We start from the raw sequence: 123,416 nt of genomic DNA on the forward strand, positions 1-123,416 counted from the left end.
ACCAGGACTCTCTCCCCACTGAGGGGACATGGGTCACAAAGCTTTTCTCTCTGGCCCACCTAGGGCCCAGGAGCCAAAGGGCCATCCCAATGAGGGATGGGCCCGCAAATGATCGGGACTCAAGGATGCAAGCATCGCTAGGGCCTCAATCCACAGTCGGGTCCTAGCTAGGCCAGCCCTGAATAAAATCCCTACAAATGGAATACCATGATTCCCTTAAAATGTTCAGTTGACGAAAAACTAAGTCTTACAGCCTTACCCACGGAGGGTCCGATACTACCCCCTGGGTGACTCTACTCGAATCACCTGGGGGCTCAGGGGCTACACCCACCGGGTGCGCTCGCGCGCACCCTCTAGCGAATTAACTCCGACAAAATCGAAAACACCCCCCGAGCGATTTTCTCTGAATCACTCGGGGGCTTAGGGGCTACTGTTAGGGACCTAATACCGGGGTACCCAAGGAATAACCATCGAACGTTAAAAACTCCCAGACGGACAAGGGCACTACTGTGCTTCTTGCCCGAATGACAGGAGTTTGGTTCCGCCTCACCCGATGCCTATGGGCCAGCTCCACCTCACCCGAGGGCTAAGGGCTAGACTTCGCCTCACCCAATCCCAAGGGCTAGGCTCCACCTCGCTCGACCCCCGAGGGCTGGGCTCGACCTCACCCGATGGATAAAAGCTAGGCTCCACCTCGCCCGAGGTCCGAGGATGGACCTCACCTCGCCCGATGTCCAAAGGCTGGCTTCGCCTCGCCTAACAACCACTCCCCACTCCCTCATGATGATAGGCATAGGGTAAGACAAGATGTTCGGGTCAACCGCGGCATCAAGGACCATGCCCTGTGCCCCTGCAGGAAAGTACCATCAGGGCGTGACGGAACTTGCGCTTAGACCCTTCCAGGCATGGCAGAGCCTAAATAGTGTTGCAGGCGCGTGCTCTTCACCCTACAGGGTTGTAGGCGCCGCCTTTAGCCTTCGGGTGAAGAACCCGACGTGGACATACGACAAACACTATGTTCTTTGGCAGAACCTCCTAAATTATAGGTCCCATATGCACCTGTCACTGTCCAACAACCTCTGATGACTATGCATATGTTCCTAGTAATTTAAGAAGACTGTCGAGTGTCCTCGGGGAACCTCGAATCATCCACGATTTCCGAGCAGGATCCCATTACAGAGTCATTGCAGTATTACAACATTTATTCAAATATCTACATCAGAGTAAATAGCGGAAGTCTTACAATAACTTAGTTTACAAACCAGTTGTTTCAAACCTTACAAACTAAGTTCGATAATTATTACAAACCAAAGTAGTAGTGGAGTGGCATTAGTAATATTATACAAACACACAATATAAGTATCCTGCCCAAGGATCACACATTCACTTATCGTCATTGACCTGAACAACAGTCATGCAGCACGGTCCAAAACAGACCTGCTCATGAGGCTCACCTACAACAAGGGTCAACGAACCCTGAGTACAAAAGTACTCAACAAGACTTAACCGGAATAAAAACTAAGAAGATTCAGGAATGCAGGCTTAGGGATTCAAGGTATGGCTTTAGCAATAGTCAAAGTTCTTTTGCGTAAAAGCTTTTTAACAAAATTCTTTATATCAACATTTTTATCTTCGAAGAGATCATATACAAAGCTGGCATGATCCATAATGAGATCATGAAACTTCATATCCAACACTTTCTCAAACCTTACTCAAGTTCTAGTTATTAACTACGATGATGAACAGAGAGTTGAGTCTCCATAACCGAGGAGCAATGATGATTCAAACTGATTAAAACTCAGCTGGAAATTCTAGACCACACGACATATGCAGGTCCCCGACCTACATATACCAACCTACCCTCAGGTCCCCTAAAACAAGAATGGGTCTGCGCCACCCGAGAATATAGTACTCCACCAATCTAGCCCATTGCCACGTGGGTACATGCTATTCCCACCATCTCTCCACTCCTAGTGCACGAGTAGCCATTCTTGTAATAGAACCACCAAGTTAAGGCTTACTGGAGTATGTGGTTAGTACTACAAAGTCTCATCTCACATAGTTCAACAACAGACGGTTCTTAATCGACACAGGTGGAAGGAACCCGCTCACAAGACCTCCAGTCTTGTGGCTCTCACACACCGAGTCTGCCCGATCTAGATTTATTATTCCACAAGCTCATATCACATGATAACATAAGTAACCAAACGTAACCAAAGATTCATCTAAAACTCGCAGGTGATAGGTAATCACCCGACTTTTATCTGTCTAAGCATGACTAACCATAACTAGGCAATTACGAATTAAAACTGGTAACAAGGTAGATGGGGAAAACAAGGTTGGTAATGCACCAATTAGGTTTCCACCGGACTCCTAATCACTTAATGCAGTATATAAAAGCAAAAGCAATAAAAACTTGTAAAACACAAGGTAGGTTTTAAATGCATCCGGGGCTTGCCTTGGTTCACAGAAAAGTTAGGTTCCTGCAACGTTCCACAATTATCAGATCCGACCTCAATAGACGGATTAACTTCCTCTGCAACTTGATTAACTACCACGTGTTCACCTTCGTTCACTACACGTAGTAACAATGCCATGTTTAACATGATGCGAGATATAAAACATGATGCTTGATGATGGATGCAAAATTAACAACCTGAATACAACTTTCCTTCGTGGTACAGTTACAAGTCAAACTAACTAAACATTTTTCGTAACACTTACTTCCATTGCCAAGGATCATTACCAACTAATGACCCAAGGTCATCACTAAATCCAAAAATTCAAACAAAACCTAAATCATTAAAGGTTACTATTTGCTTTTATGAATTAATTATTTAATTCAAAATTATGAAATAAATCAACTTATTCCAATTGAGCTCAAAATTTTTGTAAATGTTCATCACATGATAACTAAGTGTCAAAACAATTTTCATAATTTTTGGATAATTAAATAAGCCTAGAAAAATCATGGAAACCCATTTATTAATTAATTAAGCAATTTTTATCACATTCAAAAAGTACTAAAAACAACATTTCATATTTTTCTTAAATATTAAACATCACAGAGAGGTCATACAAAAATTTTCATAATTTTTGGAGCTCTAAATAAATCTACACAAAAATAACAAATCACATCACTAGTCATTCAAATCTGAAAAAAGAAAAAATCCATTTTGAAACACTAAGTCACTGACAACCCGACCCCACATGTCATCTCCTACCTCCCGCATTGACCGCGGCGGCGACGGCTCTGATCAACGAAATCTCACCGACGATGAGATCATCGGCGACAGCAAAGACACCAACATGCTCCCCACTACCATGCGTACCTATTGATGTCACTAATTGCATCGATCGCTGCACAAAACGAGCACGGCATCGGCCATGGCGGCCACGACTGCATGGCGGCACTATGCCGGCGATAGGAGACTAGTAGCGGTTAAACAAACAACACAAGAAGGTTCAACATCTCACCACGAACACGCTCGAGCAGGAATTAAGGCCAGAGAAGCAACGGTGAAGCAGGGCGGTGTTCACAGCGGTCACGGCGGTGCGAGCAATGGCAACGGCAGTGTTCTAGTGGCTGTGGTGGACAAAATGATCAAACAACTAGTCATAGAGCATCACAGGATCAAGGCGAAGCTGGAGCTACCACGATCAAGGAAAGAGGCGCATCATGGAGCGCTGGCCACGACAACGCAAGCATGACAGTGAGGTTGCGGGCAGCGGGGAAGAAAGGCGCGCACAGCGGGTTCCTAGCGAATTCAAGCGACCAAGGTTGGTTGGCTGGGTTTGCAAGGAGGAGACAGAGCTAGGACAGGCTTGGCTACGACGATGAAGCACTACGGCAACGGCGCGGGCTCGACGGAGATGATCGGCGACGAGGGGAAAAAACATAGGACGAGAAAGGAGACGAACGGCGATGGCACAAGCTACGTAAGACAGCCAGGAAGAAAGAGGAAGCTACGAAGTAGCCTTTCCCGTGTCAGCACGAAGCTGAGGACGGCCACGCGCGCGCCTGGAACCGAGAAGAAGGCCGCCGGCGACAAGGTGGCTTCGGTGGCTACTGTTCACCAAAATTACCAAATTGCCATTCGTTTTAAAATCTAAATTACTCCCAAATTTATGTAACAACTCAAAAATCTCCAAAAATAAAAGTTGTTCAAAATTCAAAGGTCTACAACTTTGCTTTTATAACCATCCCATAATTCGGTCTACATTTTGAAATGCAAATTTGAATTCAAATAGGGGACATTTAAAGAATTTTGCCTTTTCAAATTACTTCAAATTTTTCATAACAACTTTGAAAACTCCAAAAAGAAAATTTGTATAACCTGACAAGCTCTACACTTTTGCTTTTAGACTCAACCCCAAAATGTGCTTAGATTTTGAAATGGGTTTTCAGGGTAGGATTTAAATACTGAAAATCAGGGTTTTCTTGAAAATTCAAATCCAAACAAAACTTTGAACTTGATTCAAACAATACAATTCAACACATACAACATAAAGGTAAGCTTGTTTTAGTGTATGCATATCAAAATTTTTACTAACACATAAATGATGTGCTATGCTTATGATGACATGGCATATTTTAGTATTTAAACACCCGAGGTGTTACACGTTCCAAGCGGGGACTCCCATCCTCTACAGTGACAAATGAGCAGTCACCATGCCATCCGCTCCCCATGGGGTCAGAGATCGACAACCCTATCTGACACGCCACCCGCAGGGGCAGGATGGGATGCACCCACTTGCTAAATGAGGCCAGGGCATGGCCTATGAAGATCAACAAACACGCCACTCCTGACATGGTCTGCCATGTTATGCAGAACAGGCATGGGGAAAAAAGGAGACCAGAATCCTTTGAAGGACCTTGTATACTCTTGGTTTTTCCCTCTTTCTCCCATCTATAACCCCTGCTCCCCCCTTGGCCTATAAAAGGGAGAGCAGGGCTCCCCACTAGAGGGACCGACTTTTGACGGACAACACAACACACATCACACATAGGCAAGCTACTACTAGGCTCTTGGCATCCTTTCGACCCTTCCATCAGAGACCTAGGACCAGTCCCTCTCTCAACCATTTTACCCCCTACTACGAACCATTTTTGGTGCTAATAACACGAGCAGCAATAGACTGGACGTAGGGACATTCAGCCCGAACTAGTATAAATCTTGTGTCCTTTAGCGCACCATCCGGATCAAACGCGCATAAATATAAATTTACTTGTTGGTGCTTGTTCAAAGCATCGACAGTGTACTAGTGAGTGAATGTGTGAGAGGTTGAGAAAATTTTACCGATGTGATCACAACCTCATGAGCTACCTCAAGCATGATGCTTGATTCTACTACTTCCTCATGAGAGCACTTTAGATGAACATAGTTTGCTTGTAGCACATTATACTTTCTTGATAGTTCATCTAGCCTTGCCTTGATCTCAAAGTTTTCCTTCTCTAGTTGTGCGACACTAGAAGAGGAGTTACTAACTAAAGCATGCTCAATTGATAATTTTTCATATCTTTCACTTAGAGCCTTTAGTTCTTCCATCTTGGAGATGAGAAATAATTCTTGCTTTTGAAGTGATTGCTCTTGCTTCTCAATTTCTTCTTCAAGCTCACCATTCTTTTCAACTATCTTCATGATGATGAACTTGTCTTTGCAGTTGAGATGATCAAAGTTGTAGTTGTCTTCAACTTCAACATCACTCTCATCTTGATCATCTACTTGTGCTTTCTCCTTTTCTTGATCTTTCTTGTTACTCTTCTTTTTGCTTTTCTTGGCCATGAGACACAAGTGATGAGTATCATGAGATACTAAGGTTGACTCATCACTTGGTCACCACTAGGCTTGATCCTCATCATCATAGACAACCTATTGTCCTACTACCACGGCCATACCGGACACGTCCGATAGGCATGTGCAGGCAGACAGCAGGTCATGCGTTGCTTGCACTTCTTACTTTGGCTCGGCACTCTTGAAGTCTTGTGAGGCTTCTTCGCTGCATGAAGACGTAATGGACAAATTTTCCAGTGACTCGATCTCAAGTGCATCATCACATTTTGATTTTCCATATAACTCAACAAGTCTAGTCCAAATGAGATGAGCACTCTCTGGAGGTGGTTGTCCATTGAAGATTGCCTCATCTTGAACCTCTACACTTAATGTATACAAAATGACATTAATAGCTTGAGCATTAAGTTGCACGCATATCTCTTCCTCTTTTGACAAATTTTTGTAGTTGCTCCAATCAACTATAGGAAGAGGTATGCTTGCATCCACAATATGCTAAAACAAGAGGACTAATATCTCTAAAAGCATTGAGTACATGAATTGACCAAGGTAGAAAGTTTGAACCATCATTTTGGAGAAGCACCAGCTCCAACTCGATAGGCGTCGACATCCTTTTCTCATGGCGGTGAAGCTTTAGGTGAGAACCTCGCTCTGATACCAATTGAAAGGACCTAGGATGCCACCTAGAGGGAGGGTGAATAGGCGTTTCTGAAAATTAACACCTTTAAATGTGCAAATGATTAGTAAAGGGAGTTTCCAAAATGGAAACTCCAAATAAAGAGTAATACCACCCCTCACAAATTAGACACAGAGTATACAAGGCATAAAGAATATATATTGAAGCTACAACCCTACAACATAAAGTTAGAACAGAGAATAAATATATTCTGCATAGACAGGAAATACCAGACATGTTTGGTATGCACGGTTTCTGCAGAGCAGCGCCAAACTTGCTCCTTTCGATTTCTATCTTCAAACCAAACTACAGGTATCTGTTGGAGATGACAATATACACAAAAAACCTGCACAAGAGCTAGAGCAACACAAATATCGAATGAAATATGAATTGAGACATGATATTTGTTTTACCAAAGTTCGGACTTGTTCGAGTCCTACTCTCCGTTGAGGGGGCTGTGGGTGACCCAACGAAGGTCAGCCATAGAGGGTACCATGAAGGTCACTCTAGCCAGAGTCTTTTTCAACTCCTTTTCCTCCTTCCACTAGTTGATTCTGAGGCAGCGAAATCGACCGTTACAAACTTTCAAAGGCACACCACAATCTCTTGGGTGCTCTCCGGTGACGCCTAGCCATCTAGGACCGAAGAGTCCAAGAGTAACAAATGCAAATCACGAAATAGACAATATGCACAAGTGCTCAAGTGGTGGCTTTCTCTCTTTTTCAAATTCTCTCTTAACCCACAAATGGATTTTGCGATTTAGATCACACACTCACTTAGGGGGGGTTGGGAGAGTTGACAAAGCTCAAAAATGTGCTAGAGGATCAGCAGAATTAGCAGCCTCCAAAGGTGGAGGCTTGGGGTATTTATAGCCCCCTTAGAAAAACAAGTCGTTTTATAGCCGTTGCCACGGGACATGTCCGGTATGACTTACACTACGCCAACGGTAACTGAGTTACAGTGACGTTGTGAGGCATTGGAACTCCCGATGAATGCTAGAACTCCCGACCATCGAAACTCCCAACTCACGTCATGTCAACATAGAATTTTCGTCTCTGTGCCGAGGACACACGCAGCAAGCCAAAAGGGTCCGCTCGATGGAGCAGATCCACCTAGCTTCAACGTAAGGGTGGTTGATCCTACGCAATCCTCCTGAGACATGCTAGTCAATTTGACTCTGCAATTGACAAGGAGAGAAAGCTCATCAGTAATTAAGGGCGGAACGTGCCAGTGTTGCCAGACAGTCCCAAATATGCAGCTCTAAGAGCTGATATGAGAGAAGATCGACTAAATAGTCGATTCCAGCATATTCATAAGAATAAATCGATTAATGCTCATGGGGTTGTATAAGAAGAATCGGTTATCATTTAGGATAAATATTATTTAAACAAATATTAATCAATGGCAATAAGATATCAATGATGACCGGTTTATACTGAGCCAATGATTACAAATAACCAAACTCCTTTTTATATAAAGAAACAATTCAACACTACTTGACCATTTAATAAAGATAAATCTAATGAACATGTTAGATCTCATCTATCGTCATGACCAGTGGGGCATGAGGCAGAATCATGCAGGCCGTAGAAACAACAATAGACTCGATGACCCTAACTCATTACTAATATCAGTGGGGCATGAGGCAAAATCATGCAGGCCATAATACAATAATAAGATCATGGGGCTAATATATCTTTCAACTTATCTACTTCAATAATCTCATAATATGAACTGTTCGTGAAAGCGCTCGATATCGGCTAAACAGCCGATTTAGGCATAGCGCACAGTTAAGGTTATGCCTTCTCAGGAACGGGTCTACCAACTAATGATCCCCACTCCATGGTGCTAACAGTGGGGTGAGAGGCAGAATCCCATAGGCCATGATAACGGGCCATGAAACGGTTCTCGCTAACCAATAGATCTACTCAAGATCGAACATGCCTTAACCGCACACTATGCACGATTAAGATTGATATAAAATAGCCGATAAAGCATAACTCATCGTTTAAGGTGTAGATTAGATCAACTTTAGATTAGCAAACGATGGGTTAAATAAGATATAAGGCCAATCCAGATCAATCTCAATCGGGCAGAGTGATATTGTTGTAATTAGATGAATGATGAAAGCAATAAGCAATATCGGTAACTTAATGAATCTACCAAAGACTGCCATACTAAGGTAGAGCTGATAACTTGACCTTGATCTAATTCAAGCAGTGGGGTGTGAGGCAGAATCACACAGGCCATACTTGAATTAGATAAGAGTTGATAACTAGCCTATACCAGAGTCGCAGTGGGGGTCGACCGGATCGATGCAGCCATACGAACAGAGGTATAAACCATGACGGTACTTACATACGAGCAGTAGAGGTTGACCGGATCAATGCAGTCGTACTCGCTAAAGAACTCACCGAGATCTACTCTACTCCTACTCCTAAGGGGTGGCTGGAGCCAAAAAAAGTAATTGACTTGTATTTGATTGATTGGTGTCTTTTACAATAGTCGGGGTTTGGTATTTATACCCGGGACCTACGCACAACTCCTATCTAAGCACGACTCATCACAAATTTTGACTCTAAAGAAAACATTCCTAATTTAAGATAACCTGGACTCTAATCTTTCCCTTTTTGTAGAGTCCTACATATTTTTGTCCTGGCGCCGAATCGTAGCCTTCGTCATTATCCACTGGCGATATCCGGAGAAAGCCGATTCTAGTTTTTGGCATCTGAATCAGCTGGTTCTGATCTGCACGCAATTGATTCCTTGACGACATGATTTTGGGATCTTTTGAGCCCCTGCAACTCTTCTTCCAAATTTTGGTGTAAATACGTCGGAACTCCTGACCCTTAGCACATTTGAAAACCATGGTAACTGAGTTAAAGTATGTGAGGTGTCAGAACTCCCGACCCTCAAGGCATTTGAAAACTAGTCATTGGCCTCTGGCCGTCAATACTGGACATGTCCGATATGACCAGGACAGTGAACTCTCTAAGTTAGTTAAGCGCGAGACGTCGGAACTCCCGACCAATGCCGGAACTCTCGACACACGTCGAAACTCCCAATGAACCAACCCGAGAACAACAACTTTACCATTGCTGGGCAAATACCGGACAAGTCTGGTATCAATACCGAACACGTCCCGTATTGCCAGACCAGCAAAAACAGGTTAGCTCTTTTGTCTCTCAAACACTCAAAACTCACTTGGGTTGGCTTGAGCACTTATGAAACATTATCTATCAACATGATGCATCCCTCTTAATAGTACGACATTCCTATTAACTTAAATTTAAAGAGTATAACGAATTTAAACCTTTTGAGTTGATCTCTTTCAACCGAAGCCGTGTATTCCAATCTTCATCAAGTGAGGGTGCCAACATGTCAACTTTGATCTTTATCACTTGAGCATAGCCATCATGAGCACGTGACTTGATTCCATTCATTAAATATGAATAACTACAAATGCATCAAGTCACTTCCAACACTTTGTCCACTATAGATTTGATCCTCCACATCAATATGACCATCATAGCTTGATTAGTACCTCAACTAAATGCAAGTACTTTCTTCTTCACCCTAGCTAGGTTCTTCGGCCACCAAGCCGTCGCTTGCCCTACACCCTTGCTTAGTACCTCGAAGCCTTTCCTTGCTATCTTCACCATCTTAAGCCATCAAGTCACATCTTGTGTTGAATCATCCATTCATTTGTATTGTTATCTTTTTCATTTCAATTTAGCAAGCTTCCAATATGAGACCATTCCATATGCAATCCCTCATGTCTCATCAACTAATGTTTTTACTGGGCTTGCTTTCACATAGTACATGAAAATCCCACAATAAATAAGCCTTTGCATGAATTTCATTTGCATTGTTGTCTTGTGCTTGAACTAGATTGTTTATACAACAACACATCATTTTGGCTTTCATTAAGTACCTGTGAGATAACCTATTACCTGTCCACACTTATCAAACGGGTTAGACCTTTAATCACGTTGTCATTCAATCATCCAAAACCCACTAAAGGGCTAGATACACTTTCAACTATCTCATCTAGAATTGTATCATTCATCATCCATCCGTCCAGGTCCAGGATGATCCATCCCATTCGCCTCTATGCATCCAACCAAACACTACCTTAGTGTCCAATAGATTCCGATGCTATTAGTATTCATGTCTTTCAAACACCCATTTCTAGAAAAAAATCTTATGATTTCCAATCCTTTGTTTTACACCTCTATTTCTTTCCTATTCTTTAGTTTTTTCTCCTTCCTATGATTTATTCCTATGTTCCAACTAGACCCTAAACTCTTTGTTGAAGGGATTAGATTGACAAAATTATACTGTACAAGTAGGGTGCATTTGGTTCGAGGACAACGTTGGATGGAATATGTGTATCCATGGATTTCTGGATAGAGTTATTCATGTAGCATGTGTTGATTTGATGGATAGGGCGAGCCATTTTCTGTTTAGTTGGATGGATATCTGTTGGACGGGACGAGACATGGCGAGTCATTTTTCTATTTAGTTGGATGGACGAGGATAGCCATGCTGATTATGTCATAAGTGACCCGCTTGTCATTTATTTATTTATTGTCAAAACTATGTGAGATCTTATTTTGCAGATTTAACTAAAACAGATACAATGATGTAATCGTATCACAAATTAGATAAATGGTTTAGGAGATTCAATTGTTTTATGGTTGTATGCAACTAGAGCAACCACAATGTATATGGACCAAGTAGTCCATATACGTGGGTCCTGTGTCAGTGGGCTATAGCAATAAAAATTGCCACAATGTTGGGCCTTTAGTTGGGGAATAAAATATCTTATCTTCCCAACCTCCTTACTTTCTTTCACGTCGGGCCTCCCACCGAACCTCCAATACCTCGCTCGTCGTCGTTGTCGCCCGTCCCTCCTCAGCCACCATCGTCGTCGCCCATCCCTCCTTGTCAGCCACCGCCACCGCCCGCCCTTGCTTAGTCCAGATCGGACTATCTCCGACTCCAATCACCATCCCCCAAATCAGATTGACTCTCTTGTTCCTGGATCGCATCATGGAAGGCCAAGGCACCGACTATCTCCCAAAGTGTGCGATGACCGAGGCGACGAGCTCCCAAGGTGTGAGGACAGTTGGGCCTGCGGCGCGTGTTCCACTTGCACCGCCGCCACCGTGGGGCGGATGACTGCAGCAACCTCGCGGAAGGTGAGTCACACGGATGGCTGCGGCGAAGACGACCTCGCGGGCGGCGTGGATGGTCGGGTTGGTGGTCTCGTAGGTGGCGTGGATGGCCGAACACGCGACCTCGCTAGCGGCGCGGATGGCCAGGAGGGGGGACAGCCTCGAGGGCCGAGACGAAGAGAAATGGAGAGAGACATAACTTTTTATTGCTTATGGACGGTCCATAGCATTATGGACGACTTTAGCCATGGACTGCTCTATTGCTTCTTCCACAATGTTTCAACCAGTCTATAAGGAAAAATTTAGTCCCTATGGACTACTTTTGAAGCACATTGTGTTGTGCCCAAGTGAGCAAGACCCATGCCATGTAACAGTGGATGAGCTTGTCTATCACTCTTTTTTTTGTGGCCACGGTATCTGGATCTTATGAGAATATTCCATGTTCTGAAATCCATGTCTAGTTTCTCCATTCAACCAAACAAGCATCATCCATAGATATTCATGGAACCCCTTATCCATGGATATCCATGTCCCGTCCACTAAATCGATGTGCTATTTAACAATGATGATATGGAAATTAATAGGGAGAAGATGTTATGGAACTGCCCACCCAAACAGTATGTTCATGCTGCCACAAACGATAAATAAAAACAATGCAAAATCTATAATAAACAATTCAATGCATACAAGTTAACTGATAACACACTCAACACGATCATTATCATTATTTTACTTATTATATACAAGATAAGACAAAAAGGCAGGCTTTTAACTAGCTTAGCCGCTTACATAAGCAATTAGGCTATCGGCAATACTTAAAGGATGTGCTAATCTGCGCCTCTGCCTGTCATCGTTACAAGGGGGGTCAATGCTTCCATCTCTGACATGATAAGCACCAATCTGCTCGTCGCGGACACGTCTCTCGTCACAGTGCAGGCCCAAGTAGATTGTATCTGCGCTGAGGAGTGGAAATAGCTGAGGGGACACCGAGATCCCACAGTAAATATCCATGAAGACAGAACGACCTCCGAGGTTGCGACGGCCACGGGTCGTCGTCTTCCCTGTGCTGAAGTCAACCCTGTACACCTTATACATCCTCTTATAATGAAATTGATCGCCGGAACCTCGGATCGGGTGTAGCATACGATGCACGAGCCGGAGATCCCCATCACCATTATCCACCAGGTGCACGGTGTCCGTCATCGTCCTAAACGTAAACGGCTTGGGCCGCTCGGCTGCCACCACCAGGCGGGGACCTCTGCCTCCGGCCATGTCCACCGTCACGATGCCACTGGCAGTGACGCCATAGAAGCGGCCAGCAAAAAACACCGTGGACATGATCAGATCTGGCCCGGTGTTGAGCAGCACCCAGCGGTCGTCGCCGGGCTGGGCAATGGCCATTGTCCCATCATCACTGCCGTAGAAGTAGAGGTACACCGTGCTGTGATCCAGGAGACCCGCACAACACGGCATGCACTCGCCGATGCATCCGAGAGAAAACTTCACGAGGCCCGAGGTCCGCGGGAGCTCGACCATCTGGCGCGTAAGCGGGTTCAGCAGGCGGACAGCCTCGGTCTGCTTACAATGCATGACGAGGAGACCCTCGGCGGTGGCCCGGAAGATGCCGTGGTCGCGCAGCTCCGGAATGTCCGCCTGGATGCACTGGCCGGTGCTGGTGTTGAGGAATCGCCGACGGATTCCGTGTGGGGCGGCGGCGGTCGCGAGCTCCTCGTAGTCGTCGCGGAGCATGATCCAGTGCCGCGGGTAGAGGCGCGGGTCCTCCAGCACGCCGCGCGCGCGCGGGTCCGCGCAGCATCGACGCCACGGGAGGCACACGGCTCGGAAGCGGACGTAGTCCGCCACGTCGTTGGCGAGGACGCGCTCGGCGATCAGAGCGGCCGGCCCCTCGTCGAGACCTGCCCAGTCCCTCCACCTGGAGCCGAGGGCGCTACCGGTGCGCAATCGCTTGGTGCCCCAGGATAAGGAGAGGGTACGAAGAGGACGAACCTGCGCAGTGGCGGTAGCGCAGGAGCGAAGCCCCTGCGCAGTGTTTGGCCTCTTCCCCTGCCTCGGTCGTCGCTCGGCTTGGGGTGTGGCGGCAGCGCTGCAGGAGCTAAGGCCTGGCGCCGCATCGGCGGGCGTCTTCGGCTGCCAGATCCGGGTTCGGTTGGTGGTGCTGAAGGAGCCAACGCCTGATCCCGCTGCCGCATCGTCGGGCGTCTTCTTCCTTCTACTCCGCGGTCGCTGCGAGATCTGGGGCGGCCGGCAGGCTGCAGCAGCTCGCTTCCCCATAAGCCTAGCGTTTGGCCCTTTAGTTGATTTAATTGATTATGGCGCCCGTGCTGGGAGGGGCTGGACTATATAAAAACTTGGGATTCTTTCTCCAAATCCGACTCGTACTACGCGAGTGTTAGGCTCCGTTCAGTTCTACTCTAAAATGCCAAATTTTATAAGATTCTCTGTTACATCGAATTTTTGACGCATGCACGAAGCATTAAATATAAATAAAAAATAAAACTAATTACACAGTTTAGATAAAATTCACGAGACGAATCTTTTAAGCCTAATTAGACTATGATTGGACACTCATTACCAAATAACAACGAAAATGCTACCGTGGCATTTCGCCAAAAAATTTGCCAACTAAACAGTACCTTAGCCGGAGATGTTATTATTGCTAGGAAATTAGCTTGTTCCTCGGCCTTGGAGGAAAATTAACCCCCGTTTGGCTTTTGGGATTCTAGTCCTATACCGAGTCACTCGGTTAATTGAGGTTCTCCCCCGGATTCTTGCCGATTATCCAAGCAAAGTAGCAAATCCCCCGTATTTAACTATCACTTCTCCTATATTCCACATGTCTAAAATTAAAGATGATTTCCGGCAACACTCTTACGTAACCAACTACTCCATCCGTTCTTTTAACTTTTTTTTTGATACGTCTATTTTATTATGTATTTAGATATATCTAGATACATAGCAAAATATACCTACCAAAAAAAGTCAAAGCGACTTATAATTTAGAACGGATGGAGTACTTGTTTTTTTATTTGTTATTTGTCTTTGTATCCTAATAAATCAATTTTTTGTCCTTGTTTAACTATAGAAACAATTATAAATTGTTAATTGTCTTTGTGTCAACACATATCAGATTTTGTCGAATTTTTTTATTCACAGAATCAAAATTTGCAGTTTATAGCTAATACTATAAATTGCAACTAACTAAAGTGCTAAATTTAGTACAAAATATATGCAATAACCGATGTCTGAAAGAAAACTAAAATTCATGCACTTGAATTTTAGCATGTTCCTTTAACTATATTCACCGATATCGTGGCCACCTCTTCGTTTGCCAGTTTTATCGTGACAACTACATTTGCCATGTAAAACAGTAAGAGCATCTCCAAGAGTTCCCAATAAAACCTACCAATCTAGAATTTTTGGCAAGATTAGAAAAAACCCATCGCCAAGAGTTATCAATCATATCTCCTAATCTTTTGGCACTTGGAACAAATCACCGAAATCACGGATATATGCACGCGTGGAAGACGTGTATCGGTCTGTCAATATAAGTTGGAAGGACGTGTGAAAGAATAAAGAGTAGAAATGGGTTCTGATGATGGAAATATACAAGAGAAAGAATATATAAAAGTAGTTAGGATAATTTAGAAATATTATAGGATTCCTGACATAAAATTGTTGTCTATATTTTAGGAGTGAATTATTGGGAATCGTTGGAGATGGTCTTATTTATTCCTCCGATACTTTTTGGCGAGTTGGGAAACTCCATGGTTTTGAAAAGAATTTCCTGGAGATGCTCTAACTAGCCTACAATTTTGCTATTTTCTCTGATGTGGTATGCCATTTCGTCATGCGAGCGTGAAACTTGACACGTCCGTCTGCCCACGTCTGCACACACCTAGTGACGCCTTCTCCTATTTGCCCAACCCCAACCGTCCGAATTGTGTTGTAAAAACCCATCTAAATCGCGTCTAGGTCCCTCACTAGGAGTTTTGCCGAGGGCCCTCTCGCCTATAGCCTCCCCTAGATCCACGACGGAGATGGCGTTCAAGCTTACCTACCACGGGGGTAGGGCGTCCACGGCCGCTAGCGTCGGCGCAGGGGGATACTCCCCGAAGCCATCCAAGCCGCTCGCACGGCTACTACGCATTGCCTGCTACGCCATTGTCGAGCACCGCCCACTCTTTGCGCTCACCGGGATGCTCATCGCCGCCGCCATCATCTCCATCACCTCCTTGTCTGGTTCCTCCTCCATTTGCGCTGCCGCCACGCCCTACTCGTAACAACAACCCACTCGCCCGCTTCTCCATCAAGCCCGCCCACCACCGCAACATGGCCACGTGACACTTTGTTAGCGGCAAGGTACCACTGGGCCTCAAGAAGAAGGCGCTTCGCGTCCTCACCATCAGTGACGCTGGCTTCGTCGGCAGGCACATGGTGGACCGCCTCCTCGAGTGCAAGGAGGTTGGCGGCGCTGGCCTCAAGCGTGAGAAGCGCCTACACACCAGCCCATGTGCCTCGGCCTCCACCCTTCGCGCGGTAAACTGTATATAAAAAATTCCTAAACTTTTGATGTGAGGTGGGATATGATGAAGGTAAACTTTATATCAAAATTATAGAGTACAAAGAGTTCTAAAACTTGGTAGTTGACAATTTTTTTAATTTGAGATGGTTTATATGTCCAAATATTTAATATAAGCTCTCGGATTAGATTTGAGATGGTTAATAATGCCGAATAAAGACAAAGTCAACATCAAAGTTATAGTGCTCCATGATCTAAAAATTTGCAGTTAATAACAACATTTTTATTTGAGATCATTTAGAGTGTCAAATTGTGGCAGAACCACCTAATCTAATGCCTCCCAGGAGTACTTGTCTTCTATTAGACACTAAGTACTCAAGGGAGGACACCAAATTACGCAGTTCCGTCAGGCACACCCGAGGGAGAACCCAAAAATCCACATTTTTCCATCAGGATCACAAATAAGAGAATAAAGCTTACATCATTATTAGCCATTCCTTATATTTGATTTTTATTAGCAGTGCATTAGTTCATTAACTAACCATTCTATGTAAGCACATGTGCTACTTTCAAGCAGGTGGTAAGTAATCAGGATCATTTTACCATCTTTCATCTTTCAGTTCTTACTACGTTGCTAGACTATAGACAAGTCGTACCAAAACACAGGCGATTCGTGAATCAATGCCCCCAGCTGGGTATCCAAAAACACACGCCCCGCTTGTACCATAGGCACAAGCAGCACCAACCCACTACCCTCCTATTAAGGGGTCTAGGTCCCCATCCAAACTAGGACTCCAAGCCCCCGCCCCTGAGTCCCGGACTCAGTGCGGTGCAAGGACCTCCACCCAAAAACCACCCTGACAGTCGGTCTAGAAAGAGCCAAAACCCATGACAAGAGAGTAACAAGTCTTCCCTGCGCCCATACCTAAGTATGTGCTCAGAATAATAAGTCTGTGACCTGCCTAGAACCCAATGCAACGGTCGGTCCTTAACCGACACAGACAGGAAAAACAGTGTAACCAAGCTATGCCCTATTGGCCGCAGGACACAACCTCTTGCACTCACCAATACCCAAACCATATCACTGCCTGGTCACCATTTATCATTTCCACCATTTATATTTTCCAAGTGATAATAATCCAGTAATATATTTCCTATCTCTCGCGAGTGACAGGCAATCACTCGACTTCTACCGGAGTCCTATAGCATAGCAATATACACGATCCTGTTATACTAGTAAGACTCATAGGATAAAGATATATATGCAAGTGGGTTTTATTCAACTCCTTAAAACTTAATGCACAAATATAATTTAAAGTGTAGAAAAGTAGGGGTTATGCACCGAGACTTGTCTGGGTAAGATTTAATCAGAAGTTAGCTTTCTATCATGGTGACACGATCTCTAAAAGTACCATTTCTCCAACAACTCCTGATGACTCCACGATCTATTAACGTCCCTATTATGATATGCAATGCGATGCAATGCAAAGACGTAATTAATTGAATGCAACCGTGACTCATAAAATACGATTTACGCCTCTCAAGCTAATGCGCTAGTTCTAACGACGACCGTACTTAGGCTACTTATCCATGTTGTCGAATAAGGTGTTATTTCCCAACAATGTTTTAGTTATACAATTTCAAGGTGTTTCTTTATTCCATTCTATCGATTTAATCTTTATTCGAAATAGGGCATTATTATCTATCTAGCAAACTAATTATTCAGGAGCTACAAAAATTATAGTGAGCATCTAATAATATTAATAATTTACTACAAAATTTTTAGAGTCGACACTATCATCATTTTACCACAAAAATTCCTACAAATTTACATTTTCATAATATTAAGCATTCTAAATCAATTAGAGCAACCCTGGTGAAGGGGACCGTGATGCATAAGAGGGGGATGAATTAGGCAACTTAAGATTCTAACTCTAAACTATGGCCTCTTTTTCTAACCTTAGTAAAACCTATGTAAAAGATAAACTATCTAAATGTGCAACTACGATTTTGCTAGTGTGTTGCTATCTCTACCATAAAAGAAGTAATACAATCAATGTAAATGCGGAAGCTAAAGAGCAAGGTAGAGATATGCAAACTCCCATCGATGACTACGGTATTTTTACCAAGGTATCGAGAAGCGCGCAAGCTTCTCTCTAGTCCTTGTTGGAGCCCCTCGCAAGGGCCAAGCTCCAGGTCTGGTAACTCTGTGGATAGCCTCGGGCCTTCCCCACACACAAGTGGGTCTCCGACGTGCCTTTCGGCAAGCCTCTCTCAGATGCTCCCCGCCGTCTTCACTATCAAGCTTTCGGCCGAAATGCCGCGGGCCTTGTTCCCTCCGGTACATGGTGGCAGCCACACCACAATCGCGGTTGGTGTGATCTCGCAAGACTACAAGCCCCTCTGATGTACAACAATGGTGCGTGCAAGCACCGAGTGGTAAGAGGTATGCAAACCTCACTAAACACTAGGCCTATACCTAGAGCAAGCACATAAGCGGTGGTCTAATCAACCTAAACACTTCGCAAAGCATCTATGCTAATCACCTAATGAATCACTAAGCACTATACAAGTGGAGATTACTAACATGGTGTATCAACACCCTTGATATGTTTCCTTGGCTTCACACCCTTGAAATGGCCGGTTGGGGGTCTATTTATAAACCCCACTAAGAAAGTAGTCGTTGGGGACGAAATCCCACTTTTTTGCTACTGATCGGACGCTGATCATGTCCTGACCGAACACGTCTAGTCATCCCGATTGTTAGAGCCACGATTAACTGATCGGACGCTGGCAGCGTCCGGTCACATGCCACCGGATGTGTCCGGTAGCAATTTCACCGCTCTAGAACCTCTCTGTACTCGATCGGACACAACTGTTCTGCGTCCGGTCGATTTGCTGCCAGTGTCCGGTCAATGCTGAATGTGTTACCGGGATGATGAACAGTGCCATCAGTGCGTCTGATCATTTTACTTGTTCAGCGTCCGGTCGCTGCTGTTGACGCCTGTTGTAGTCGAGTCACTGATCGAAGCGTCCGGTCGATCACCTTCCAGCGTCCGGTCCAGCGTCCGGTCACCTCTATGAGCTCGTATCTTTACGATCTTGCGTCCGGCTTGGTTTCTATCTTTATGCTTAGACTTTGCTTAATATCTTGAGTCTTCTCTTGTGCTTCTAGGGTCTTGCTTAAGGTGTTGGTCATTGGATCATCACGTCGCCTTCATCCAAGTCATGTCTTGCACCCTATTGAACTATAAAACAATCACTTGCAAAATCATTAGTCCAATTTGGTTATGTTGGTCATCAAACACCAAAATCCAAAGTAAATGGGCCTAGGGTCTATTTTCCTTACAATCTCCCCCTTTTAGGTGATTGATGACAACACGACCAAAGTAAGCAAATAATAGAATTTTGAAATTTGAAAACTACCTACTTGCTAGGATGCAATGCAAGGGTCAAGGTTATATGATGCTAAAAGATGCTACTTGTAAAACTAAAGGATACCACATAAAAACTTATCTTGTCCTTGCAAATGTCCCCATGTGGCATTATGGATTTGAGCCTTGCTTCCTACAAATTCTCCCCATTACATAGACTAATCCATAATCCACTATCCTCCCTTTCTTGGACTATTACCCCTTATAAATTATTATGATCTAGCTTTTGGTCCTATAAATTAATGCTTGCTTTTGGTCCTCTAAATTCTCTCCCTGTGGAATCAAACACCCAAAAAAAGACATTAGTAGCACAAGGGAGGGTCAAACTTTGTGATCCTTTGTGTGTAGAGTGGAATAGGTCACAAAATTTGACTTTCACATTATATAGATTAAGCTCCCCCTAAATATATGCATACATATGGTAGAAGGCAAAGCATATGCATAATTGTCAAATTATTGCTCAAGGGAATTTAATCTATATAATGCATGGAGAAAGAATATAAATATCAAAAATGAAATCAACATGATGATATCGGTTTAGAAATACCACATGTGGAAACCAATTTGATTTCTACCACTTGCAATAGGTGGTGGATATTTGAAGTATGATGCTTAACTCCGGGGACTCCATTTTCCTTGCAACGAGACTACTACACACATGATAAGCTTGAAAAGGTGTTAGTCTCAAAGCATCCAAATTGTAGAGAAACCTTTCCCTAAATTTGTGCACACAAGTATGGAATACTTATAGGAAACATGCACATTAATTTTAGAAATAAAAAAATACCACTTGAAAGATGACATCACATGAATGTGAGAGTCATTTTCGAAGGCGATATTCAGGAGAAATTATCTACAATTTGGACTTTGGCATATATTAGATGAACAATCAAAAGACAAGCTATGTGCCGTGCTCCTAAATACTTTTAAAACATGTAGGTTTGCTCCAAGGGTTAAGAACGAAACTGAGCAAGTCTACCATAAGATATACCTAGTGTGTGCATAGCAAAAATATAAGCATGCAAATGCAAACCTAGGCATGAAAAGTAACTAGATGCTTAAAGATGCCATTAGTAGGAAATTAAATCTAGTAACACTTAAAGAAAATTGAATCTAGTTACCCAACATGGGAAGAGAAATTTGGGTCCATAATATTCACTAACCCACTTGGCAATGATTTTGTCCATCATGATGCTCCCCATGAAATGCATCCATACTTTGCCAAGTCTCCAAATTCCCCGAAGTCCATTGGACCTCTCACTTCCCTTTCGGGATCCAAACCTTCTTGGTGCTCTTCATGTTGGAAATGATTTCCTTTGGCACCCAAAATCATTTGACCCCATTGTTGACTTGCTTGTTCACCTTGATGGCCACCACCTTGTCATTTTTCTTCTTTTTTTAACAAGTATGGTGTGGATGCCTTCTTGTCCACCTTGTTGGTGTAGGTGTTGGAGAGCTAGCTTCTTTGCTTTTTCTCTTTCTTCTTCGCTCCTCCCCCATTCTTCACCTTGCACTCATAGGACTTGTGACCTTTCTTGTGGCACACGTAGCAAACCACGGTTTGTCCTTCATCAAGCTTCTTCACTCCCTTGATGGTGTTATCTTGATGAAGTTGGGCTTGCTTTGCCTTGCCTTTCTCTTGAGTCAAGTACTTGGTGAGGCGAGCTACTTCTTGTTTGAGTTGCTCATTCTTCTTTGCAACCTCTTGTATGCGTGTATCTACAATAACTTTCTCAACACAAACTTGGTTGCACATGGGTGAGTCTAAACATAAATCATTACAAGAAGTAGAAGCATACTTTTTAGGCATGTTAAAGATAGAACTTTTCTTTTTAGATGCCTTGGTGGGGGTTGTACCAACGGCTTTAAGATTAGCAACTTTATTAGTTAGATCATCACAATGTTTGCACATAGTTTCCATTTTAGCAAGCAAACTTTTATAAGCATCTTGTGATCTAACTAACTTTTCTTTTAATTTTTCATTTTTCTTTACAAGTTGCTCATCATTGATTGTGCATGCATTTGTTGTTGCACTAGCCTCAAGTTGCTCAATTTTAGTAGATAGTTCAACATTGAGATTAGCAAAGTTCTCATATTGTTCAAGTAAGGTTTTGTATGTTTCTTGTGAACTATCTACCTTTTTTTATTTTTCGAGCTTCTTTTGTTGACTAGTGCAAACTTTAGCATAATTAAGATTTTGTTGCACAATTTCATCATAAGAAGGTATTTCATCATCACTATCACTCTCACTAGAGGATGAGCTTCTGTTACCTCATGCCATAAGGCACATATGAGAGGAGCTTGATGATGAGTGCTTATGGCCTCGCCTCTTGTGATGGTGTTCTTCTTCACTTGAAGAATCATCCCATGATCTTATTGATGTGAGGGATTGGTTCTTACATGCCTTCTTCTTTATCTTGGGTGTGGGCTTGTTTGGACAAACTTCCACAAAGTGCCCTAACTCGCCGCATCCATAGCATCCTCTCTTTCTTTGCTCATTTCTTTGATTGGTGAAAATGAGATCTTGAATTTGAATGGGCACACCCTTGACATTGAGCCTTTGGATTATCTTCTCCACCTTGTTGATAAGTTTGATTGATTCTTCATCAAGGTCAAAGGTGGAGGAGGAAGATTGATCATCATCACTTGAATCTTCATCGTCATCATCCTCCTCATCTTCTTCTTCATCTTCACTTGAGGAGCTTGAGCTTGAGCTTGTCTCAACTTGCTTGCCCTTCATCTTTTTTTTCTCGCTACATGTGAGAGCTTTGCCTTTGCTTGATGAAGAGGCTTCTTCTTGACCCATCTTGCGTGACATTTCAAATGCCACTATCTTGCCAATGACTATGGCCGGGGTCATGATACTCAAGTCCTCTATGTTGTGAAGGATGGTGATGATGCTTGCATATTTCTTTTGTGGAAGCACGAAGATGATCTTCCTCACAATGTCCGCATCATCTAGCTTTGTTAATCCTATTGAATGGAGCTCATTGATTGTTAGATTCAAATGAGAATACATATCATGAACAAGCTCATCATCATTCATTGTAAAGAAATCATAATTTTGTTTAGCTAGATAATGTTTTTGCTCATGAACATTAGATGTGCTGTCATGGAGCTCTTAAAGTTTCAACCAAATTTTATGTGCCATATTTAAAGTGAACACTTGGTTAAACACATCCATGCTAAATGATTCAAACAAGCAATTCTTAGCTCTAGCATTGAAATGCATTTCCTTTTCTTCACTCTTTGTGGGTTTATCGGGATTCTTAATGTGTTTCATCCCGTCACGAGTGACTCTCCAAACACCCAAATCAACCGCCTCAAGGTGACAAGACATTCTGGCTTTATAGTAAGGGAAGTTAGTGCCGTCAAAGTGCGGAGGCCTAGAGGTATCCATCCCAACCACTCTAAATAGCGTCGGCTCAACGGCGGTTAAGCCAAAGATCCAAATTGAGCCAACCGACTCTGATACCACTTGAAGGGGACCGTGACACCTAAGAGGGGGGTGAACTAGGCAACTTAAGATTCTAACTCTAAACTATGGCATCTTTTTCTAACCTTAGCAAAACCTATGCAAAAGATAAACTATCTAAATGTGCAACTATGGATTTGCTAGTGTGTTGCTATCTCTATCACAAAAGAAGTAATACAATCAATGTAAATGTAGAAGCTAAAGAGCAAGGTAGAGATATGCAAACTCCCATCGATGACTCTAGTATTTTTATCGAGGTATCGAGAAGCACGCAAGCTTCTCCCTAGTCCTCGTTGGAGCCCCTCGCAAGGGCCAAGCTCTCGGTCAAGTAACTCCATGGACAGCCTCGGGCCTTCCCCACATGCAAGTGGGTCTCCGACGTGCCTTCTGGCAAGCCTCTCCTAGATGCTCCCTGCTGTCTTCACTACCAAGCTTTCGGTCAAAACGTCACGGGCCTTGTTCCCTCCGATACACGGTGGCGGCCACACCACAATCGCGGTTGGTGTGATCTCGTAAGACTACAAGCCCTCCGATGTACAACAATGGTGTGTGCAAGCACCGAGTGGTAAGAGGTATGCAAACCTCACTAAACACTAGGCCTAAACCTAGAGCAAGCGCATAAGCGGTGGTCTAATCAACCTAAGCACTTCGCAAAGCACCTATGCTAATCACCTAATAAATCACTAAGCACTATGCAAGTGGAGATCACTAACATGGTGTATCAACACCCTTGATATGTTTCCTCGATTCCACACCCTTCAAATGGCCGGTTGAGGGATCTATTTATAAGCCCCACTAAGAAAGTAGCCGTTGGGGATGAAATTCTGCTTTTCTGCTACTGACCGGACGCTGATTACGTCCTGACCGGACGTGTCCGATCATCCTGACCATTAGAGCCGCGATCAACTGATCTAACGCTGCCAACATCCGGTCACATGCCATCGGACGCGTCCGGTCACAATTTCGCCGCTCTGGAACCTCTCTGTACTTGATCGGACGCTGCTGTTCTGCGTCCGATCGATTTGCCGCCAGCGTCCGGTCAATGCTGAATGTGTTACCGGGATGATGAACAATGCCATCGGTGCATCCGGTCATTTTACTTGTTCAGCATCCGGTCGCTGCTGTTGATGCCTGCTGTAGTCCGGTTCTTATCTTCATGCTTGGACTTTGCTTGATATCTTGAGTCTTCTCTTGTGCTTCTAGGGTCTTGCTTAAGGTGTTGATCATCAGATCATCACGTCGTCTTCGTCCAAGTCACGTCTTGCACCCTATTGAACTATAAAACAATCACTTGCAAAATTATTAGTCCAATTTGGTTGTGTTGGTCATCAAACACAAAAATCCAAAGTAAATGGGCCTAGGATCCATTTTCCTTACACCTAGAAACATCTTAAAACTAGGTGAACAAATTATACTAACAAATAGATCATGATTTTAGGAACCTAGAAAAATTAGTTTCATAATTTTTGGATTCGTCTACTATTTTATATTGATTTTACAAGTTAACTAGAAACCTATATTAGAAAAGCATTTTGATAATGAAAAGGGCAGTCGGCAACCCCTTTCGGCCTAGCAGCTCCCACGACCCGTGCGGAACAGCCACGCGCAGCAGGCCAGACCATGAGCGGCCCACGACGCGGAGCCCGCGTGAGCGCCGACGATTTTTGCAGAAGAGTCCCTGTACTACGCGATTATCACACGATGACTCCGCGCACTATTACAACAGAGATAGACTTCGCACCAAACACCTCGAAAAATGTCACCTTCGTAAATACAAAACCCCCATCATGCCTGGGCCTAGCAGCGCAGCTCCAGCCGACACATCACACCTACGCCGGCCAGCAGAGCGGGGCACCGGCCACCCAAGCAAGTCGGCGAGCGTCGTGGGGCCAAGACGAGCTCCTAGACGGCGGTTGGGAGATCAACCATGGTCCCAGCGCTCTATCCACGCCGCTGAGCCACCCGCCACGGTGGCGCGAGCACGCCGACGTCCTAGGATGCTAACGGAGAGGTAGAGGCAGGGGAAAAGCAGCAGTGGCTCACTACGGTCCGCGTTGTGGAGACGGTTGGAGTGAAGGACGGTCGAGACGGCCCGGCCACGTGCGAGCGACCAGGGTAGCAGTGCTCCAAGGCGGACATGGCCACGTTAGTGCATCGCCGGCGAGAAACCTCGCCGAAGGAGAATGAGCACATGATAGAGGGGATCAAAACGCGGCTACTGGTGCCATCAATCGAACCAATACCGATGGTTAGTGCCTTACCCCAAACGCGCTCTGCTCTAGCGGTGATCTGACCGGCGGCGATGGAACTCAAAAATTGACCATTGCTAAAGCACGACTATGGCTAAATGCGGGTGGGGCGGTTGGCCAGCTCCGTGACCTAGCTACTGACGTGAAGAATCGACCCGAGATGGCCCATGCGTCGTGAATTTGAACGGCGCCCGCCGACAGTAGCACGAGGGTGCGGCAGAGCATAGCGGCAGTAGTGCACGACACAGGGCAATTCGACTTGCTGTGGCGTGAGGGCGACAAGCCTGCTGCGCTACCGGACAGCGGAGATGGGCGGCTACTCGACGGGACCACCTGGCCTTGTCCGAGAGTGGACGGCTGAAGTGAAACGGCGAGCGCCCGGGAAGGGCATCGACAACCCGACAAGGCGGTAGCTCGACGAGACGGCAATAGCGCAGGCGCAGCGACATAGCGTGCAGCAGCCGCACATAACGCGTGGTGTCGTGACGTGCATAAGTGCGCAGGTTTGCGTGGCGCTAGCCGAGCACGGCGCTACGGGACGTGACACAACGCGGGCATAGCGGCTCAGCGCGACTGCTCATGCGCGCTCAGCAACGTAGCAGCGAGGCAACAACGGCGCGCGGCAAAGGCAGGCAGTGGCGGTCAGCCGGGTCGTAGCCGACCGAGACCGGCTGATGCCATAGCGCGCGCGGCCGCAGCCGGCCAGCACTCCGCGGCGTGGTGACCACGAACACAAACCGGAAGATAGACGATGACGTGCACGCTATTTAAAGCAGACCAAAAACCACTTAAAAGCGCGACTAAGGCTAAACCAATTTTACAAACCTACAGTCCACACCACCGGCTAGCTAGGGAAGCACTCGGCGTGACCAAAGAGTGACTAGGGAAAAAGATAAGAGAAGGCCAAGATGAGTTCGTCGCGCAGCGCACCGGTTCGCGAATAAAACACCGAACGTGGTTCTTCGCGTGTTCTAAGGAGTTTCGAGCAATTCTTGGGGTAACCCCGCTATGTCAGACCATCCTACGAACTACACCAAGCCGAGGTACTCGCCGTGAATCATCAAACTATACAAAAACATGAATATATTGTTTAATCATTTTTGTTAAATTTTAAATACCAAAGTAGCATCGTCTATATCGTCCCTGACTTAGCAATTGACGAGGGACTCGTTAGAACTTAACACCTGTTAACACTTTTGTCTTAATTTTTACAAGGTTTAAACCTCGTCGACTTCAACTAACAACATAGCATGACATAGTCCATACTTCATACTAATTCGTGGAACAAAATATTAAAGCGCTATTTAAGTAGGTTCCACTGTATAATTCACCCAAGATAGCACTGTTAAACACAAATCATTAGTTTGTCAACTTAACGAAATTCAATCTTTGAGCTATCAGAAATACCATGGAACAACACCTATTCACCAAATCCACAGTTGCACTTCGAATTTATTTAAGTACTAAATACAAGTTATATTTTATTTTTGTTTGTAAAAAAAATTTGTTCTTCGTGCTTAATCAAATAAACAAGTCATTCGCTATTTACTCGCTATCGGGCATTAACCTAGGTACTAAGCAAGCTCGTAACACCAGGGATGTTACACAAATATACAACATAAGATTTGAAATTATGTAGTTAACAAAATAACATCAATTTTATATAGTCACAAGTGTCGCCTAGCTCAACTGATATGTGCGCTTGAGAGAATGTGAAAATATTGAGGTCTCAGGTTCGAATGTAGAAACATATACTTTCAATCTTTTCATCGGTTATCGTTGTCATGATTATGTTTTCTAACGGAATGATTTATATACTATATTCCATAATATTAAAGAGTAGATCTTCACAACCATTTTTTATTTCCCACAGTGTCCTAACACCCATTGTCTTGTGTGACGTTAGGTTCATCGTTCCCGGATCATTCACGCCGCATGCTTGTATGAGTAAGGAACAACACGTGTCCAATGTCCAATCTGATTCTAAGATACATTAAGGCCTGTTTGTTTCCGTTTCTCCCAGACACGCTTGGATTATAATCTAAGCGAAGATTTTCTCGCTTCTCGCTTTTCGCTTCTCGTAGTTCAAATCTCTGAAGCGGCTTACCACATAAGCGAGAATCGGTGGAAATAAGCAAAGCGTTTGGCGAGATTCTCGTTTATTTCCACCGATAAGCCGCTTATAAGCTGAAACAAACATGGCCTAAAATAGATACCGATTATTGAATAAATCTCTGAGCCACAAATCATCTAGCAAACTAGCCTTTGCCAGGTTTTTTAACTAGCTTAGTCGCTTACGTAAGCAATTAGGCTATCAGCAATACTGAAAGGATGCGCTAATCGGCGCCTCTGCCTGTCATCGTTACACGGGGGTTCGATGCTTCCATCTCTGACATGATAAGCAGCAATCTGCTCTTTGCCGGCGCTTCTCTCGCCGCAATGCAGGCCCAGGTAGATTGTATCCGCGCGGAGGAACGGAAACACCCGAGGGGACACCGAGAGCCCACCGTGATAGTCAATGAAGATGGCACGACCTCCGAGGTTGCGACGGCCACGGTTCGTCGTCTTCCCCGTGCTGAAGTTAACCCTGTACACCCTATACATCCACTGATAACAAGCAAGTCCGTATTGATCGGCGGAACCTCGGATCGGGCGTAGGGTACGATGCACGAGCCGGAGATCCCCATCACCATTATCCACCAGGTGCACGGTGTCCGTCATCGTCCTAAACGTAAACGGCTTGGGCCCCTCGTCTGCCACCACCAGGCGGGGACCTCCGCCTCCGGCCATGTCCACCGTTACGAGGATGCCACTGGCCGTGACGCCGTAGAGGCGGCCAGCGAAATACACCGTGGACCTGATCAGCCCTGGCCCGGCGCCGGCGTCGAGCAGCACCCAGCGGTCGTCGCCGGGCCGGGCAATGGGCATTGTTCCGTAGGAGTAGAGGTAGACGGTGCGGTGATCCAGGAGGCCCGCACAGCACGGCGTGCACTACACGAGGCCCGTGGTCGGCTGGAGCTCGGCCGTCTGCCGCGTCAGCGGGTTCAGCAGGCGGACAGCCTTGCTGGTCTTGCAATGCAGGACGAGGAGACCGTCGGCGGTGGCGCGGAGCACGCCGTGGTCGCGGAGCTCCGGAACGTCCACCTGGACGCACTGTCCGGTGCGGATGTTGAGGAACCGGCGGCGGCGGCTTCGGTGCGGCACGGCGGCGGTACCCAGCTTCTCGTAGTCGTAGTTGTCGCGGAGCATGATCCACTGCCGCGGGTCCGCGCAGCATCGCCGCCACGGGAGGCACGCGGCTCGGAAGCGGACGTAGTCCGCCACGTCGTTGGCGAGGACGCGGTCGGCGATCAGGCCCGCCGGACCCTCGTCGAGACCCGCCCAGTCCCTCCACCTGGAGCCCAGGGCGGGGCCGGACCTAACGGTACGCGACCGCTTGGCGCCCCAGGATACGGAGAGGGCACGACGAAGACGAGCCTGCGCGGTGGCGGTGGCGGTGGCGGTGGCGCAGGAGCGGTGAAGCCCCCCGCGTAGTGTTTGGCTTCTTCTTCCCCTGCCTCGGCCGTCGCTCGGCTTGGGATGCGGCACTGCAGCAGCTGCAGGAGCTGAGGCCTGGTGCCGCTGCCGCATCGTCGGGAGTCTTCTTCCTTCTCCTCCGCGGCCGCTGCGAGATCTGGGGGTGCTGGCAGGCTGCAGTAGCTCGCTTCCCCATGCGTCTAGCGGCGGCGGGCGGCGGCAGGTGTTCCTCTCGTCCCTCTGTACTCTGTACCTGTAGGCACACGGGGGGAAGGGAATTGGATGGATGGGCCACGGAAGATGGTGCTAGTGCTAGAAAATAGAAATGGCCCGATGGGTCATGAATGGGCCTGGTAGGCCGCTTTGGAGTGGGCAGTGACTCGTTTTTTTTTTCATTTTATTAATATAACACCGTGCGAATTCGGTCGTTCTCGCAAGAAAAAACCCAACGAACACCAACAACACGCTTTTGGTCCCTTTCGTTTCCCTCCTCCTGTACTTAAGACCCACTGTGTGTTTGACACGTACGTAGAGTATTAAATATAGATTAATTATAAAATTAAATACATAAATTAAGATTAATTTGCGAGATGAATTTTTAATCCTAATTAGTCTATGATTTGATAATATGGTGCTATAGTAAATATGTGCTAATAATGGATTAATTAGGTTTAATAAATTCGTCTCACGGATCAATGAAGACTTATATAATTTGTTTTATTATTATTATCCGAGTATTCGATGTGACACTCCATATAATATCTGATGTGACACTTTTAAATTTTAACCTCTGAATTTAAACATGTCTATACCCGTGTTGACGGGGGCTGTACATAAACTTGGGATTCTTTCTCCAATTCCGACTCGTACGAGGGAAAATAACCGCTTTGGGATTCGAGTAGCCCTGTACGGAGTCACTCGGATAATTGGTGTTCCGGATTTTTGCCAACTCTCCAAGCAAACCCCTGGAGCGGTCAAGCAGCCAAAGCCCAAAACTGATTGACACCGTGGACTCCACCTCGACTCAGCCCGCCTCGCCCGCAGCCCCCGACCTCCTTTCTCTCTCTCTCACCTGTCACCGCGAGTTCGATTCCAACCGGCGGCGGCGAGATGAAGGTCACGGTGATGACCGGCGACGAGCAGATCCTCACCCTCGACGTCGACCCCGATGAATCCGTAAGCCCGCCGCCCCTCCATCCATCTCCATCCCAATCTCAATCTCAATCCATATATACTGGTTAAGGCTGCTCTGTTTCGCTGATTTTGGTGATGAATCCGCGATGAGAGCTGGGAATCTGGAATTGGGAGGGAGCAAGGCGCGCTTTAATTAACCAATCTGATTCTCAATTCGGTCACTATAGCGTGATTTCTCGTGCTTGGTGGGATCCTTTTGTTGCTAATTCTGGTGCTGGTGGCCTGGGTACCGAGTTACCCGTCCGTCCGATCCCCTTCCTCGCGTTGAATTCTGCGTCGTAGAGCTACAATGAGCCGCGATGCAAAAAGCTGCAATCTTTTGGCTAAATCGTGTGTCCTGCGTGCTTGCAGGTGGAAAATCTGAAGGCGCTTCTCGAGGTGGAGGTGAGCGGGGCTTGAGATCTCAACTGAGCTCTCTCTCTGAAGCTTTGCTGCTACTGCTTTGATCTCACATTGCTGGTTTTGGGTGTGTGTGTATGTGTGTGGCCAGACTCGAGTACCGTTGCAGCAGCAGCTGCTTCACTTCAATGGGAAGGAAATACAGAACGCAGAGAAGCTCAGCGCCATTGGGGTCCAGGATGGTGACCTTGTCATGATGCTTCCCACCAGTGAAAGGTGCTCTTGCTGCCCTTCATAGCGTATATAAAGGAGATAATTTGGCACGTGCTACATATAGCTGTGCCTCTTATATGAGATGTTCTTGAGAAATTGAAAACAATTTCTGTCATGTTGCTCATGAACATTGTAATGCTTGCTGGCTGTACCAGGTGTTACATTACGTAAAGTAGTCTATTAGTTTCTTGCACAATAAAAGGGTTTAGATTATTACAACTAAATTATTTCTTTTCCGTTTCGGTGTCCAGATGGTTTGTCTTTCTTTAGCTGTTAGTTTGCCTTTAGTACATCTTTATCAAAACTTAGAATCTGTCTTTTATCAAAAAGATGCATTTGCTTTTATTCCTCTTAACTAATCCTTAAGAATCAGATGCCGCCAAAGTACCAATGCTTTGTTTTGATTTATTGGCATCATATTAAAAGAGATGCAATAGCTTATCTTGTTCAAAACTTTGAATTAGCACCATATCGAAAGACATACAGGACCTTTTCTTAGTTTAACTACTAATCTTGAGAATCAAGGTACCACCAAAGCACCAATTTCCTCCTAATTAATTGTTTTGGCTGAAACTCTCAGGTCATCTCAGGATAATTTAAGGATAAATCCTGCTGATGGAACTGCTGTGAACCCTCAAGCTTTTCAACAACATATTCGAGGTGATTCACATCTTATGGCACAGCTCCTTCAGGTAAACTTTTCTTGTGGCCTCATTTATTCACCAAGGTGTGTTAGTTGCCAACAACATGCTCTTCTACATGGAAATCATCATACTAATGAGCTGGAGCATTTGGGTCTCAAGGAATGACCATATCTTCCAAGGAATTCCGCCATCTATATCAAATTGCAGGGCCTTTTTCAAAAAAGAGTTCTCTCTGGTTATCCATAAGCGAAGAATTTTTTTCCCCTCTTATAGAAGAATGGCTAGAGCACCAATTGTGATCTTTAAATTCTTTCTGTCCTTTTTCGTTTCTTGAATTCTGTTGCTTGGACACATCTTTTTCTTCTATTAATTAATATATATTAACCATTAGGGGGCTACCCCTCCTGTTTCCTCAAAAAAAAAAGCTCTTCTAGAACAATGTTTCCTTGATTTGCAGAATGATCCTCAACTAGCACAAGCTATTCTTGGAGATGATACCAATGAGCTACAAAATATCCTGCGGTCCCGCCACCAACAGAAAACGGAACTGAAACGTAAACAAGAAGAAGAGCTTGTGAGAATCTCTCTGTTGAATTTTATTTGCTCAGCAAGAGATCATGTCAATGAAATATGTGATTGCTGATTTTTCATGCATTGATGACTTCATACAGAGTAGTATAGATCACTTGTGATTTTAATCTTCAGTGGTGCACATGAAAATTCGTTGAATCACTACATGCATTTTCTTTTTTAAAAGTATCACCTTGCTGCTTCCTATATTACTTCATTGAAAACATATTTGCAAGTTCTATCAGAAACGTATCAATGTTTTGTGGCTTGTTTTTTTCATGTCCACTCTGTTGCATTGCCAACTTGTTAAATGATAGTGTGGTCACATAGCTAATACATTTGCCTCTTTTTGCAGGCTTTATTGTGTGCCGATCCTTTTGATGTCGAAGCTCAGAAGAAAATTGAAGCTGCAATCCGGCAGGTAGGCATTACTTTTCTCAGGATAGCAAATGTTGCTTATGGCAACATTTCTTTTCTTTCATATATCACTGGTAAAATGACATATGCTGGACATCACTACATGAACATCTACTGTGTTAAGGAGGCTTGAACACACACTAAAAAATAAAAAACAAACAAAAAGTCCGCATGCTAATGGGATGTAGCGCAGGAAGGTTCTTACAGGAAAAGCAGCTTTTGTCATGCATCTTCTGCTAGATTCATGAATTGGTATCACAAGATTTTGTTTTATATATACTGTTTTTGCATGCAAAAAGCTTTATTCTGTCTCAAATCTTGCCTGTAATTTATTTTATCTTCCTCATCCACCTGTTCAAATTTTTTCGATCAAATATTTGATATTGTTGTTAATCTTTCAATATTTCAGAAAGGCATAGATGAAAATTGGGAGGCTGCATTAGAGCACAATCCTGAATCATTTGCCCGAGTGGTGTGTTTTACTCTCAGGATCTTCCTCTTATTTTGTCAATTCTCCTGAAAGAGTATTCTCCTACTCAAATGTTTTATTATTTGTAGTATTTGTTAATCATTGACATTTTTTTGTTGTTGTGCCAGGTAATGCTATATGTGGATATGGAGGTCAATGGTGTACCTTTGAAGGTATTAAACTGTTTCATACATATATTTGCATGTAATCAGTTGAGTCCCACTGTTCTTAGAACATTGTTTTTGTATGAGATTCTAAATATAAGAAAACTAGCATATACTTTGCTGGTTACTTCTATTGAATTTGGTGTTCATCTAACTGATAGGATTATGTATCAACTGTAAAATGTTTATCATGATATTAACTTTTGCTTGTTAGGTCTTCTCTTTACAAACCTGTATTATTAGGATATATCAATAATTGTGGTTTACACAATATTTGATTGCTTCCTGCTGATTGTTTTGGTTAGGTTTTCTTAACTCTTCTTTCATCTGCAGGCTTTTGTTGACAGCGGGGCGCAATCGACTATCATATCAAAAAGTTGCGCTGAACGTTGCGGGTATGATTATAATTTAGTTGATTTGAGCTGTTTAGGTTTTATATTTGCAGCACTATGATTTTTGTGATTTTCAGCATGGAGAACAGTGATATTAGGTAGCAATCTTTGTTTATCAAGTACTCCCTCCGTCCCAAAATAAATCAATTCCTAGAATCGTCCTTAGCCAAACTATCTTATGTTTGACCAACCTCATAGGAAAGGGTATGTGACACCAAATAAGTACATTGTGAAAATATATTTCATGATGTATCTAGTGATACCAATTTGGTGTCATAAATATTGGTGCACTTTTCTATAAATTTGGTCAAACTCAAAATAGTTCGACTTAGGACAACTCTACAAGTTGATTTATTTGGGGCGGGAGGAGTATGGGCAAACTTTACAGTTTGAATAATAAAAAATAATCATTCTATATTTACAGTAAACTGAAATATGCAGCTTGGAGTATGTAAGATACATCACATACTGTAATGCATTGTGCAGGTTGCTGAGGCTTCTTGATCAGCGGTTCCGAGGGGTTGCTGTTGGAGTTGGTCAATCAGAGATACTGGGAAGAATACATGTAGCCCCAATAAAGGTATCACTGGTTTTACAAAATTTCATTTGAGAATGGCTGCAGTATATATGCAATTTGAAGAGTGTTGTTACCAAATCCATCTCACGAGAAGAAAAAATAAATTAAATTTTTTCTTACTTGAGATGGTTGAAGAAAGACAAACTCCCATATTTTGTAGAAGCCATGTGAAAACTCCTTGGAATAAACATACTTTAGCTTCGATGTTTATGAAACTCTTGATACGTTATACAATTTAGTTCAACTAACAGCTCAGATTTGGCAGATTGGGCATCAATTCTATCATTGTTCTTTCACCGTATTGGATGCCCCGAATATGGAATTCCTATTCGGGCTTGATATGCTGCGAAAACATCAGGTAATTGAATGGGTAATTTTTGGACCAGGTCATGCATCTGACATGATTGTGCCTCACGCTTTTCATGGTCCTATGCAGTGCATGATTGACCTAAAGGACAATGTTCTTAGAGTGGGAGGTGGTGAGGTTTCAGTGCCCTTCTTACAAGGTCAGCGGATTTATTATTGGCCACTTGTTTACAGTTTCTTCTAGCTGTAGTTCTTGAGAAGGCTAGAATGTTAGATATATATATTCTTTGTGTTGTACATTGATCTGTCTATTCACATATTGAGTTTGTAATTGAATTCACCAATCAATCTACCATTGTATCTTCAGAGAAAGACATCCCTGCACACATACATGATGAAGAGAAATTGTCTAAATTAGCATCTCTCGGCCAAGCAACTGGAGTAAGCAAACTCGACCATTGCATGATGCAACTTTATTTTTTCTTCAACTATAGTATTTACCATTTGCATATCCTTATTTGCTTTGAATAATTAAGGAATCATCAAGAGCGCGTGAGGGTACTCCCAATGCGCCACAACAAACCCCTCCTTCAGGTTACTGCTTTTTTCACTATTATTATTGCTTCTATATGTTCCATGCACTTGTGATCTTCTGATAACTGCGAACTAATTTAAAACCAGTAACCGTGAGCTAACTTCAAAACCACTATCATTCATTTTACTCGTAGGAGCTCCAGTTGCAAACCCTCCACAGGTGAAGTTAAAAACACCTTTCTATATCGTTTTTCCGATGGTCACATTTGTGTTTTAATGAATTATACTTTTTATTATCCTAATTGTCTCTGAAACTCTTGTTAGCAGGGAGGAGATTTTGAAGCGAAAGTCACGAAGCTTGTGGAGCTTGGTTTTGACAGGGCATCTGTAATACAAGCGCTCAAGCTGTTCAACGGGAATGAGGAGCAAGCTGCTGCATTCTTGTTTGGTGGTTAGACTCGTGAGAGCAACCGTTTCTGGCTTTCTGTTTGCTGAACCCTTTCCAGGGTTGAATATTTGATATGAAAGTGATTAAAGAACTAGGACACTGTTTGGCCAGTTAAAGGGCTTACTTTTAGATACGCTTCATATTTTCTCTTGTTTCTGAGAACAAACACTTGTTTTCTGTACATGATACATAGACTGATAGACACTTGAATGCAGACAAAACTGTGAAGATTTCTCCTCTTATTAAACTGGCGGTTTGGGGGCTTTAAGTGAGAAAGAACTAGCCAAAAAAAAAAAAAAAGACAAACCACATCTACTGTACCGATCAATTTTAAACCACACCTACTGTGCCCATCAATTTTGAATGATGACCGGAGATAGTGTACAGTACTGAGAAGTTTCACTAGTTAAAGTTGGGTTACAAAGTGGAAAGCTTAAAATTCCAAGTCAAAAGTTTGATTTGTCGAACTTAATGTTTGAAATTCTGAGATATAAAAAAATTAAATTAAGTTGAATGTGTACCGTTTCTGAGTCCAAAAATTGGGTTACAAAGTGGAAAGCTTAAAATTAAAAGTCAAACGTTTGATTTTTCTGTTTGAATTTCTGAGAAACTTATAAAAGATTAAAATTAAGTTGAATGTGTACCCTTTCTGAGTCCAGAAGGGTTTTTTACTAGTCTGTTAAACAGCGAGAGTTCATTATTAGCAAATTTCTACAGTTCTACACAAATTTAGTTTTTTTTTTTTTTTGTTACAGAGTAGAAACAACTTGCTTATATAATTATATAATTTATTGAATCAGAGGCCAAGTTCTCAGCCTCAGTTTTAACAAAATCAAACTAATGCATCCTCTCTACACCTGCTTCCTATAAAACCCTACACCATGAGCTCATCTAAGCCGCCTTGACCACAAGAGGGCTCCTCACGAACTGCCTCCCGTTCGTCCAAACGAGCGCTCCGAACGAGTAGCCCTTGGCGAGCGCGGCGTCCTTCACCTTGAATTGCACCTCGAAACCCTTCTCCTCCCCCTTGGCGCTGAACTTGAGCACCGAGGGGTTCACCAGCACGGAAACGCCGGCGGGCTCGACCACGAAGGATCTGTACGTGCCGGGCTTGCCGACGTTCTTGACCCTGCGCCGCGCCGTGGCGCCTGCCGAGGTGACGTTGACGACGGTGATGGACGGGTAGTTGAGGTCCGTGATGCGGTGGGGCACCACGCCGCTGGGGCACGTGTAGGGCGCGCCGTTGAACTTGGCCATCACCGTTGCGTTGTACTTGAGCGCGCAGAGGAAGTCGAGGTAGTCCTTGTCGCCGAGGTCGTAGACGAGGCCCGGGTTCAGGGCATGGGTGGGGTAGATGTGTCCGGCGCCGTAGCCGAAGGGGCTCGACGACCGGGACGAGGAGTTCAGGATGAGCTCTCCCTTGTTGTCCACCTCAATCGCTGCGTGTTCATGCGAAACGACCGTCAGCGTCCAACCAACGTAACGTACGTACGTCCATGGCGAAGTGGCGGCTTACCTGTGGTCATGATGGCCGACTTGATGGCGGCGGGGCTCCATTATTCCGGGTGGAGCGTGCTGCGGAGACCGACGACGCCGGAGACGCGTGCGGGCACGACATGGACGTGCCGGACTCCGAGTTGAAGGCCACGCGCCGCGGGTCGAAGGCGAGGTCCGTCGGCGAGTTGGCGCGCGTCCACGCGGCGATCACGCTCACTCCGGGCGCCGTGATGTCGGGCTGCAACACAGGAGAAACATCAGTCAAGCCGTTCGCCGCCACAGGAGAGCTTCGTTCAAGGATGGATCGGTCAGTCAAGAACCTTGCATTGAGGATCTCTGGAGTGATGGTGTTGGGCCCCTGCGACGAGAAGGCGGCCATGAACGGCGCCGGCTTCGTGCCAAGGACAGTAGCCGGCTTAGTGATGAAGCCGGTCGGATTCCTGTCAGGTGACATGACAGCAGCAACAGTGTCAATGCCTCCTCCCTCACAAGGAAGAAACTTTGAGCGAGGCTGGCGGCAGGAATGAAACGACTGCTTACTTGGTGGAGTTGAGGTAGGAGTAGAGGTGCAGGCCGTCGCTATACTTAATGTGCGTGGCCGGGAGCAGGCGCGCGTCGGCGATGATCTCGTTGCCGGTGGTGACGTCGTTGGCGAGCACCATCCCGACGCCGCCGGCCTGCTTCACCGCCTCGCCCTTGGCCACCCGGGGGTTGATCCCGCGCAGGCACACCACGATCTTGCCCTTCGCCTTCGCTGGGTCCAGAGCCCCGATCATGCACAGCTGCCTGCACACCATTAATCATCACAATTTATATAAGTAATAAACATCAGCAAAAGTATCATCACTGGTGAATGGTGATCATTTGGCGACTGTACGGTGATGATAGGACTTGATGCTCTATCGGCGTTACTGCGTAGGTTATAGGGGTGGAAGAGGGGAGGACGTGGTCTGTACTCTCGACGCCGGCGAGAGTGCGGCACTGTTCACGCGCGACAACAGCAGGAGGCGGCTAGGGTTAGGAAATCTTGGCTCCCTTCAGGAAGCCGGAAACAATTCTGTTTCTGCTTAATCCAATCTCAAAGTCTTTACAAGTATTTATACTTCTCTCTAATAATAATAAGAATAAATAAAATAACTATGGGCTTTTAGGCCCCTAGGCCCCCCTGGCCAGCGTCCCCTAGCCAGTCATGGGCCTACGCCTTGTATAATGGGTGTCAGTCATAACATTTCTCCCCGCCTACGCAAACAGCTTGTCCTCGAGCTGGAAGTCGGGGTAGAGGGTGCAAAACTCATCGACGGACTCCCATGTTGCCTCCTCCTCGGAGAAGCTGCGCCACTGGATGAGTACGTGCCAGGCACCCCGGCGTTGCTGAGCCCGGAGCGCCTTGGCAGGAGCTGGCAGCAGCCGACTGTCTAGGGTCGGCTCAAGGATGCCCAGCGCTGCTGGCGAGTCCCCTTTGTGGTGCTTGAGCAAGCCCACGTGGAAGACATCATGTAAACGAGCACCCTCTGGCAGCTGCAGACGGTACGCCACCCGGCCGATGCATTCCAGGACGCGGAAGGGCCCTGCGTAGCGGGGACCGAGCTTGCCTTTGGCGCCCGGCTCGAGGGACTGCGCCATGCGGTGCAGCAACCGCAGCCAGACCCAATCACCCACTTGGAACTCCACATCGCGATGCCCTGCATCATAATACCTCTTGGACAGCTGCTGGGCCTGCAAAAGACGTTGGCGAACCTCTGCCAGGACCTCATCCCGGGATCATAGAAGAGCATCAGCAGCCTCCGTACGCGCCGTCCCTGGCGTGTAGGGCAACATTGGCGGAGGAGGCCGACCGTAGATGGCCTCGAAGGGAGTGGCGCGCAGGGCGGTGTGGAAGGAGGTATTATAGCAATACTCCGCCCACGAGAGCCAGTCCACCCATGCACGTGGGCGATCGCCCATCACACAATGCAAGTACATGGCGATGACCTTGTTGACCACCTCAGATTGGCCATCTGTCTGCGGGTGGAACGCCGTACTCATGCGGAGTTTAACGCCGGCCATCCGGAAGAGATCCCGCCACATGTGCCCGGTAAACACAGGGTCCCGGTCACTGACAATGGACAGCGGGAAACCATGAAGGCAGACAATGTCATCAAAGAAGGCCCGGGCGACGGTCGTGGTGGTGTAGGGGTGGCCGAGCGCGATGAAGTGGGCGTACTTGGAGAAACGATCCACCACAGTGAGAATGACGGACTTGCCACCGACCTTGGGCAGCCCCTCGATGAAGTCCATCGAGATGTCAGCCCACACTTGGGATGGCACCTCGAGGGGCTGCAGCAGCCCTGCCGGTTGCAACGTCTCCGTTTTGTTCTTCTAGCAGGTGGTGCAAGAACGCACCCAATCTTGAACCAACACGCGATCCTGTGGAATGTAGAAATCGGCGTGGAGGCGATGGAGGGTCTTCTGGACTCCCTCATGGCCAGCCGAGTGCGCCAGGAGGAGCACCTAGTGGCACAGGTCCCCATGGTCCGGTACAAAGATGCGGGACCCATGGAGAAGGAGCCCGTCATCGAGGTGCCATGGCTCCGAGAGCTCGCCAGCCCGGAGCTGCTGGCCATCGGGCGCGGTCGTTGTTGCCCGCCTGATGTCATCCAGGAGGGCGAAGGTCGGCCCGGAGAGGGCATGAACAGCCATAGTCTCCCCCGCCATGGTGGCCATGGCCCCCTCCTTTGCATCCCGGCGAGACAGAGCATCCGCCACAGTGTTCAGAAGCCCTAGGCAGTACTCCACAGAGAAGTCGAAGCCAAAGAGCTTGCTGATCCATTGGTGTTGTGGAACGGTGGATAGGCACTGATCAAGCAAACATTTGAGACTATAGTGGTCCCACAAGTATGGACGCTAATGGCACACTTCCTGCACCAGGCCGATCAGCTCCCGCTCATACGCTGCAACCTTCAAGTGCCGGGCAACAAAGGGCTTGCTGAAGTAGGCGAGGGGTCTCGCGCCCTGATGTAGGACAGCACCGAACCCCACACCCAATGCGTCACAGTCGACGACAAAGGTCGTGGCGAAGTCCAGCATCTGGAGAATGGGCCCTGTGGTCAAGGCGCTCTTGAGCGCCTCGAATGTTGCTGCTGCGTTGTCGTCCCATGCAAACACGTCTCATCGTAAGAGACGTGTGAGCGGTGCTGCGATGAGGCCGAAGTCCCGGATGAACTTCCGGTAGTAGCCCGCGAGGCCTAAGAAGCCACGGAGGCCCCAGGAGGAGCATGGCATCGGCCATGCCGCAACGGCGGCGACCTTGTCGGCGTCCATGGCGACGCCGCCCTCGGAGATCACATGGCCTAGATAGGCCACCGATGTCGCTCCAAATGAGCATTTGGAGCGCTTCAGGTGAAGATGATGTGCCCGCAGCGCATTGAGGATGATGTTGACGTGCTGCAGGTGCTCAGACCACGAAGAGTTGTAGATCAAAATATCGTTGAAAAATACCAGCATGAACCTCAGTAGGTAGGGTTGGAGCACATCGTTCATCAAAGCATGGAAAGTTACTGGGGTGTTGGAGAGCCCAAATGGCATCACTAGGAACTCGTAGTGGCCATGATGCATGCGGAAGGCAGTCTTGTCGATGTTGTCGGAATGCATCCGCACCTGATGATACCTAGAGCGCAGATCGAGCTTGGTGAAGAAGCGAGCGCCATGGAGCTCGTCAAGCAGCTCATCCACCACCGGAATCGGGAACTTGTCCTTAGAAGTCTTGGCATTGAGGGCGCGGTAGTCGATGCAGAAGCGCCAATACTTGTCCGCCTTCCATACCAGCAAGACGGGTGCGGAGAACGGAGAGGTGCTCGGCCGGATGATGCCCTGGGCGAGCATGACCGCACATAGTCGTTCCAGCTCATCCTTCTACAGCTAGGGGTAGCAGTACGGGCGCACCACGACTGGGGCGGTGCTAGGCAACAGGTGGATGCGGTGGTTGTACGGGCGCACCGGTGGGAGCCCTGTGGGCTCATCGAAGACAGCGCTCTGCTGCTGCAGCAGCACGTCCATCAGCGGCTGCTGGGCGTCGGCAGAGAGTGCAGCGAGGTGCTGCTGTGGGATCGCCGCGTCGTGGCTACGCACGCCCTACCAAAGGACACGTCTGCCCTTGCGCCAGAAGGACAATGTCATGGCCTCGAAATCCCATAAGATGGGACCTAAGGTCCATAGGTAGTCGACGCCGTGGATGAAGTCGAAGCAGCCCAAGTCCAATCCGACACACGTGATGGAAAAAGACTCCGAGCCGATGTGGATGGGCACATGGCGAGCAATGCCCTCGCAAGGTAGTCAGTCGCCGTTGGCCATGGTGACATGGAGCTGCTCACCGCCCATCGGGGTGAGCCCTAGGCGGCGCATCGTCACGCCATGGAGGAAGTTATGCATGGAACCAGTGTCGAGTAGCACCAACAACCGCTCCCCTTTAACCATCACTAGAAGTAGCATCGTATTGTCCGTGCGGATCCTTGCAAGTGCGTGTAGAGAGACCACGAGAGCATTAGCGGCCGCAGGTTCCTCGACGTCCGGAGCCTCATGGTTGGCGACGTTATCCATCGCCACGGCATCCCCCAGCCCATCGTCAATGTAGTCGTCCGACTCAAAATGGATTGCTTCAATTGTGGTGAACTTGGTCATCTAGCACATCAATGCACCAAGCCCAAGAAAGACAAGTTCAAGAACAAGTTCAAGGGTAAGAAAGATGACTCAAGCAATGAAGAAGAAGATGAAAAGAAGAAGAACAAGCCATACAAGAAGAGAGATGGCAAGAAGAGAGACTTCCACAAGAAAAAGAAGAGTGGAAAAGCCTATATTGTCGGTGATTGGCTCATGAACATTGATTCATCTAGTGGATCATCCGATGATGATAGTGACAATGAGAAGGTGGCCGCCATAGCTATTGATCTCTCATCTTCACCGCCACCATCGACATCATCCTCTACACACCTATGCCTTATGGCCAAGGGTGAATGCAAGGTATCAAATGATGATGATAGTAGTGATGATGAACATGCTAGTGATGATGATAGTGATGATGAATCACCTTCTTATGATGATCTTGTTAAAATACTAAGACAATACACTAAGATCATTAGAAAGGGAAGAGCTAAAAATGAAAAGCTAGATGCTAAGAATGATTCACTTTTAGCAAAATGTGATGCAATGGAAAAGGCTAATGTTGAGCTTAAAGAAGCAAATGATGCTATATCATCCAAACTCAAGGAGCTCAAATCTTGTAAGAAAGAGCTTAAAGATAAACATGATAAACTTGAGAGGACACACAATGAGCTCATCACTAGCCATAACAAGCTAAAAGATGAATATACCACTCTTAAGATTAATCATGATACTCTTGTTATTGCTCAAAAATTTCTATCCAATGAGCCACATGATGCTACTAACCATGTTGTTAAGATTGATATAGCTACATCATGTGATGACTTGATCATTGAGAGCATTGAGCAAGGTTCTAGTAGCAAGGGCAAGCAAGTGGTTGAGGCCAATGACTATGATGAGTTTGTCAAGCTAAAGAATGACAATGCAAAGCTCAAGAAAGATCTTGAAGAAATCAAAAGCCACAACACCATTGTGCTTGAAACCCTTGATCATGATGGTGACTTGATCCTTGAGAATGAGAAGCTCAAAGAGGAAAATAAGAAGCTCAAGGAAGAGAAGAACAATGATGCTCTTAAGGAAGAGAACAAGAAGCTCAAGTTGGAGAAAGAGTATCTCAAGGTTGGTTTGAGCAAGTTCACAAGAGGCAAATATCTTCAAAGTAAGCTACTTATGAACACCGTCATGAAGATGGATAGAAGTGGCATTGGATATGTGGCAAATGTAGAGAAGAAGAAGGCTCAAGTCCAACAACAACAATCAAAGCCAAAGCCAAAGCCAAAGAGATGTTTTGAGTGTGGACAAGAAGGCCACTTTGCTCATGAGTGCCAAACTCCACCACCACAACCCTTTCCCAAGCATGCTAGATCCTTTGCCTTCAATGCTCACTACATGCTTAGAAAGGATTCTAGTGGAAAGATGAAAGTCATGTTCTTAGGACCCCCTAATAAGAATAGGCCTAAGAAGATTTGGGTGGCTAAGTCACTTGTTGAGAAGGTGAAGGGCCCTCAACAAGTTTGGGTTCCTAAAGCTTGAATCTCTTGTGTGTAGGTGAACTACAAGACCGGTGGAAGTCATTGGGTTATTGATAGTGGTTGCACACAACATATGACCGGTGATCCTTGTATGTTCACCTCACTTGATGAAGAAGTAGATGGACAAGAGAGAATTACATTTGGAGATAACTCAAAGGGCAAGGTTAAAGGATTAGGCAAAGTGGTAATATCAAATGATCATTCCATCTCCAATGTGCTATATGTTGCTTCATTGAGCTTCAACTTGCTATCCGTTGGACAATTGTGTGATCTTGGCTTCCAATGCTTGTTTATCAAGAAGGAGGTTGTTGTATCCAAGGTAGATGATAATCAAGTGATATTCAATGAATTTAGATACAACAACTTATATCTAGTGGACTTCACCTCCGAAGATGCAAATTTGAAGACTTGCCTATTCACCAAAACAATACTTGGGTGGCTATGGCATAGAAGACTTGCTCATGTTAGGATGAGCTCACTCAAGAAGCTTATGAAGAATGATTTGGTGAGAGGGTTGAAGGATGTGAAGTTTGAAAAGGACAAGCTTTGTAGTGCATGTCAAGCCGGCAAGCAAGTTGCAAATACCCATCCAACAAAAGCTTTCATGTCAACCACAAGAGTGCTAGAACTCCTTCACTTGGACCAACAACATACAAGAGTTTGGGAGGAAATCTTTATTGTCTTGTGATTGTTGATGACTATTCAAGGTATACATGGGTATTCTTTCTTTATGACAAATCCGAAGTTGCATCTTGCTTCAAGAAGTTTGCCAAGAGAGCACAAAATGAATTTGAAGTGAAGCTCAAGAAGATAAGAAGTGACAATGGGAAAGAATTTGACAACACAAACATTGAAGCCTATTGTGATGAGGTTGGAATCAAACATGAAGTCTCCGCAACTTATACTCCTCAACAAAATGGTGTAGTTGAGAGGAAGAACCGGACATTGATCACTCTTGCAAGGACAATGCTAGATGAATACAACACCCCCAAAGCTCTATGGGCGGAAGCAATCAACACCGCATGCTATGCATCCAACTGCCTATTCCTTCAAAAGTTTCTTGGCAAGACACCTTATGAGTTGCTCAATGGGAAGAAGCCGGACGTCTCCTTCTTTAGGGTGTTTGGTTGTAAATGCTACATCTATAAAAAGAGGCAACACCTAGGGAAGTTCCAAAGATGTTGTGATATTGGTTTTCTTGTTGGTTACTCATCAAAGTCCAAAGCATATAGAGTATTTAATCATGCCACCGGCTTGGTTGAAGAAACATATGATGTGGAATTTGATGAATCTAATGGCTCCTAAGGAGCACATGAGAATCTTGATGATGTAGGTGATGAACCATTGAGGGAGGCTATGAAGAATATTCTGGTGGGAGACATCAAGCCAAAAGATGATGAAGATGATATACAAGTCATTGATCAACCTTCTTCATCAAGTGTGCCACAAGATGGTGAAAAAGATAGGAGAGTAGAAAATGAAGATACTCATATCTCCTATGAGCAAATGGTGGTACAAGCACAAGATGTTGATGCTCCACAACCTCCTCCTCAAGTGGTGAATAGAATAAATACACCTCTCCTATAAGATCATCCACAAGATCTCATCATAGGGAGTCCATCAAAGAGTGTAATGACTCGATCTCAAAAACTTGCTTCATTTATTGCTCATCACTCTTTTATCTCTTGCTATGAGCCTACCAAGATAGAAGAAGCTCTTAAAGATCTAGATTGGATCAATGCCATATATGAAGAGTTAAACAACTTCACTCGCAATGAAGTTTGGACTCTTGAAGAGCGACCAAAAGGTGCAAGAGTCATTGGAACAAAGTGGGTGTTTCGAAACAAGCAAGATGATCAAGGTGTTGTTGTGAGGAACAAGGCAAGACTAGTTGCAAAGGGGTTCTCTCAAGTTGAAGGTTTGGATTTTGGAGAGACCTTTGCACCGGTTGTAAGGCTAGAAGCCATTCGTATCCTTCTTGCATATGCATCGCATCATGAAATAAAACTATATCAAATGGATGTGAAAAGTGCATTTTTAAATGGCTTTATTAATGAACTAGTCTATGTTGATCAACCTCCCAAGTTTGCAGACCCTAGATATCCTAATCATGTTTATAGGTTGTCCAAGGCACTATATGGGCTTAAGCAAGCCCTAAGAGCTTGGTATGAGCACCTTCAAGACTTCCTCATTGAGAAGGGCTTCACCATTGGGAAGGTCGACACCACACTATTCACCAAGAATCTTGATGGGCATATCTTCATTTGTCAAGTATATGTTGATGATATCATCTTTGGATCATCAAATGAAGACTCATGCAAAGAATTTGATGAATTGGTGTCGAAGAAGTTCGAGATGTCCATGATTGGTGAGCTTACATTCTTTCTTGATTTTCAAGTCAAGCAAATGAAAGAAGGCATCTTCATCTCTCAAGAGAAATACACAAAAGATCTTCTCAAGAGATTCAAGATAGATGAATGTAAGCCAATCAAGACACCAATGCCTACCAATGGACATCTCGACCTAGATGAGGGAGGTAACACGGTTGATCAAATTCTCTACCATTCTATGATTGGTAGCTTGTTATATTTGACTGCATCTAGGCCCAACATCATATTTAGTGTGTGTATGTGTGCTAGATTTCAAGCTAATCCTAAGGAAACACATTTAATTGCCGTAAAAAGAATCCTTAGGTATCTTAAGCATACACCAAGCATTGGCCTTTGGTATCCCAAAGGAGCTATATTTGAATTAATTAGTTGTTCAGATTCGGATTATGCCGGATGTAAAGTTAATAGAAAAAGCACATCCGGAGGGTGCCATTTGCTTGGTAGATCACTTGTGTCTTGGTCCTCCAAGAAATAAAATAGTGTGGCTTTGTCCACCACCAAAGCGGAATACATTGCCGCGGGTGCTTGTTGTGCACAAATACTTTACATGAAACAAACTTTGCTAGACTATGGTGTAGTTCTAGAGAAAGTACCTCTTTTGTGCGACAATGAAAGTGCGGTAAAACTTGCAAATAATCCGATTCAACACTCTCGCACCAAGAACATAGATATCCACCATCACTTTCTTAGAGATCATGTTGCAAAGAATGATATTTCACTAGAAGGTATAAGGACCGAGGATCAATTGGCGGATATCTTCACTAAACCGCTAGATGAGGCAACTTTTTATAGATTGCGGAATGAGCTCAATGTTCTTGATTTTAGTAACTTCACTAAAAGATGAGCTTGTATTGTCCCTTGCATTGCATTATAATATATTACATGTTTACTTTATGGCAATGCATTTAGGGCTTGTCTAACATGGTTAAGATAACCATCGTAAAGCGTGTGAAGAAGCTTAACCTTGGATCAAACTTGACAAGCAACTAGATTTACTTTTAAGTATTGCATATGCATGAATGTTGTTTGTCGTTTGTCTTCAATTTGCCCTCTTATTTGCCTATTTTCTTGAAAAGAATTATAGCCTAAGGCAAAATATTTTGAAATACTTGAGGGTTTGAGAGAGGTCACTCACATCAGTCCCAATTGGTGTTTATTTGGATCTTATTCAAGTTGGTACTTGATTGGGAATAGGCAGCGCGAAGGATCATTGAAGATTTGCTAGAAAAGAGTCACCGAATGCTGCACCGGACTCTGCCGTCCAGCGTCCGGTCAGTTCATAGGAGGTGAACTTGCTGCGAAGGAGTGATCGGACTCTGTCTTTCAGTGTCCCGTCAGAAGACGTCTCAGTGTTCGGTCGTGTGAAGAAGACGAAGGCTAGGTTGACCGGACACTGGCTACATCCGGTAGGTGTCCACCGGACGCTGGGTGGTAGCATCCGGTCGCTACCACCGGAGCGTCCGATCAGTAGAAATCATGTGTTTTCCGGACTTCTCATCCGTTTCCTTTTCTACTCACGTGGGGGACCCTTTATAACCAAATCCAGCCGTACCCTTACCACATCCGGTTCCTGCCCTAGCCACAAGCTACTGAGTCGCCGCAGCTGCCGCCTCCTGTGCCCGGGCCACCGCCTCCAGCCGCCAGCGCACCACTGCCAGCCCACGCTTGCCGCCTGCTCCCGTGCCACCAGCACCTCCCTGTGCCGCGCTAGCCCTTGCATCACACCGTTTCCGTGTGCCACCAAGCCGCTGCGCCAAGTTCCTCCGCCGTCCTCTCCTGCGCGCCTACCATGCTCTCTCTCGCCACTGAGTTATTGCAAAATTCTCACCGCATCGGTAAGGCCATGCCCTAGCATCCATTTTGCTTTGATCTAGATCAGTTTCAAAGATTTGACTTCAAATTGCAACCAGGGCCATCGATTCATCACGAACCCTAACCCTAGCGGTCCCGATGATCCACCATGTGATGCTTCTCTCCTTTTCTTCAGATCATCGGTTTGTCAGGTAGCAAGCCAGTCGATTCTATTTCATACCTACATTGCTTTCTCTCATAGGTTTTCGCATCTATTAGATATATAGTATTTACTTGTATATCCGTCTATTCCATCATGTAGCGAGTCGGTGCCGTTGAGGTGTTAGGTGCAGTTGTCAGTCAACTCAGGGCCAAGCTCGCGAGTATGGATCGAGGCCAAGCCTCAAAAGTGTCAGTGGTCAGTTGATCTTGTCAGTGGCAGTTTCTCTTGTCAGATCAGATGGCTCACACCAAGAATGTTGGGGGTGGTCCCAGAGATGATGATCGGAGGCCCCCGCCTCGCCTGCCTGTAGATCCAAAAGGCAAGGCGACAAAGAAGACTACATCCAAGAAGAGGAAGTACCCTAATGCAGAGATAGCCAGAGCAGCTGCAGTTGCTGAGGCCGCAGAGCGTGCCGAGAGAGGAGGTGCCCGCAGTGGAGTTGTCATTGCAGATCATCTATCACCAGAGGCGCAGGGCAAACTTGAGCATATTGAGTGTCTTCATGGTAGTTCATCTAGGACTATCCTGATGGCAGGATAATGTCTTCCCATTGTGGATCCTCAGCCTCAGGGGGAGTCATAGCAGGAGTCATAGTAGCAGCCCCCACCAGCAGAGCCTCAGCCAGCTCAGGAGACACAGGAGGGACAGTCGTCACATTAGACTCAGGAGGGCCAGCAGGCCGAGGAGACCGAGTAGGCACCTTAGCCACAGCTATGCCGCTCTGGTCGTACCCATGTTCTAGTCTCACCGAGGCCACTGACATAGCGAAGGGGATCATGTCTACTGCCTAGACCATAGGGTCCGCCTCTAGTGACCCACCTTGACTTGAGGGCCGCCATGGCCAAGTAGGTTCAGTAGCTTCGCTTCGTGGAGTTTGATGTGTGGTTTCCACCTAGGAGGGATGAGAGCAGTAGAGGGTTTCTACACACCACTGCAGGAGGATTTCTATAATGTCTATCTGAACAGTGGAGCAGTCTTCATATCTCAGATAGTCTGTAGCATAGAGGCTATAGTCATAGTAGCTGGAGAGCACATTCACCCCTACCTTGCATATCTGCTGGGGCTAACAGATCTAATTGGCTGGATAGGATTGTATGTACCATCTTGGGATCGGTAGTTCTATGCTTCGCTCTACGTTGACCCGCATCATAACTTTATACACTTTGCATTCAGAGGCAGAGACTACAGGATGATGAGTCATAGGGCCAGGGATATACTAAGGCTACAGGAGTAGCCTGTCAAGTTACATGAGGTATGCTATGGACAGCAAGAGCCTTGCAGGCGTCCTCATGGAGGTTTGGTGCCCCCTACAGATCTTGTGCGCCATTGCTTTAAGGAGCCCTTTGGTGAGGGGTCGAGGAGGAACCCCAGTGACCTTACTCCTACAGCTAAAGTGCTAGAGGCTATCATAAGGAGGACACTACTTCCTAGGTTGGGATATAGAGAGGGTTTGACTCGCCTCTAGCTTTGGCTCCTCAATGCCCTGATGCAGCAGACAGTGTTTGATATTTGGGACCTCCTTCTATCAGAGATGGAGGATATTATAGCTGAGGGCTTCAAGGGTCGCATGCAACTTCCATATGCACATTGGATCACATTCCTCATTCTCAAGGCTATGCAGGTTAGGACACCAGAGATGGTTGTAGAGTATAGAGATGCCACCATAGAGTTTCCAGCCTATAACATGGCACAGAGGATCAGGCATAGCACGCCACAGGCACCCACTCAGCCTCGCCGTCGTCCAGATGTACCAGAGTCCGTAGCTCAGCAGGACGAGATTATCAGAGGCATAGCCGCTACTGAGGAGGAGCAGTTTGAGGCTCAGCAGGAGAGGAGTGAATCTAGTGACAGTTTGGATGATGACTACCTACCTATTCCTCAGATGCCTCCACACAGACATGATGTAGAGGCCAACAGTTCTAGCTCTGCTCCACCTGCACCGTAGATGGACCCCGCTTTGATTGCTATTCTTGAGCGGATGCAGCAGGATCAGGCTAGATAGGCTTAGGAGACTGCTGCCAACTTTGCATAGTTTCAGGGTCATCAGGACGAGTTCCAGTGACAGCAGCAGGTCCTCCAGCAGCAGCAGTAGCAGATGCATCAGTAGCAGTTACTCATGTAGCAGTAGCTTTTGGGATTCATGCAGCATCTAGTGACCGCCATTGTAGCTCCACAGCCATAGCCTTTGCCCTAGATTGATCAGCCTGCTACCACTATGACAACTCTAGCAGTACAGCCTAGTGGGCTTCAGAGTCAGGGACAGCCTCCAGCTCAGTTTACTTCTCCCATAGTATAGGTGTCCCAGTGGTTATCCTCACCAGTGGTAGCTCCACAGTTCACATCATTTCAGATGGGCTTCATACCAGATCAGTCATCCTCGCTATTTGTGCCTGACATGTCAGTCTCTAGGAGTCTTGGAGCATCTTTTAGCGAGTTGATAGGGATGCCTACACAGCCACATATGCATGCCTAAGGTCCTTCTATAGTAGCTCTCATCGCCATGACTACTCAGAGGCTCCCTTCTTCTGTCGCATCCTCAGATTCTACGACAGACATACCAGCAGCATCACAAGCAGCACCTGCCCTAGCTTAGACCCAGACCGCTTCAGCAACGATCCCAGCCACAGAGGGTCAATCAGCACAGAGCTCAGGGTCAGATGATGATGGCACCTAGTTCTAGCTTGCTCCTCGTACTTCAGCGCCTGACTCGTCCGCTGCAGCCCTGCCGACCAACCCTTAGGTTTTGGTATTTGACGCCAAAGGGGGAGAGGGTTCGAGTATGTAGACTCAGGGGGAGCGACTTTTAGGGGGAGCCTAGTTAGCTATTTGTCTATTATATATATTTGGAGTTTTATTTGTGTGATACACTATTACTATTATGCATTCGTGTGTTTACCTTTATGCATTAAACTATATCTATGTGATAGTGATATCTACGTGATTATGATATATGACATGTGTGCTCTCTACTTTGAATTCCTTTATATGTCATATCACTTGTGTTATGCTCTTTTGCTTTTGCTTCCATGTTTTTACTCCAATGCAAATGAGCTTCATTACTTGTACTCATGCTTATTTCATATCTTTTGAGTACATCGAATTGGCTTGGGTCATATAAGCTTGCCTAACTCTTTCTTCTTATTTACAAAAGCTTATAGGAAACAAGCATGTCAAAAACCTCACTCTTTCACATACTCAAGGTGGTATTGTCATCAATCACCAAAAAGGGGGAGATTGAAAGCATCTAGGCCCCTAGTTGGGTTTCGGTGATGAATGACAATATAAGATTACTATGACTAACGTGTGTTTTGTAGAGGCAATTAAGTAAGGTCATGGTAATGGAGATCAATTGGGCAATCATGGATGTCATGCCCCTGCGATGAAAATTGTTTTGGTTTTCAAAGGATGGACGACAAGGTTAAGGATGACTAGTTCTAAGTGCCAATTGGAGTTGGAGAGACACTTAGAGTAGTTTAGGACTTCGTTTTTCCTTTAGCCGTACTATTAAGGGGGGTATGGATGGGTAGCTTGACCTAGGTGAGTCTAGTGAGTTAGGTGTGGTGCACACTTGCTAAGTCTAGCACTAGGTAGCTCCAAAATAGCCCTTAGATCCAATGGAGCAAACTTCATTCACATATGATCGAGAGTTAAAAGTGAATGGAGGGTCCAATATAGACCGGACGCTGGCTCTGATGTGACCGGACGCTGGCTGTAGGGTCCGGTCAGTTCATTTGACCAAGGAGATTGCGTCTGGTGTGACCGGACGCTAAGAGGTTAAGTGACCGGACAATGAATGTCTGTGTCCGGTCGACTCCAGTAAGGTTCCAGAAGAGTGAATCTGCGACTAGACACGTCCGATCAATATTGACCGGACCCTGAGGATCCAGCGTCCGGTCGAGTATAGTAAGCATCTAGTGAGGGAAAAATGGGACCGAACATGTTCGGTCAGTGGTGACCAGACCCTGCCAGCGTCCGGTCAACACTTAAACACTGGTGTGCAGGTTGAACTGACCGGAGCATCTGGTCAACATGACCGGAGCGTCCGGTCACCCCGTAGAGGCACTTATCGGTTTATTTTTCAGGCTGTCTTATAAATAGAAGCTTCACTCATGTGTGGAGTTACTTTTGCTCATTCCAACAGCTAAAAACATGTTTATGAGTGCAAAGAAGAGCAAGGTCATAGTGAGGTGATTGAGATTTGAGAATCCAAGAGAGTAGCCTCATTAGTGAATCAAGAGTAGCAAAGTGTGCATCCACCATTCTCATTAGGCTTCGCGTGGTCAAGTGAGAGTTCGTGCTTGTTACTCTTGGTGATCGCCATCACCTAGATGGCTTGGTGGTGATTGGGAGCTTAGAGATCACCCGGCGGAGCTTGTGGGTGACCCAACTCAAGTTATGAGCGGTTGTGGGTGATTCACCACGACAGAGTGTCGAAGAATCAACCCGTAGAGAGCACTTGATCCTTGCGCAGATCAAGGGGGAGCTACACCCTTGCATGGGTGCTCCAACAAGGACTAGTGGGGAGTGGCGACTCTCCGATACCTCGGCAAAACATCGCCGTGTTTCCTCTCCTCTCTTTATCTTGAGCATTTACTTTGAGCACTACTTTGAGCAATTCAATTCTTGTCCTTTACATTCCTAGAATTGCCATGCTAGAGTAGGATTGGAACTTAGGTTGCAAGTCTATTTGTGCGATAGAACATTAGAAACACTTTCTAGGCACAAGGGGTTAATTGGGCTATCAATAGGATTTAATTATTGCAAGAAAATTTAGAATTAGCCCAATTCACCCCCCTCTTGGGCATCTTGATCCTTTCAATTTTCATGGGGCTTGAGCTTTTATAATGCCATGATGAGTATTTTTATTTTATTTTTCTAATGCAGGTGTTGAAAAGTAAATATGCCAAAGTAAAATATAATGCAAAAAATAATTATAGATAACTATCGAGTTACCTTCCAGCAAGGGTTCGGTATTTTGAGTCCATCGAACCGGACTTCTCCGTTCGGGTTTATTCTTCAGGTGCGTCATTAGGTCCTAGAGATGGAGACCTTGATACTCGCTTCTCATGCCACTCCAGATTAGAGCATTGTTCCGGTCTTGGCTTGAAAGCGAACCGCTCTTCCTTTCCATTAATATGGAATTTAATTTCTCTGGCTCTGATATTAATGTGAGCATTTGTAGTACTCAAGAAGGGTCTCCCAAGTATGAGGGGTGTCTTTATGTCCTCCTGCACATCAAGTACTACAAAATCTACATGAACAAAGAAATTTCGTATTTTTACCGGAATATTCTCAGCATTCCTCTAGGGTAGCGGACCGATTGGTCGGCCAGTTGCAAACACATCGATGTTGGTGTGAGTGTTGAATAGCTGAGCTTGTCAAGGACCTTTTTGGGCATAACACTGATACTTTCTCCAAGATTGCATAACGCATTCTCAAAGTTCTAGATCCCGATAGAACAATCGATAGTGGGACATCCTGGATCCTTCTTCTTGGTAGGTGAAGTGTTTAGGATGGCCGCACTACACTCCTCTGTTAACTTGATTATCTCAGTGGAAGGCAGTGGTCTTTTGTTGTTGAGGATGTCTCTAAGATACTTCGCGTAGGTAGGTACCTATATGGCATCTAGCAATGGAATATTGGTATATAACTTTTGAATTACCTCTACGAACTTACCAAACTGCTCATCCATTTTGGCTTTCCAATTTCTACGTGGAAACGGTAGGAGGGTCATGTCATAAAAATCTTGTTGTAACTCTCACTCTTGTGGCCCAACTTCTTCAACTTCATCGGTTCTCTTCTCCTCTTCCTACACTACCACTGGTGTCTTACCTATCCTTGTTGGATATGGTGGATCAAGAGTAGACTTGCCACCTCTTGTGGTTATGGCATTTACCTTCTCAAGGTTAGTGGCAAAAGGCAGAGCAGCAGCCAACTAGGCTAATTGTGACTCTATCTTTTTATTATAGCTAAGTTCGTCTTTTATGGTGGAAGAAAAACTATCCATTTTGGTATTTATTTTTTAGGATCTTATCATTAAAAGCAAGCTTCTTAGAAATATTCTCATTAATCCTAGCTTGTTCTAAGATCAAATCTCTCAAGGATGGCTATTTAGAATTAGAAGAATTATAGGAATTACCTGGGTACTTACCTTAGTAATTTAACCGTTGTTGTTGATTCCATCCTTGTCTATGTTATTGTGGAGCAGAATTGTTGATGACAATATTTGCATCCTCCTGATATTCAGGGAATTCAACCCCAAATATTCTCCATAGGTGTTTTGAGCATTGAATGCATCTTGAATGGCTTGACGATCTTTCTTATAATTGGCTCGTTGTTCAAGCCAATTCAACGAGACGTCCATCATGGTTGACAGTGCACACACCTCTTCTGATACTTCTTCGCTCTTATTGCATGCTTGCATATTGCATTGAGACCATCCTTGATTAGAGGCTATCTTTTTCCATAAGAGTTTCAGCTTTTCCAAGGGTGAGTGACATAAATGATCCTCTAACAGTTGCATCCAGTTGTTCTTGAGTTGTCTGAGTTAATCCATGGTAAAAGTTTTGCATGAACAACCAATCTTCCATTCCATGGTGAGGACAATCTGAAACGTATTCTTGGAAACATTCCCATGCTTCTAGAATGGTTTCTCTGTTCTGCTGTTGGAAATTAGAAATCTTTTCTCTTAAGGCATTGGTCTTGCCTACAGGGAAAAACTTTTCTAGGAAGGCCTTCGAACACTTTGCCCACGTGTTGATGTGATCTTTGTTGATGTAGAACCACTGCTTCGCTCATCCCACAAGTGAGAATGGAAACAAGCGAAGTAGTATGATGTCTTGAGCAACGTCCTTGATGATGACCGTGCTACTTATCTCTAGAAAATTCTAAAGATGAGCACTAACATCTTCATGTGCCTTTCCACTAAATGGGGTAGCTTGCACCATGTTGATGAGGCTTGGCTTGAGCACAAACTCAAGGTTGGTAGTTCTGAGTGTTGGTCCAGTGCGAATGTTCTCGGTGCTTGGGGCAGAGAACTCACGTAGGGTCTTGTCAGCCATAGCATTAGAAACTGGTGTTGAGCTTTCTCTTGATTTAGTTGATTCTGATTGATGGAAATTATTGGTAAATCACAACTAATCCTCCAATACCCTATATAAGATATGAACAAAGACAAACAAGGGTAAGCCTTCTAAAGCAGAGGTGTTATGATTTTATCAATAAGTATTTATTTGATCAATTCTCTTAGCCATGTGCCCCTCTCCGGCAACGGCGCTAGAAATACATGTTGACATTTCATAGTATCACTCTTTACTAAGTTGTCATCCCTAGCATGATGCCAGAAATGCGTTGTTGGTAATTATAAATGACACTTGAAAACTTAGAGGAAAATTATATATATATATATATATATATATATATATATATATATATATATATATATATATATATATATATATTAAAGTATTTGTAAGCGCACAGATAATATACCGTTGTAGCATTTCACCTGAGAGTATGCCAGGTATCATTATTTATATTTTATTCATAGGGAGGAGCTATGGAGTTATGCTGGCATAGAGATATTGACAAATATATATACTTACGATAAAACCACTCTCATGCTATGGCAGGGGTAAGTCAAATGATAAATGAATAATAAGTGTAAGGTAATAATGGTATTCCAGAGATAGAAATAGAGACTCATAAAATGTAGTACGGCTAAGCAGGAGATTCGTTAAGAGCAAAAGATTCCTAAGTCATTCCTTATTTACTAAGTCTTTTGTACACCCAAGTATATACACTCTTATCTATAGTATAACTAACTTTGAATCTATGCATAAGGAACATTATTAAGAAAGATCAAGAACAGAGCTTGTCTCCATTTGCAATCGCGTTCTACTTGCTCTACAAATAGAGAGTGGACTACAAAAGACTCAACGGGAGTGTCGCATCCGTGATCTACCACATGACCCACAGTGCAGAATGCATCCGCAAGCAAACAATATCTAAGCACCATGCTTACATAATGTTGACCACTTAACTCACTCGAGTACTGAGCTAAGAGCCTTGCGAACATATGTATAAATTCATCATCAATCATAACTATATCAAGCATATAACTAGAGCAAACTAGGAACATAATAAATAGCAACATAATATTTAAGTAGCACAAAGTCATAAATTTAGAGATACAATGGCTATACTAGTCTTCAGACGACAGATCCAGAATCATGAACAATAGCCCACACTCTACTTGAACCTTGCTAGCTAACCTATACTAGAACTTTGAAGAATTAGAGCTATATTCTCTTCTCTCTAGAAACCCTAATTTTTGGTCTGATCTTGACTTATGGCAGTGTGCTCTAGAGGGGCAGGGGCTGGTTATATAGACCGGAGCGTCAATCCTGAGCCCTTGGATCAAACCGACTTGAAAGAATGGCGTAGATGCAATCCTTAAGACGGTGGAGAACCGATGTACGAAGGAGAGACTGCCAGGTGGGGACAGGTGGCCAACAGGCCCCATATGTCAGCGCCTCGGCCTCCGCTTCGGTGTGGTGTCTTTCCGAGTCTTTTGGAACCTTCTAGAGTAGTTTTCGCTGCGGATAAGCGTGTTTTTAATTAACGATTTGATCCATCTTGACAGTTTTTTGGATAAACCCTGCTGAAAATACATATTCACCAAAACTTATGGACATTATTAGTTTAAACCCCTAAATCTATGTTGGTGATTCTGTTTATACATTTATTTAAGTTAAGCTGACGGTTTATGATGGATGATAACTACCGTTAACATGTAGCTAAGTAATTTGTGCTCTCTAATTTGGCATTAGTTGCCTTGTTATTGAGCATTGCTAGTGAGCTTAGGCTTTGTGCTTTTGCATACTAGTTGTGCAGGAGCTCCCCTGTAGCTTAAAGTAATAGTGGCATAGGTCTATATGACCTTGCTTTTAGAATTGGTTAGGTGAGCTCTAACTAGCTCGGCACCTTAGTTGCTAGTTTATGATCTTTTTAAGGTGCTTGGGAATATAGATAGAGGGATGTAGTCTTGGCTAGACCGATAGTTTTAATTCCGTATTTGTTTCGATTAGCCGACGTGATTAATTTTAGAAAGGACTATTCATACCCCTCTGGTCTGCCATCTCGACCCTACACCGGCCGCGCCCAGATCCGACGAAGAGGAGGCTGGCCGCGTCCAGATCCGGCGAGGAGGAGGTGCGTCTAGATCCGGCGGATGACGACAGCGGGCTCGATTGGGCTTGCTGGTTTTTTTTTCTTTGAATTGGTTAACGGAGGCGGGCACCTTAATGCGACCGCCTTCATTAATCGATTAACCGAGACGGGCAAGGCAACCGCCTCCAAAAGACTGGATTAACCGTGACCTTTGATTGGAGGCGATTGCAATACTCGCCTCCATTAATCAAAAATGTCCAGCTCCATTAAGTTTTTTTTTAGTAGTGTGAATACGTCCATCCATATCTAGACTTGCGGCCGTGCATATCTACAGATGTAAGAGCATCCACGTATGAATACTCACTTTGTAAAACTACGTATGGATGGACTCGCTTTGACTTATTTTTCATACATTTATTTTGTTTTATATCTAGATATAATAATATATCTATATACATAGCAAAATAGATGAAAAAAATTAAAACAACTTATAATTTAGAACGGGGGAGTACTTCGTTGACGCCGGATTTTAAATTAAATAAAGTGTAGTAAAACTGGAGCCTGCGCGGACGAATGGATGTGACCAAGGAAAACATTTTCGGAATTTCGTATGTTTCGGTGGGTCCCGAAAAAAATCCCATGCCGGTCAAAAATTTCAGCTGAATTCGGCCTCCCCGCCTAAATCGCGCGCCAAAAGGCCCAGAACGCGGATTCCCGCCGTCCAACCCACCATATAGTCCCCCGAAACCCTAAATCCACTCATTTTACTCCCCAAATCGACCTCTGCTCCTGAGTCCCGACCGACACAGACACCCGCGGCACCAGCGCGTTGCCGGCGCCCGCCCTCACGCCTGCGCCGCGCGCCCGCCTCACGCCTGCGCCGCGCGCCCGCCCTCACGCCTGTGCCGCGCGGGTGGCCTCTCCCTAGCTCCCCGCCCGTGCCGGCGCGCCGCCAGCCCTCCCCGCCCGTGCCGACGGTGGTGACGGGGCTGCCGACGGTGGTGACGGGGGCACGGGGTTGCCGACAGTGGAGGACCTAAATCACAAGCGGGGAAGGCGGAGAGCTGCCGACGGCGCGTCACTCCGGTCGCTGCCACAAGCAAGCAGGTGCTACATTGACCTGAGGCCTCTCATCTTATTTTTCCCCATTAACAACGGCCGTTAAGATTATTTGTGAAGATTCCATCTTACCATAGTTACACTGCATGCATCGTCAACCATATCTGCAACTGGAAGCACTGACCACTGAGCAGCAAGCATCTGAAGTCACTGATAATTTCTTTTCCCATCAATAATGTTCAGATCTAAAATGCATGTGGTATACAGATTTTTAGAGAGGAAAATTGGTCCAATCTTTAGGCTTTATATTCTCATATACCATCTATATTCATGTATAAGTTCATGTTTATCCCCATGACCCTACTAAGCTCGAGTTAGGACATCTCTGAGTCACATTTGTTCCATCGATATACTACATTGGATGATAGTCCTTGTGTTGGATTTCTGTTCTATTAGCAGCATGATTTACTTCCTATTTTGAATTTCCTTTTGTGTCCTCTACTCCTCTTATGCAATTTCTACACAAGTAATTTATAATTTGTAGCATTCAATGTTCATCACTCTTGCTTTAGTGTAATAGTGCAAAGGAGAGGCTTCTGTACTATTAGAGTGAAAGGATTGCTGTGGCTATTGCCTAGATAAGCATGCTGGCTGATCTGTCTAGACTTCCATTCAGCACTGAGGTTCATTTGAAGGTGGAAAGCAGGGATGCTATCTTTAGAAACAATTCCAGGTTCCACCATTTTGTGAAAAGGAGGTGTTCCTGTGGAGATTACTGGTGATTAAGTTTTATCCATCACTTGTTTTCCCATTGGCATTAGAAAGGATGTAGATTTCATTCTTAAGTTGTGCATGCTAATTGTTCGCAGTGCTTGAATCATGTTTAGCTGTGAGCTTGTGACTTATGTGTCTGATATTAGTTCACAGGTGGATAGAGTTTTTCCTTGGACTTTTGTACAGAAATAGTGATAGTACACCCTTATTTTCTAAATTTCAAGTGATTGGGTTCTTACCCTTATTTTGTACAGTAAATTGGTTGGTTTATAAGTGCCATATGAATCTGTTGAAAACAATATAAATGCGGTTATAAGTGCCATATAAATTGGTTACAGTTCTAATTTTGATTATCTCTTCCTTTTTCTCTCTTGTTGAAATGTTGCGTAAATTCATCAAAACCACATTACAGTTGCCTGTGTGATGAGCACCAAGTGCTAGCAACTAGTTAGTAGTACAGAAATCATGTCCGTATGTATACCAACATCAGTGTGCTAGGAAATCCAGGTTTATTTTCTTCCTCTTTCTCTGATGCAATGACACACAGCTCAATTTTGTTCCGTTTATGCAGCTTAGTTCCTGACGAAGCACGACACCTGGGTCGGCAAGTCGCTCTCGCCACGCCAAGCACGGACTGCCCAGGTACGGGCTCAGTATGCATATGCAATTATGGTTTATGCATGGGGTGGCCTGCAATAAGTGTTTAGTTTTTGTATTTGCTCAATAAGCTGTGCACTTAATAGATGAAATTTGTTGTTTCATTTATCTGGACTAAACTGTCCACCTAAAAGTCACGGAATATTTGTTATAATCTGGTATAAATAAGTGTTTATTGTCACCGAGTTTCAGTACAATCGTGGAAGAAGATAAGTCATGATGGAGTTAACTCTATGTTTCAGTTTGAGGTGCATGGAAAATAGATAAAAGCTTCAAATCATTTAATCTATATATTTACTGTGTTCTATGGTTCAGGTGCTGTCTAGTAGAAGTATCAATGGTAATTAGAAAACTTTCTTTTGATGTCAGTCTTTAGGTCCAAAACATCATCACAACGCCATGCTGAGGATAGAAGAACCAGATGCCAATGCCATTGGTGGGCAAGACAGAACGGCTGCGACGGAGCGGCAACGTTGCAGCAAGGTACTTGGTGGCGGCATGTTTTTCCATAGTTCTGTGGATGCAACTGGTCATTCCCAAAAAGCTGCATTTATTTATGGGCATATTAGAAAGGTAGTTGAAGATGATGTTGGGGCAAATAATGTTGTTCAGATTGTGACTGATAATGGTTCCAACTATAAGGCAGCTTGCAAGCAACTTGTAGCTGAACATCCACATATCACTTGGCAGCCATGTGCAGCACATACTATCAACTTGATGTTAAAAGAAATATCATCTTTTGCTGAGGTTAATGAAGTAGTGCGAAGTGCACAACGGATATGCAAATTCTTCCACAGCCATAATAGGTAACTCTCCTATCTTTGACTTGTTTATGTTTAGATTAGAAGAAACAATAAATCATAGATTATTCTAGTTTAGCTTCTATTTATTGCACATGTAAAGTAAGGGCTGATTATAGCTCCTAGCTGCTGAACATAGCTTCAACCTATTGCACATGCAAAGTAAGAGCTGATTATAGCTCGTAGCTGTTGAACATAGCTTCTACCTATTGCATATGCAAAGTAAGGGCTGATTATAGCTCCCAGCTGCTGAACATGCATTTTCTCCATGTAGAAGTGCAGCTCACATGTCCTTATTTTTCTAGGATTCATGCTACGATGAGAGAAAAGATAGGCGGAGAATTGACTCGATGGAATGCCATCAGATTTGGCACAATTTTCTTATTCTTGCAGAGTTTTTGGGACAGAAAAAATAAATTTCAAGCATGGATGGTGTCCAATGATTGGGCAAATAGTGAATGGAAAGATGATCCAGACTATGAATTCACATATGATTGCTTGACAAGTAGGGTGTGGTGGGAAGATGTGGAGTTGGTGTTGAAAGCTGTCACACCACTGTATTGTGTGCTTCGATTTGCTGATCAACAGAAGAATGGGACAATATCTGGATTCATTCCAAGGATGTTAAAAGCTCAGAGAGAAATATTTGCTAAATTGAAGCATGATAAAAAAGCTACAAAGGATCTCCTAGATAGGATCAATGAAGTAATAAATCGGAGAACTCGATATCTTCTCAATGAAACTCTCATGCTTGCAGGTACAGAATTAAGAGCTGCACTGAAAATTCTATAACTTATGCCTTTTTCATGTATTTTTTTTATTGAACTTGCTCATAGAACTAGTAGACTTGTTGTAGACTGATCTATAGCGTTTTTCATGCATTTGTTGTGTTATTCGTATCAATATTGGCAGCCATAAACATTACTTCAGCTGTATATGTCAACCATGCTTACTGCTGATTATTTTACATGAAAATATGTCAACATCTTACAATATTATTAGCTGCTGCATTCTATTTCAGTTGTTGGAGTTTTCTAACTAATACTTCTTTACCTATTCCCATTCCTAGCTGCTGCACTTGACCCTGAATCGCTGTATCACTCAAAAATTGCACAAAATCATTCTACTGTACTAGCTATAGTTGTTGCACTCAAAAAGTTAGCAAGCTCACCAGAGGAGGCATCCAAAGCTATTGACCAGTTTACGAACATATTCAGTCAAAAGAAAATGTTATTTGGATCATTAGAGGCTCGGAGCTCAGCACTTCGTGGTCAAATCAGTCCAGGTATTATATTTTCTTGGCTAAATCAGTTTGTATATTTGTTTTTGTAAACTAAATGCTAAATTCAATCAATTCACTGCAGCTGATTGGTGGAATTCATATGGAGGTCAGTGCAAAGATTTACAGAAACTTGCGATACGCATTGTTTCACAATGCAATTCATCAAGTGGATGTGAGCGAAACTGGAGTACTTTTGCTCTGGTTCATACTAAATTGAGAAATAAGTTGAGTTATGACAAGCTTATGAAGTTGGTCTATGTTCATTATAATCTGAAGCTGTACATCCAACAATTTGAAGCTGATTTCCAAAGCCTTAAAGAGAAGGAGACAGATCCATATAGCTTGATGATGGATGCTGCTTTTTTTTATGAAGCCAACCCCATCATGGACTGGCTATGCCACTCTAGGTCTGAGTCTACACCGATACTGGATGAATATCACCTTGAGGCTGATGATTGGACCATGCCTGGAGGCTTTCTTATTGATGAGCTACAGATGGACATATCGGAAGTGGCTGCATTCAAGAGGAAACTTTGTTTCGGTCAAAAGGGCGGTAAGAAGAAAAGGAAGGTGCAATTGGAGGAAGATGAACCTGAAGATTTATTTGAAGATGACTCTGATTCAGATTCTCCACATGGTAGCCCAATATATGCTGAGTTACAGGACAACAGCTCTGCTAGTTCTGACAATGAAGGTGATTGTGAGCTTTTTGTTCAAGTAAACTATAGCAGTTGTGATTTCTAATTTACTGTGAATAACATGTGATTTTGTTGAAAATCTGTTTTGCTTCCTAGGTGATGATGATGTGGAGGGAGACAAAGCTGATGGTGGTACGTCCGGTGTAACCAAAGGAGATGGTGAGTTTCAGTTTGCTTTAGCTGTTTTGGTTATTTTCAACATTCAAGTTCCTTTATGAAAATTATGATTGTGTAGGTGAAGGTGCTAGTGGTAGTAGAGTTCGTGGTAGTTCAAGTATTAGGATTGAGAAACCGGTTCATTTCCGTCCAAGGTCAACTAGGAAGAAGAAACCAACTCTCAAGAGTATCAAAGATCTCTAAAAGGTTAGATGAAGAATCTCCCCATTGACTTGGTTATGTATTTATTAGCTTTCAACTTAGTTCCCATAGTAACTTAGCTACATAGACCTTACATGTGAAATGTTGACTTACACTTTTGTAGCATATGGATGCTTTAATGGTCAATGGTGATGCAAACCGAAGCCCCAAAGGAGAAGATATGGAGCTGCAGTATGGTGCAAGTTCCAGCATTTTGCATATATTTGGGATGTATTTAAACATGTAATATTGGGCACTTCATTAATTTGCAATGCCATGGACATGTAATATTGAGACTTTCCAAGTCTCCATTTAGGTGTAATATTTGGGACTGTTAAGACTACTATTTGGGACTGTTAGACTACTAATATTTAGGACTTTGCATTATCATGATGCACCGTGCTATGATATATCAATTGTGTGTTATAACTTGTGATATATTGCTATTTATTATATGCAAATGTGATGTGCAAGGATTAGAGATAGTTTTAGTTGAAGTTCTGTCATTTTTTTTGAAAATTTTTAAATTTGTTTAAATTTGGTCTGAAATTTCCGAAATATCGCATTTATCGGCAAGTGACGAATTTTTTTTTCTACCGGTAAAAAAAACCTTGGATGTGACTAGTGTTATGGTGGCATGGTGCGGCTCCAATTCCCGTTTTCCGGCCACTCCCGGTCCTGTCCCGGCGTGGGTACCAGGCCACCAGCACATAGATCATGAGCGCCGGCGGTGTGAGTCACATCTGGCGCTACCAATCTGCGCCGCCGCCGCACTTTGACTTGACGACAAGGTACATAGAGCCGCGGCGGTACGGTGACTCTGAGTCTCTGACCAAGCAAGCGAGCATTGATGCCGCGCCGCCGCCGCCGCCATCAGCGCAGGAACTGACAGCGCGAGAGGAAGAGACGTTCGGCGCGAGGGAGAATTATCAGAGCCGTTCCTTTCGCGGCACCGGTGGTACGGTGAGAACGCTAGATACTAGCATAGCTGTCGCCTGTCGGTCTCCGTTCATCTTCTTCTGCATGCTTCCCGAAAATGTCAGCGTTATGATTCAAGAGCAGTTGAGAAAAGATGAACTCCGTAGTCCGTAACCGGACCAATTTGGCGGTAATCTTCGTCCCTTTCGAAAAAAACTAGTATCTCGGCCACGACGACTGCGTACGTGCGGCCGGTGGTCAGCGCCGGCGTTGGGCTGGTCGCCCTCTCACTCCACTCTGGCGCACGCTCGAGAAGCTTTGGCTTTAGCTGGATACTGAATAATTGGCGCGTGTGTGTGCCCACAGAGTTGAAAGTGCAGACGACAAAAAAACTTGTCCATCAGCTGACCATTGCAATCATCTGAACGTGATCGGAGCTGCGGGTGGGGGTGGAATGAAACCACGGCACTACCCGGCCTGCATGCGGCCGCACGCCGCCGGCATCCGTCGAGAATGTTGGAACGAGCAGGAGAATGGAATGTCGGTGCGCGCGCGGCTATTCGCCTCGCGATCTCACGTTGCACGCGCTGTAGACGAACGACGACCCCGGCCGGGCAAGCACTGCACAGCCAAGCCCCGCAGAGAAGGCAGACGGTAGGGATGGATTTATCGGGATGGATTTATCAATCACTTTGTTTCTTAATACGGATATGAAATTAGATAGACAAAATCACTACTACATATCTTATTTTGCCGTACGATTTTCACCGCTAGTTTGGCCAGAACTGGAGATATAATATTTCACTGCCGGTTTAAAAGCCGGCAGGCCATATTGGACATCAAACCTGCAGTTAAAATTATTTTCACCATCGGCTCATCGTATGATTCTTAAGGGACATTTTTCATTAAATTGAATGCCATATATATTAGTACGGTCTGTCATACCCGGAATGTTATTCACATATGGATGTACTTAGATCCTATATCTGCCAAGTTCATGGAAGACACTGATTCTTTGTGACGGCAGCCATGGGGTGCATGGCAAACAATGTATGGGTTGATGGATACTCCCAATGTGTTGATTATAAAAAACAAAAGCAGTTTCGAAACATTGAGCAGATTTGTTGTCCTATATTGTGTAGGGATTTTATGAAAAACTATAAGGTTTGAACTAAGCATAGGTTACACAGTGAGAATTTACCTGAGGAAGTCTCACATGATACAATCCGCACACCCATGCGGGATACCATACGTGAAACTAGCCAGAAAACCGAGAATGAAACCGTCTAAGAAACCATCAACGGCACCGTCCATGAAACTTTAGTTGATGATAATGTGGTAGATGGTCTAGACCTAGATGATACCTGGTGGGGGCTAGAATTTCTTGATGCAAGAAATCCGAAGAAGTTGGATCAAATGAGAAAGGATATAAAAACACCGATGTACTCGGGTTCGAGCATGACCAAATTGGAAGCTGACCTTAGTGTATGTATGTTAGCTAGCAATAACTAATGTTGCTATGGTTGCCCATATGCATATGTCCTCGCTCCACAATCTCAAAACCCTAAACTTCCATTTCAATCCTCATCGGGTCACCTTTCAGGCCTCTCCTCTCTCCCAACATTGACCCGCAGTCCGAACCCTAATCCATCGCATGACCTCCTCCTAAAACTGACCACCGCCACCTCTTCCTCACCCATTTCACTATCCAACTCTTAGGTTTGCCAATGGCACGACCCCTTTCCACCTCCATCCACGCAGAGCCATTGGATCACAACGAGAAGGCCGCAAATATGCCATTGCACGACCTAAGGCACTATTGGTTTCATGTTCCAACCTAGCATGGTTAGAACCAGTCAATCAGGCGAACATCAACCATGCTTGATGGATACAAAAGCACTTGATTGGTTGTCTACTTGCATGCAACTAGGCCCATGAGAGAAATTGATTGGTTGCCTCTCAGCCCACATCCCCGCTCTCTCATTATGCACACCTCAAGTACTTGCTTCGCAACATGCTAGTCTTACCGTGGAGAAATGGATTTGAATCTCATTTCTCTAGAGTCAGGACAACGGACGCCTCCTGCATCTCCCAAGCTAGACCCAAACCCTTCCTCGACCAACCAAACATATCAAATTGCATCGCACAAGCCAGATTAAGATGAATTCACCCAACCAATCATGCCCTAGCGAATGTGGAGCGGGAGCACCAAAATTGTGCCGCCATTCATGCTTATTTGTGATTGGAGGGGTGAAGGGACCATGACGCCTAAGGGGAGTGAATTAGGAAACTGAAAACTATTTCTAAGACTATGACCTCTAATTTTCACCTAGTCAAAACTTATGCAATAAATAAACTATCTAAATATGCAACTAAGGGTTTGCTAGGTGTATTGCTCTCTCCACAAAAAAGTTATGCAATCTAGGTTCCAATCCTATCACTAGCTTATCGAACTAAGCTAGGAATATAAAGCACAGAACCTAAGTGCATAATATAAATGCGGAAGCTAAAAAGTGATAGAGATGCAAACTTCCATCAATAACTCTGGTATTTTTACCGAGGTATCGAGAAGCTCCTCGCTTCCCCCTAGTCCTCATTGGAGCCCCTCGCAAGGATCAAGCTCCTTGTTGGGTAACTCCGTGGATAGCCCCTGGGCTTTTTTCACGCACAAGTGGGTCTCCAAGCTAGCCTCTCTCGAATGGCTCCCCTCCGTCTTCATTACTGAGGTTCCGACCAAATCGCCGTGGGCCTCATTCCCTCCGGTATACGATGGCGGCCACATCACAAATGTAATTGGTGTGGTCTCGCAAGACTACAAGCCCCTCCAATACACAACAATGGTGCGTGCAAGCACCGAGCAAGCAAGAGGTATGCAAACCTCACTAACACTAGGCCTGAATTTATAGCAAGTGCTTTTAGCGGTGGTCAACTAACCTAATCTTCTCTTAAGCACTTGTAGAGGCTAGAGCACTTAGAGAAGTGTCTCAACACTCATACACCTTAGCATATTCCGCCCCAGCTCAAATTGTCGGCCATGAGGGGTATATATAGCCCCAAATGCAAAACTAGCCATTCACAACCGATCTGCGCAGGCAGTGGACATGTCCAGTGGGGCTCACCGGACATGTCCAGTGCCCTTCCTAGCCTGCAGCTAGCTGTTGAACTAGTTGTTGGAGCACTGTAGTCGTCCGGTGCCATATCTGGTGCCTTATGTCTGCCTCCAATCTTCGTCGCAACCTCTCTAGTAGAATGTTGGGAAAATTGGTTTCATAGCATCAAAAGAACGTGAGATTCGGAAAATATCATCGAAAGTTCATCGTATCGTAAAATACCATTGAATGTGAGTATCCGTTCCGTGATCTAGCACTCCGTTACTTTTGCTGTCAACGCCGTCTGCTGGCATCCGTCCGAGGACTCCACTTGGCTAAAAACGTCATGGGAGGACGTGGAGAATAACATGTACGTCGCATCAACCTGGGCAGGCCGTCTGCAGTGGTAGAGCCTCATCCTAGGGAGCTCGGAGCTCAAGCCCGGTGCCTGTCCTTGACTCTGACGATGCCGCCGAGCACTCTAGCGCCAACGCGCTACGCCACCGGAGCCACGCTCACCCTGGTTCGCCGAATGCCGCCGCCGCCGGAGCTGTGCTGCACTTGAGTGGTACAACTAAAGCCAGGCCCACTAGTCGCCATGTGCATGTGCTGCACGGGCACTTTGCTATTCGTTCTGCAAGCAAACCATCGGCACAGCACAGGGAACCAGACCTGCTGGGCTCTGCTCCTACCGTGAATTTCCAACGACGATGAAGCAGGGGATCCATGGAAGCGACAACACCTCACCACTACACTCCAAGGTGTCTGCCGGCAAATCTGTAACCCTCCCCGGTGGCGACCCAACCCACCTCCCAATCACTGGCGTGGCTGGCACCGGCACCGGCAGCGGCAGCGGCCATGCGAGGGGTCGGAACAAGCTGACCCTTTTCCCCCTCATCTTCCTCATCTTCTTCGAGGTCGCCGGCGGGCCATACGGCGCCGAGCCGGCGGTGCAGGCCGGCGGGCCCCTCCTCGCACTCATCGGATTCTTCGTGTTCCCATTCGTGTGGGCCGTCCCGGAGTCCCTCATCACCGCCGAGCTGTCGACGGCGATGCCTGGCGACGGCGGGTACGTGGTGTGGGTGGACCGCGCGTTCGGCCCGTTCGTGGGGTTCCTGATGAGCACGTGGAAGTATGTCTGCAGTGCCATCGGCGCCGCGGCCTTCCCGGCGCTGTGCTCCGACTAACTCACGCGCGTGGCGCCCGCCGTGTCCCCCGGTGGCGCCAGGGTCACAACGATCGTCACGTTCAACGTCGCCCTGACGCTGCTCAACTACACGGGGCTGAGCGTCGTCGGCTAGACGGCCGTGGCGCTGGGCCTCGCGGCGCTGTCGCCGTTCCTGCTGATGATCGGCACCGCGCTGCTGCCCAAGGTCCGGCCGCGGCGGTGGGGGGCCACCGCCGGAGATAAGGACTGGAAGCTGTTGCTGAACACGCTGTTCTAGAACCTGAACGGCTGGGACAGCGTGAGCACGATGGCCGGCGAGGTCCACGTCTAGCAACCGTGCTGACGCCGTTACCTCAATACATGACGGAATGCTATTTTTATGTAACAGTTCTATCTTTCAATGGTATTTTACATAACGGAGTTTTTTCGATGGTATTTTCCGATTTTCGCGATCTTTTACTGCTATAGAACCAATTTTCCCTCGAATGTTTCGGAGCTCATGTCCGATGACATCGCCGAACACATCCGGTGGGTCTTCCACCTCTGCTTTGGCTGTCACCATGCGCTCCGGTGCTCCACAGAGCACATCACCAGACTTGTTGCAGCAGCCCGCGGGAAAGAGCACGTGTGCGTCAGGTGCCTTTTCTTGGCAACCATCAAACATGTCCGGTGCTGCTATGCAGCATCCATTTCACTATGTTTCTTCGCATGTCTTATTCGGCTTCTTCTATCTTGTGTCTTGGACTTCTTGCATATCTCATAGGTCTTCAACATGTCTTCTAATATCTTGCTTGAGGTGTTATCATCCGAATCACCCCTTTGCCTAAGCCCAAGTCCACTTTACTCCTATTGAAATGTATCAAAAATACTAGCAAACAATATTAATACAAATGATCATGTTATTCATCAAACACCAAAATTCAAACTTAATGGCTAATAGGATTCATTTTCCTTACAAGGGGTTATATGCTAACGTGGCTAGCATAACGTGTACGTTTCTTTGCTAGAGCCTCAAATTAAACTCGACATCTCTACAAACTAGAGCTGGCTATAAATAGTAGCAGCCGACTAACAAGGCAGCACGTAATTGGAGCTAGTCCAGTGGGCAAGATCGTCCCACCTGTAAATAAAACGTAGAAATATATCAAGAAAAGAAAAAAAAAATTACAGCTAATTTGAGGTGCCCGTCTTGTTCTGTCTTCCGGCTGGGTCATTTCTTCATTTCCGTCAACCTTCTTTCTCGCGCAGATTTTTCTCTTTCTAAAAAGGAAATTCTCCACCACAATCGATTGCAAAAGGACATGAATGTATGTTCATCACGTCGAATTGTCCAGCCATTTTTCTTTTCTTGAATTCTAGATTCATTCATGTTCTTTGTTTCATTTATTGTTTTCTAATTGCCCATTCATTGATGCCGTTCGTGCCCACGCATGCAGCCCATGACGAGCGAGCATGGAAGAGCCTAGTTCTTGATCCTATCTTCCAACATGCTTGACGAACGCGACGACGAACGTGGGTCGAACGCCGCATGCCAATGTGGTTGATCTCATTCCTATTATTAATCCGTAGCGATTCGGGTGGAGTTTTTTTTATCATGCACAAGCGATCCAAATCGTGCGAACCGTACAGCAAGATGGAGGAGCGCGTCGGGTGCACCAGCAATGCCGCTACGTCCTGCGACGACTCCGCCACCGGCAGGGCGCCGTCCTCGGCGGCCGCCGCGGCGCAGTGCTCCACGGTGTCGGTGTTCCTCGCCAAGATCAACGGCGCCGCACGCCTCGTCACCGCCGTCTGGAGTAAGAGCCTCATCAACCAGTCCTTCACCATCTCCATCGACCGGCCCGGCGCCGGCGAGGGCGACGGGCCGGTCACCCACAAGGTGGAGCTCAAGCCGTGGCCGTTCTGGAGCAAGAAGGGCGGCAAGGCGCTGGACGTGGGCGGCGGCGACCGCGTCGACATGTTCTGGGACCTGCGCTCGGCCAAGTTCGCGGCGGCGGGCAGCAGCCCGGAGCCCGCCGGCGGCTACTACGTCGCGCTGGTCAGCAACGACGAGGTCGTCCTCCTGCTCGGCGACTGCAAGAAGGACGCGTACAAGCGAACCAAGGCCCGGCCGTCGCTGGAGGACGCCGTGCTGGTGTGCCGCCGGGAGAGCGTGTTCGGCCGCCGCAGCTTCGCGGCGCGTGCGCGGCTCGACGCCAGGAGGAGCAAGGAGCACGAGATCGTCATCGAGTACGCGCTCGCCGCCGCGGGCTCCAGCAGGGATCCCGAGATGTGGATCACGGTGGACGGCTTCGTGCTGCTGCACGTCAAGAGCCTGCAGTGGAAGTTCCGGGGCAACGAGACGCTGCTCGTCGACCAGGCGCCGGTGCAGGTCATCTGGGACGTGCACGATTGGCTCTTCGCCGGACCGGGCACGCAGGCAGTCTTCGTCTTCAAGCCCGGCGCGCCACCGGAGATCCAAGAGGACAGCGGAGGGAACGGCATCCAGGGTCAAGGGACTGACTTCTGTTTCTTCCTCCAGGCATGGAGGACGGAATGAGGCTCAGCCCGGTGCGCCACTGATCTGTTGATATGGATAGCATTGAAAGCTTATTCAGCTTTACAAATTTCAGGGCGTTCGGCTATACTACTTCCCGCTTGTTTCAGCTTATTTTCTCTCACAGAATGCTATTCAACCATCCAAAATAATCCAAAATTCACTATTCACTATTGTAACGAGGAACACTTCAAGTGAATCAAAGTTTCTGTCACTGGAAATTCCATCCAAGCACACCAGATCTAATACAACAATATAACTTTTATATTGCAATGAAACTGACATTGAGAAGATATCAGGGTACCTAAGCAACTGTGTAGTGTTTTAAGTCATAGCATAGCAGATACAACATGAGCACCAGATTCATGGCCTTGGCCCTGGTGTGTCCATGACATTTAACCAGAAAATTTTTGTGTAGAGCCCAAAGAACAGCTTATTCTAGAACAAGACATGGCTATCATCACAGCAACTAAACCTCTAGTTTCCATCTCGCCTTGGTTACCAATAGTAGCTTAACTATTTCCTCCATCAGCATAAAGGCACTGCAATGTGCAATCTCAAATGCCTGATCATGGCAACAAAAATAGGAAATAAAAAAAAGGTGTGTTGTGTCTAGATGATCATCCTTCGTTCACTCCATCACAGCAACACCGCCAGCTGCCTTTATCTTCCCTATGATTGCTTCCGCTTCCTCCTTTGTGAGCGATTGCTTCAGAATGACTGGGGCCTTCTCCACTAGCTCCTTTGCCTCCTTCAGCCCCAAATCCGTAAATGTCCTGATCTCCTTGATGATCTTGATCTTTGCAGCAGCATCGAACTTCTCCAACTTGACATCGAAGACTGTCTTCTCAGCTTTCTTCTCCTCAGCCTTCCCAGCACCAGCCCCAGAACCACCCTGAGCACCAAAACTGAAACCCTGGCCAGATATCGCCTGTGGCAGCTCTTGGTTCAGTCTGAAGAGAAGGGCTGGAGCAATCTGTTTGATCTCCTCAGGAGGGAGAGCAGCGATGCGGTCAGCTAGATCCACAACTTTCTCTGATGGTGGCGGCATAGGCCCGTATGGGTCGTATACATCAGGGTACTTGAAGTTCTTAGCACCTGTGTCCTTTGCAGCCTCAGTGCTGTATAGATGAGCACAAATTGCTGAAAGACAACTGCCAAAGGATGGTTTTGAAAGGCATAGTCGTCGTGCTATTGTACAGAGACTCATCCTAATATCAGTTATGTGAGTGCAATATTCTCCACCTGCACCACATCAAACAAGAATCAAAATACTAAATGAGACTTGAAGAAAAACTCAGCGTCCACTCTGAATCCATAAACAAACATCTAGAAGCACACAGATATAAGCATGTATAAACATGATATTAAATGGGATCAACTACAGATAGTTTACAAAGCCAGTACTGCTGGGTGGCATTCAGGATTGGAATCGCCATCTTACAAGTTTCCAAGGTATTTCATTTACACCAATACAAAGCATAATAATTTGTGGCAGAAATGTGTCTCTTTCATATGAAAAAATCCCCATTCTTTTCCCAAACTCCCAGTTTCTGTATTCTGAACGGGATTACACCGATATGCAGGGAGAGGCAACAACAGCCAAACTGCTAAAGGTCATCGATTCAAGGGCAGGGGCGGATCCAGTACATAACATCGGTGGAAATATGTGCACCCGATAAATATGTTTGCAGAAAACGAAGTTTCTGTGTGTATAAAACATATGCAAATGCATGTAACTGGGTCAGATCCGGATACACAGCTTACGGTTTAGGGTTTGGGGGTACTCGGTTTCGCACAGCGGGAAGGGACGGGAAGCGAAGGGCGTACCAGATGGATGCTCGTCGTCGGTGAAGGGCCCAACGAGGGCGCCGCCGCTCGCCCAGCCGCCGCCAGGAAGCCACGAGAGAGCGAGGTAGACGGGTAGTGGGAGGTGAACGGGAGAGCCGGAGAGGTAGGTCTGTTAGACCGACTCCTAGCAGGAGATCGGCCAGCCCATGTAGGCCCAGCGGGGAACCAACGGGCCTAAGGATATGAGCAGCCCAGCACGTGGGAAACAACCAGCCCGCTTCCATTATTTTCTATAAAAAAAATATTTACTCTCTTTTTCTTGTAAATCTTTGTAGCTAGTTTGAGTCTATACCTAATACCAGAGTGCCAAAATTTCAGGTCATTTTTTTCGTCCATCGTCCCTTAACTAACTCTATGAATGTTAAACCATATTTGTTCGTGTCTATCTATTGCCCTCTTGTTTTATAATGACATATGCAGGACTTTTTAGGTAACCTGAATAGCTAGGAATTCTAATTCTAATCAAATAGAGCTCTCAAATCTTGTTTTAAAACATGTAAGACTTATGAATAACCTGAATAAAAATTATATTCTAATCCAAATAAAAAAGGAAGATTTTTTGTTTAACTCCAGTAACGCTTTTTGTTTTCGGGCCGTCCTAAACTCCGAATCGATCGGTGCAGCACATCGTGTTGGAGTTGGATTCAGCGACCCAGCAAGGAAGGTCAAAATTTATTGGCTTGCAAATCCGGAAAGTAATATAAAGAGAGATTTATATTTGCACCTTTAACTTTAGTCCTAATTAAGTAGAACCGGCCACCATGAATATATATGTATATATGTGTGTGTATATATATATAATGATTTTCTACTCCTAGGGAGTAGTTACTCCCATGTGTATATCTCTAGATTTAGGACGTATATAGCCCGACGAATTGTATGTAGATGAAATATATCATCATACTAGACCATCTAGGGTACTATGTATAACAAGTATGTATGTATACTTAGAGTATATGATTATACTTATTTTATATGCTACTATCATAGTATTATATAATATATTAAAAAAATATGTGCTCTTTTGAATTTTTTCACATAGTAAAGATCTGGAATATCTTAATATTAATATGTCAATATACTCAAACTGATAAATAAGTATGTATACATACGCAACATGATTTATTAATTATGAAAGTAACTACTCCCGAGAGTATATAAAATGCACCATATATCTTCTTCTTCTTCTTCTTCTTCTTCTTCTTCTTCTTCTTCTTCTTCTTCTTCTTCTTCTTCTATCCATGGAGACGATGCCTGGGTTCCGCGGAGTTGGCTACCTGGCTTTGACGCAAGTGTCGGGAATATAGATTGATCCATCTATCTACCCCTTTCTAGCTTCAAGTTCACTGGGGGAGCTTAGTGAGAGCCATAGTGGCCATAGCCTTTCTAAGCTAGATCAATTTATAATGAAGGTCTTAGATTTATTACTTTAGTTGCTAATGCAATATTAATATGTCTTCCTCTTCTTGCATTTTACATCTTATTGCCCCCTCTCCATTCATGGTCAAGCTTCCTTACCGGTCAAATTCACAATAAGATGACATCCACTTTGACTTTTTTGCACGGCTAAAGGATAAGGGCCTTTTTGGCATAGCTCACAATAGCTTTATGAGCTGTTGTGAGCTGTTTTATTTGTCAAACACTTATTTCTAAAACAGTTTCACTCATGAAGCTGTTTTTCTTCCCCTCTCACAAAGATATGAGTTGGGATGAAGCTGAAAAAGTAGCTTATTTCAGCTCTCTCCCTTATTTCTCTCTCCCATTTATGCATGAAGCTATTGGTGAAGCTGTTTTGCTAAATATTTTTTCCAAAATAGCTTAGCTTCACCTATAAAATTGCTCATGAAGATGTTTTCCAAAAAAACAGTTGAGCTGTGCCAAACAGGCCTTAAAGGTTGAAGGTACATGAGCGGGTGCCCGGTGAGTAACGACTAAGGATCGACGTGGCCTTTTTGCTCAGCGCGATGTTGAAGGAAATGGATGGTTTGCAGTATTGCACTGCATGTATATGCTCCGTTCGCTTCACTGAAAAAAAACAAGCTGAAACACTGTTCCGGCTGATTTATTGTGAGAGAAAAATACTGTTTCAGCTAAAAAAATAAGCCAAAAAGTATGGATTATAAGACAAGCGAACATGACCTGCATGGAAAGAGAGAAATAAAAACACTCAAAGCATGCACGTCCACAATAAACCCACACAAACCAATGCTAGCTAGCTCCCTTTGCTTCCTTTTCCTCTCCTTGCTCCTTAACTAGCTGTATGTGCAAACAAGCAATCGACCAACTTCTTTTTTCAAAAACATGACTTGACACGTATTTTATTAAGAAGAGCAATCGACCAACAACAATCAGCCTGTTCGTTTCGTCGTAAATGATCATAGATTATTTACTGCTGGCTGGTTTGATGTAAGAAAAAATACTATTCCAAATTATAATCCACGATCGTATACGAGCAAACGAATAAACTGAATACTCCTAAGTTCATCCAACATCAATATGTCATCGTATCGTCAGCTAGCTGACCGGTAGACCAAGACTCGAGTCTCGACACCGTACTCATACTTCCATATTAACACACGAATGTGCATGACATTTCTCATGAGTTGCGAGTACAGCGACTTGCATGTGCATCCTACATAGACGGTGCAGAGTTCAGTTCCAAAATAAATTAAAACACAACACACGAATATTGGATAAATCTTTAATCTTTAAATCTCCAATATCCATATATGAGACAAGTTGGAATGCATGATACAGTTGTCCAATAAATCTTCAAGGCACAAGTTGTTTAGTTAACTACGTAACATGTTGTATGTCCTATTATAACGCACGGGCATATTTACTAGTTATTATAAAATTAATAATATATCATCTTGGTAAGCTATTATCTTACAAAACAACTAAAAGTATGAGTATTATGCTCCAGACAAACAAAATAGGAATGAAACAAGCCATTTTTATGTTTGAAACTCATATTTATTTGACTGTATGTAGTATATTTGTTTATCTTAATATATTTTTGGAATGGATATTTCAATTCCTTTAACTACCGTATGAGGCCCTATGTCCCTGAACTTTCAAAATGACTTCAGTTCTCAAAGTTTTTTTTGGCTTGGTTTCATCATAGAACTATCAAAGTGGCTATTTCGGTCTTCAAACTTTATATTTTGGACTCAATTTCATTCATAAACTATCAAAATGTATTTCAGTCTTTAAACTTTTATTTTCAGTTCATCTCCGTCTCTTGTCTTACATGGAACACCACAGCCATCGTGTCTAGTCAACTCCAACACCGCGCATGATTGGAGATTTAAAAAATACTATTCAAATAAAAATAACATTAATGGATCATCCCGTGCTAAAGGAGAGTGTAATCAAGTAGCAAGTGAACTAGCTTTAGCTAGGAAGAAGTTCATTCAATGGTTGAGGGCTTGAGGCAAGCCTAGTATGGGACCTCTTCAATTCCTATTATACCATGGTCATTCTTAGACCATGTTTGGTCAAGCTCCACGACTCCATTGACCAAACGCTCCCTGTCAAATCGCTCTGTGGATGATACTCCATAAAACACACTGAGAGGAGCGTAGAGATAGAGCCAGAGCTAAAAAGAATCTTTGCTCGGCTCCCTCTCACTCCCGTGGTCCTAGCACGGGGCCATGGTCCGATTTGCCATGGTGGCATGCGCGGCACGACGCAGGGAGCAGTTGAGGTTGGGCGACAATGATGTGAGGTGGAGAGATGGTGCGGGTGGTAGGCATGGCCGTGCGAGGGACAGGTTGAGGCCAGGCAACAACTGCGCGCGGGCAAGGCCACTGCGGGACATAGCGAGACTGGCGCGAAGTTGCCTAGGCGTCCGTGCAGACATGCGGAGAAGGTGAAGAGAGGAGGACTAAAGAGAAACGAGGGAGGAATAATGGAAGGGTATTCTAGATATTTCATCATTTTCAACAACCATGAGAAACTGTTTTATTAAACATTTTTCTAACGAGAGAAGCCGAAGCTAGAAAGAGTTACTTCATTAAAAAAAGATCATAGCTAGAGCTATTTTGGCTGAAGCCAGGAGCTCTACTAAACAGCCCTTAATGGCAAGTTTCATTCGGTCTCCAAGACCTTTCTAGCTGAAAATGAATTGAGGGCCAAAACACTTGGAAATTGCAGCCTTTTGTTTTATCCGAAATCAAAGCTTATCCAACGAACAAAAGCCAAAAACCGAAAAAGGTTCCTGAAAATATAGTGCAATGGTAATGGTCTTACCAAGGTGTCCGTGGACACTTCTAGAGTTCTAGTGGCTAAGCCGGCGATCTTTGAATAAAGAGTTGAAAACAAGGTATGCTGTCGGGTTGATTGGTATCATTAGTCAAAATCAGACGCTCAGAGTTGAGATAACCCAGTAGCATATTTAGAAAATTCTTTCTGGCCATTACCAGCACCAGTTTGATGATCTCGAACAATGTTCTGTTCCATACCATCTTGAGCAATTCTTAAAAAAAAAATCGACAGGTGGTAGGCGGACACAGTCGGGTGGCGTCTTGCGCCTAGACGGTGAGCTAGGCATCTCATCATCTGCCTTGTGACTTGTGAGTCTAGGCGGCAGTTGGGCGCTAGCCGGCATAGGCGGTGAGGTCTCGGCGTGTCATTTTTTAAACAGTGCGTCCTACCAGAGCAAGACGAAGCTTCTGACCGCGGCTGGTTCGCAATGTGCAGATAATAGCCGGAGGAAATTGAGCATGGCCGAGGCCGTCGTATCGGCGGTCGTCGCCGACCTTGTGGGCAGGGCGATATCCCTCGTCGCCGGGAAGCTCCAAGACCGGCGGGCTGTCGAGGGCAAGCTCCGGCGGCTACGGCACCTCGTGGTCAAGCTCGAGAGCGTGGTGGACGCCACCGATGCGAACGTATCACGAACCGAGCGCTTCTGGAGTGGCTCTCGGAGCTCGTTGGCGCCGCGCACCGAGGGCGCTACTTCCTCGACGCGTCCGGGGGTAGGGCGGTCGAGGTAACGGACGAGGACGATGACGATGACGACGGCCATGGCGGAGGCGAGCCGCGCCGGTCTTTGTTTTCGCCAAGCTCGTTCAACGCCGCCAAGCGCGTGCGCGTCGCGGCAAGGAGGACGCTGTTCCGCGGTGGCGGTGGCGGCGGTGGCGAGCTCGACGGCGTCCTCGCGGACATGGAGAGCGTGTCCAACGATCTTGCCGAGTTCATCATGCTGCTGCAGTGCTGCCCGCCGGCGCTGCACCGGCCGCTGGCCACGAACATCTACGCTGACTGCCAGGTGTTCGGCAGGCACCTCGAGAGGCGCCGTGTCATTGACTTCTTGCTGCACGACGAAGGCGCTGCCGGCGTCGGCGAGCTAGGCGTTCTTCCCATAATCGGGCGCGCCGGCCTCGGGAAGACGACCCTTGTGCAGCACGTCTGCGACGAGCCCGCGGTGCGCCGCCACTTCTCGCTGATCATGCTGGTGGACTTCCACTGCATGAGCCTCACGGTACCCAGCGAGGCTGTGCAGCTTCTGCGCTCTCTGTTCAGTGTCGCCAGCACGGCAGGCACCAGCCTCGGCGCCGCCGGCGAGCAGCTGAGGCTCCTCGAACGGAAGCTGCGCGGCGAGAGGTTCTTGGCCGTGTTCGACAACGTCGACCCGCGCAAGAAGTGTGTGATAGACGCCATCATGCCGGCCCTGCGGCGCGGCCGGACAGGGAGCAGGATCATCGTGACCGGCAGCGACAAGCACGTCGTGGAACTCGGCACGACGGAGCCGATTATCTTGCGGCCGCTGCCGCCGGAGGAGTACTGGTTCTTCTTCAAGGCGCACGCGTTCGGCGGAGCGGACGACGCCGAGGCGGACCCGCGGCTGGAGGCGGCGGGCCAGGCCATCGCCAAGAGGCTGCGAGGGTCCTTCTTCGGCGCCAAGGTCGTGGGCGCACTGCTGAGGTCCCGCCCGGACCACAGGCTGTGGCGCCGGGTGCTGGCGGCCAGCCACGCCGAGTCTTCGTGGTTTGGCCATGGCGGCTATGTAGAAGCCACGGCCGGCAGCCTCCTCCCTCCGCACGTGACGGTGCGCGGCGTCGCTGTCTCTGGCTCGCCAGTGAGAGGGCTCGTCGGCCTCCAAGACGCCACTTTGACAGCTCCCGCTGACGCTGATGGCGGCGGCGGCCGGCTGGAATTGCCAGTGCTGCTTTGCAAGTCGGTCTTCCCCTCCTACTGCCTGTACTACACCGCTTATTGCACGATCGATACGGATAGCAAACAGTAAAACTCTCACATTCAAACAGCAATGCAATTCAAAATCACTTTTTTCCCCTTCAAACTTTTGGGTTTACGCTCTTTTGAGTCGCACAAGGAAAAAAAACTGCAAGCATGAACTGTGACGTGCAGTTCGTGAATGGCATATTTGCAAATGGTCATGAAGAAATTCTGAAAAATCTGATTAGCGTATCCGTTTCAGTGCAGAACCATTCAGAAACTTTGACCAGCTTCTCCATTTCAGAGAAGAACCGTTCTGAGTCTGAAGTTAACGATATTTTGACAAAAGCAGGATGGCTGCTGCTTAACTATTTCACTGATTGAATTTACTGATTTCGATTTCAAAGGGAGAACAGTTATGTTTACAATGAACTCGGTGATTCCCTTGGAGCACCGTTTGCATTGACCAAGGAAGATGACGATGATGATGATGGCAAAATGCAGAATCACAGGACCTTCAGCAACTGAACCTCAAACACCAGTGGCTCCTTGGCATGAGACAGCAGACTTCGCCGCGGTCCAAACTGCATTTTGAACCAAAAACAAGCAGAAGAGTAGTCGTAAGTCAGCTGTATAAACCATCAGAATTGTGCAAAATCTACATTTAGAGGTAATGTACTAATGTTCCTTCAAATCAAATCTAGAAAAAAGAGTACAGCATCGAGATCGTGCACCTCTTCTGGTATGGGCTTCAATGTCTCCCTGATGTAGCCTACTTCAGGAGGAATCAGAGCCGTCCTCTTGCCTGCATAGTGCATACCAAGTCATGAAAAAGGTTAGAATAAAATAGCTGTCCTAAAACCATAGTGTCAGACCATCAAGATTCACATCGTTATAAGAAAAAAAAATGAACAATTGATGGAACTGGAACTAAGCTGATATCCAAATTACCTCCGGCCTTCATCCCAATTATGACGTCTTTCAGGCCTCGAATCATCTGGACAGAACATAAGCTAGACATCACATCAAACAAATTCACAGAACTAGAAACTGCAGCAGAGTGCACCTAATATCTATACTTCTGAAGAATGTGGGGAAAACATTTTCAGGAGTGAAGCTTGTAACCTCTTCTCCGCCAAGTGGAAGGGTCACCGGCTTGCTCTCACCGCTGAACTGGTCCACCGTGCTGAGTTGCAGCAAACATGGAAAACATGGTGAGACCACCAGATTACTGGACTCAATCTAATTGAAACTGCAACACGTTTTCAGTGTATGTACTGAACAACACTGGCATTAGAATTCCACACACCTGTGCACGAAATAACCATTTGCGCGGGTGAGTGAGGAGTTGCATGGGAAGGTGATGCATTACATCAGGTGTTGTGAGAAGAGAAACCTAGACATGTGCACAGCATGGGATTGCTTCCAGTTTCTAAACAAGTTTATGGTCGAACAACACACTATTTTAAGGACATTAATATAGTTTCAATAGATGGCTCATCATCTGATATACAGACTCACATGTTGGAGGAAATAAGGCAACTCAAAGCGCATTCTAGAATGCATGACAAAGTTGTTGCAGAACTAAAAAACAATCAAAGGCACCATGAGAACCAAGAAGCAACAATGGTAATAATGTACATTTTAATTTGTAACTCCATATTGAAATGTGTTACTCAAACTTCATATTTTTTCTAGGGAAATTGTGCTAGAGTGATCATAACAATTCTTAGAATCAAGCGGTGCATTCTAAAAGAAAGTTATTTGCTCTATTTTTCATGTTTTCACCTAATCTAGTCTTTTGGCTTTAATATTGTTTCAAATTTTTAGATAGTTCAATGTGTTGCACCCAACTAGAATGATGGATTCCTTAAACATAAGGATGAATTGGTAAAGTCACTTGTTTGTGAATTTAATACTTATTTTATCCACAAAGGATTTTTTGTACCAACTCATGCTACTGTCTTTTTTCTGTTTACTAGAATAAAGAAACATGTGAGTCTGAATTTAGTGATGATGAGAGTCTACTTTTATCCACCACAAGTAGAATAACAAAGAAACAAAAGGTATCTATGAATTACACTTTGCTATAATTAATGTAGGTTGGGTCCATGGTGCTTCTAGTGACTTTAAAATATCCTAATAAGACTAATGTGGCATATGCAACTCTCTGATCCAAAAGCCATTGTTGGTGGAGTTAAGATAGGAAGTCAATTCTACAAAGTGCGTATCAATCATCCTATAGCAAAAGATAAGCCATTAGTGGGGCCCATGCCTGGGTGCAATAATATTGGTGATGTTCAAGCCAAAGGAGTCCCAATTGCTTGGCCTTTGATGTTTGTATGTTCAAACTAGCTTTCTTAATTTTACATCAATGTACATATGTGGCCTAATTTGGAATGTTACAACTTATATTTTCTTTGTAGGTTGAAATAATTAATGGTTGAATTCCTATATCCATGTGTACAAAGAATGGAAGAAGAATCTATAGACTTTATGAATCCTAGCTAGTTCTTGAATTTTTCTTTCTAGAGCCATATCATTATGTACATATACTATGATTTGATCTAAACCAGCACTATGTTTGAAATCATCATACGACATGTGGATCTTTCTATGATTATTGGAATTTGTGGTTTATGTGATTTTGCAATGTGTCATATTTGTGTGATTCTATAAAAATCTGTGTGCCACATGTATAGGCGAAATAAATATTTATTTCATAATCTGAATATGTTACAATTGATATAAACAAGTGTTACAAACCATGTGTTACTAGAACCTAAAAAAGTGTTACAACAGATAATCACTGTAACACTAGGCAAAATTTTTTGATAAATAAATAAATGTGTTACAAACTATGCATTCTACCATAACGTGAAGTGTTACTAGAGAAAAAAAAAGTGTTATAGCAAAAATTATTGTAACACTAGATAAATGTTCCTGTAGACAAGTAAATGTGTTACAATAAACCAATCTATAGTAATATGGCCAATTGAAACACAAACAAAAATGTATTACTAAGAGAGCAAGGAACCCTTTTTCCGACCAATAGGAACACAAGTTGGTGTTACTAGTAGTGAGCCTCCGGCCAACCTCGAACGATGCAAACGCGTCGGCGCAGGCGTACATGAGCTGGTCAGACGACAGATTGCGTGCGTCCCACGCGCTCCGACGCACATGTTGCGGCTTCTCCATCTTGACGCCCATCACCTCCGACACCAGCGCCTGCAGCCCGGCTGTGCCCAGAGCGGGCTGCTTGAGCGTGTTGGCGGCTGCGCAGGTCGACCGCGCGCCCCACCTCGAGCCCGTGGTCGAACCGCAGCTTGGCCGCGTCGTCGTGGACCCCGACGCCCACGAAGGTGAAGCGATCGTCGGCCAGGAAACCGAACAGGGACTCCGGGATGTAGTCGGCGTGGAGGATCTGGAAGATGAGGCAGCGGTGGCCGACGCAGATCTGCAGCACGGCGACCGGTTGGACGTCCCCCCGGTACGTGCACGGGTGCCACTCGACGTCTAGCCCAACAACGAGGCGGTTGAGGCGGCGGAGGTGGATGCGGTAGATCTTGTCCAGCCACGAGTCCACCACGTCCCCGGAGTCCGAGAGCGTCGTGCGGATGGCATCAGCCTCGAACCACACCACGAAGTGGCCATCGTAGGTGTGGGAGATCTTGGTCGCCATCTCCTCCGGCCAACGATCTTACTCTCTCCGCGTTGTTGGGGGAGGGAGATACGGTGTTTAAGTGGTTTTCGAGGTGTCGATAGAAGCCCTCGGTGGAACGGTATATATAGAATATAGTAGACCTCCTGTTGTGCGAACCGCGGAAGCGGTGCTGCGTCCGTTCACGCACGGATGGGTGGCGAATAAAATTATTTCCATCTGTGCTTTCACTTTCAGGGACCGTATTCCTTTGAATATAAAAACACGGTCCCACAGGTCGATCCGTTCCTTGGTGTCGAAGCTTTGAAAGCCACAGGTCGATCCGTTCCTTGGTGTCGAAGCTTTGGTTTCACTTTCAGAGACAGTCTTTTTGTTTTTTTTAAGACGGCAAAAGCTTTGCCGTGATTTTTATTAGATGAAGAAAAAAAACGTCAAGTGACAATCCAGCACTATGAATGGAAACTGGCAAAAAAAAAAAAAAGAAAAGAAAAACCCATACAACTAAGGAGAGTGCCTTACTCATCCTGCACAACTATGGTACAACGACCAAACAACTATCAAACTCACACCACTACTTGCTTCGACTTGGTCGAATCGAGATCACAGATGCCTGATGTATCGATCACAACTTAGAGTGGCCGCCCGTGCGTGAACTGGGGCCATGTTTAGTTGCCTGAATTTGGCGCCACCAAAAACACTGTGCGCACTGCAGCGCACTATGACATTGTGTTTGTATTTGGTAATAATTGTCTAATCGTTGACTAATTAGGCTCAAAACGTTCGTCTCGCAGAGTACAACCAAATTGTGCAATTAGTTTTTTATTTCGTCAACATTTAGTACTCCATGCATGTACTGTAAATTTGAAGTGATGAGAATCTTCTTTTTGCATAGTGTCAAACTTGGAAATTTAGGGTAAACTAAAGTACTAAACATGGCCCGGCTCGAGAACCACCATTACGCCCTGCAGCAGCAGCAGGGCACATATATATAGAAGCAGCTATAGCATCGACGCAAAGAAACACAAGCAAGCTAGCATCAGACGTGTTCGAAGAGAAGGAATGATCGATAATGGAAGTCCAAGCAGAGCAGCCCTTGGTGTCTTTGGGTTGCTTCGAAAATAAACAAAGATGTACAGGCATCTTTGTTAGTGCCATGCGGACCGGGTACCCTGCCTGATAGGCCTGGTTTAGTTGGCGAAATTTTTTAAAAAATAGTACTATAGTATTTTCATTGTTATTTGATAATTAGTGTCCAATCATAATTTAATTAGGCTTAAAAGATTCGTTTCGTGAATTTCGTCTAAACTGTGAAATTAGTTTTATTTTTTTATTTATATTTAATGCTGCATGTATGCGTTTAAAGATTCGATGTGGCGAAAAATCTTGAAAAATTTTGTAAAATTTTAGGAACTAAACACTACCGTAGTTGAACTGCACCAGATCGCCATCCCGTGCCTCAGGCCCCTCCCCATCGACGACATCTTCAGATCAAGAAGCGCAATTTGTCCATGCGCAATCAGAAACTGAAACACTGTGCGAAAGCAACTCACTGCTACCAGTACAGTACCTTCGAGTATGACTCCACTCAGCCTGTTCGTTTGGCTGTGGCTCGTCGTAAACGATCGTAAATTTTCAACCGAAACAGTATTTTTCTCTCACACAAACCAGCCAGCAGTACTTCTTCACGAACCAGTAACGATACAAACCAGCCAACCAAACAGGTTGACTGTCCAGCTTCCGGTACCTGAAAACTTCAAAACGGAAACAAGAGATCAGATTGCATGACCACTGGAAAAAAATCAGTATAGCTGCGACGATTCGTTCCGCGTTACCTGGTAATATCAGGCTCAACATTGCTGCTTGCGCGGGCATGAAGAGGGCCACAGCACCAAGAACCACCAGCTTTGAAACTGCCCTCCGCCTAGAGAGCCCACAGGTTGCCTTCAGAGACGAAGCCTTACCGCGGCGTGCCGGCCAGATTTTCTTCAGTTCCGACGGACACCGGCATCTGATTGAAAGAACTCCCGGAACGGGCCCAAAACAAATTGTGAAAATTGAACACGATTCTTTCTCATCTTGACTGTAGGAGGAGATGGCGTTCCACATTGCATTGGAGACGGGGAAGCGCACGGGAATAGATTGGTGAGCGACGTGAGCGACGCAGACTCCATTGTTGCAGCTTCGAGGAAGGAACTGGGTAATGGGAATACTGCTTCGGCCACGGCCGATGAGAAGAGATAATGAGGAATAGAATAAGATAGTAAATGTGGACAGCCCAGATTGTTCGTTTGGCTGGTTCGTATCGTTGCTGGTTCGTGAAGAAATATGGCTGGCTGGTTTATGTGAGAGAAAAATATTGTTTTAGCTGAAAATTTACGATCGTTTACGACAAGCCACAGCCAAACGAATAGGCTTTGGATGGTCTAAAACTATCTCCAATAATCGCGACCCAAAATACAAGACATATTTATCCTATAGATAGCGCTACAGGCAAATGATTCAATATCTATTTTTATCTTCTCCAATAATAAAACCTAAAAGATAATTATTTCTGTAAATGGGTCTCTAGGAGAGAGGATCCTCAGATTTAGGTTATGTCTCTCCTGATACCTAAAATGAGTCTTTCATATAGGTATTTTATCAGTGTTAGAGACCTATTTTATATTTGGGTTTGGTAACGGATCACCTGCAGACAGCCTAAGGCGCTGGATTAAGGTTCAGGTCCGTGGGTTCAAATCCCACTCTCGTCAGTTTTTCTTTTATTCTTTTTCCATATGACCTTATTCTTTTTTATTATTTTTTTTCATATATGACCTTCTGGAATATTCCTATTTGATTTTAGTTACAATTTTTTTTTTCTCCTTGTAGTTATGACTTCCAGGAATATTCTTCATGTTATTTCTTTTAAAAAGACTTTCTCCTTGTAGTTATGACCTCTAGGAATCGGGGCGAATCTAGCAAAATTAGGCATCGGGGGCACCCTCAAAGAAGCTAGTGTGATATGATGTTATGTTGAGAATTATGACTAGACAAATTAGCCAGAAGTTATCGGAGTCATCGGCCCTAATGGTATACTGTCCTAATGGTATACTGTAGATCCGTCTCTGCTAGGAATATAATTCTTTAAAAGGAGTAGTAAATATGCTCGTGAGATTAAACTATTGTTCATCTAATCATATCGTTTAAACACCATATAAAATGGTACACAATGATATGCTGTTTCTCCATATAGTCAGCCATCCATCTCGTTTAATTAACAATTTACCTGAATAAATAGCCAAACGGCGGGTCGGGACATAATCGAGGAAAAACATAGCAAACCTATAAGCTCGGACATAAATAGCTAAGTCAGTATAGGCACTCGGCTAAGCTGGTTTTTGGCTCCGTAGTACATTGGAAACTGATTAAAACTCTATTGAGAATGTTTTTCATCCTCACAAGTTAGAAAATTGAGTGAAATTCATTAAAAGTATTTCATTTTGTAATACCAACACTTAAATACATGTAGACACGTGAAACTGAACAAAACTGTGAAACCTAAGTCTTGTTTTTACTTCACCGTCTAAATTCCAAATCTAGCACCGGAGTATTTTTAGGGATATCTAGCACCTGGAAGCTGGAATGGTAAAATCTATCTACTCCAGTGTCAGGCCGGCCCCTACACGGCCCCGAGCTGCCTCTGCCTGTTTTTTTCCTTGTCCGTCACCGCCCCCACCGTTCTCTCTCTCGCTCGCTCGCTCGCTTTCGTGGGCCGTGGCGACGCCTGGGCGGCAGTCGCCGCCGCCTACGCCAGGTGCCCAGGTCTTCTCCGGCCCCTTCGTCGGCGAAGAGCACCACCTGGTACGCCCTCCCCTCGGTCTTCCCTTCCTGTTGCGTGAAACGGTGCACCACCCAAACCCTAACTTGGTATTTGTATTCGGATCTGATCTAGTTACAAGTGCATATGCATGTATTACGGCTACTAACTTCGATTGCTTTGCAAAAGAAATATGTATACATGTCCTTTACTGGGTCCGCCCCTGCTTTTCACTGCGGAGATGCTCCGAGATCATGTTGAAATATCTCGCGAAATGGAGTTCGGTTGACTGCACAAAGTGGCAGATCTTTGTGCCATTGGTTGTATGTGCTGTTCGTTGTATGATTGGCACCATTTTAGCCATACCATTGGTTGAATCTACTTCTATAGGCAAAGTTTAGATCCGGTGGCTGCATATATCATGGGGAATAGGAATTATCTCTCAATGGAATCGGAGATGCATAGATGTTATCCTGATGATGGAATTGATCGTAGTCTTCAACCTCTATTACCAACTTGTGAAGCAAAGGTTATCCCTGCATTCTTTCTCGTTGGGAGAAAACTTGCTTAGGACTTTCCTGCTTCTATGCTGATATAGGGATCGCATCGCTAACTTGGAGTTGGGGTAGAAATGGACAGTGAAATAAAACTGCACTGAGAGATGGACACTAGCATACCTGATGGAAGCTAAAATAACAAGTATTTGCTGTAAAAAATGCTTATTTGTCCTTGATGTAGTCCAGTGGTCTAAAATTGGAGATAGGGTTGGATGGGTTTAATATCTAACATGCGAGTGGCCAATAGTGCATTGTAAATGGTAGGGAGGGAGGGCAAAGCATATTGATTGCATACCATGCTTTGAGTGTCATATATGTTCCTTTTTTATTTAGAACTTGTGAATTTGATATCCTTGTGCACATTTTACTATTTCCACCTTTAAGGTTAATTAATTGATTTTGATACATAATCATTTAATCTCTATCATGATAGCCCAGTACTGTTTTCCTCTATGAATGATCCTTTTTTTGTAGGGGGGCTGGGGGTCTCATCTTGTTGTGATTCACAGATCCTTGCATCTGTAGTACAGAGCATCTCCAGCAGCCCCCCAATACAATCCCTCATCCCCACAAACCTGTCATTGTGGGGGAGATGAGGTGATTTCATTGCTACAACAGCTCACCTCAAATAGAGGGGGAGTTGCATCTCCCCCAATACTGTGGACCCCATGATAACTGTCACTTTTCTTGTTCCCTGCACACTGCGCACACCAGACTGCCATGGTCACCGTCCTCCAAGCTACTCAGCAACCACCGCCGCCGTAGGGGTTTGGACAAGTGTGTGCGCCGGTATTGTGTGCATGTGGCTGACTCGTGGATCTGAACACTTGCTCCTTGCCCGTGCCGCTGCTGGTAATGAGGACGTCTCCACCTCGACACCTCGTCTGCCGGCGACGGAGATAGGGCCGGTGCAGGGCGCGGGCGAGCAGGGAGCCAGCGGAGTCCGCGAGGACGAGGAGGCCCAGGGAGGGGAGGATGCGGAGGGCCACAAGCCAGAGGAGAATAGAGAGTGTGAGGAGGGCTGGGTGGAGGAGAGCGGGGATCCCCGGGACGCGGCGGCGAAGCGGAGGAGGAGGGCGGCAGCCGAGAGCAGCGTGAGGAGCGGGGAAAGTGCTAGCGGGGTGGGGAGCGGTGGGGAAGAAACGCCCTGCTGGAGAGAAAGAGGAAAGAAAATAAAAAATTGTAATCTAACATGTGGGTCCTATGTATTGGGGAAGAATATTGGTGATCTGCTGAAACATCTCCCCCAATATTCCAAAAAAGCAGTATCGGTGACCATCAATACCATCCTATTGGGGATGAATTATTGGTGAGCTGCTGGAGATGCTCTTCAATATCCATTTCTGGAAGAAGTTTAAAACTCTTTATTACTTCATCAAAGTGGCGCATCCATAATGGTATTGATGTTAGTTAGAACATGCTGGTGCACATTTGATTCTGTATCTGTGTTCTACATTTACTTTCAGCCATTTACGAATGGATTCACATAGCAGTACCAAACCCATTCCCTTATGATGTTAATTGCTCTAGTGGAAACTTTTATGTTGGACACTGAAGGGCATATTTTTATTTCAGTACAATTTTGTATCAGCAAGCCCTGTCTTGCTTTTTTTTGTTGCATAGTGATTACTGACCAAACCTTTACCTTGGACAGAATTGTAGATTGCCTACCCCAACTTGTTTGGGACTTAAAGGCTTTGTTGTTGTTGTTGATCCTTGGCATGGACTGTAACAATGATGATCTTGATAAGCAGAATGAAGCAACGGAAACTCAAATATTCATTCCTCAAGACGCCCAAGGGATTATCCTTGCTTTTCTTCCTGGCAGGGATGTTGTCAAGTCCCGCAGTGTGTGCAAGTTCTGGCGAGACTGTGTTGAAGAACCTAGTTTTGTGGACCGTCACCTGAATAATGCTTGCCGCTTCCACCAGTCCATTGCTTGTTTCACCTCGCTTGATCATGGCCTAGTCCACATGTACACATTTGATCCTGCCACAATGAATTTCAGAAGCGTGGAGCTTGTATTCTCAAGTAGGTTTAACATGTCAGGCCCCTGCAATGGCTTGGTGTGTGCCTATGATATAAAAGGCGATGCTGAGGTCTTGAATCCCACAACAAGGAAGCATTTTAGGCTCCCAGATTCAGTACTCAGGTTACAGTCTCTTTACTCTGAATATTTTGTTGGATTTGTGCCCTCCGCAAAAGAGTACAAGGTGGTCTCTATCCGTCACCGTGTGCGGTTCTTGACATTTGAAATATGCACTATTGGTGCACTGTCATGGAGGACATGGAGGACAATACATGAATCTGCAGAGCTCCTAAAGGCAACAAAGGCAGTCATTGTTAATGATGGCATGTATTGGTTACTTCTTAATGAGGCTTCCTCCCATTTGTGTCGAGAAATCCTGACGCTCAACCTGACAGATGAGAGGTTCTCAAAAATTGCCATCCCAGATGCTGTAAAAAAACATAATTTGGGACTATTTGAAGGGGAAGGAAAGCTTCGTTTGTTGTCAACACATTCTGATGGATCTAACAATATAGTGTCAGATATTTGGGTGGCAGACTTGACTAGTCAAGACTGGATCCACATGCAGACTATCGTTCCTCGGATGCCTGTGGGCATAAGCCCATTTTTCCAGCTCAAGACTAAGATCTTCTTTGGTAACCAGAAGAGACTCCTCTGTGTAGATCTTCAGGATGGTACAGTTTCATACATCAACATGCCTCCTGGTGAGACTTTGATATCTTGTGGCATGTTTGTGGAGAGCTTTGCACCTGCTGTGACAGGTATGGTGAGCTCGACTGCAACATCGTATGGTATCCGTTCTCGTCTGGCTGAACCATCCTCAGCGGACCCTGGGCCATCTTTCCGTGGCTCAGGATCATCCTCTGCAAGCCATGGGCGATCTTCTGGTCTCACTGGATGGTCCTCAGCTGACCTTGAGCAATCCTTTAAGAGAACAAAGAGAACGACAAACATGCAGTGGAAGATATCAAAACATAGAGCAAGCTAGGAGCACCTGGCATGATCTATGGATTATCCTCTAGGCTGTACAGCAGTTGGTTCCTTTTGCCTCATACAAGCTGCCGTCTTTTGTGTAGAAGGTGCAATGCTGTACTTGCTCATTGCTATGGTACCAATGAAAGCAACCGGCAATGGGACATAGTATACAAGAGGAAATCAATAAACATCAAGATCAAGTGACGTGGCTTTGACTATAATCTATGCCTTTGGGCAATGGTCTACTCCTGCTTTGTGGGGTTTATACAGTTGAAAAATGTTGAGGTTGCTGTTTGCTTTGTACCTGTAAACTGTATCTGTATGTATGCGTTGCATTTGTAAACAAACTGGACGAGTACAAGTGTTGCTTATACATGTAGAGACCATACAAACTGAAGGCTCGCTCTAAAGTTGAAGATAATTTTGTTTCATTAACATCATGCTGCTCAGTGCTCACACAGTGGGCAACGACAGCGATGGCGGGAAGCCGAAGTATGGCCAGCAGCACTCGCCGGCAGCACTGCCGGCGCACCGTGCCCGGCAGATCTTCTGGAGCTGGAAACTCTTGACGTCGATCTTGAAGAGCTCAGCGTCCCTGACGCGGTGGCTCGCCATGAATACTGGTTTTTCCTCGCTGACTTCAATGATGAGGCACCCGTTGCCCGTGCCCCGGAGGCAGAAATGGCGGTGGTCTGACGGCCACGGCAGCGGGATCGCCTTCTCCAGCTGCCACCGCCTCGCGTCGCTGCCGCCGGCTTCCGTGTCGTGCACGATCGTATAGTAGTGCAGATTGGCTTTGCCGCCGGGGTGGTGGAAGCCGTGCGCGAACACGCCCAGCTTCCCGTCCGGAGCCTCCACGACGGCGACGTGCTCCTCCCAGTAGCCGGCCGGCGACGGGATGACCTCGAGGGACAGCTCCATGGTGCGCGCGTCGAGCACGAGCCAGCGGCTGGTGAGGCAGTCCACCCAGTAGAAGCGGCCGTGCGCGTAGTGGCGGCGGTTCCAGACGGCGCTGATGGGGCAGCTGAACGGGGAGCGGTGCCTGCGCCAGACGAAGCAGTGCGGCGACTCGAGCGCGCGCCACCGGCCGTCGCGCGACGAGAAGGCGAAGGCGATCATCTTCCTCGGGGAGCGGGCCGTCCAGAACACGGTGAGGGGCGGGTCCGCGTCCGCGTCGTCGTCGTCCGCGGCCTCGGCGGGCGCGAGGAAGGGCTCGCACGCGCGGCGGCCGCCGAAGACGGTGAGCACGCTGTGGACGGTGTCGGCGAGGTCGTCCGGGATGGGCGGGAGCAGGACGTAGCGGCGGGACAGCGGGTCGCAGACGGCGAGCTCGGTGAAGACGGTGCTCCCGGTGGCCGCCGGCACGCGGTCGAGGAGGAACCGGCCGTCGCGGTAGTCCCGGACCATCCACTCGGCCGTCGCGGTCGCCTCAGACCCAGCCGCGGCGGAGGGGTCCGCCGCCGCGGCCGGGAGGAAGCCGAAGGAGAAGTCGGCCGCGGCGGCGACGGCGCTGGCGGCGGACGCCGCCGGGTGTGGCGGCTCGGCGGGGTGGAAGCCCGTGCCGCCGCCGCCGCGCGAGCCGTCGGGGACGAGGGGGAACGTGAAGACCCCGAGGAGCGAGCCGGGGTCCAATCGGTGCAGCGAGCGGTGGCGGCGGAGGAAGCGCAGGGAGGAGACGCGCGCGCGGAACGCGCAGCTCGCCGCCGCGGCGCGCGCCAGCGCGGAGCGCGACGGCAGGCGGAGCAGGATCTTGTCCGTGATATCGTCGGGGAGCTCACGGGCCGGCGGCTCCTCTCCCTCTCCGCCGCAGTCGCCTGCCTCGCGGCCTGCCATGCCTGCCGCCCTGGCTGAGCCGCGGTGAGCTGCGACCTCCGAGCAGGTTGGGAGGTGTGCGCTGTGACTGACTGGGACTGGGTGAAAGAGAGGCGTGGCGTGAGCCGGAACTGGATGCGTATGCGTTCGCGCTGCGCGGGCAAATAATTTATCCAGCGAGTGGTTGTTGGGTGGTGGGCGGCGTGGCGAATCGCCGAAGTCGTGTCATGTGGGCCCATCGACAAATATATATATTATTCAGTAACCGGTTACGAAATAAATTATTCAGTAGTCACCTCTATTTACGATAATTTTATATACTAATTTATGATAATGTCAATATATATTTATAATAGTCAGGCTACTATAACATATGGAGATATTTACCATGACGTTATAATAAACTACTTAGTATGGAGTTACTATAATTTCGTAAATAAATATAGTAATTATCGTAACTCAAAATGGCTACAGAATAAGTTATTTTGTAGCTAGCTGGTAATATATATATATATATATATATATATATATATATATATATATATATATATATATATATATATATATATATATATATATATATATATATATATATATAGAACTACTATCCTATAGCTGGCTGCAGAATAACTTATTCTGTAGCCACTTTGAGTTACGATAATTACTATGTTAATTTACGAGATTTACAGTAACTCCTTACTAAGTGGTTTACTATAACGTTATGGTAAATATTCCCATGTGTTATAGTAACCCAACTATCGTAAATATGTATTGACATTATGGTAAATTAGTATATAAAATTATGGTAAATAGAGGTGGCTACAGAATAACTTATTTTATAGCCGGCTGCTGAATAGCCTCTGACCTCGACTCTGACCGCTCAATCAAGTGGTAACCTAGCCCTGTTGCCTTTTGAGTTATTCTATAATATATATATATATATAATATATATATATTATATATATATATTATATATATATATATATATTATAGAATAACTCAAAAGGCAACAGGGCTAGGTTACCACTTGATTGAGCGGTCAGAGTCGAGGTCCTGCCGCCAAAGCTAATATTTTATCGCTTATTAAATACTAGTCCAAATATAAGATAAAGTCTTTAATAATCTATTTCTAATATTTCATCATGGACCCCACGTCATTTTCTTTAGCAAGAGGTGTCATCAACTATCTTATTTTTTCTCTATATATCTTGAATTCTAGCGGCCTGTTCGCTTGCTCGTATACGATCGTGGATTATAAGCTGGAATAATATTTTTCTCTCACACCAAACCAGCCAGCAGTAAATAATCCACGATCGTTTACGACGAAACGAACAGGCTATTGATTATCGAGTAGTTTATTCGCCATCTTCGCTTGAGCTTATTCAGAACTACTTTTCAGTCATCTAACAGTGTTTCTCTCATAATATTTCAATATAACCATCAGCGTAAGCCAAATTTGAGCGTCATCAATCACGATGGTTGTTTGCTTGATGTCCTGTACCTCAACAATGATAAGACACATTGACCAATGTTCAAGATAAATACGTGGCGATCCAGTAGCAAGCATAACTGAGGTCAACAGTCAGCTAGCAGAGTTGCATCACACTTGATTGTCAGTTAGCAGAGTCACATCTCGGAGATCTAGTACAACAGTCAGCTTGGCACAAAAAAAAAAGGAGGGTGTGAGCTTCACCCTCCAAGCCCAAGGGTTCCAAGACCTTAGCAATAGTAGCTACCTGAAAAAAGAAGCATACAAAATACTTGTAACAGGTTGAGTGAAAGAGTGAGAGCGAGAACTCCAATTGTAGTTTAGGTGCGATTTTGAGAGTCAATAGAGGTGTCAAAAAAAAAAATTCTAGGCCCTTCCATCCTTCATGAGCTTGCATGGTAGCAAAATGAGGAACACCCACAATAATACGGTAAAAGTTATGAGGTAGGATGTGCAATAGACCCATGCCTAGTACCATCTTCAATTGCTATATTGTGAGCACCATCAATTGGCTCGTGTATCATTCTTGCAACCGTACACACCTTTTGTTGAGCATGTGCGCGGCACGTGTGGTCGTGGTGGAACTTGGAAGAGGAACCACTGGCACACTGCACACACCGTGACAGATGTGTGATATTTTTTTATTGTGAACAAGTTGCGATATTTTTTAAGAAGTAAAGTTCATGGTTCAGTCATCGAACTCGTGGAGGTATGTCATCCCGATCCCGAACTCAGAAAGTTTATTATTTTAGTCCTTAAACTCTGTTTGGCTCATATTGGTCCAAACAGACCTGGGTTCACATGTCAGTTCTATCTCTCACATCCCATAGTCAGCTCGTCGGCATGCCGCTATTCGGCCCGTGCGGCAGCGGTGGCTCGCCTACACGTTTGGCGGCAGCGGTGGCAGTGCTTGCGTGTCGCCCGAGTGCAGCACGGCCTTGGCGCCGTGGAAGCTTCTGCATGGCGCGGCGCATGCTGACGCTGCAGTTGCCGAGGCAGTGGAAATCCGGCACGCTGGTGTTGAACCCCTGGAGCTTGTCCTTGAAGATGGACACGGCGACGGCGCCGACCTCCGAGGCCACTTCCAGCGCCACGGACACCAGCGCCTTGACGTCCACCTGCCTCGGGGCGCCGGCGATCTTGGCCGCGCCCTGGTTGAGCGTGGCGGACGCGATGAACGTTTGGACATCCAGCAGCCGCTGGGCCAGCTCGCCCACGCACAGCTCTAGGTACGGGCCCGACATGCAGGTGGCCCCGATCGGGCTAGCGTCGGGGGAGGGGAAACCCGCGTGGCGTCGGCGCTGCGGAGGGAGAGGGAGGCGATACAGAGGGACAGGACTGCTGCTAGCAGGGACGTCGTCGTCGTGCGCACGGACAGCGCCGCCGCTGCTGCCATCTTCGACCGATCGATCGTCGATCTCTCTCCTTCAATCGCAGGTCCTTTTTCAATTATCTACGATGTCAGATCCGATCCTCCTAGCTCTATACCCTATTCACTCATGCTGAAATTTGGTTTATACTCATGTTTATGCTGAAATGTTACGAGAGAAAAATACTATTCCATAGTTGAAAAGTAGTTCTGAATAAGCTTAGACAATCAGAGCCTAGTTTCCAGTAGTCGGTGAGTCGATGAATGAAGCAGTGAGTGACGAACGATGTGATCTGTGGAGCACGTACATCAGCATCCCCAGATCGCACGCACGTACATACACCTTGTACTCTGTCTCGATCTGTCATCACCTGCGCCGTCGATCCACTTGTACAATTGATCGAATACATAGGATGGAAGTGGATCGACCGACGATCAGCACCGTCGCATCCCCTGCGCGGGCGGCGGGTACATGGCGGCGTTGAAGTCCCAGCCGCGGCCGGGGTTGAGGCCGCGAGCCTTGAGCTCCCCAATACAGCTGGCAGAGGGCGCAGGGCTCGCGGCAGAGGTGGACCAGGCAGTCGGCGCAGGGCGCCTCTGGGACAGGGAGGCCGAACTGTGCGCTCATCATGGCGCGGTACGTGCACCGCGACGCCGAGACCCGAGAGGCAGGCGATGAGCGCGTACAGAGACCCGCAAACCGTGATCCGCGAGATTCAGACCCGTCTGATGAATATGAGACCTAAAGTGAGTTTAAGGACCAGAATAACACGCTTGGTGAGTTTAGGGACCGGAATAACACATCCCTGCTAGTTCGAGGACCGACCACGAAATTTACCTTTTTTTTAAGATAAGGTATTTTTTCTTTAACCTGCGATTCTTCTGGTCAGGAAATAAATAAAGCCTGCAAGTCGGGGCGTCATCGTACCTATACGTACCAAATTGGGCGATGAAGACAAAATGTTTGCCTCAATTTGCATCGCCGCCACCTTAGCTTGAATACGAAATATGAGAATATCGCCAAGCCAAAATATCATCCAAGTGTTTTTCATTCACCAATATAATGACAGTTGCTCAGTGCCAAGAGCGGTTTTAAATTTTCGCAGTTCAGTCGAGCTTAGAGCATCTCCACCCGTTTCAAAAAACTACTTAGCAAATCAATAAGTTTCTCAAGTGGCCATAAAAAGTTGGGATTATGTTTCTTGGCTTCCTCCAATCTTTATTGAAATCTTGCTCCTAAAAGATAAATGACAATTTTACATAAGGAATCCAAGACAATTTTCAAATCACCCAACTATTTTATTACTTTCTTTCTTGTATATTTGTATTATGAAATCACATATGGTTAGTGTTGGTAATCAAATTTAGCCTATCACCCAACTATTTTACATGTTCTTAATGGCCCTAGCTATTTGCTTGGTGCAGCTCTATTAGCTTGTTCCAAGAACCACGTATACGATTTGAAGTTTTTAGGGTATAATAAAACAAAATGGTCTATAAGTGTTTATATGGTTAGTGTTGATAATCAAATTTAGCCTATCAGTATCAGGTCAAATATTTGTCCGTTGAATAAAGGCCTTTTGAATCCATTTCAAAGCGAAGTCATCAGATATTCAAAAGGCCTAGTCATATCAATTAAGGCTGAATCAATTTGGTTTTGGGATCCAACGTGCATGCACTGCAACGAAATTCCAAGGTAGGATCATCAACACGTGCATTCATGCACGTCTTTTAATTATGGATGAGTGCATAAGGAAAAAAATGGACACGTTTTGTTCCGGTTCGGCTTGGGACGATACGTGGAGTTTTTCAATAAGAAAGTAGTGTTAGCCGGACTAGAGTAGTTTAATTTAGTTTGAGATCTAGAACTCATTACACTAAATCATCCTAATTGAACCAAACCCACCTATTATTATCTTTTATCATGTCTTGTATCATCCTACCCTACTTTTGTTTTATGGTCTTCGTTGTTTTAATGATAGTGAAGTTTTAGAGCGATTAGGTCGTGTACGTAGAGCAGTCTATAGCGGATGCACGCCCCAGGTTCTACCTAGACGTGTGGGTTACTGGGGTAGTGTCCTCTGTCGTGTCATCGGCTCGTCGTTGCCAAATTGGTTGCAGACAAAACTGGTGGCTGCCGCTGGTTTGGGTGCTTGCTTCTATACGGTATGGCCCGGCCCGCCGTCATTTTCATCATAAAAAAAGAGAGAAAACGGTGTACCCGCCATAGTTTAAGTATTCCCTCCATAGAAAAGAAATATAAATTACCATTTTTAAGAAATCAAATAGTTTTAAATTTAATTAAACCTACATACTACTACTAACATTTATGATACCCAATCATATAATATATTCTATAATGAACCGATTTAGAGATATAAATGTTTAATACAATTTTATATAAATTTGGTTGGGCTGAAAAATTGATTTGATTTAAATTCTAGAATCGTATCTTTTGGGCATTTGTTTGAGATATACGTCAGAAGTATATCACACAAATTTGAAAATGCTAGTACGCAAAGTCTATATTGGTTTTTCCTCTGTTATTGTATTTTTCTATAAAATTGAACTGATTTTTTAATAAATTTTTTATATGATTTCTATAAATTCCTGTGTTTCAGAAGGATCCAAATAAAAACAGAGGAGGCCACTATCATATACTAGTACATCAGGTATCAACAGTAAGAAATTCTAAAAAAAATGCAAATTCTCAAAAAAGTATCAACGGTGTTTGTGGTTTTGGTTGAGCCAAGTGCCGTTCAGATGTCGTAGAACGAAGAAGCAGTGGTCCAAAATTAATAAAGCTCGTGGTGTCCTATTCGCGCACCTATCCTACGAGCGTGACAGGTTTTGGTGTCACCCATTGTGCTGCACTGCTGGCTGCTGCACACACACCTCCTGCTCCTGCATCTGCATCCGTGTCCGCCTGTGAGACAGATGGTACAACTTTTCTTGTTGGACTTTTAATTTGGGCTTTGGAGCTGTACAACCTCTGTCAAAAAAAAAAAAAAAAAATCGATTAGGACGGAATAGACACGGGCTCGCACCCGCACCCATGGAAATTTTTTTATTTTTAACAGCTTTTGCAAACTAATTTTAAATCTAACACTATTTTTTTTTCAAAACTAACACTTTTGGTCGCGCCTATTGTCATGGCGCGACGAAAAGCCTGTACCGCGTCATGCATGGTGGCGCGGCGAGAGGGGTGACGTGGCGACGACCGGGACGCTGACCGGTGACGTGGCAGGGTCTGTCGCGCCACCGGTCTTGGCACGGCACTGACGCGCCATAGCCCACGGCGCGGCAGGACCTGGACGCAGACAGAAGACCCACCTCAATTGCAATGAACGGCGCGTCGTAGCTAAACGACACCTGTAGCTCCGACCCCAACGCCTTCGCCTTCCTCACCCCTCGCCGGTGGGCTTCCACAACGCCTTCTACCATGTGCTCTACTCCGACATGAGGTCGCGCAGCACGGTCGACCACTACGCGTCCAACCAGGGTGCCTTCTTCGGCGATTTCGTGGCAGCGATGACCAAGCTCGGGAGGATCGGGGTCAACACGCCGGCCACCGATGGCGAGATACGCCGGGATTGCTGGGTCCCGAACTAGTTGCTAGTTAATCGCGCCAGTAGTGGTGCCACGACGCATTGAAACGAATATGAAGCAAATAAATAGAGTCCGTGCGTAAGTTGACAAGTTTTGGACATAAGTTCAACATTTGTTCGACATAACCAACTAAGTTTTGGACGACATAAGTTTCGGACATAACATTTGTTCAACATAAGTTTCGGACGACAATATTTGTTCGACATAAGTTCGACATAACCAACTAAGTCCCAGGAGTGTAAGGATCCCTTGAATGCCTCTATTTCTTTGAATTTATAGGCAACACATTGGGAGTATAGCCAACGTCGGTGTGGTCGCGTTGCCGGTGTGTACGGCTCGTACCCTGCAAGTATATGATATGCACGATTACTTATAATCTTTATGATCGTTAGTTTATGGAGCCTACGTATTTAAAGAAACTACCTTTGTTACTATATGTGAGGCTCCTTGGGTACCAAGTGGGGCACCACCTAGCTGAGATATGCCGATCTCGTCCTGCGGCCAATCGTCCCACTGGTGGTGCTGTCCGCGGAAGCCTGGGGGGTCGTCGTCGTCGTCCTCGGTTGCAGGGTCCTTCCTAGCGCTATGATGTGATGGTGTACGCATTGCGGAAGTGGCACCTGTCACCGGCTGAGAAGAGTCGGCTGGTGTCCTCAAAGAGCTAGAAGACGTGCCACCCGACCCCGCCGAGACTGCCGGTTCCACCCAAGGAGTGTCCATGCAGCTCAGCTTCTGTGCTAGCTTCCTGTAGTTCCGCTTCACCTTCTACATAAATAGACGTTAAAGTTAGTGTATTTCCCAAACGCATATACACTAAAGAAACATTTTTGGAACAGAAAAGTTTATGTTTATCTCCACAAAAGCCTCGAGAACGCCTAGCCCCAGCCCTCTAGACTCGTAAAGCCGAAACGCTACTTCGTTGGACAGCCTTGACAATTGTGTCGCCTGGGTACAGAAACGCAGTTGGACAGTTTTAGTACACATACTTAATATCAAATGGATAACAAATTGTACCATTCGAGTATCTTACCATGTATCTTTGAAGCGGGGCTCTCTATAGTTGTGTGTCGTCCTTAGTGGCAACGTCGTACACATCTTCGATCACATCTTCCTCGTCGTCCTGGTCAATCACCTCCTCAGTGTATGGGGGCTTGATATGTGTCCTCGTAGACCTGTAAAGCCACCGTAGGTACTCGTCGAAGGTGTGCTGGTCGTGTGGGGGACCCACATCGATCGGCTATCGGTCCCTGTTCTGCCACAACTGGATGTACGCGTTGTGTGTTATGCGCCAATCCTTGGTCTTGTACCTCTTTCTGTGGTCATACCTACAACAAAACGATTATTAGTTGTACCATATACACCTTTGAATTGTAGCTTTGTTATTAATCGATAACGCACATATGCAATTCTTGGTTGGTGGAGTAAAGCGGTGGTGGGTAGCCTGTCATTCTTTCAAACTGCCTGCAAACCCTGATGGGCAAGTGAATCTCGACCACGTGGAAGAAAATAAGAGGGACGTTGCAGCGATACTCGTTTGACTCATCCCTAGTGACAGGACTCAGATAGTACTCGAGCTCCGGAGCATCCCAAGGACACCAATACACCTGAACATTTCGTAATTGAGTTAGGTTACGATATAGTGTACATTGAACAAGACACATGTATGATAGTAAAGAGAGCATAACCTAGTGCTGTGTCAGGACGTCGAGACCATTCGTGTACTCCTTGTACCTATGCCTCGCATTTTCTCTAACTAACTCTGCTTGCGTCTAGATATACAGAGCTGTAGGGAGTGTGTCCTACCCGTTCCAATGCTGCATTGAACATGATAATGAATTAGCCATTAATAATTTAATCATATGTAACTGCCTCGAAGAATATAGTGAACCGAAGTACTTACTGATAAACCAGTAGCAAGGGGCCTCCCAACGGACCATCATTCCCAACACCAAACCTAGAGTAGGTAGGAGCAACCTCCAAGGTTTGCATACCCTGAGGTGCGACGGCAAGCAACGCATAGCTGTCGATACGTCCATGCCAGAACTGCACTGCCTCAGTTGTACGCTGCTATGTTATCCCACGGTTGGCGTAGTATGTCAAGGAAGATCCAGCTGATGGTGTTGCCCGAGACGTCTAGGAAGAGAAAAGCACCAAGGAAGTGCCAGAGCCACACTCTAGTGAACATATCGATCTGAGCCTCATCAGCCTGTGGGTCCAAGTAATCAAAGCGCTCTATGATCCACGACGATGAAACACCAAAACTTTTCCTAAAATTCACCAAACAAAATGAGACCCGATGGCTGTAGGAAAACAATGCAAGTATTAAATAGGCTTGAATTGCTTACTTATTTTTCTTTGAAACATCGTCGTCCGGTGGAAGAAAGCCAGTGAACTGAGCCACCAGCTCCCTCTAGTGATCGTTGTCAACTATACCTGTCACTGGAAGTCCCCCCAACCGAAGGTCAAAGATAGCCTTCATGTCCTGCATGGTCAAGGTCATCTCGCCGCAAGATATGTGGAATGTGTGGATCTTAGGCCTCCACCTGTTATAAGAATAGAACGACTGTTAGTTGTCTCAAATTTATTATAAGAATGTTTACGTACAATAAAGGCACTCGCACCTGTCTACAGCTGCAATAAGTAATGCTGGGTCAAGGGGCGGAAGACCGTTGTTGACAACATGGACTAGCTCGAGGAAGCCGACACGCCGTATGTACGGCGTGTAACGCTAGTCCCACTGGTGCACCTTGATGTGCGTGCGGGGCCTTGAAGGAGACAAAGGCACCTCTGCGTCGGTGTCACTCAAGATGTGTGCTCGGTGCGGCTCGTCGTACTCCACCTCAAGAAGGAGGTACAGCGGGTGCTGCGTGGGAGGGGCCATCCTGTTACAAATTGATAAATAAATGGTTAGAGTATTCAAATTAACATTGTATAGCATTGTAAAATTTGAACTACTTGTTATGCAATACGAACAAAATAAGAAAGCACATGTATATATTCAAAGTAACATTAACAGACATATTAAACAACTTTACTAGAAAAATAAGCAACTTCTATGTATGGACCTGTTGTCCACCAGTGTTTCTTATTAAATTATTACAATAGCTTGTCTGCATCTGCTAGAGCAGCTCATTATAATTTTAACCTAGGGATGAGTAGCCCAGTATAAAATGAATTGATTGATAACTATCATGTGTGTCATACTTAGTCCTATACTCTATACTAATATGTCTAAAAATACAAGCTGTCTATTTTTTTCGCACAATGCTATGATGGACTCATAGCAGTACGATATTGACGATGTTGTGCATGATTTTGGAGGTCTAGTGCTTTCAATATATGCTTGAGTAAAATGATCATTTGGATTAATATTTCCATGTAAGAAAACAAGCATATAACAATTTAAATAATAAAAACTCGACCAACCAAATTTGTCGCTATATATATGTATGTCTAGTACACAAAAAACACATAAATAGATTTATATTCCACGTGTCTTTTAATTAGACATTTGTTTTCGCTATAATTAATAATACATTGTAAGAAAATTAACAATTAAAGTATATAAATAATAATACAATTTAAGATAAATTAACGGCTAAAGTATATTTTAAAAGAATCTCTCAATCTAATGGCTAACGATTAATATAAAGGGGTAGTGAAGGTATGAGGGTTTTGATTATGAAGAAATAGGCACCAAATTTGACCTCAGCGAGGGTTGAACTACAGTGAAGGCGTTCGTGTCGCACCGGCGTGCGTGGCGCGGCAAGCGCGGCGGTCGGTGTGCAGGCGCAGCGGCGCCAGGCGCGGTGGGCGGCGTGTAGGCGCGGCGGCGGTGGCGCTGTGGGCACGGCGGTGGCGGCGCTGCGGGCAGGAGGGCAGGCAGGAGGGAGGGCGGGCGGCTCGTGGGCAGGCGGGAGGGAGGGTGGCTCACGGGCGTTATTTATCTGGTCCTGCCGTGCCGTGGGCTATGGTGTGTCAGTGCCGCACCAAGATCGGTGGCGCGGCAGACCCTGCCACATCACCGGTCAGCGCCCCGGTCGTCGCCACGTCACCCCTCTCACCGTGCCACCATGCATGGCGTGGCATAGGCTTTTAGCCGCGCCATGGCAATAGGTGTAGCCAAAAGTGTTAGGTTCGAAAAAAAATTAAATAGTGTTAGATTTAAAATTAGTTTACAAAAAGTGTTAAAAATAAAAAAAATCCACCCATGGAACCCTAGCTAGCGACCTCGCCACCGCCGGTGGCACTAGCGGCCCCCCCCCATCCACCTCCCCTCACTTTCCCCCCTCTCCCCTCCCGTCCCCGCAGCCTCTTGCCAACGCCACCGCCGCTAGGACGCCGCTGCCGTAGCTCGCCGTGGCCCTACGCACCCCCCTTCTCTCCTCTCCCATGCGTGGGTGCGCGGCACGACCTTCACCGCCGCTTACGTCGGTTACCGCCACCACCGTCCAGCATGGCCAAGACCACCCTCACGACATGTCGTCGCCACGGCAGGGTGCCTCCGATGGATGCCTCCCGCGTCTGACGCCCCTTTCCTCGGCCGCAACGCCCTCCGCCCTCGCCTCACTTTTGGTGGCATCAGGAGGTCCCTCGCTGACCAGTTCTAGCGCCCAGCCAGACCTGTTGCTGGGGGCTGGGGCATCGACGCCGTTGACGCCGACGGAGGGAGCACCCGTGCCTCCCACACCGATGCCAGGGGCGTCGGCTACCCACCCGCCTCAACCTCCGACGCAGGAGAGGTTTTGATGGGTCTAGATCTAGGCCTGCGCAGCCCGCCGCTGATACGTCGGTTCTTGGTTCGCTGTAGGTCCCCGCCTACTCCAGCTGCTCCGAGGGCCCTGACCCCCTAGACCTCTTTCTCGTCCATGTCGACCGTCCAGACCTGCCTACGATGGGGCTGGGTCGCCAGCGGCCATGGAGCTGGCTGGCCTAACGGCAGCCCGTCGCCCCTTATGGGGTCTGAGGGAGCTCAGGCCTCCCCTAGCCCCTCCTCTATCTCACCGAACGTGGCTCCGTTCCATCCAGGCTGCTCCTCCGGTGGGCGCACGAAGAGCTATCGATGACCGAACGACGACGAGGAGGAGTCCGGCAACGACCACCCTACAACCTACCTCAACGCCATTCGTCGCCCGATAAAGTTGGTAGCTACGTCCCCGCCACGTGCTGTGAGTCATCCAGTCATGATTCAGGCCATGGCGAGGCAGATTTCGGGGCCATGGCGAGGCGGATGCTGGGCGGTAGGGACCTAGCTGGGTGAAGACGGGCGAGATGCAGCTGCCACACCCCTAGCTGGTGCGTGGCCTACCTGCTCGGCCATTGGATGGCCGCATCCATGCCCACCAACGCCTTGGCTGTCGTGGACGGGTCTCCGCCCCTAACACCGACAGGTGGCGAGAGATCCTCCCACGATAGGAGATGCAACCTACGGCCGCCTCGGTTGAGCATCGTCAAAAATAGCTCCAGTAGGCTTGGAGGATCCCCACAGAGCTTCACGACATATGCTTCAACTATCTCTCCTACTTGCACCGTGCCTGCCAACTACGTCGATGACGCCACTACTTCGACTGCTGCACGCTGCTTCCTCGAGCTAGATCCGATGGCGGAGGCACTGTGCGAGGGCGCAGGGCCTCTTGCTTGGGTCATCTCGGCCGACCCGATGCTGGATGAGCTTGCCGCCTCGCTCGTCGTAGCAGTGCCTGGGTGTGCCAGGCTACGGTAATTGCCTCTCAGGAGGTTCGAGCTTTGTTGGTGGACACCCGTCCTTCGACGACGACTCAGTGCACGACAGACTCGCCTCCATTGTCGCCTATGCGGGTCATGCCTCCACAGATGGGACAACCCGTTGTCGTGGGTACAGAGGCGCTAGGGAAGGATGGTGAGGTCTGGCCACCTAGGTATGAGCCGGCCAATCACATGGCTGGTGCTTCTACGCCGGCGCAGGACAGCCAAGCCACACCTGACCCTTCTACGCCGACGAAGGATGGCCAGCCGGACAGTGACGAGACGCCCACGCCGTGCGAGGCCGCTCGGCGCCTTGCACGGTTTATCGAGGAGGTGCAGTTCAAGCAAAGGTCACCCTTAATCGCCACTCCACTAAGGCAGAAGGCGGCGACCAAAAGGCCTCTGCCAACCAGGAGCAGAAGGATTGCCACTCAACATCTAGCGCATATACCTACCTCCAAGCGGGGTGAGGTACTCCTCATGAAAAGGATGGGCACCCTGTCACAGGCGACACCAACTTCATCCGCGTCCAAGCGAGCATACGACGCCATCTTCACAGGGAACTTGACGTCGAGCCAAGTTGAAGCTCTGGGCGAGTTGTTTGCAGCGACCAACAACATGGCTAGTAGAAGAGCCGCTCGTACCCCGGCGTGCTCTTCTCGGATGACGGAGTAGGAGCGCGCAGACTCCAACTCGGTTGTGTATTATTTATGTAATATCGAAATTTAAATTTGTATACTAGGCAGGTCAACCGGTAGACCTCCTAGGCGCTCCTCAGAGTGCGTCGTTTGTATGGTAAAATCTTATTCTTAATTACAATGATGCGCAAATCTTTTGCTTATTCGAGAAAAGAAATTCGATTCTAAACCTAGTTAAATTATCCAAAACTTAAACAAATTTATAGAATGCAATATTAATGTCTACTATACAAATTATATATATTACTCCATCCGTTCCAAATTATAAGTCGCTTTGACGTGACTTATAATTTAGAACGGTGGGAGTATGAAACTACATTACATGAAAAATCTGATAATATCTATTTGATATTTATTATAAATATATTGATACTTTTACATATAGTCTGGTTCAAACACAAATTGGTTCAACTAGACACTATACTAGAATTATATTTTATTTTACGAGAAGAGATGAGGAACATTTTCAGTTCTAAATTTTGAGGGGACGTGACAAAATGTCTAGCTACCGGCCCAAACGACTGTGACCTGAACCCCTGGATGACAACACGTGTAATGGTGTTTATTGGGTCAGCTAACTAATTACGGTCAAATAACAGTGCTACCCTACTCGGTCGCACAATATTCTTCACCGTCACCGCCGTTTCATTATTGATGTTGACAACTTTTGCTGAGTCAGGAGGGTCCCGATCATTGTGGTTGTGGATGTGTGGCTCGGATGGGAATGCTTTCGTGTGATCCTTGCAAGCAAATAAATGGAATGTCAACAGCAGCACTGAGGGGCCGAGGAGCATCCACCACCACGCAAGAGTGAGAAGCTTCTTGGAGATCGCCGGTCAAGAACTCAGGATGCTGGGCGTTTGAATGAAACCGAGCTATTTTGTTCTTGGGGGAGTGAGAAAAATTAATCTATACTTCTAATGGCAGTTACCATGTTTTTATCTTTTGCCAAGGTTGGTCATCGATGATCGATCCCTGTTTTTATTTTCTGTCTAGGTTGGTCATCGATCCCTATATACCATGACCTGGTAACGACTTCTATCCATCTTTTAGAAGATTTGGTTATAGCAACTCCGACCATCTTTCTTAAATCTACTTTCTGAATCCTCATTTGACCGGTCATCATTATTCTCACAAAAAAATTGTTTTCTTTATCTCTCCATCCCGCAACAACTTCTCTATATATTGGTCGGCATTCTAGAGATCCAGCTCTGCTCTCTATCTCTGACGACCCGTCAAGAATGAAAATATTTGGAGATCTAGCTGAAAAAATTGTTGGAAGAGATTTCTACACCAAAATCTGTAAAATCCTAAAAATAAATAAATAAATATATATAAATAAATACTAACAAGCGAGTATGCAGACTACACCCTCATGCTTGTATCACTACTACGCGGACGACAGGATATTTCCACTAGATAGGAATGAATGGAAATAAGAAAAATAGAGGAGAAGAGATAAACTCCAACTGATATTTCTACCGGATAGATGGATAGGAACACACGGTAAGGATAACTCTGAGCTAATTTTTTCTATGGTGGGTCTGATCTTTTGAACATTTACTGCAGTTGTCGTGCACTTCGACGCTAGTTGAAAGTACTAGTTTGATTTTTAGTGAATTGATGAAATCTATTTGGACTAACCCTACATTTTTAAGTGTGAAATTGAGATAGGTTGGTCCAAGCCAAGTGTGGAGCAAAAGTGAGGTCCATGGTGATGGTGTTGGACATGTGATGATGATCAAGCTTCAGACTTGGAAAAGAAGAAATAGAAAAATAAAATGGGCTCAAGGCGAAGGTATATTTGATAGGCCCATTTTGTTTTGTTGATCAAGACACTTAGTGAGTGTGCTCACATTTAGGATAGATAGCCGTACTATTAAGAAGGTGAAACTCGTCATGAAATGCGGTTATCAAATTGCCACTAGATGTTCTAATTCATTGCATATGCATTTATATTCTAGTGAGTGCTAACACCTTTGAAAATGCTTTGTGAAACTGCTAACACACGTGCACAACGGTGATACACTTGATGGTTAGCACTTGGGAGCAAGGGTGGAGAAGTTTGAGAAGAGGAGTTATTTTGGAGGACCAGACCCAGACTGGCTAAGTCTGGTCCCTCCTCTAGCTTGGCCACGCAAGCGCTGGGTGCTTCGGACCCAGGCATTGGGCGCGACCAGACCCAGACGCGAGGGTCCAGTTATGTGGTGGCATAGGCACTGTAGTGGGCGGAGGCGATGTGGCAGCACATGGAGAACTGGACCCTGGCTCAGAATCCGGTCTTTCAGTACCAGACTGGGTCCAGTTAGGTTTTGGCCTCTCTGGACCCCTCTGTACTCGATCGGACCCTGGCGGCACTGGGTCCGTGTAACACCCTCGATGTTACACCCTAAATCATTTACTAAAACATGTCATGAGCATCATGTTTATGTGTTAATGCATGTGATAGAGTGTGTAGATAAGTTTCTTGTAACTTAAAATGATCAATAAAAATGTTAAACGAAAGTTGATTCAATAGTTCATGTATATTAAGTAGGGTTTAAAACTAATTTTTAGTGAACAAGAATGCTATAGAACATGTGTGTGATACTTAAATAAAGTTTGAAGTACAAACTTTGTAGATGACAGTGAAATACTTGCTGTCATAAAATGATATTACTAGCTAATATTTTCACTAGCTTAGAAATCGCAAATTGAAATCAAATTCAGCTCAAAACTTAGAAAATTTCCAAGTTTGTCAACAGCTAAACATTGCTATGTTTAGCAATTTATTTTGAGAGATTGGATTAAGGGGTGGTGTAGTGTTATAGCTTGATTTCGTAGTCTCATGTGCCATCCTGAGCATGGTGGAGATAGTTTAGGTCCAGAAGCAACCGTTTAGTTTTTATGGGCGCTTTAAACTTCGTGCACGACACAGTTTTGAGCTGGTTGGCCACGTGGGCAAGATCACCACGCTTGGGCACTCGGCATCACCACATTGGCCACGCGTGCGCGTGCTGCCGTGCGTGGCTGACCGTGGCTGCCTCTGGCCTGGCTATGGCACGGTTGTCGCTGGCCTCGTCGCGAAGAGCTGCTGCCGCCCGCCACGCCACGACGAAGTCACTGCCGCTGCTATCACCTCATCGTCTCGTCCGCCCACTGTTTCCTTGCCGCACTGTCGACACACCTCGCGCCATTAAAAGCATCTAGGCCCCTAGTTGAATTTTGGTGATTAATGTCAGTACAAGATTACTATGACTAACGTGTGTTTTGCAGAGGCAATTAAGTTAGGTTATGGTAATGGAGATCAATTGGGCATTCAAGGTGGTCATGGCCCTACGATGGAAATCATTTCGGTTTTTAAAGGATGGATGACAAGGTTAAGGATGACTAGTTCTAAGTGTCGATTGGAGTTGGAGAGACACTTAGAGTAGTTTAGGACTTTGTTTTTCCTTTGGTCGTACTATTAAGGGGGGTATGGACGGGTAGCTTGACCTAGGTGAGTCTAGTGAGTTAGGTGTGGTGCACACTTGTTAAGACTAGCACTAGGTAGCTCCTCAATATGCCTAAGATCCATTGGAGCAAACTTCATTCACATATGATCGAGAGTTGGAAGTGAATGGAGGGTCAAATGCTGATCGGACGCTGGCTCCGGTGAGACCGGACACTGGCTGCAGGGTCCGGTCAGTTCATTTGATCAAGGAGATTGTGTTCAGTGCGACCGGATGCTGGAGTGGTCAAGTGACCGGACGCTGATGTCCAGCATCCGGTCGACTCTAGTAAGGTTCCAGAGAAGGAATTCTACGACCGGACGCGTCCGGTCAGTACTGACCGGACCCCGAGGGTTCAACGTCTGGTCGAGTACAGTAAGGTTCCAGTGAGGGTTTAATGCGACCGGACACGTCTGGTCAGTGGTGATCGGACCCTACCAGCGTCTGGTCAACACTTAATCACTGATGTGCGGGTTGAACTGACCGGAGCATCCGGTCAATGTGACCGGAGCGTCCGATCACCCCACAGAAGCTCATAACGGTTCATTTTTCAAGCTGCCTTATAAATAGAAGCGTCACTCGTGTCTGGAGTTACTTTTGCTCATTCCAACAGCTGAGAAACACGTTTGTGAGTGCCAAAAAGAGCAAGGTCCTAGTGAGGTGATTGAGATTTGAGAATCCAAGAGAGTAGCCTCATTAGTGAATTAAGAGTAGCAAAGTGTGCATCCACCGTTCTCATTAGGCTTCGCATGGTCAAGTGAGAGTTTGTGCTTGTTACTCTTAGTGATCACCATCACCTAGACGGCTTGGTGATAATTGGGAGCTTGGTGATCATTCGGCGAAGCTTGTGGGTGACCCAACTCAAGTTGTGAGCGGTTTTGGGTGATTCACCACGACGGAGTGTCGAAGAATCAACCCATAGAGAGCACTTGATCCTTGCGCGGATCAAGGGGGAGCTACACCCTTGCGCGGATGCTCCAACGAGGACTAGTGGGGAGTGGCGACTCTCTGATACCTCAGCAAAATATCGCCACGTTCCTCTCTCTCTATTTACTTTGAGCATTTACTTTGAGCAATTCAATACTTATTTTTACATTCATAGAATTGCCATGCTAGAGTAAGTTTGGAACATAGGTTGCAAGTCCTTTGTGCGTTAGATTAATAGAAATATTTTTCTAGACACAAGGGGTTAATTGGGCTAACCGTAGGATTTGATTATTGAAAGAAAATTTAGAATTAGCCGAATTCACCCTCCTCTTGGGCATCTTGATCCTTTTAATTGGTATCAGAGCCTCGTGCTCACGTTTTTAAGCTTAATCGCTTAGAGCAAGATGTCTCACGGGGATGGACCTCCTCCTATCTTTGAGGGAGATGACTTTCCATATTGGAAAATCCACATGGAGGCGTACTTAGAAGCTCTAGACGTTGGTATACTTAGAGCCGCCTCACAAGGCTTCCCAAAACCTCAGGATGCTACTAACTTACAAGGCAATGAGGTTAATTATGAAAAGTGGAATGCAAAGGCTCGAAACACCATCTTTAGAGGCCTTTGCAAAGATGTATTCAACCGCGTAAGGAACCACAAAGATGCCCATGCACTATGGTCGGACGTTTGTGCGCTCCATGAGGGAACCAAGAGTGAGCATGAGGAATGCTATCACCTTGTAATTAAAAAGCTAAATTCATTTGAGATGCTTCCTAAAGAAAGTGCTAATGAGATGTATTCACGTTTGAATGTTCTTATAGAGGAAGTCAATGGGCTTGGACTTACTCAAATGTCACCATCCGACGTTGTGAGAAAGATCTTGAGTGTCCTCCCCATTGACAAATATGGGCATATTGTGACCATACTACATCAAGGTGATCTTTCCGCCGCTACACCGACACAAATCTTGGGAAAGATCAATGCTTATGAAATATACATGCACATCACACCACAAGATGGCCCATCCTCTACCAAGAAGAAAGACAAAGACTTAGCATTCAAAGCTAGCCAAGAGAAGGTCAAGGCAAGACTTGAGTATGAAAGCTCAAGTGAAGATGAAGTTGATGATGAAAGCCTTGCTCTCATGGTGAAGAAGACCGCCAAGATGCTAAAGAAGCTCAACAAGAGTGGCATCAAGTTCGATGGCAAGAAGAAGAAGTTCTTCACAAGCTCAAGAAGAAAGCCAATCTCCGAGATGGATTGCTACAATTGTAGAGAACTTGGTCATCTAGCTCATCAATGCACAAAGCCTAAGAAAGACAAGTTCAAGTACAAGAACAAGGGCAAGAAAGATGACTCAAGCAATAAAGATGAAGATGAGAAGAAAAAGAACAAGCCATACAAGAAGAGAGATGGCAAAAAGAGGGACTTCTACAAGAAGAAGAAGAGTGGAAAGGCCTACATCGTTGATGATTGGCTCACGGACATTGATTCGTCTAGTGGATCATCCGATGATGATAGTGAAGATAAGAAGGTGGCCGCCATTGCTATTGATCTTTCATCTTCACCACCACCATCGCCATCATCCTCTACACACCTATGCCTTATGGCCAAGGGTGAACGCAAGGTAACTAGTAATGATGATAGTAGTGATGATGAGCAAGCTAGTGATGATGATAGTGATAGCGATGATGATGATTCACCTTCATATGATTGTCTTATCAAAATACTAAAAAATACACTAAGATCATTAGAAAGAGTAGAGCTAAAAATGAAAATCTTGATGCTAAAAATGATTCACTCTTAGCAAAATGCGATACATTGGAAAAGACTAATGATGAGCTTAGAGAAACAAATGATGCTATATCATCCAAACTCAAGGAGCTCAAATCTTCTAAGAAAGAGCTTAAAGATAAACATGATAAACTTGAGTGGGTACACAATGAGCTCATCACTAGCCACAACAAGCTAAAAGATGAATATACAACTCTAAAGATCAATTATGATACTCTTGTTATTGCTCAAGAATTTTTACCAAATGAGCCACATGATGCTACTAACCATGTTGCTAAGATTGATATAGCTACATCATGTGATGATTTAATTGATGAGAGCATTGAGTAAGGATCTAGTGGCAAAGGCAAGCAAGTGGTTGAGTGCAATGACTATGATGAGTATGTCAAGCTCAAGAGTGATAATGAGAAGCTCAAGAAAGATCTTGAAGAGATCAAAAGCCACAATGCCATTGTGCTAGAAACTCTTGATCATGATGAAGAGTTGATCCTTAAGAATGAGAAGCTCAAAGAAGAAAACAAGAAGCTCAAGGAAGAGAAGAAAGATGATGCTCTAAAGGAAGAAAATAAGAAGCTCAAGTTGGAGAAAGAGCATCTCAAGATTGGGTTGAGCAAGTTTGCTAGAGGCAAGCATCTCCAAAGTGAGCTACTCATGAACACCGTCATGAAGATGGATAGAAGTGGCATTGGATATGTGGTAAGTGTAGAGAAGAAAAAGGCTCAAGTTCAACAACAACAATCAAAGCCAAAGCCAAAGCCAAAGAGATGTTTTGAGTGTGGACAAGAAGGCCACTTTGCTCATGAGTGCCAAACTCCACCGCCACAACCCTTGCCCAAGCATGTTAGACCATTTGCCTTCAATGCTCACTACATGCTTAGAAAGGATTCTAATGGAAAGATGAAAGTCATGTTCTTAGGACCCCTAACAAGAATAGGTCTAAGAAGATTTGGGTGGCTAAGTCACTTGTTGAGAAGGTGAAGGGCCCTCAACAAGTTTGGGTTCCTAAAGCTTGAATCTCTTGTGTGTAGGTGAACTACAAGACCGGTGGAAGTCATTGGGTTATTGATAATGTGGTTGCACTCAATATATGACCGGTGATCCTCATATGTTCACCTCACTAGATGAAGAGGTAGATGGTCAAAAGAAAATAACATTTGGAGATAACTCAAAGGGCAAGGTTAAAGGATTGGGCAAAGTGGCAATATCAAATGATCATTCCATCTCCAATGTGCTATATGTTGCTTCATTGAGTTTTAACTTGCTATCCGTTGGACAATTGTATGATCTTGGCTTCCAATGCTTGTTCACCGAGAAGGAGGTTGTTGTATCCAAGGTAGATGATAATCAAGTGATATTCAATGGATTTAGATACAACAACTTATATCTAGTGGACTTCACCTCCGAAGATGCAAATTTGAAGACTTGCCTATTCACCAAAACAACACTTGGGTGGCTATGGCATAGAAGACTTGCTCATGTTGGGATGAGCTCACTCAAGAAGCTTATGAAGAATGATTTGGTGAGAGGGTTGAAGGATGTGAAATTTGAAAAGGACAAGCTTTGTAGTGCATGTCAAGCCAGCAAGCAAGTTGCAAATACTCATCCAACCAAAGCTTTCATGTCAACCATAAGAGTGCTAGAACTCCTTCATATAGATTTATTTGGACCAACAACATACAAGAGTTTAGGAGGAAATCTTTATTGTCTTGTGATTGTTGATGACTATTCAAGGTATACATGGGTATTCTTCCTTCATGACAAATCTAAAGTTGCATCTTGCTTCAAGAAGTTTGCCAAAAGAGCTCAAAATGAATTTGAAGTGAAGCTCAAGAAGATAAGAAGTGACAATGGAAAAGAATTTGACAACACAAACATTGAAACTTATTGTGATGAAGTTGGGATCAAGCATGAAGTCTCCGCAACTTATACTCCTCAACAAAATGGTGTAGTTGAGAGAAAGAACTAGACTTTGATCACTCTTGCAAGGACAATGCTAGATGAGTACAATACCCCGAAGCTCTATGGGCAGAAGCAATCAACACCGCATGCTATGCATCAAACCGCCTATTCCTTCAAAAGTTTCTTAGCAAGACACCTTATGAGTTGCTCAATGGAAAGAAGCCAGACGTCTCCTTTTTTAGGGTGTTTGGTTGCAAATGCTACATCTACAAAAAGAGGCAACACCTAGAGAAGTTCTAAAGATGTTGTGATATTGGTTTTCTTGTTGGTTACTCATCAAAGTCCAAAGCATATAGAGTATTTAATCATGCCACCGGCTTAGTTGAAGAAACATATGATGTGGAATTTGATGAATCTAATGGCTCCCAAGGAGCACATGAGAATCTTGATGATGTAGGTGATTAACCATTGAGGGAGGCTATGAAGAATATTCCGGTGGGAGACATCAAGCTAAAAGATGATGAAGATGATGTACAAGTCATTGATAAACCTTCTTCATCAAGTGTGCCACAAGATGGTGAAAAAGATAGGAGAGTAGAAAATGAAGATACTCATATCTCCCATGAGCAAATGGTGGTACAAGCACAAGATGTTGATGCTCCACAACCTCCTCCTCAAGTGGTCAATAGAAGAAATACACCTCTCCTACAAGATCATCCATAAGATCTCATCATAGGGAGTCCATCAAAGGGTGTAATGACTCGATCTCAAAAACTTGCTTCATTTATTGCTCATCACTCTTTTGTCTCTTGCTATGAGCCTACCAAGGTAGAAGAAGCTCTTAAAGATCCGGATTAGATCAATGCCATGCATGAAGAGTTGAACAACTTCACTCGCAATGAAGTTTGGACTCTTGAAGAGCGACCAAAAGGTGCAAGAGTCATTAGAACAAAGTGGGTGTTCCGCAACAAGCAAGATGACCAAGGTGTTGTTGTGAGGAACAAGGCAAGACTAGTTGCAAAGGGGTTCTCTCAAGTTGAAGGTTTGGATTTTGGAGAGACCTTTGCACCGGTTGCAAGATTAGAAGCCATCCGTATCCTACTTGCATATGCATCACATCATGAAATGAAACTATATCAAATAGATGTGAAAAGTGCATTTTTAAATGGCTTTATTATTGAACTAGTCTATGTTGATCAACCTCTGAAGTTTGAAGACCCTAGATATCATAATCGTGTTTATAGGTTGTCCAAGGCACTATATGGGCTTAAGCAAGCCCCAAGAGCTTGGTATGAAAGCCTTCGAGACTTCCTCATTGAGAAGGGTTTCACCATTGGGAAGGTCGACACCACACTATTCACCAAGAAGCTTGATGGGCATGTCTTCATTTGTCAAGTATATGTCGATGATATCATCTGTGGATCATCAAATGAAGACTCATGCAAAGAATTTGGTGAATTGATGTTGAAGGAGTTCGAGATGTTAATGATTGGTGAGCTTACATTCTTTCTTGGTTTTCAAGTCAAGCAAATGAAAGAAGGCATCTTCATCTCTCAAGAGAAATACACAAAAGATCTTCTCAAGAGATTCAAGATGGATGAATGTAAGCCAATCATGACACCAATGCCTACAAATGGATATCTTGACCTAGATGAGGGAGGTAACCCGGTTGATCAAACTCTCTACCATTCCATGATTAGTAGCTTGTTATATTTAACCGCGTCTAGGCCCAATATCATGTTTAGTGTATGTATGTGTGCTAGATTTCAAGCTAATTCTAAGGAAACACATTTAATTTCCATAAAAAGAATCCTTAGGTACCTTAAGCACACACCAAGCATTGGCCTTTGGTATCCCAAAGGAGCTAGATTTGAATTAGTTGGCTATTCCGATTTGGATTATGCCGGTTGCAAAGTTAATAGAAAAAGCACATCCAGAGGGTGCTATTTGCTTGGTAGATCACTTGTGTCTTGGTCCTCCAAGAAACAAAATAGTGTGACTTTGTCCACCGCCGAAGCGGAATACATTACCGCGGGTGCTTGTTGTGCACAAATACTATACATGAAACAAACTTTGCTAGACTATGGTGTAGTTCTAGAAAAGGTACCTCTTTTGTGCGACAATGAAAGTGCGGTAAAACTTGCAAACAATCCGGTTCAACACTCTCGCACCAAGCACATAGATATCCGCCATCACTTTCTAAGAGATCATGTTACTAAAAATGATATATCACTAGAAGGTGTAAGAACTGAAGATCAATTAGCGGATATCTTCACTAAACCGCTAGATGAGGCTACATTTTGTAGATTGCGGAATGAGCTCAATGTGCTTGATTTTAGCAACTTCACTAAAAATTGAGCTTGTGTTGTCCCGTGCATTGCATTGTAATATACAACATGTTTAACGCTTTATAATGCATATATGGCTTGTCTAACATGGTTAAGATAACCGCCGAAAAGCGTGTGAAGAAGCTTAACCTTGGATCAAACTTGACAAGCAACTAGATTTACTTACAAGTATTGCATATGCATGAATGTTGTTTTGTCGTTTTGTTCCATTTGCCCTCTTATTGCCTATTTTCTTAAAAAGAATTATAGCCTAAGGCAAAATATTTTGAAAAATATGAGGGTTTAAGAGAGGTCACTCACATCAGTCCCAATTGGTGTTTATTTGGATCTTATTCAAGTTGAGACTTGATTGGGAACAGGCAGCGTGGAGGAACATTGAAGATTTGCTGGAAAAGAGTGACCGGACGCTGCACCGGACTCTGATGTCCAGCGTCCGGTCAGTTCATAGGAGGTGAACAGAAGCTGAAGGGGTGACCGGACTCTATGTTTGTGCGTCCGGTCAGGAAGGGTTCCAGCGTCCGGTCGATCTACATGGCGCTAAAGGCAACTAACCGGACTCTGGCTGCGTCCGGTCATGGACCACCGGACACGTCTGGTCATGATTCCAGAGGACTTGGACCTCTCTAGAATCGACCGGATGCTGGGTGGTAGCGTCCGGTCGCTACCATCAGAGCGTCTAGTCAGTAGATATCGTGCGGCATCAGGTCTCTTCCCTGTTTTCCGTTTTTGACTCATGAGGGCCACCCTGTTTAATCAAAGCATCGGGGTTTTCTTTGACCTAATCCACCACCAATGCCATCGCTGCCGAGCCCCACACCGCCTCTCACGCGCACCTCTCGGCCAAGCCGACTTCCCACAGCCGCTGTCTCCTGTCGCCAGCACGCCCGCCGCCACCGGCCAGCGTGCCCACCACCGCCAGCCCGCACGCACGCCGCCGCTAGCTTGCACGCACGCCGTTGCCTCCACTCGTGCACATCTGTTCCTGCATCGCCGAGGTCCTTTGCCGACCCTCTGCCATCCAGCGCTGGTAAGGTCTTGCTCATGCCCGTGCATTCTCATTGCAACTCGTCCGTGACCTAGCCATTCATCACTGCGCCAATTTCATAGGGCCATCGATTTACTACTCATCGCCAACCCTAACCCTAGATTCGGTGGTACCTCGCTTGTCACTTCTCTTTTCATCGGATCGCCGTTTTGTTAGGTAGCAAGCCAGTTGCTTCTATTTTGCATCTAAATTGCTTGCTCTCATAGGGTTTTGCATCTATTAGATATATCATATTTACTTGTATATCTATCTATTCCATCGTGCAGCGAGTCGGTGCCATTGAGATCGTGTGGTAGTTGTCAGTCAACTCAGAGCCAAGCTCATGAATACGGATTGAGTCCAAGCCTCAAAAGTATCAGTGGACAGTTGATCTTGTCAGCGGCAGTTTCTCTTGTCAGATCAGATGGCTCGCACCAAGAACGTTGGTGGTGGTCTAGGAGATGATGATCGGAGGCCCCCGCCTCGCCAGCCTATAGGACCTAAAGGCAAGGCAACGAAGTAGGTTGTATCAAAGAAGCGCAAGTACCCTGATGCAGAGACAACGAGAGCAGCAGCAGTCACTGAGGCCATAGAGTGTGCCGAGAGAGGAGGTACCCGTAGTGGAGTCGTCATTGTAGATCATCTAGCACCAGACGCGTAGGGTAGACTTGAGTGCATTGAGTGTCTTCATGGTAGTCCAGCTAGGACTGTCATGATGGCAGGACGACATCTTCCCATTGTGGATCCTTAGCCTCAGGGGGAGTCATAGTAGGAGTCATAGCAGTAGCCCCCACTAGCAGGGCCTCAGCTAGCTCAGGAGACACAAGTGGGACAGCCATCACAGTAGCCTCAGGAGGGCCAGTAGGCCGAGGAGGCCGAGCAGGCACCCTAGCCATAGCTATGCCGCTCTAGACATACTAGTATTCCAGTCCCACCGAGGCTAGCTACTCAGTGCAGGGGATCACGTCCACCGCCTAGACCATAGGGTCCGCCTCTAGTGACCCATCTTGACTTGAGGGTCACCTCGACCAAGCAGGTTCAGCAGCTTCGCTTCATTGAGTTTGATGTCTGGTTTCCACCTAGGAGGGATGAGAGAGCAGCAGAGGGTTTCTACACGCCACTGCAGGAAGACTTCTACAATGCATATCTGAACAGTGAGGTAGTTTTCATATCTCAGCGGGTTTGCAGCATTGAGGCTATAGTCGCAGCAGCTTGAGAGCATATTCACCCCTACCTTGCATATCTGCCGAGACTGACAGATCTGATTGACCAGACAAGATTGTATGTACCATCTTGGGTTCAGCAGTTCTATGCTTCGCTCTACGTTGACCCGTAGCATAACTTTATTCACTTTGCATTCAGAGGCAGAGACTATAGGATGATGAGTCAGAGGGCTAGGGAGATACTGAGGCTACAGGAGCAGCCTGTCAGGTTACATGAGGTATGTTATGGATAGCAGGAGCCTCTTAAGCGTCCTCATGGTGGTTTGGTGCCACTACAGATCTTGTGCGTCATTGCTTCAAGGAGCCCTTTGGTGAGGGGTCGAGGAGGAACCCCAGTGACCTTACTCCTATAGCTCGAGTGCTAGAGGCTATCATCAGGAGGACACTACTTCCTAGGATGGGATACAGAGAGGGCTTGACTCACCTCCAGCTTTGGCTCCTCAATGCCCTGATATAACAGACTGTGTTTGATATTTGGGACCTCCTTCTGTCAGAGATGGAGGATACTATAGCTAAGGGCTTCAAGGGTCGCAGGCAGCTTCCATATGCACACTGGATCACATTTCTTATGCTCAAGGCTGTGCAAGTTAGGACCCCTGAGATGGTTGTAGAGTATAGAGGTGCCACCACTGAGTTTCCTACTTATAACATGGCACAGAGGATCAGGCATAGCACACCATAGGCACCTGCTTAGCCTCGCCGTTGTCCAGATGTACCAGAGTCCGTAGCTCAGTAGGATGAGACTATTAGAGGCATAGCAGCTACTGAGGAGGAGGAGCTTGAGGCACAATAGGAGGTGAGCGAGTCGAGTGATAGTTCGGATGACAACTACCTGCCTATTCCTCAGATGCCTCCATGCAGACACGATGCAGAGGCCAGCAGTTCTAGCTTAGCTCCACCTGCACCACAGACGGACCCCGCTTTGATTGCTATTCTTGAGCAGATGCAGTAGGATCAGGCACGACAGGCTCAGGAGACCGCTGCCAACTTTGCATAGTTTTAGGCTCGTCAGGACGAGTTCCAGCGACAGTAGCAGGTCCTCCAGCAGCAGCAGCAGATGCATCAGCAACAGTTACTCATGCAGCAGCAGCTTATGGGATTTATGTAGCATGTAGTAACAGCACTTGGGGCTCCATAGTCATAGCTTTCACCCCAGCTTGCTCAGCCTGCCACCACTACGACAACTCCAGTAGTATAGCCTAGTGGGCTTTAGAGTCAGGGACAGCCTCTAGCTCTGTTTGCTTCTCCCATAGTATAGGTGTCCCAGTGGTTATCTTCACTAGTGGTAGCCCCATGTTTCACACCATATCAGACGAGCTTCACATCGGATCAGTCACCCTCGCTATTTGTGCCTGACACGTCAGTCTCCAAGAGTCTTGGAGCATCCTTCAGCGAGTTGACAGGGATGCCTACACCGCCACATATGCATACCGCCGGTCCTTCTACAGCAGCTCCCGTCGTCATGACTACTCAGAGGCTCCCTTCTTCTGTCGCATCTTCAGATCCTACAACAGATATACTAGCAGCTTCATAGACAGCACCTACCCCAGCTTAGACCCAGACCACTTCCGCGACGCTTCCAGCCATAGAGGGTCAGTCAGCACAGAGCTTAGGGTCAAATGATGATGGCACTCAGTTCTAGCTTGCCCCTCATACCTCAGCGCCTGGCTCGTCCGCTGCAGCCCCGCCGACCGACCCTTAGGTTTTGGTGTTTGACGCCAAAGGGGGAGAGGGTTCGAGTATGTAGACTCAGGGGAGCGACTTTTAGGGGGAGCCTAATTAGCTATTAGTCTATTATATATATTTGGAGTTTTATTTGTGAGATACACTATTACTATTACGCATTCGTGTGTTTACTTTCATGCATACTTTTATATCTATGTGATAGTGTTATCTATGTGATTGTGATTTATGACATGTGTGCTCTCTACTTTGAATTCCTTTATATGTCATATCACTTGTGTGATGCTCATTTGCCTTTGCTTCCGCGTTTATACTCCGATGCAAATGAGCTTTATTATTTGTACTCATGCTTATTTCATATCTTTTGAGTACATCGTGTTGGCTTGGGTCATATAAGCTTGCCTAATTATTTTGTTCTTATTGACAAAAGCTTATATGAACCAAGCCTATAAAAAACCGACACTCTTTCACATACTCGAGGTGGTATTGTCATCAATCACCAAAAAGGGGGAGATTGAAAGCATCTAGGCCCCTAGTTGGATTTTGGTGATTAATGTCAATACAAGATTACTATGACTAACGTGTGTTTTGCACTTTTGCAGAGGCAATTAAGTTAGGTCATGGTAATGGAGATCAATTGGGCATTCAAGGTGGTCATGCCCCTACGATGGAAATTGTTTTGGTTTTCAAAGGATGGACGACAAGGTTAAGGATGACTAGTTCTAAGTGTCGATTGGAGTTAGAGAGACACTTAGAGTAGTTTAGGACTTTATTTTTCCTTTGGCCATACTATTAAGGGGGGTATGGATGGGTAGCTTGACCTAAGTGAGTCTAGTGAGTTAGGTGTGGTGCACACTTGTTAAAACTAGCACTAGGTAGCTCCTCAATATGCCTAAGATCCATTGGAGCAAACTTCATTCACATATGATCGAGAGTTGGAAGTGAATAGAGGGTCAAATGCTGACCGGACGCTGGCTCCTGTGCGACCGGACGCTGGCCATAGGGTCCGGTCAGTTCATTTGACCAAGGAGATTATGTTTGGTGCGACCGAACGCTGGAGTAGTCAAGTGACCGGACGCTGATGTCCAGCGTCCGGTCGACTCCAGTAAGGTTCTAGAGAAGGAATTCTGCGACTGGATGCGTCCGATTAGTACTGACTAGACCCTGAGGGTTTAGCATTCGGTCGAGTACAGTAAGGTTCCAGTGAGGGTTTAATGCAACCGGACGTGTCCGGTCAGTGGTGATCGGACCCTACCAGCGTTCGGTCAACACTTAATCACTGATGTGTGGGTTGAACTGACCGGAGCGTCCGGTCAATGTGACCGGAGCGTCTGGTCACCCCACAGAAGCTCATAACGGTTCATTTTTCAGGCTGCCTTATAAATAGAAGCTCCACTCGTGTGTGGAGTTACTTTTGCTCATTCCAACAGCTGAGAAACACGTTTGTGAGTGCCAAGAAGAGCAAGGTCCTAGTGAGGTAATTGAGATTTGAGAATCCAAGAGAGTAGCCTCATTAGTGAATCAAGAGTAGCAAATTGTGCATCCACCGTTCTCATTAGGCTTCGCGTGGTCAAGTGAGAGTTCGTGCTTGTTACTCTTGGTGATCGCCATCACCTAGATGGCTTGGTGGTGATTGGGAGCTTGGTGATCACCCGGCGGAGCTTGTGGGTGACCCAACTCAAGTTGTGAGCGGTTTTGGGTGATTCACCGCGACGGAGTGTCGAAGAATCAACCCGTAGAGAGCACTTGATCCTTGCGTGGATCAAGGGGGAGCTACACCCTTGCACGGGTGCTCCAACGAGGACTAGTGGGGAGTGGTGACTCTCTGATACCTCGGCAAAACATCGCCGTGTTCCTCTCTCTCTCTATTTACTTTGAGCATTTACTTTGAGCAATTTAATACTTGTTTTTATATTCATAGAATTGCCATGCTAGAGTAAGTTTGGAACATAGGTTGCAAGTCCTTTGTGCGTTAGATTAATAGAAACACTTTTCTAGGAACAAGGGGTTAATTGGGCTAACCGTAGGATTTGATTATTGAAAGAAAATTTAGAATTAACCCAATTCACCCCCCTCTTGGGTATCTTGATCCATTTAGCCATGATGCTGCTACTGTCATCGCATCATCGCCGCGTCCATGCATGTCCGCTATACCCCCTGCACCGCTGCCGGCCTAGTTCAAGGCCGCCACTGCCGTGAGCATGTGGTCGAACCGTCGTCGCCTTATCATTTAAGACACTACAGCCGCGCAGGCCATGCCAATCGGACGCGCGCATGCCTTGTCTGTAGCGCCACGCGTCTCTCTCTTTCTCCCTTTCTCCCTCTGCTGTTGACGTCGAGCGCGCCATTAAATTCGTCAGGGAGAGATCACCTCAAGTCAATTCATCGTGTTGTTGGCTCCATCGCACAGCTGCTTAGCTACCCGTCCCCATCCTACCTTGAATGGTGCATGATCGAGCTTCAATTTTGGAGCTTTTCCCCGCGGCCGTGCTGATAAGGCCGAGTCCACCCATCACTGAGGGCAGCTCTCATCTAACCACCTCGGGCCAAATTGGATGCACCCCTAGACTCATCTTGAATCCCTCCTCACCATGCACACCTGAGCCATACCCCTACCACTGTCCCAATGCTGCTAATGCGGTCGTGTCCACCATGGCTCATTGCCGAGCTTACCGCGCATACGTGGCTAGCCTTGCTCGGGGCATCTCTGGCCAAACCATTGCCTCGACTAGGTCCTTGGTGAGTCTCTGATGCTCACCCGCTACCTCTACTACTCACTTAGCACCGTGGCTCACCAAAACGTCATCATTGCCACCGCAGGTTGTCCGCCGATGTGGAAAGGTTGCCCAGCTTCATCTCCGATCTTCGAATCGCTGCCATTGTTGTGCGCTGTCCTGTAGGTGAGCATCGGTCCTCTAAATGGGTCAAGGGGGTCCCCAGTTGGCCACGTAGCGACCCAGTGCCAGTCAATGCTGCATCGGCGAGCGCGGAGGCATCGGGGACCTCTCCGATGCGAAGACGGGTTAATACGAGGGTCTTCTTGCAAAAACAATGTCTGTAGAAATAGTGCGCATAGTTGTCGTGTTAATAGAGGATAGCACGGGGGCATTTCTGCAAAAGCTCCAGCACGTGCGGGCTTCCTCGCCGTGGGCTGCCTCGTGTGCGTGGGCCAGTGTCGCATGGGCCGCATGTGTGGGCCACGCGGGAGATTTCGTTTTTCTTTTTCATAAGGAATTAGAAATAGTTTTCTAATTTAATTTTAAGCTAATCTTTGGTAAATCATATAAAATCATGTAGGTGTCCAAAAATTGTGAAACAAATTTTGTTAGGTTCCTAAAGTTGTGCTCTATCGGTTAATGTATTTAGTTTATATATACACATGTTGATACCAGGGGCTATTAAATCATTTGAGAGTGCTTAATATTGTAGGATTTTTTATGGTAATTGGTGTTAGTTTTGGTCCTAAAAATTTTATGGTAGCTTCATTGTATTATTATGCGCTCACTGTTTTTTATAGCTTTAGAATAGACTAAACATTAGGGTAGTTAAATGCTCCTTGTTTCAATATACATTAAATCATTAGTAGAAATAAAGATATATCCTTCATTTATAAAGCTAGGTGTTTGTTAGTTGAACCCAACGCTTTGCTTGATGAAGATGATAGTTAGCTAGTATCTTAGTCATTAGAGCTAGCTTAATAGCTTAGTATGCGTATTCTTATGTTAAGAGTTGTTGTTGCATAAATGCAATGTGTTGTATCATTATCGCATGCATATAGAGAACGAGTTGGTGGAGATCGTGACCACCGGCGATCATGAGTTCGAGGAGTACGAGGAGGAGATTCTCATGCAGGAGGAGGTCCTAGAGCCGCCATTGACTGACTTAGCTAACACCGCGCCTGCCTAAGGCAAGCCCCGATGCATAACCCTTATTTTTTATAATCATTGTTTATATATGTTGTGTGCATTTATGTTATAGGAATTTTATGAAAATCACATGCATAGATATATCTGTCCTATAAGTCCTACTAGTACAGGTTCGAGTAGCTGCCATGCTTAGGTTTTTGGTAGCGTGAGTAACCTGCCGTTACTCACAATAGGTGATTATTATAATTACTCTCATGATAAAATGATGAAAGGAAAAATAGAGACAGGGCAGGGATATGGTATGGATATTGGTGGGTGTAACAGGTTGTGTCCCGTGGCCAATGAGGCTTAGCTTGGTTACACTGTTTTCCCTGTTCCTGTCGATTAAGGACCATCCGTTGCTGTAGATGGTAGTCAGGTCATAGACTTATTATCCTAAGCACATACTTGCTTATGGGAGCAGAAAGGCTCGTTATGCTCTTGTCATGGGTTCTGGCTCTTTCTAGACCGACTGATTGGAGGCGGGAAAAGGTGAAGGTCTAAGCACCATACTAAGACCGGGTCTCAAGTGTGGGGGCTTGGAGTACAAGTTTGGACGGGGATCTGGACCCCATGACAGGAGTAGAATGGGTTGGTCTTGTTTGTGCCTAGGGTACAAATGAGGCGTGTGTTTCAGGGTACCCAGCTAGGATACATTGGTTCGTGAATCATTGTTTCCATGAGACGGTACGACTTGGCTATGGTCTAGCACCATAGTAAGAACTAGAAGATGAAAGATGGTAAAATAGTTCTGATGGCTCAACCCTTGCTTAAAAGTAGAACAGTTGCTTACCTAGAATGGTTAGCTAATAAAGTAATCATGACTGCTAATAAAACTTGACTGTAAGGATGAACTAATAGCAATGCTTTCTGCAAACAAGAAGAAAACAACCAACCCATATTGCCTATCATACTTCTTGAGAGTTGGGAAACTATTCCCACTAGTCGGGTAAGTCTTGCGAGTATATTGTGTACTCAGGATTTATTTTACCCCTATTATAGGTGTAGCTTGAAGGAGTAGCTCTTGTGTGGAGGATTCTTCTGGTGGGCATAGACGGATCCTCGTATCGTTTCCGCTATCTGTTTATTTTCATTCCATTGTTTAATTATCGCACTCTGAACTCTGGTATTATAATAAATAATTTCTAAGAACTCTTGTTGTATGAAATGGACTAAGTATTGTAAGCTCGTACTCATTATTGGATTCTGGATGTAAAACGTGGATTATTTTGAGTTCTCCCTTGGGGTGTGTTCGACGGAACTGTCCGATGTAGCTCACTTTCGAGGTGCTTAGTGTCTAGTGGAAGACGAGCGCCTCTAGAAGTGTGTTATTTTGGGCAGTTCTGCCACAGTTCGGTCATTAGCGCGGCAGAGTCCGATCGTGGTGGTGTGTTGGCACGTGGGCGCGTTGAGCCAGTGAGGATCGGACTCACCTCTGGGTCCGGTCAGGTCATGTTGGATTGGGTCCAATCGTTTCTGGGCACCTCAGGAACTCTCTGTTCACCCTCAGACTCGCGCGTGGAAGAGCGACCAGACCCTAGAGGTCTGGGTCCAGTCCGGATTTGTTGACCGCGCTGCTGACTTGACCGTTAGAATCCAACGCGCAGCGTTTGAAGCAAGCGACACGTG

General features: G+C 45.7%; 9 protein-coding genes, 1 non-coding gene and 3 pseudogenes across 11 annotated transcripts; 6 read left to right on the top strand and 7 right to left on the bottom strand.

The window, feature by feature from the left end:
• Positions 1-12,351: 12,351 nt before the first annotated feature.
• LOC136462965 (uncharacterized) lies at positions 12,352-13,980 on the bottom strand. Its single transcript, XM_066462022.1, has one exon. The coding sequence runs from the start codon at positions 13,938-13,940 to the stop codon at positions 12,426-12,428; it is 1,515 nt and encodes a 504-aa protein (XP_066318119.1). The 5' UTR covers positions 13,941-13,980; the 3' UTR covers positions 12,352-12,425.
• Positions 13,981-29,848: 15,868 nt separating this feature from the next.
• On the top strand, positions 29,849-35,331 carry LOC136462966 (protein DNA-DAMAGE INDUCIBLE 1-like). 2 transcript variants are annotated; one of them, XR_010760859.1, is made up of 16 exons: positions 29,849-30,038; positions 30,408-30,440; positions 30,547-30,671; positions 31,249-31,360; positions 31,770-31,886; positions 32,238-32,303; positions 32,709-32,771; positions 32,897-32,941; positions 33,266-33,327; positions 33,811-33,904; positions 34,167-34,259; positions 34,338-34,407; positions 34,575-34,648; positions 34,744-34,801; positions 34,889-34,961; positions 35,069-35,131. XR_010760859.1 is itself a non-coding variant. In XM_066462023.1 (16 exons), exons 1-16 carry the CDS (start codon positions 29,973-29,975, stop codon positions 35,195-35,197), a joined length of 1,233 nt encoding a protein of 410 aa, XP_066318120.1. In that variant the 5' UTR covers positions 29,849-29,972; the 3' UTR covers positions 35,198-35,331. The 2 variants fall into 2 exon arrangements, 1 of the variants encoding a protein (XP_066318120.1); XM_066462023.1 differs by having other exon boundaries at positions 34,936-34,961; positions 35,069-35,331.
• A 749-nt stretch (positions 35,332-36,080) lies between these two features.
• Positions 36,081-37,465, bottom strand: LOC136465297 (subtilisin-like protease SBT5.4; annotated as a pseudogene).
• A 16,381-nt stretch (positions 37,466-53,846) lies between these two features.
• Positions 53,847-53,953, top strand: LOC136468350 (small nucleolar RNA R71). Its single transcript, XR_010761852.1, has one exon. It is a non-coding gene; the product is annotated as a small nucleolar RNA R71 (small nucleolar RNA).
• Positions 53,954-59,317: 5,364 nt separating this feature from the next.
• Positions 59,318-62,357, top strand: LOC136465298 (uncharacterized). The gene is made up of 7 exons (XM_066464090.1): positions 59,318-59,724; positions 60,024-60,475; positions 60,788-61,003; positions 61,083-61,694; positions 61,795-61,857; positions 61,934-62,061; positions 62,180-62,357. Exons 1-6 carry the CDS (start codon positions 59,318-59,320, stop codon positions 62,056-62,058), a joined length of 1,875 nt encoding a protein of 624 aa, XP_066320187.1. The 3' UTR covers positions 62,059-62,061; positions 62,180-62,357.
• A 6,046-nt stretch (positions 62,358-68,403) lies between these two features.
• On the top strand, positions 68,404-69,959 carry LOC136462967 (uncharacterized). The gene is made up of 2 exons (XM_066462024.1): positions 68,404-68,537; positions 68,667-69,959. Exon 2 carries the CDS (start codon positions 68,759-68,761, stop codon positions 69,767-69,769), a length of 1,011 nt encoding a protein of 336 aa, XP_066318121.1. The 5' UTR covers positions 68,404-68,537; positions 68,667-68,758; the 3' UTR covers positions 69,770-69,959.
• A 50-nt stretch (positions 69,960-70,009) lies between these two features.
• Positions 70,010-71,721, bottom strand: LOC136462969 (uncharacterized). Its single transcript, XM_066462025.1, has 2 exons — positions 71,597-71,721; positions 70,010-71,011 (listed from the first exon to the last, which is right to left on the bottom strand). The coding sequence occupies exon 2, from the start codon at positions 70,974-70,976 to the stop codon at positions 70,398-70,400; it is 579 nt and encodes a 192-aa protein (XP_066318122.1). The 5' UTR covers positions 70,977-71,011; positions 71,597-71,721; the 3' UTR covers positions 70,010-70,397.
• Positions 71,722-76,131: 4,410 nt separating this feature from the next.
• Positions 76,132-77,867, top strand: LOC136462970 (disease resistance protein RGA2-like; annotated as a pseudogene).
• Positions 77,868-78,044: 177 nt separating this feature from the next.
• On the bottom strand, positions 78,045-83,603 carry LOC136462972 (peptidyl-prolyl cis-trans isomerase FKBP16-1, chloroplastic-like). Its single transcript, XM_066462028.1, has 9 exons — positions 83,291-83,603; positions 83,165-83,209; positions 82,880-82,939; positions 79,307-79,313; positions 79,107-79,133; positions 78,923-78,983; positions 78,749-78,794; positions 78,532-78,602; positions 78,045-78,381 (listed from the first exon to the last, which is right to left on the bottom strand). Exons 1-9 carry the CDS (start codon positions 83,562-83,564, stop codon positions 78,304-78,306), a joined length of 669 nt encoding a protein of 222 aa, XP_066318125.1. The 5' UTR covers positions 83,565-83,603; the 3' UTR covers positions 78,045-78,303.
• LOC136462971 (uncharacterized) lies at positions 79,001-81,537 on the bottom strand. Its single transcript, XM_066462026.1, is given in 2 exon segments — positions 79,001-81,074; positions 81,076-81,537. Coding segments are annotated over 2 exon segments (864 nt in total). The 5' UTR covers positions 81,480-81,537; the 3' UTR covers positions 79,001-80,614.
• Positions 83,604-85,123: 1,520 nt separating the features above from the next.
• LOC136466803 (putative F-box protein At1g32420) lies at positions 85,124-89,212 on the top strand. Its single transcript, XM_066465321.1, has 2 exons — positions 85,124-85,298; positions 87,466-89,212. Exon 2 carries the CDS (start codon positions 87,533-87,535, stop codon positions 88,826-88,828), a length of 1,296 nt encoding a protein of 431 aa, XP_066321418.1. The 5' UTR covers positions 85,124-85,298; positions 87,466-87,532; the 3' UTR covers positions 88,829-89,212.
• A 9-nt stretch (positions 89,213-89,221) lies between these two features.
• On the bottom strand, positions 89,222-90,822 carry LOC136466802 (uncharacterized). The gene has a single exon (XM_066465319.1). The coding sequence runs from the start codon at positions 90,646-90,648 to the stop codon at positions 89,269-89,271; it is 1,380 nt and encodes a 459-aa protein (XP_066321416.1). The 5' UTR covers positions 90,649-90,822; the 3' UTR covers positions 89,222-89,268.
• A 2,174-nt stretch (positions 90,823-92,996) lies between these two features.
• On the bottom strand, positions 92,997-93,512 carry LOC136465299 (uncharacterized; annotated as a pseudogene).
• Between the last annotated feature and the right edge of the window lie 29,904 nt (positions 93,513-123,416).

Source organism: Miscanthus floridulus, chromosome 7 (assembly GCF_019320115.1).
Source record: "Miscanthus floridulus cultivar M001 chromosome 7, ASM1932011v1, whole genome shotgun sequence".
NCBI classification, from domain to species: Eukaryota; Viridiplantae; Streptophyta; class Magnoliopsida; order Poales; family Poaceae; genus Miscanthus; species Miscanthus floridulus.

Excerpts from the sequence above, each read along its gene's own strand:
- LOC136462965 (XM_066462022.1), bottom strand. The coding sequence starts at position 13,940 with ATGGGGAAGCGAGCTGCTGCAGCCTGCCGGCCGCCCCAGATCTCGCAG.
- LOC136462966 (XM_066462023.1), top strand. The coding sequence starts at position 29,973 with ATGAAGGTCACGGTGATGACCGGCGACGAGCAGATCCTCACCCTCGAC. Across the intron at positions 32,304-32,708 it reads TTGAAGCTGCAATCCGGCAG|AAAGGCATAGATGAAAATTG; the intron begins GTAGGCATTACT and ends TCAATATTTCAG. Across the intron at positions 33,328-33,810 it reads AGTTGCGCTGAACGTTGCGG|GTTGCTGAGGCTTCTTGATC; the intron begins GTATGATTATAA and ends TGCATTGTGCAG.
- LOC136465298 (XM_066464090.1), top strand. The coding sequence starts at position 59,318 with ATGCTGAGGATAGAAGAACCAGATGCCAATGCCATTGGTGGGCAAGAC. Across the intron at positions 59,725-60,023 it reads TTCTTCCACAGCCATAATAG|GATTCATGCTACGATGAGAG; the intron begins GTAACTCTCCTA and ends TTATTTTTCTAG. Across the intron at positions 61,695-61,794 it reads TGCTAGTTCTGACAATGAAG|GTGATGATGATGTGGAGGGA; the intron begins GTGATTGTGAGC and ends TTTGCTTCCTAG.
- LOC136462967 (XM_066462024.1), top strand. The coding sequence starts at position 68,759 with ATGCCAATGTGGTTGATCTCATTCCTATTATTAATCCGTAGCGATTCG.
- LOC136462969 (XM_066462025.1), bottom strand. The coding sequence starts at position 70,976 with ATGAGTCTCTGTACAATAGCACGACGACTATGCCTTTCAAAACCATCC.
- LOC136462972 (XM_066462028.1), bottom strand. The coding sequence starts at position 83,564 with ATGTGGAACGCCATCTCCTCCTACAGTCAAGATGAGAAAGAATCGTGT. Across the intron at positions 83,210-83,290 it reads GTTGAGCCTGATATTACCAG|TTTTCAGGTACCGGAAGCTG; the intron begins GTAACGCGGAAC and ends TCCGTTTTGAAG. Across the intron at positions 78,603-78,748 it reads AATTGGGATGAAGGCCGGAG|GCAAGAGGACGGCTCTGATT; the intron begins GTAATTTGGATA and ends TGCACTATGCAG.
- LOC136466803 (XM_066465321.1), top strand. The coding sequence starts at position 87,533 with ATGGACTGTAACAATGATGATCTTGATAAGCAGAATGAAGCAACGGAA.
- LOC136466802 (XM_066465319.1), bottom strand. The coding sequence starts at position 90,648 with ATGGCAGGCCGCGAGGCAGGCGACTGCGGCGGAGAGGGAGAGGAGCCG.